General features: G+C 40.3%; 2 long non-coding RNA genes across 2 annotated transcripts; both read right to left on the bottom strand.

Moving 5' to 3' along the window:
* Positions 1-12,174: 12,174 nt before the first annotated feature.
* Positions 12,175-26,292, bottom strand: LOC119905224. The gene is made up of 3 exons (XR_005444792.1): positions 26,104-26,292; positions 18,385-18,494; positions 12,175-13,085 (listed from the first exon to the last, which is right to left on the bottom strand). It is a non-coding gene; the product is annotated as an uncharacterized LOC119905224 (long non-coding RNA).
* Positions 26,293-50,162: 23,870 nt separating this feature from the next.
* Positions 50,163-109,388, bottom strand: LOC119905230. The gene is made up of 4 exons (XR_005444798.1): positions 109,327-109,388; positions 108,627-108,714; positions 54,976-55,042; positions 50,163-50,821 (listed from the first exon to the last, which is right to left on the bottom strand). It is a non-coding gene; the product is annotated as an uncharacterized LOC119905230 (long non-coding RNA).
* Positions 109,389-111,794: the final 2,406 nt, after the last annotated feature.

Genomic DNA, 111,794 nt, shown 5'->3' on the forward strand with positions numbered 1-111,794 from the left:
TATTACTTTTTTAATGAGTAAAAAGTAACTGCTAACTTATTACTTGCCCCAACAGTGATTGTCACACCCCTACTTATCAGACACCTTTTCCACCTCTGGACAGTTATAAGATGGCTTATGATCATTTCATCCAGATCCAATGATAATTTTATCCGCAAAGGATAAACAGCAGAATTAACCCTGTTCATGTAAAAAAGTAATCTGCCTAAAATGTGCAAGTGATGGCAGAACGCTGTATTATGCTGCAGCAAAAGTTCAACTGTTTATGCCTGAAGACCCTGCGTGTTTTTGCAGAAGCCGCCACTGTGTGAACGCAGTGGTCTCAATGAAATTATTTAGAAGGCTACATGTTTTGACCCATTGCTAACATATAGTTGAAGTGTTTCAGTTAGCACAGAAAAGTAGCTCATTGTAAATGTGGTCATTACACCCCTGACAGACTTCCCCATCTCCACTGATACTGAAGGCATTTGTGATGTCTGCAAAAACGTAAAGGAAAACTAAAATTAGCTCTGAGTGATAATGTCCTGCCCAAAAGATGAGGACTGAATCCAGTGAAAACTTCTCTGTCCAAACCAGTCCAATACTTTAACAACAATGTAACAATGGCGGCTACACTGCCCACTCACTGTTGTCCTTTTATTTCTTTTTTTGAATAAGAGTGAAATGGGTCTTGCTCAGGGCAGAGAAAGTGCTGACAAAAGCTCATCCCCGTGGCTTCGTCCTTTGAAACAACCTGCAGGAATTCGAGCGGTTGCTTTGATCTCCGGACGGGACATTAGTATTCTGCTCGGATCATGTTTACACAGCTTGGAGTGACTCAGGAATGGATGAAGGTGCTGTGTGGACAGGCAGGCGTGCAGTCCGGGGTCACATATGAAAGAAAATAATCCTTAGCGTTTGTTTTAAGCTTCGTGAGGAGCCAGGTGGGAGGACTTTACCATAGCAGGGTTATCCAGACCAGCTGTCAATCACAGAGGCAGTCTGAATGGAGTTACTTTCAGAATCTTATTGTATAATTATGAATTATAAAAAGCCACACATACATACTGTTAGCTATTCATTACAGAGTGTAATGGATTTTGCTGAGGGACGAAAAAGAGGACATAGAAGTGGGAGAAAGAAAGGCAAAAGAAAGACATAATTGGGCAAGAGAGAAAACAACAAGACAGTATGTTAAGAAATAAAGAGGGGAAAAAAGAAAGACAGATTCATTGGGAAGGAAGGATGAAGGAAAGTGGGTATCAAAAAGGTGGGAGGGAGGGATGAACTGACAAAGGGAAGGTAGGGAAAAGGATGGAGAAAGAAGGTTCAAAGACTGGGCAGAGGCAAACAGAAGAAAAAGAGAAAGCAGAACAGTAAGGGAAGGAAGAAAGGACAGGAGTTGAAAATGCAAGGTCAAAATAAGAGAAAAACAAAGCATCCAGTAGGAGGCAGAGACAAAGAGAAAAGAGTGGGAAATAAATAGACGGCAAGAAAGACAGACATTAAAAATTAAAAGGATGTAAGCAAAGAAGCAAGACAGGCAAGTAAAGGCAGAAAATAAATAAAATTGTGCAAACCAAGAGAGAAAAAGAAAGCAAGTAAATGAAGGTAGGCATAGAGGAAGGAATATAAATAGTAAAGGAAAGATGGAACATGAAACAAATGAACATCACACCTGAAATAAATTAAATATAAAGGAGGAAATAATAGGTGGAGAATGGAACAGGATGGGAGGCAAAAGGGCTGACAGTGAAAATGCATACGAGTAAGAGAGGAAGGAAAGATAGCAAGATAAGCAGGATGTTAAGGATATTAGAAGAAAAAAGAGAAGAAACAAAGACAGACAGCAAGGAAGAGACAACGGGAAGAAAGGATGGAAAAAGACAGCGAGACAAACAGTAAAGGAAAGAGGAGAGGAAGGAAGGAGCAAAGTTTCCTATAACTTTTCCTCCCCACAACTTTGCATCAGATCTGAACTACAAAAGTTAGAAAAACTAAACTAGAAAAACAATAACATAATCAAACTGATAGTACCTCATGTGATATTTGTAAAGTTTGAGGCAACGCAGAAATTTCCACTCTGCCAATTTACAGTTCTTCCAGTTGCATGAGGAAGGCCGGCATGCCCGAAGCCTTACTTCAGCAGACAAAAGTGCTAACAGCAGATGAATTAAAGGTTACCAACAATATATGATGAATGTCAGGCAAATACAAATTACCACAGGAAGAAGAATAATGAAGGTTTTTTATCGCCGAGCCAGGGGCCAGTCAATAATTAGAGGTGGCGCGGTCGCTGTCGTCGGCTTTCTGCAGCCTCTGCGGTTTGTCTCGGCTTTAATTGCTCAGGTTAAGATGGCCGCCCACGCCCGAAAACGAAAAAGTTCTTAACTTATTTAAAGACGAGCAGCATCAAGATGCTTCTCATGAGAGGCTCGGATTCAACAGGACGCCCTTCAACAATGTTTTAAAGTTTCTTCATCTCAACCATTTCGTGTTTACTTGAAGTGAAGCATGAGGGAGTTTGCTTTGATCCCCCTGAAAAAAAATTAAAAACAGTCCCAACCGTGCGCAGGGAAGAAAGAAAAAAGGAGGAAAGTGCCACGAGTGGTTGACAGTCGGTGCATATTGGTTGTTTTTTTTGCAAGCAGGGAGACATAATCACACAAATAAGACATCAAAGATAGATTGAGAGTTAAAATATGCAGTTGAAAATTATTCAGATTGCTCTGGGATGGCAGGGAGAAAAATATTCCCTCAAAGTGTCCGACTGGATGAGATCAAAACTCTGTGATACTGTGAGACACATGCACGAATGAGAGAAGCTTTCAGACATGTCCGGGTTTTTTTTTTTTTTTTGGTTTCAGGGGCCTTGGCAGCTCCTCTATTTCATGTCGTGTTTCCCTTGACTGGAGGGGAATCCCTTTTTTCCCCCCTTTCTTGTTTTTCTGGTCACTGGCATGCAGCTCGTCAGTATGTCGCCTCACAATGTGAACTCTTGTGCCCTGCAGGTTGGCAGAGAAAAGCGACACACACAAACTGGCTGCTGCCTGAAAGCCGGAGCCAAACGCTGCACCTGCGTCATGTTTGCTGGCTCCTTTCAGACCGACCACCTCTCCACCTGTACAGTAAATCCAGCAATAATCAAACCTCAAAACACGCATGTTCAAGCCAGGAGGATGCGTCAACTCCTACGTCACGGAAATTTGTCTCTAGCAAAGGAAAAGAAGGTCAATGATGTGTTTGTGCATGTTTAATTACAGTGCCATTATCATGACAAAAGAAAGCACAAACTCAGAATATCAAAATCTCCACTTTAATTCAAAACAATAACATGAAGAATTAGAAAGACTCAAATCAAATCGATCTGCAGCTATACTGCTCCTTAAATGCAATATTTAGCATCTACTAACAAATTCAGAAATAGAACAAATACAAAAAAAACATGAGAATACTGTATAATCTTATAAATGCATGCAGTTATTTACTAGTATAGCAGGGCTTTATATTTAAAATCAGTATCACAATATTAATAATATCTATATAGTTTTTGATATCGCAAACATATGTGTAATTTAAAATAATAGGATATTGCATGAAGCTGAACGCTTTGTATGGGTAAAACAAAAAACTCGGTATCTCATTGTGTTAGTTTTCAGCTTGCTCTGAATCAGTGTTAATAAAATATATAACATAAGATCATATAATGATAATATGATTCATCTGAGAGTCGATTAATGATAATACTGCCTCATATTGTTATTTGCTACTTTCAACAAATTTAGCCCTCATTTAGCCCTCATTTAAGCTTGGCAGGACCGCAGACACTAAAGGCAGCCAGCGAAGTGAATTAATGAAGGTGTGTGTTCTTTTTTGGGTGCTGCGCTTTGAGTAATCTGCAGTTGTGCAAAATTAAAAACATTGAAGAAAACACTTTGGAGATCAGGAATTGAGTGGGTAAGAGATAAAGAGGAGTGTTGGTGATTACACTGGCTTCTAAATTTTAATCAGAATCTTAAATTGTTCCTATGTTTGAGGTTTGGCATTGATGCAGGTTTGCTTTCTTTTGGCACAAATCCACTGACGTCACATAGAAGCCCAGTTTGGTATTGATGAGTTATATGATAATGATGACGACAGAATGCAATCAACCAAACGTGCAAAAATGCATTTGCTGTGTATGGCTGGCAGACAGTCTTGAATATATTGCTGTGTCTTGACTAAAATGTTCTGTGCTTCACTGTTACAGAGCAGCTTTGTGCCTAAGAAACAATAACAAGCTGTAAAATGTTGAAGGAGCTGCAAGTTCAGTGATGTTAAGGGACAGAAAGTTTCTCTTTGTCTGAAAGCTCTCAAATGTGCCACAGAAAGCTGAGACTCAAAGAGAGGCCCATCTCTCCTAATTAACACTTTGAAAGATAAAAGCAGTTTATTAAATCAATCAGGATGATGGTTGTTTGTGAATCCCAGCAGATAAGGACATTTGCATATTAACTTTGCAGTTCTAACCTACATTTGAGGATCTTCTGAGATTGTGGCCAGCTTCAATGTAAATATTTTCCCCTCACTGCTACTGTACACGTTTTAAAGTTTCATCGCCCGGATTCTCTGGTGGATTTTCAGCTCATTAAAAAATAAAGATATGGATAAATAAGCAAACATATAACGTAAACAGACAAACAAATGAATAAACGAATCCGGATTTTATGGCACTGGAGAGGCCCTGCCAACATTTGTGGCACAGGCAGGGCAAAACAATCTGGATCCTAACTTGCCGTTAGATATTTCCAGTTTGAAACTAGGCTTTAAATTAACATGAAAGCAACAAACAGGCTTTTAAAGAGTATTATATGTGCCCTCCAGTTAATCTGGCACATACTAAAGAGCTGTTTCAACATGGGCTGCCAAAATTTTACTTGCGTGTGAATCATTCAATTTCTTGATAATGATTTAAGTGCATTAAGATAGTACTGTGTTTACTCTGTATTATGAGATCTGTGCAACGAGTATCACTGCACTTTTACTGAAGTTATTGGTATTTAAAATCTTAGTATCAGAAATTGATACATGAGGATATTATGTGTATTAATTATTGCCAACAAACTTCATTGAAAGACCAAAACCACCAATGAATAACTGCTAATAAGTACTGGGTGCCTATCACAGCCTGATATATCTTCTTCCTCTTTGCCACAGAGCTCCATTGTTGTATAAACTATTAAAACCATCAAGGAGCCACAGTGGGTGACTTCCCCCTTTTATTTTGACTCAACCCCACATGCTCTGACCATCTCTTGCAGGCTAAAGCCTCTGATGCAGCATTTGGACCACAGACTCATGATCACACATCTGTATCCTCAAATTCCCACAGGGACCAAAAACAAAACGAAGTAGGTTTCAAAATTTCTATGCAATAATTTCCCTTTACGCTCCTTTGATTATTTTAAAAACAGTCCATTCTTATATTTACAGCTGTCAAATTGATGGATAAAAACAGGATTACAGGCCAGTGTATGTTGGACAACTGTATTTCAGAATACCATATACTGTAAACTAAAACTCTACACATAAACCTTTAGGTGGTGTTTTGCAGCTCTCTTAGGCAAATTGACTTCTTGCATACTTTTTAGTGGAGCAGATACTCTGCATTCAGACTGCTTTTTCAGTGAATTATTACTTGTCTTCCAGTGTGCTTAGGGATGAACCTCTGTCAACGACGTGGACGACATACACTAGTTGACACCTAATATTTTGGAAATTCTGATATTTGCAAGTTAGTAAATCTGTCTCATCCTCATTCATTTCCTTTGAACTGCTTCTCTGAGTAAGAGTCGGCTGAGGAACAGTTGTCTTAGATCTCGTCATATTAAACCTTTCCTGAATTCTCAGTGAGAACATTAGAGAATAAGTTGAGAGACAGAGACAGCCACAAAGAAATCAAAGCTTGCAGGTATTGACTACCCTCTCATACGGACACGGAGGAAGAAAGAAACCCAGATCAATACCAGTCGTTGCTAATCCTAGTACCGACACAACAGCACCATTGTGTTTCGATGGGTGGGCCAAAGCTTCGTAAGAAATCATCCCGCACAAAGGGTGCTGTCACCATTCTTCGCCTTTGGAAAGGGTCTCGCATTCCGTCGACTGCTCCACCACTCGATACTTGACTTACTGACTCGATGAAAGGCCATGTTTGGGCTGCAAATGACAAATAAAAGAGCACGGATCCTCAGCTGTAATCAGTCCAAGCTGCATTCACACAGGCAAGAGGTGAAGATCTGAGAGCAGCTATCATCGTTTCATCTCCAGCAGAGAATAGGTGAAGCAGCATTTCAGGGGAGAATGAAATAGGAAGTTACTTTAACGACTCTGGAGCCTTTTAATTGCAAAGGCTTGGATATTAGTTCAAAACCGCTCACTTCATGCTTGGGAACACAGTGCCACGGTGCCTGCGCCCTCACCCAACACTTGTTTTATCTGCTTGCAGATTGAACTCACTTCACAGTAAAGAGAGGCCAATTAGAGTGCAAAGGGATTAAAAACACAGGAAAAAAGCTTTTCCATTTCTCTACTTTTGTGGCGGACGACAGACTATAGGATGAAAATACAAGAGCGAAAGAAAGCTCAGCACTTTATGATCGTGAAATTAAAGAGAAAACAAAGGTGTGAGGCTATTTCCTGCCAGTTGTCCACTGCAAAGAAAAAAGTCCATCTTGTTTTACTGTTGGACATCATTAACTTCTGATGTTCACAGTATTCAGGCGGTTATTTTGTAATGAGGAGCTATAATTTACTGCTTTGGGTGAAACCATTTTCACTTCACCTGCAATGTCTTTTTCTTTTCACGTTAGTGAAGTAATACCTTTCCCAGAATGTCTTTCAAACCCTTGCCAACATATTTCCACTAAACCCAAATGTACATGTAACTGGCTGCTCCCGAGAACGTACTGCACGGTCCTGATTTGAACCGGCGACCTCGGGTACCGGAGGCGGACACGCTGATGAGGAGGCTAAAACCCATGGGAACCAGCGTTGGTCGCCTCTTAAGGGGTCTGTGAGTGACGTTTACTCACTGCATAGCCTCGCTGGCTTCCGTCACATACTTCCTCTGAACTTGCAGATTGGGCCCATGAGGACTTCAGTAATCATACATATGTGATGTGTCACTTCAAGTCTGCAAGGGTACTGGGTCAAAAATTGAAATAATGTGTTATGAGACTGGACTTCAGGTTTTTTTTGTTTGTTCGTACACCAGTTTCTTGATTGGTTTTCAGTGGTATTAACATTGACAAGACGGTTGACACATACTTTTAAAGTGGTCATATTTTCAGGTTTGTGCTTTTATTTAAGGGTTGTACAAGAACAGATATTTTTGTCATTCTGCACATTGCTGCAGATCCTCTTTTAACCCTGTGTGTCGAATGCTTCGTTTTAGCTACAGAGAGAAGCATCTCACTTCTAATAGAGCATAATAGAGAGTTGCACATGAGCACTACATAGGTAATGTACATGGTTGGGCCCGAGTCTGATCCCGAAACACAGGCAGAACAACCCAAACCAGCTTCACAACCTGGACTGGAGCAAGATGTTTGAGAGTGTTGAGTTATTAAATTGTAAAAAAAAATCTGTCATACGTAACGTTTTAACAGTGCACTGGTATCTAACGTTTGGTAGGGAGGGTGTGGGTGAGGGGAGGCAGTGGATGGATATCTTGTCAGTGTGTGTGCTGCAGCTGAGTGCGTCTCTCCAACAGTGTTTTTGAGGGTGTGCCACACTAGCCGCTAGGTGAGCATTATGACGCGTGTTTTATAGTGATGCATATACTGTAGGTTACAGAAGAAAAATGCTGGACTACAATCGAGCTGTTTTCAGGCAATTCCGAGCAGTGTTTTCTGTGGGAGATGGGAACTCCCTTTGGGTGGACTTTTTTCACTTTACAAACCTATTACAAGCACAAAAAAGAGATATAACTCCTTTCTTTTACCAATTACTTTCATCTTACTCCCTGTAATTTATTATTATTACATAATAAAGGAAAGGGACACTGATACTATATTTACTTTTCAAGCCTCAGCTGAGGATCCTGACATTGGTGAGGTGGTCACATTTTTCTTTCCAAATAGTTAAGTGAATATAGGAGTTCAAAATACAAACTACATTTATAAACGTATTCTGTATTTCAAAAAGGGACAACGCAACAAATATGGTAGATTTGGGCTACAGTGATTTTGATTCTCATTTTCCAAGAAAAGTCTTGAGAAATTTTCTACCCAAAGTGGAGTCCTTTGAAGTCCATTTGAGTCTTGTAAACTTGGTGAATTGTGAATTTGGACATGACATCATGTTGTCCATGTTTGACCAGGTATTTACAGACAATGTTAAATGGGGCCACATATCACAAGTAGCTGTTTTACAAGAGTGTTATGAGGTGAATTCCTCCTTTTATAAGTGCAAATAATAATTCCATACTGCCGTTAAAGCATGAGGCATTATACAGAAATAGATCTGTGCTTTGCTTCGCTGTTTATTTCCTTCATGTAAACAGGCTGAGAGCTTCGGATCCGCAGGCCCAACCATTTATCTGTCTCTCCGAGTGGAAGCCCAGCTCTGACTTCCTCTAATAAAATGATTACCAATCTCTGGTAGTGGTTCACCTCAGATGCACCGTCCCCGGGAGATGTCCGAAGGATGCTATTAACCAGTGAGAAGGGGGTGGGGGAGGTGTAGAGGCGGAGGATGGGCTTCCCCCCGCGAGGAGTGTTTTTAACATAAGTGAAGATGAGTGCAACCGGACGGTGGAGGCGAGGGGGTTTCCCTAGGAATGGCAGAGAGCGGCAGGAAATCGATGCGTTGTTTGTTTATCGGTCTGACCTCGGAACCTCTGCACCCCCCCCACCCCCCCCCCACCACCCTTTATTGTTCTTCCTCTGTTCCTTTCCTGCTCATTCTCTCCCAATCTTGAGTTCAGTCTCATTTCAAAAAAACAAGTACATTTCCAGTAATATTCAAGAGCCATTGAAAATTTCAGATGAATAGATTCCATTTCATTGAATCCTTCTTGTTCCTGCTATAAAGCAATCATTATTAAATCTTCCATTTCAGGAAAGTTTTTCCCTTTTGTGGTGACCACCAATCACTGCTCTCCCCGTAGAACACCTCCCCAAAGGTCACTGACCCTCTGTCTTGCTGCTACAGTGCTATTTTGAACTGTTATGAGTCAAATGCATAAGTATTGGATATTACACTTTGCAGCTCTAAATTCTGATTTTAGCTATGTCTTAATTATGCAGCTTGTTAATTCACATGTCCTACATAAATTGCTCAGTTTTTTGTCAGTTGAGTTGAGTATCTACTGTCCAACAATGCAACCCAATAAGAAAACACAGAAACTACTCATATTTAGAAGTGGAAAATGCATCCAGGAGGTGCAAGAAAGAATGACTCTTTTTAACATTTAACAACATTTTAAATTCAATAGTCAAAGCTTTATTGCCATCAAGTTGAACTATAAAATGAAATGTTTGCTGTCCTCTCTGATTGCCAACCAAAGGGAAAAAAATGTTGTTGTTGCACTTTAATAAAGTCGAGGAACTTGGGAGAGAAAAAGTGGTCAAAATGGAAGCAGCAAAGCAGTGTTAAACAAAAACATTGCTGGGTGCTACAATTCCCATAATGCAACTGAATAGCATTTTTCATTAGACCTTCCCTGCCTGGTCTTTCTAACTCTATATCCGCAGTTTGAAACTTTTCTGTTGATACAGTAGGACTCCTCAACACATGTAAACGGATCTTTGTTTCTAAAAAAAGGTAAAATTCTCCTCTAAAAGTTAAAAAAGAGAACTACAGAAAGAAATATAACATCTCCATTTGGAGGTCAAATCTCTACGTGCAGCTTCATCATTGCCCTAAATCCAAAGGAAGAAAGAAGAAAAAAGAGAGAAGACCTTCCCTTCACACTTCTGTAAATGGAGGGAGAAAAACTTCCAAGATCCAGATATCCGGAACGAAAAGGTCACCCGAATCTTACGACTCTTAGTGATGCTAATGGGGCCTAATTTGAAATGGGATTTTATTCACATCTTGAAATCCAACAATGAGATTTCATTCAGATGTGGCAGTCACTTTTTACTTGCTTTAATGATAAGTAGGTCCGAATGCACGGAGAGGGAAAAAAAAAAAAAAAAAGATCCCCAAGGTGCTTTGACTCTGTTCTTTTATTAATGACTTGAGCCCTTTTGTGACCGCCGCAGATTCGTTTGATGAATCATTATCATGGAGAAAATCATCACGACTGATCATATTAAGAGGGGAACGCAGTTGTTTTGCAAAGCCTCCTCTCTTGTCCATTGTGAATTATTGTCATTATCATTAGCATGAAATGAATTCTGGCCTTTCAAAATGGGAGCGCTGCTATGAGTTAATGTATATTCATCCGTCGTCGGGCCACAGGCTTGTTTTGTCTGTTATTGTAACCGCTGTACACTGCTTTGAACATACGAGGATGCTGATAACTGCGCCTCAGCAAACATCAACCTTGTTTACATTAATGTCTGCAGACTGTTGCAGGTCGACTCACGATCCATATCAATTGTGCGCCGGTGAATAAATTCCGTCAACGAGACATCAATGACAGCTAGATTCATATTATAGCAACATAAACAATACATTTCTGTGTGTCTACTGCCACTGAGGGCGTAATAGGACTATATTTACTCATATTTCTACATGGAGACTCATGTGACTGTTTGCATGGTGAGTACAGAGGTTTATATTCCTCTCTGTTGGTTTTAATGTCACTCCAGCAGTAATGTGTCTGGTCTCCTGGCATCGGGGACGTTTGGGGGACACAGAGCCCAATTGAGAGCAGCATCTGCAGCCTGCTGACTGAACGGGGCCCCCTCCAGCGCTACCTGCGCCACGGCTGGGCCAGTAGCCACGAGCTGCGGAAGGGGTGGTTAGCAGAGCGGGAAGGGGTGGGTGGTGGGGGGTTGGTAGCCGCCATCACCGTGATCTGATTTATCCTCAGGCCGGAGACTACAAATGAGTACAGACAGCTTTTTCATAGCCAAAAGACACATTTGCATCCGTGTGTGTTTGTGGATGTGTGTGTGATCGGGGAGCAGTGGGGTGGATCACAAGATAGAGTTTAGTTTCATAAACAGCTCAGTTTCAGCAATGAAAGGCTGACACAAAAGTATAAATTGTTGCATGTGTGAATATACAGTGGTATGTCCGTACATTTCTTTACTTTTTAGTTATTTATGTTTCTGCACCACAAACTGCTGCACATCATTTAAATAGGAGCATAAAATAATTCAGATTTTCATAAGAAGGTCTATGCGTTTTTAGAAACACAAACAGGAATCACCAAGTGCTTTAAAGTTGCTATTTTGCGGTCATTAAGTGGGGGTGTTTACAGATTTAATGTTACACCTCATAAGCGCGTACCTCTAAAGTGAGCAGCACTTTACTGCTCTCCGATAAAAGCTTTCATAACTGTGCTTCTGCTCTTTATCAAAGCAGAAATCTCCATCTTATCAACTCATTCCTGTCTATAAATGAGCCCTAAAACCTTATTTTCTAAAAACAAATGACAAAATCTGTCTGTGCAGTAAGAATTTTAACCTGTTTCCAACAGAATTGCACTTGTTTCAACATTTTTTAGCAATGAGTGTCTCTGTCTCCAAACTAGAAAGTAGAATCAAGACAAACTTACTGCAATGGCAGATCTTTTCACTTGATTTACAAATAAGTACAGCTATTTCCTGTATGCATTTATTGACAAATGCAGTATGCAATATCAAAACAGTATTTTTCTTGTGTTAAATAACTAAAGTCTTATCTTATTAAATATTTGTATATGAGTTTTTTATATTGTGAGTTGCAACTGCAATTTTGTCGACGTTGGCAATGAAGCTCTTTAATGAACCTTAAAACCTGAATCTATCCATCCATCCATCGTCAACCGCTTATCGTGCTTACAGGGTCGCGGGGTAAAACCTGAATCATTTAACAAAAAAAAAAGAGACTTCTGCAATCTGTAGTTTCGCGTTTAACCGGTTCAGAACTGAAATAATTCCAAACCACACGATCACCACAAAAATGGTGTGATAAGTAATGTTTTTACAAGCAACTGTTCCATTTCCCAAAAATGTTTTTGACCTGGATATAAACCTCCATGACTGAATTTCTGATGTTTGTTATTTTAAACTTTATTTAAGTTTATGTAGGCGTGCAATTCTTCAAAAAACACAATAGGAAGGTTCTGTAAAGTTTCTTTTCAGCATCACATTTAAATTAATGAACAGAAGAACTGTCCACTAATTCTGCTTAGTACTGTTCATTTCAACAGTCGGTGACTGGAGGTGCAGTCAGGCTACAGACCTGAGAGCGCTGAACTTTCCAGTAATTATTCTGAATTCGGGTCAGCTCTGGACAATATGTTAGCCATCTGCCGGCATCTGTGCTTTCTCCCACTAATAGACTGAACCCCCCAACCCCTACCCCCACCTTCTCTGCACACCGCAACCCCCCAACACACACACCCGGGCCACCATCACCGCCGCCACCACAGCCTGGAGCTAGCGGAGCCGGGGGGTGAAACGCTAAGCAGGTCACATGTTGTCTTTTAGCCATATTTGGGTCAGGCCTTTGGCACTGGATGAGGGGAGGCTTAATGCACGGAGGCAATGGGTAATAATCCTCCCTGCAAGACACACAGTCACTGCATGTTGGACACACACACATAGACATGTAGTTGAATAAGAAGGCAGAAACACACTGTACTCATATTTCATACTCGATCTGACAAAATGTTATCATCATCATCATCATCATATGACTTCCCTGGATGCTATTTTGCCTTACAGGCATGAAATTCCCCATTTTTCTTCGAGTTGATCCCCGGGGTTCATCGAAATTCTTAGAACGGTGCTGAATACTTCAGATCTTATTTTAACATCAAGGATTCTATATTGGCACAAAAAAGAAGTTAACAGCAGCTTTAGCGGAGCATATGTTGCATGGAACATATGTTCGGAGCATATGTTTAATGCCAGAGGAAAGAGGGCTCCCACGTGTCAAGGATCACAGGTAGACGAGATCTGAAATACAGAGCAAAGAGACAGTTGAAAGTGAATTCACAGTATGAGAAAATGGTCTGTGTTCAACTAGTTTGTGTGTTAAAAAGACTGAACTTTCCTGAGCTGTGAGGCCAAACACTCGCATCTAATATTTTGGGAAATGTATGCAAAACCGGACTGCCAAATGTGCTCCTTCCATTAAGATTAGGACATGGCACATATATCTTGGTGGCCTTGAATGGCTGGAAATGTGTAAATGTAATACAAAAAGTAAATATGGAAAAATAAACTTTCCTTTATCAGGAATTCATTAGGAGAAAACTCAGGGCGTTGTATGTTTTTTTGATGGTGTGTGAAGTTCTGGGGGCAGAGGCCGAGTGTGCGGGTATGAAATGTGATCAAATTTCAAATACATTCACAGTCGTGGCAATTTGTACATTTGCATCATACTTCTGGGGGACGTCTGACAGTAAATGGGATGAGGTTGGACACATTTGCTGCTGCATTTTGGCCTCATCAGCACTACTTGGCTCCTGTCCTCACAGAAACAGCGCCTAATGAAAAAAACACTTCAATTCTGATTGGAAGAGCAAATTAGTATGATGTGACGAATGAGTGTATTGCATACATTGGCTGTCAAAAAACAAACTAGCCCAACGGAACGCCAAAATCACCAAAACAAAGGGCAATGTGACGGTGAGAAGAAAGGTTACAAGTGGTCAAAGGCAAATTTAACACCGTCAGGAAAAGTGGTTGGATCTCGGCCATACTTGCTGCCATCGCTCGTTTACATCTCGATCTACAACGTTCATCACAAGCACCTAGACACTCATACTTCAGTCTAGTTCCCGCCATACAGTGCTTACTGTATGATGTCTTGAGTAGTGAAACATTTGCACTTTTCTCCTTCCTTTCTGCAATCACACTAATTGCTTTCACTTATGACTTTTGCCGACTTTTCCCGCACAGAAAACCTTTAGGAAGATTCTTATCTCAAAGTGCAGTCAGACAGGCTTCAGATTTGGCTTTTTGAAGCAACGGCTTGATGACTTCATTGTGGTTAGAGGGGCAACTGGTCTCAAAAGAAACCAAAAGGAAAGACTTTGATTTCAGAACAGATGCTGCCTTCAAAAGAAACTTGTGAGGGTGTACGGATGGGCAAGAAAATTAAGGTAAAGCAAAAGGACCGAATGCAAATTACAGGCCAAATGCCTTTCTGAATGGTATGATGGACATGAAGATGATGTGAATCATATACAACTGGAGATTTTGGAGAGATGACTTTTGGAAGAATGATGTTCCCTCCAGCAGAGCTCCAAAGACTTAGAGAATAAATGACAAGGAGCATTGAAGTTGTTCTGGACGGCAACAATTTACAAAGGCTGTGTTCAGACTGAAGGCCAAACTGACCCAAATCCGATATTTTTGCTCATATGTCACTCAGATCTGATCTTTTTATAACATTGTGAACAGCCAAACTCGTTTACTTGTGAGGCAGATGTGTTGTAAGGCGGCAGAAACCGTCATGAATAGGACAGAAAGTTGTGAACACTTGTCATAATTCGGAAGAAATGTGACCGGAAACTGTGAGAGGACAATGAAACATGGGAGTCTCCTGTGAAAATCGGGAGGGTTAGCAAGTATGAGCTAACTGCAGCTAACCTCTGTTGCTCCTTGTTTACTTCTGTTTTTCTGTTTTATTATTCTGCGCAGAGTGGAGCAACCTAAGAAGTTGACAAGATGTTGTCACTATGTGGTCTTGAGTAGAAAACAATGGGTATGGATGTTATGATACATGTGATATGTCACTGGTCTGCTACCAGCAGAATTCTATTTGAACAAATAAGAAAGATCTACGGTCCCTCAGTTTGCAGTGTTGGAAAACTGTGCTGATCAAGTGCTGACAGTGGGGAGTCAAATGACTTTGACTTTTGTAGATCTCTATGTATAAAGGTTGGGTATACATAATTCACAATTTAGGCTTTTAGCTGATCAATATTAAGGTAAGTCACATTAAGTAACGACAATATTCCTGTTTGCATGAAAAAAAATACCTTACTATAATCTCATAAGGTAAAATTGAGCAATTTGAACACAAATGCAGATTGACTTTTATGTGTACAGGTATGTAGAGATGTACGCCAAAACCTCCCACTCATGAATAACCACTTGCTCACAGCCCTCTCTGTGCTTACACATCTGCATGCAAATGAAGTAGAACAGAAGAAATGGTGAACGGGCGAGGCTGTGCATATCATCATCATCATCAAAAAAAAAGAAAACCACTATGTCTCCAAGACTCTCAAAACCTCCAACTTCTCCCCTCCTCTTTCCACCTTCACCTCCTCCACTCTTTGCATTCCCCTCTCCTAAGCACATTCAAATGTGCAGGTTTGTTTTGGGGATAAAGTCCTCGGCTTTGATCAGCTCTAATTAGACAGCCTCTGATTTTGTTCACTACCTATTAGGGTTGGGTAGGTTATCACCATCTAATCTCTGGCCGGTAGCCAGGCAAGGGTGCTACGATCCTTAAGGAGCCCCCTCAAAGCTGTCTAAGGTGAGGAGGAAGCATGATGAAAGGGCTGTCTCCTCTCAGCGCAGATCAATACGCTCCTCTCCTTTGCCTATGGGGGATCAAGAGTTTGAAACGCAAAGGGTGTTTTTGCATAAAGATCCAAACAATGGTTCACAAGACATTTTTTCTCTCTCACTCTCTTGCTTTATGCTTTATACTTTCTCTCTTGCACTTTCTTCCTGCCTTCCATTCAACTTTCCTCTCCTGGAAAGAGGGAGGAGTGGGGCTATTTAATGAAGCTGGAAATTTGGATTCAGTGGTTCAAAATGCCTGCAGGAGGCAAACAACCAAAGTTACAGTTACTTCTAATGTTGCTGTGGTTGCTCATATGTACGGATTCACTTACAGATTCTCAAATATTGCTTATAGTAAACAAATGTCACCACTCCGCCAGACGTGCATCTTATGTTGAGATCAACAAACGTATGGATTCTCAGATACTGTGTAATGCCTAGTTAATACTCCACAATATAGAATGTGAAGCATTTAATTCCCCCACTATTTGTTTTATACTTCATGCATGCCTAAGGAAAGCCCAACTACGCACTTCTATTTTGTTTGGTGAGTTCAGGCTTAACCGATTAGGGATTAAAATAAATGTTTAATCCACAGAGTATACAATCTAAGTATTTTAGTCCATTTATGAGGAAGTAAAATGTGCTGAGATACTTTGTTTAAATAAGCTTGACTGTTTGAAATGCACACTGGAGCTAAACTAGACCAAGTCACTTCTTCCATCTGACTGAGGTAGTGATTCAAGAGCCCCTCAAAAGACCTTTAGGGAGTAGTCCGCCCAAATAAAAAAAAAATTTGAACAATATTTTTAAGTATTTTAAAGTTGCACTAATGTTAAGTCTGACATTCATTAATGAAAAAAAAAATGCCAACATCTAATGTGAAAGATGTCGCTCCCAGTGACAGAAGTTGTTGGACACCAAAACAGAGCTCATGTAAGACTGAATATTGGACCTAGATTCATCAAATTCTCCAAATTAAAGCCAATGTTGCTATGTGTCTGCTGACTGTGTAATTAGTCAAGTGGTTGTTAACAGCCACATCAACTTTATAAAGTGATGATATGTCAGTGTTGTGTTTACAGCTTGTTCTGCTGCCCCCGAGTGGCCAAAAAAAAAAAAATAAATAAATGCAGCTTTTAGGTTTCAGTTGTATACTCTGCCATGACTTGTACCTGGAGTGTTTTATTGACAAGGTGTTCTTTTGGAAAATGACCACAATGGCCAAAGAGATAAGAGTCTAATCTACTGATACGTATATTACAAGTTCATATTCATGTACATTTTCACAGTACTAGCAGTATGTTAAAGTTCTTCACTGTGCTTGACTGTATGTGGCACAAAGGTTGAAGACTCGGGTAGAGATAGTATTGGTAAGGACTAATTGACTTGATTTGTAATTCGATATCTGATTAATCTAGTTTAAATCCATTCCCATGGGACATGCTTCATGAAATTATCTGTAAATGTGTTTAAAGAATGTCTAAGATCAAATATGGCTTCAGTATGGTCTGTGGTTTTATCTGAAAAGGCCTTTAATTGGAAAAAAAGTAGACACAAGACACTGTACGCAGAATTCACCTATGTCTTTCTGTTTTCCTATCAGTGGAAAGTTCTTGTCATTTTACTCCTTTCTTCACTATTTTCACCATGATTATGAGACCCCTATTTGCAAGTAATTTCCCCTGGATTAGAAAAACAATCAATCCAATCAAGACTAAGAGAGGAGGGGAGGAGAAAAAAAGAGAGATTTGAGTGGAAATCTCTCTAGAAGTCGCAGGAGGAGAGAAGAAGGAGCAATCTAGAGGGCCGGCGTATATTTCCCTCTCAAGTAATTCATTTATGTCTTCAAAACTCTTTCAGAGACCAGAGTTACTGTGCCTTTGTTGTGCTTTAAAAAGCTTAGCCGGTCTCTATGAAGAGAAGCAATGAGAACACTTTAGAAAAAGCTACAAAGGGAACGGACGGGCGGAGGAAGAAAGAAAAAGTGAATGGCACCACTGATAAAGTTGAGCAAATTAAGTCATTGACCTGCGGTGGAGATTAATAGCAAACAAGGTGCCCCAGCTTCACAAGTAATGAATATTCTTCAAACGGTGTGCAGGGGGAATGGGGGGGAGCGGCAGATAGGGCCGGCTTGATGCGGATGACATTGAAAGTTGCGGAGAACAGAAAAATTCTGTCATTTTTCATTTGTATGCAAATTCGCCTGTTACACAAATTAACCCCTGAACCCCGGTGTCAGTCCTCATCTTGGGTGGAAGCCGGCACCCCGCCGGGACCCCGCGGCCGCTGTACCCACCCACATGTCCCCTTTCAGGTCGGTGGCAGCTTTATACCCGGTTCCAGAGAGAAAGTTAAGTTACAGCTCCGGCCTTTTTGTTTACTGCACTTATTGGGCGGCGAGATGAGCTCACAGCGAGATAATCCGAGAACACTTAGTCATGTTTAACCCCAGCATTGGTTAATATGTTCATCATCACCCAAGAAACTCTCACTCTAAAGTGTCAATGAAAGGGCAGATCCTAATATTTTGTGATTTGTAGCCACTGATATCAGATCAGCTCTGTCAAGACTGGTGGAAAATTACATGAATAAATATAATGTTTTCAACACTACACGACAATATTTATCTGCCTCATAGTACATCAGTCTAACTGATCGTCTTTTGCAGTTGCTGTCACCAGGCTGGCATGATTAAAATGCAAAATGCAGGCTATGCAGCGCCCACCTTGGCCAAAGCTGCCGCAGCTGATCACTCCCCATTGCTTCAAGGTGGACCTCAGGGACAAAGAGCGAATCCTGCTTCACTCTGCAGCTGCTGGAGTTCAGAGCATCTCTCTGCAAATGGAAATACCTCTCAGTTCAAGTCAAAAAAGCTAAATATTGCAGCTTTACTACTGTAACCTTAACTTCTCATGTTAAGTTAGCCCAACAAGCAAACACAAATAATTGTATTTTAAATGTGGATACTGCAATTGCTGCCATGCCAATATACATGAACACTTGGCCACTACAGGGTTTTTAAAAAAAAGCAAGCAGTCATGGGTGAACTGTCACATGATGATAGTGGAAACAAAATTGCTTTATCCTATTGTAAATAGAAGAACATTCTTCTCCCACAGAAAATGTTTAGTATTTTTAACCCTTCCATTCCTAAATCCTAGACTACTCCCATACAGTAGAATATTACAGTAATATAGCCTTAATGTCCACATAGTATGTTCTTATCTATACCAATAATTATCCATCAAAATGATAATAGCCTACCAATACTCGACCATGTCGTCATTTGGCAGTATCCTAAAGTTTTTAGAGAAGCCATTTTAAATCTAGACTATTTATCATCAGTTTTCACTACACTGATCAATCTAGACCAAAACACTATAATTTACTTCACTACAAAGCTTCTTACTTGCCTGAGAATGTCTACCACAGTTCCAAATGGGACAACAGAGGCTCCAAAGTTCAACCCCAAACAGAATCCACATTATTCATTTATATAATGAAACATGTTTTTATAAATATGTAGAAGAAATATGACCAAAATCAAGTCTCTCTCATAAAGATTTGATTCCACCTTGGTGCTGTGTACTGTATATCAATAAAAAAACAAATAGTGAAATCTGTGAGGTCATCAAGTAAACCTTGTGTCTATGTGTTTTTACAAGGCAAAAGATGGAAAGGGCAGACTATGGGTGCTTCTGGGATTGACTATTGTTGAATTTATTGGTCCAGCAGGAAAGAGAGCTGAAACCTGATTGACAATGCCATAAATGCTTTAAACTCACTGTATTTTTAAGTTAATTCTCGGGGAGTCCTGCTCTTACGTCTGTGTAGTTATCATAGTGTTGGTATAAGTGCAGCTCTGTCTCTGTCCCTCTGCGGTGTCAGTCAGGAGGAGGCAGCCCTAAACAAATTTCACCATCTGCGGAGGAAGGTGGCAGCCGTGCAGTGATTGACCCCTTTAATTGATGCGGCTTTAATTATGATAATCGCCTGCCAGAGTTGCTGTTGTTTCGGTTTCCCTAACACCCTGACGTCCCTTTTTTTCAGCGGTGTTTCATATCCTGGCATCCGCGGGTGCAGGTGTCCTACAGATGTTGGTTGCCTCCCCTCAACGCCGTGCAATTTGTTAGCTGCTAATCAGCAGCCACCTTTGCATTACTGCAGTGACACATGCTGATATGTTGAACTGAATTGAAAGTCGATGTTACAGTGGGTCGCTGGAAACCTGCAAATGACTTTGGTTTACAAAACGACAAACTGGATTTCTCTCTCCAGTATTTCTGAGTAGCATTTCATCCCATGGTAGAGTCATTTTATGAATACAATGTCGTACGTATTATGTGGGTATGTGTTATTTGAGTCTTTGGCAGCTAAAATTACAGTCTAAACATTTTAAAACCATGTTTCAGGTTCACCACAAAAATATAAATGTGTACATTGTACTTATAACCATGTCACAGTCATTAAAAAGACCAGTTGTTTTGCATGTTTTAGTGAACTAACTACCTACTGTATATTTAACATAAGAGCAAACCATTTTATAAACCTTTCAGCTGTATTTTAGAAATCTGAAAGCACTTCTTCCGCCATGGTATGGTATACATTCCTTTCCTTACAGGAAACTCTTAAAGTTTGGTAAGTGCAATCCATGGAAGTGGATAGCTACATTATCGTTATGAGTTATGTTATTTTGTGCCACAACACCGCAGGTATTTAAGATATATTTCTATACAGACCGGATGCTCCTTGTTTTAGAAACTTGGAACTTAAGCTTCATATTCTGTACTTTTTGGAATAAAACTCTTTAAATTCTGTTTACATTGAAACTTTTGCACCACAGCACAGTGGCAGGAGCAGTGAGTAAAATGGGTTTAGACAAACAAACACACTGAGCGGCCACCAGTGGCTCTGCAGTAAGTTTCCCTTCAAAGGATCCCCTCAGGATAGACTGTGCGCAAACATAATCCAAGTCCCCTTTGAAGTGCACACTTGAAATGTCTTTTGGCTCGGCTGCTGCGAGTGGCATCTCAGCCCTTTGGGTTATTGGAGAGGAGAAGCGCTCCTCGGCCGGCTCGAGGTGGAGAGGCAGCACCTGGTGGTCCCTGCTGCCTCTCCTCGCCACATTTCACACATTTAAAGTACACTGGGTGCTCGTCTCCTCAGCCGCCTCACGACCGGAGCCAAGAGGTATAAACGGTGCTCTCGTTTTCTGCCGGATAAAGCATGAGTACATTTTGGAGTGGATTTTAATAAATCCAGTGTGGCTTTGTCGCACAGTGGAGTTTCACTTGTACACACATTTCTCTGCAGGCAGAGTTCCTCTGAGGGCAGAAGCAGGCCTAATCTCATTGGTGGGGTTAAACCCAGTTTTTAACACAGCTTTTAATGGAGGGGCAACATTAGACACACCAATGAATAAGTCAAGAACTTAGTAAGGCGGTAGATAACATGACGGATGCTAACACTTTGCTACTGACTGCACTGTTCTAGCCCAGTTTCCTATCAATTACATTCATATTGGACAGTTCTGCAGCCCACATTTTCAGTCCAATGCCAACATTCAGTGTTAATGTACGAAGTAAAGTAAAGTGCAAGACACTACAGTTCGTATCTCAATCCAACAGTTGATAATTTTCTTTCTATAACCACAACCACAATCTTTCCTCATTCCTAGCCAAGTGTTGGTTAACCTCAACCACACCTTAACCGCAGTTTATTTGTCATAACCACAAATCTTATCTAACTTTAACTTTAATTACCATAGTTGCCATGCACATCAGAAACCATTGTAAAAATGTCAGCATTGGACATTAAAGAGGCCACATTATGCTTTTTGGAGTTTTCCATTTCCTTTAGTGTGGTATATAGCCTATAGCTTTTTGCTACATGTAAATGTCTGCAAACGTACAAAACCTAAAGTCCACGCCACAGGGAGTTATTCTCTGAGAGAAAAAACAGCTCCTGAACTGTCTGAAATGCCTTGATTGTAGTCCAGCCTTGTCTTCCATTACTTATTAGTGATGGGAAAAGTCACTCTTTTGAAATACTCGAGTCACCAAATCTCATTCATTAAAATTAACTAAGATTTTTTTGTGTCATTTCGTTCATTTTAACTAGGCTGGTTATTGCGGTGCTGCAGCCCTCTAGTGGGCAAATAAAATAAAAAAAAACAGCGCAGTTCTCAAACACAGAAAGCTGCCTGGCTTGCTCTAATTGACAAAGTATAATGCACAAATTCACCTCTTGATCTTTCTCTGTCATGGTTCTATAAAGCCCCATGGAGCCACAACCAAATTCAAACCATGTAAAAACACAGAAATATGTTGTCAATTTTCGATTAAGCCACTACTCCAGCTAAATCCGTCCATTTTCACAATCTTTCCTGAGTATACAACCAGACCAGCCATATATATAATAATTATAATTACTATCACTATATCGCTAAAGTGCTCATTCATACAGTAGCCTAACGCCTATCCATGAGTAAAATCTATATATTAACATCAGATTTACAGGGAATATATTGAAGTAATAAGCTTGACACACTAAATGAATAAAACACACTCTTATTAAAATTTTACAAATTTAATAATAATCTCAAGCACTGCACATCAGTGCTCACCAGTGAGGAGCGGTGAAACAACAGCAGGGCTCTGTAGATAAATAAATGGTAAAAGTTAAGTTGCATTCTCTGGCGGACCAGATCAGCTGTTAGCTGTAAACAAACCACAGGGCTAACGCTAACGTTGCTTTGTGGCTGTGTTTTAATGGTTTAATGTCTGGGTCCGTTTGTTTTGGAGAGGAAACGAACTCTGTGGTAATTCAGCTCCCGGTAGAACCCTGTCAGGGCTCTGAAGTGGACCCAGAACAACTCTCATCAGCTGTTGGCTGTAAACACTAGCAGGACTAAAGTTACGGTGCGGCTGTGTTAAAACTATAACTTAGCACAACGTAACTGCGCTGTAATAACGTTATGCTTTATTAAATGTCACAAAATTATCAAAATAGATATTAGATATATGTCAGTCCAGTGACCTGACAACAGACTTGCCTCTCATTCCCCGGTGCTGGCTAAGTCAGCCTGCTGAGTGAAGACAGACTCTGAGGAGGACCCATGTGAGCGCTGAACGATTAGTTAATTCCTGCTCCACAGTAGCCGAGATGTCACGTAAAAAATGAACGACTCAAACCCAGAGACCCACAGTTATAAGTCGTGAACTAATCAATTCTGTTTCCTGTGCTGCCTGCTTACCACAGCCATGTAGCCAGCTGTCACGTGACAAATGAACGACTCAAACCCAGAGAACCACAGTTATGAGTCCTGAACTAATCAATTCTGTTTCCTGTGCTGACGGAGACCTTGCAGCTGCTGTGTAACGAGTGAACGAGTCCAAGACTATTCATGCATGCGTGAAAATGAACGAATTACTCACTGAGACAACCCGTTCCTCCTGAGTCACATACACGATTAGGTCAAATGAACGAAACGTTCTTTGAACGACACAACACTATTACTTATCTACTTCACTATGTAACACAGCAACATCTCCAGGTAGGTGACACACTGAAATCTACCTTGCAGTCTGGCCTTGTTAAAATATATAAAGTTTATTGTGATGACAACATTTTTGTGCATTTTACTCTGGGCTAACTGGTAACGTTCAAGCTCAAGGATCAATCGATACTGTCTGTCCGACACCCAACTTCAAATTTGGGAGATGTCCGTTTTACCATGTCTTATGTTATTTTAGTGTTGATTTTGTAGGTTAGCCTTTGAAGTTGTTGTTAGCATGTTGCACAGCTTATGTAGTGAGCGTCTATTGTACTCCCACAGGCAGGGGCGATGTTGGACTAACATTAATGTTGTAATATATATAAGGACAGTCAAGAGAAAGCGTTAAGCCTCATTTGAAGCCAACAAAATAACGAGAATAGGATGGATGCTGGAAATTGTTTTTCATATTGTTTTTGTAGAACTTTATACTTCAGTGCTAGCTCAGCTAGTGTTGGCTTTGTTGTTATACAGAAGCCCGTACTGCTCCATGATCCTCGCCGGTATGTATGCGTTGCAGCTGTATGTAAATCTACTCGATAGACAGGCCCTGAAGTTAGTGATAAAGCTACGTGTTAATAAGAAATGGTCAAAATGCAGAAATTCATCGGCTTGGCAACGTTGTGTAACTTTGACTAGCACCCAGCAGCTAGCTTGCTCAGAACATAAAGTTGTAGTGGTCCGCTGGTCAGTGAGACTGAGGCTATTACAACCATTCTGATCCACAGATTGCATTATAGCAAATCCTCCTGGTCATATAGTTTTGTCTCACTTGGAAAATATTGGCTTCTGCTCCAGGTCCTACTGTGTATTTACAAAATGTTGGAATGTCACAACACAAGTTACAATTAAATGTTCTGTATAATCAGTTTCTTGTTCAGTAATTGGCCGAATAAATTATTTATCATTATTGTACTGTGTAGCTGTTGCCATAACTACACCTCTGAGATGATGTTGGTGTAACCTCTAACTGTTTCCTGCATACCTGCCAACACATCTCCACAGTTACCTGCAACAGGGACGTGTCGGCCAGACTGACCCACTACAGAGACACACTATTGGACTCTTCAGCCTCACATCAGACATGCAGAAAAGTATTAGTTAGTGATTGCTTCATCTTATGTAAATTGAAATAAAAACACTACTGACAGGTGACAACACACACCCTTAGCCCAGAGAGTCTGCACTCTCCTTTGATGAGAGGTCACATTTTAACCACCGGCTCTCCAGATCAACACATCCATCCGCATTCAGAGTGTTGCCCGTCTCCTCCACAAGAGGCAGATAATCAACCATGAAGTTGTTCAGGCAATTGAAAATGTGATTACATACTGAGAGCTGCTGACCAGCTGACACTGAGTCAAGAACTGCTGCCACATGAACACATGTCAGGTTTCCATTTACTGTTTTCCTCAGCTGCCTCAGGGCATCGTGCTAACATCCCACCCTTCAGGTACATCTTTGGAACAGACCATTGTCAACAAAACCGCATATAAAAGGCTTTACACAGGAAATTGTCCTTATATACTGTTTTATGCCTCTTTGTATTAATGTGACTAAATTCTTAGAATGTAAAATGATAAGTTATATTACAATAACACTGCTCATACAATTTAACTGTGTTTTTACAGAGGAAAAATAAACAACTAAAAATAAAATGAACTAATGCTTTTCTGAAAGTGCAACAGATTTTAGATTTTTCTTAATGTTGGTTTTGTCTCCTTTAGAGGTCCGCAACATAAATTGATCTGCATTTGAAAAAAAATAAAACTGTTACTGTCTGTTACCTTGACTCTTGCTCTTGTTCCTTGAAATTATGCAGATTTTGGACTTTAAGCAAAAGCCCGCAACATGATTTCAGTGCAAAACACTAACTTTCACACATGTGCCAGAAAGCACCAAAGTTATGAACACTGAAACGCGATGACTGCTAATGTCTGAATATTGAACTTCTAATGTCTACAACTTTACTTTAATATCAAATCTGTCAGTGTTGAGAGATGCTTGTATAAAGAATATTAGACCTCTCCTTTAGAAGTGAACAGCCCCTTGAAAAATTGGATATTTACATTTTAAAATAAGGACACAGCCATGCTGTACTGTACTTGGCCCATTTGTTATTCATTCTTTTAAAAAAAGACAAGAGAAGGGAGGGATTTACCTTGTAAAGACTAAACAGCGCTCACACAGCGATGTCACACAGCACTGCAGCTGAGCTTTACTGCAGTTCTTATTAAATTTATAAGAGAGAGATGCTGTTTGAGATGGAGGAGAGCAGCGACATCGCGTTTGAGTTTATGGAGTCGTTAGCTGTTGTAGCGTCACGCAGCTCGAGTTTTCCGGCTAACCAGTTTAGACCTCAAAGAGAGAGACATGTTTTTTTACTTTGTCTGTCTTTCATCTTCATCTTTTTAAATACTATAGTTATATTTAAAATGAATGACTTACTTCAATTTACATTATAAATGAACAAGTTATGTAACAGCTGTAAGTCTTTGTAAGTTGTAGAGAAGATTTTCAAATCATACTGTACTATTGTCTGACTTTAAAATTAACTAAATTATCCAATAACTAAATTACATTATAAGTCAATGAAGCTACTAAAACATACTGATAAGAATTGTAAAACAAAAACACTAAGAAACACCATCCCTAAAAAGTCATCTGAACACAGTAAAGTGCTACAAAGTGGCAAAGTAACACTGTGTGAGTTATCTGTGTGTCTTTTCATGTGTGTGGGTGATTTGTGAATGTCTGTGTGTGTGAACAAATGTATTTTTAGGTGAGTACTCGTGTGTGGTCTGAGAGAGTGTGTGCACAATGTATCTGTATTGTGCCCCTGCCAGTGTGTGTACACAAGTGTGTGCATTCGTGCGTGTGTGTTCTCACCATCTTAAGACTCCTCTCAGTCAAGGCAAGTTTCCAGGAGGAAGCGAATCGTGACCCTAAAGTCCATCATGGCGATGGAGGGATTGAACAGGACGCCGCGGGCTGCAGAGATGATCGAAGAAGTCACTTTCATGCTCTGCTCCGCTCGGCTCTCAGAAAAAAAAGAAAAGGCTGGACGGAGGAAGAATGCTGAAGGAAGACACAGAGAAAGATGGAAACAGGAGTCATTTGTGGAGGGAAGTGAAAAAAACAGAGGACAAAGAATTAAACATTTTTGAAATAAGTACTTTCACAGCATTGTTTGAATTTAACTTGGAAACCAGCCATCATAAATGAAAGCTTTGAAGCATTACTGCATTGTATTTTCTAATTAATTAAATGTGAAAACTTTTTGGTTAACCAAATGGCCTTACCAGGCACAAGCCCATGGACTCAAGTTGACATGGGCCCCAAAAGCCAGAACCAGTCCTGATCAGACTGTACCTGATCAGAGTAATTTAATAGTCAGCCATATCCAATAATAAGTCTGATCCAATATATGTTTTATATTTTTTCCTATATTTTCCAGCTGCAAAAGTGCAAGCATATGCTCCAGTAAGCCTACATTTAAATGATTAAAGTAAAATAAATATGTTTGACAGCAGAATGGCTATAAGAAAATGTAAGATCCATTTCCAGGTATTTTGTATACAACCATATAGTATTTCTATAGTATCAATGCAGAAAGGGTTGTCATTGTGGATTTGCTGTGGTGGAAAAGTGTCTCCTCCTCTTCAGTCTGAGCAAAAATGTGAAGTTCAGGTGCAAGCATCAGCATTGCTCTGCGTTGTTTTAACTCTGATGATGGCATGATGCACTTTTGCTGTCACTTCATGTCCATTGTTTTATGTGAGCTTGCATGGTGTATGTTTCTTATTTGTTTCTCCTATTTTTGTAATATATATATTTTGTCTCTTAAAACTCTTTGTGTTCTATCCTAAAACTGGTTGCAAGACAAACGTTCCTTTGGGGACAATAAAGTTTAACTTTATAGTGGAACTTGACAGTGGATTGCATTATTGGGAGCACATTGCATTGTGATTTTTTTATTGTATTGTATCTCTCTGCTGTTTTAGTGCCTCTGCTGTTTTCTATTTTTCTTCTTCTACAATGCCTTTTGTCTCCCTTGTTAAGCACTCTGAACTGAAATGTTATAAAATGGTGCTTTACACATAAATATGAACGTCATTATGCACAAACAATGCTATGTAAATAAAGGTTACTTTGTTTTATTCTGATAAAACATCACCTCATAATGTCTTTGAAAATGACCCACCTATATACCTATTTTAAGTCATGAATTATTAGATGTTTCAAAAGGAAATTGTTTCTGCATCTAGTAGCTGGGTAATACACAAAGCAGTCCAGATTCGTGCTAAAGTGACATGCTAAAACATGGTACATTTTAGGCTGTAATATCCCTTTAAGATGGTCAAAAACTTAAAAGCATTATTTAGTAAGAGTAGGTATTTCTTTTTTTCCCCGAATGGTGGATATCTTGGTTTGGAACGGAGCTCATGATGACATGTTTTCTAAATCCTCTGCCCTCCCTCGACACAGTTTTGACGAGAAGTCTGCACAGAGGAAAGAAAGAAAGAAAGAGAGACAGTGTATGTGAGTGTGGTCGAGGCAGCCGGTGGGAGATTAGCAGAGTTTTCTGCGAATGATCCTCGCCGACTGGCCAATCTGTTCAGCCAGGGCCTCGAATTCACGCAGACGGCGCGAGTAGTGACACCAACTGCTGTGACAGAAAGGGAGAGCGAGCAGGAAGTTCCATGGCACGCCGCCCGTCACGTGACCGGTCCACGCTTGGTCCCCATCCAGCCATCTGTTTTTTTTTTTTTTTCTTTCCTTCTCTGTCTTTACCCTCACTGCTTCCACCACTGAACTTCTTGGTTCCACCCCTCGCTGGGCAGCAAACAGGTCACACGTGGCCTTTGAGAGAATGTCTGGAGGATTATGATGACTCCCTGCTGGTGTAAAGTGGTGAGGAAGGCACTAACTCTATCATGCTTATGGGTTCAATCAGTGTTGGAAAGGAATAAGAAATACTGATACTAAAGGTTACTTTCTTTAATAGTTTGGATGAGGGAGTCATTACTGCACAATCCTTCTACTATTTATCAATTAAGCAACTTGTATCCAATGACAACACCATAAATCCCGGAGCTTCTGTTACTTACAGTGCCTCTCCATATTTTGCATGTGATGGATGGTGTCATGATGACTCCCGTTGCTCATCTTGTTTGTTTCAAACTCTGACCACACCCTAGTTCGATGACACACTTCACCAAATCTACCAAACTCCTTGACAAGAACAGCCCTGATGCCTTCAAAGGATTAATGTACAGAGTTTAAACCAAGCTGCAACCCCAAAGACAGCCATTTAAGTCACATGGGTTCCACCTATAGATGTGTTGAGAAATTACTCTTTGCATTAGTGCTGTCACGATACTGGAATTTCTAATTTTGATACAATACCTTAAAAATATCGATATTCAATACCATTTTCGCTACCACAGGGGGGATTTGACACAACCTTGATTAAATTACTGAATTTAATAACTAAATGATCTAATCAGCTTCTCGTAGAAATTAAGTCAAGTTAATAGAACTGTTTGTCTAGCAGAACAGAATCATTTAATTTATTAATGTATTTTCCTATCAACTGACAGTCTGCTGTGTCTGATGTTTATTGGCTGAACAACAGGATAACCAGCTTAACAGTTTACTGGGCCATATTGTTTAATACTTCAGTGATGTTGAAACATCTCCAACCTCTCAAAGTTCTTTATAGAGGTCGGAGTGTTGGTCCTGCAGGTGCTTTGCTTGTTGAAACTCTGGCAGGGGAAAGAAAGTGAATCAACCGGGGCAAACGAGATGAGAATACGGCGCTGTAAGCGAGACGAGGTGGGGCTATGTTGGCAGACTGTGAGAGTTTCAGTGCATTTTTTGTATCGACACTGCGTAAAATGAGTATTAAAACCGTTATATGCAATATAGAATATTCAGAATCGATATGTACCAAACTACCACACTACTTTGTATTATTATAATTTGATACATTCCCAATAAGCCTAGTGAAACAATTTAATTAATAACAACAAGTGTCTTAATAAGCCAGGTGCAGGATGGCTGATTCCGTAGGAAAAAGCAGAGTAAAAAACAAAATAGCTCCCAAACTCATATTTTAACTAATGAGGAAACATTTTGACCTGACTGTCCCTTCATCAGGCCCTATGAGGAACTTCAGAAAAAGTCCTTCTAGGCCCAGGCACATCATGTGACCAGAAATTTCAATGGAGGCCAAAACTGATGCAAAGCCTAGTGCTGTTCCTCAGGGCTTGGTCACACCTCAGCTCCACGCAGGGTCCATGTACTTCTCAAAATTTTGCACAAACTGACAAAGATGACAAATAGCAGTAAAACCTTAAATCCAGGCATCCAACATTCCTTCAGACATCTTTGGGTGACATCAAACGCTCCCTTCACTTCACTGACATTCCAGTACATTATATCTTATATATTATTATATAGTATAAGTTTTATATTATATCTGTGAAAACAAACTGGAGGTAAAAGTGTAAGTACACTAGCACCCCCTGAAGCATAGAAACTAGGACCAAAAGTTGTTCCGGATGCTAATCAGGCCAGTTGTCTCCTGTGAACTCTAATCTCAGAGGATTTTGATAGAACCTCCACACTCTAACACACTGAGTCAGTATTCATTCAGTGATTTGCACCGTGTTAAATGAAAACAGTGTCAGCTCCACAGAATCCATATGGAATATAAAAAAGTAAATGATTCAGCACAGATAAAACTGTAAGACAACAAACATAATTGCGTTTTGATGTCAAGCCTCTTTGCGCAGCTTTCATATCCCGGATCATTTGCCCGCATCGCTTTGGAACAGAACTTGTTTCAAACGGCTGCCTTTCTCTCCAATATTGTACTAATGCATTTAATTTAATGTTCGCAGACGCCGTAATTGGTATAATATTGCTCTATAATACGTTGAAGGAAACCTTAGCATTAAGCACTAAATTGAAATTTTGAAGCGAACGGTGAAAACGACTGTGGGGGCAAAGAAACCCCATTAAATGTAATTTGTTCTGCATGGCTGTGGGGGTAATGGTTACAGAGACTCTCCTTTATTAAGTCGAATAGGTAGCAAGGTAGCTTCAGATTTGCTCTCTCTCGCACATACACACACACACGTTAGACACAGGCGTTATGCTGTCGACACACTGTTAGTGGCGGTATTCAGCAAGGTGTAAGCTGTCGCCTGCTGTTATTCCAGCCACAAAGGGAACGCTGAGCAGCCACTGGCGGAGTGCTGAGCACACACACACACACACACACACACACTCTTGTTCTTTAATACTGCTTGTATAACCAAGGTGAGGCTGAAACTGTGGAGGCAGTTAGCAAAAAAAGGGAGAAGAGGAAGCAGTGAGGAGAAAGAGGATGTACAAAGACTAAAAGAAAAAAGGGGATTGTAGTTGAAAAGGAGAAGGAAGATGAGGAGGAGAGGAGGAAGACAGAAGGAAAGAGCTGGGAGGAGTAGAATCAGAAGGAGAAAGAAACAGGAAGAAGAGTAACATGAGGTGGAGAAAGAGGGAGAAAACTGTAGGAAGGAGGAGAGGAGAGGAGGAGAGAAGAGAAGTGAAGAGAGGAAAAGAGAGGAGGGCCTGGAAGAGGAAGAGAGGCATAGACATAGCAAGAAGAAGATGAGGAGGAAGTGCAGGAAACAAGAGGAAGGAGTGGAGAGAGGAAAAGGGAGAAAATGGGAATGGATATGGAAAGAACAGGAAAAGAAAGATAAAGGGAGGAAAAAAGGCAAGGAGGTCGAACTGGAAGAGGAATGTGAGCGTAAACAGAGGACGAAGGAAATGGGGAGGATAGAGGAAAAGGCAGGGTGGGGAGGGAGGAGAAGGTAGAGGAATTATGATGAGGAGTGGATGAATGAGGAAAGAAGAGGAGGAGGATAAGGGGAGGAAGAAGGAAAAATGGGAGTGCATAGAAGAAAAGGGATTAGAGAGAAGAGGAGAAGGATGCAGGGGAGGATAGATATAAAGAGGTTGCTGAAGGAGGGGCTGGGGGATGAGAGGAAGGAGAAAAGAAGAGGATGAAGAGAGAATAAAGAGGAGGGAAGACACAGGAAGATGAAGACAATGAGGTGTGACAAGAGAGAAGGGAGAAGGGAAGGAAGGAGAACAACTGGAGAAAAGAGCCTGGAGGAGGAAGAGAAGGAGGAAGACGAAGGAAGGGAGGATGAAGAGGGAGGGGAGAACATGGAAAAGAAGAGGAAGGGGAAGAGAAAGAAAATAGCTGGAAAGAAAGAAGAGAGTGGGGGGTAAAAATGGAATGAAAAGAAAGAGCAGGTAGAGGAAAAAGAGATTGAGAAAGAAGTGAAGGAAAGAAGGATGAAGACAAAGGCAAATAGGGTGAGGAGAACTGAAAAGAAAGAAAGTAGAAGGAAGAATGACAGAAGAGTAATATGAGGAGAGAGAAGGTGAAGAGACAGGAGAGGAGAGCAGGAAGACACGGAGGTCCCAGTGGAGGACGGGAGATCAAACACGGACTTTAAGTCAAACTCCACAGAGAGATCTTAAACCTCCTTTGTAATTGGAATTTAGAAAGTTAATACAAAGACGCTCCTTCAGTAAGATGTCTTTAGCAGATAAAAAAAACACAAGGATGACTTTTTTTTTCTCCCCCAGTGATGCTTAAAGCAATCACTTCCCTTCAAGCCGGAAAATAAAGGAGATTTGCTCTCCTTTGGTGTAAGGATTGTCAAAAATGTTCAAGGAAACAAAAACAGCAAGTTTAGGATGGCTGAAACTATCTCATACATTTACTCTATTCTATTTAACTGTAATTTTTGAGGTATTGTACTATACGTAGGTACGATCAACTCCATTTTTTGACAGCAGATTAAGATTTTGCATATAAATGCTGACTTGGCTATTCAACAGTATATAATTAAAATGCTGTTTGAACATTAATACATCTGTATTAATAATCAAATGCAGGGAGACAGTTCTATAGGGCAATCAAATGATTAAGAAAACTTCTGAATTATGTTGAATTATGTTATGTTAGGAATTTTACAGAAGCCCATCCATTCAAACATTTTATTTACTTCATTTTCCCGTGATAACAGGATCATTTTCTCATGATCTCAACATAACAAAACAATAGTCTAATATAGGGGTCGGCAAGTAGTTTTTTTCAGAATAATTTAACAACAATGGAAGATTTATTTTATTTTTTATAATCCTCTTCAACAAAGTTCTAAAATATTTGAATGGATGACCGCTTAGGGCTTCCGTAAAAATTCACAAATTACACTATTTATTTATAAGATTAAATGTAAGCCTGTTACGTTCAGCCATAATGCTGACACGGAAAACAGGGGTCTGGGGCCCAGATGCATACACGTAGAAGACAGAGGTATATTTAGTGGGGGTTTATTAAACAAACAGGTGCAATTTATAGGTGAGGTTAGCAGTCCACAAACAAAACATTGGGGAAGTCCAATTTACTGTGATGTCACAAGGAACACTGGTAAGACACAAAACAACAGGTATCTACGCTGAGTGAAACAATGAACAGCCCAACTCAAGCCAGGAAGGGTGAACAGGTTGACCAACGGGTTGACCAACAACTTGGATAAACGCAGAGACAGAGAGGGAAGAGAGCAGGAACAAGAGGGAAAGAAAGGAATCTAGCAAAACAGTAAACAGAGAATAAACAAAGGAATGACATGAGACAGGAAGTAAATAAACTAGTGCTGGGCAACGATTAATTGCATGATTTTCTGCGATTAATTGCGATTAATTGCATAGTTATGCGCAAAAATTGAATACTGAATTCTAAAGTAGTGTATTGTGCACTTTTAATTTAAATGTACTGCTATATACACAAAAGTGCAATAACATCCATCCATCATCAACCACTTATCCTGCGTATCCTGCATTCCATGGAGCCAATCCCAGCTGATATTGGGTGAAAGGCGGGGTACACCCTGGACAGGTCGCCAGTCCATCGCAGGGCCACACATAGACAAACAACCACTCACATCCACACCATTTTTGGAGACACCAATTAACCTCGCCTGCATGTCGTTGGATGGTGGGAGGAAGTCAGAGAACCCACGTAGACACGGGGAGAACATGCAAACTGCCATAACATGTGGTTTGCAAACACTTTAAACAAATAAGGCGCTTTTTAGCAGCAGTATTCCCTTGAAACAGCAGAAATAAAATATTTCTTGTAAATCTCAATGTAAAAATTAAACCAAAGCTATTGGTAAACCAAATTAAACCACTGCCAAGGCATTACCTTTTGTCTAGCTTGTTAAAACAACTTAGAGTCCAAAGCCACGACCATAACATCGTAACAGGCACCTTCTGAGCAACAGTTTAACATATATAAATCTGTTTTCTTGTTGTTTTTTTCTGAACAGGTATCAGCATGTGTCTTTTATCAGGTAGCAGCATAAACAGTCTATGTTCAGCAGCAAGTGTCCCTGTCAGAGTGGGGTGAAGTGCTCGCCTCACACACATGCCCGCCCGTTTTGAACTTTTTGTACGCGACGCGCAGTACAAATCATTGGAAGAGAGACTGATCCTCGCTGTTTGTGAGTTCCCAGAATCACTGTTTACGAAATAGGACATCAACAGGACGGAATGGCAGAGCATCCCTGCATTTGTTCGCTTGTCTTGCTTTTATTTATCTACTTCTCCCACACGCTCCGTAGTCTGCCGAAGCACGTTAATGCGTTATTATCACATTAACGTGCACAGCCATAAAATAAACATAATCACAAAAGGACGGAGTTGACAAACGAAAACAGGAAATACAGCATAGAAAACCAAAACCATAACAAAGTCATCACAAGTCAAAAAAAAGAAGGTGATAAGCATTTTACAAAGAAATAAAATTGTTTCCTCTAAACATAATGTGCATGTCTGTCAGGATAGGTATACATTTCCCTACGTTTCCCAGAATGTCACACAAAAAGCAGTGTAACGCAAGAATGTGCCACATTCAGCAAGTACATGAGTGATATATTTTAGTCATTAATGGAAGAAGAACAATTTATAGTGACATTATTCAGTGTTTGTTTAATAGTATCCATGCAGCTGAATTATTGAAGGTACCAAACAAACATACATTGAATATTAACAGAGCTATTTCATGGCCTTTTCATTTTTTGGTAGGTTTTGTCAGTAATGTGAGGAAGGAGGCGGGGTGGCATGCAGCAGTGAGAGTTTTGCTCAGTGGAGGAACAGATGGGAGAAGCTCGCCAGGGGAGGATGAATTCCGGTCAAAAAGAAGGTGATAGCAGAGCGTGACCGCCAACATGTCCGCCACATACTTCTCCCTCTCTGTCTCCTCCTCACTTCCTCATTTCTCTTTCACTGCAGCCCCTCTCTTTTCCTAATTTGCTTCTCTACCCGTCCATTCCTCCATCTTCCTCTCCTCCTTGTATCTCCCTGCCATCTCCTCTCGTTCCTCACCTTTCTCTTTTCTCTAACAGGTTGTTTACCGTGGTTTCTTCATCAAATCACATACATCATTTGGGAGGGAGTGATTGAGTGAGAGAGCCTGAATACACTGAATACATTTATATATACACACATATATATACACAAATGTGTCTGTGTTTGGCTCAGGGATCCTTTCAATATTTGCAGAGGCCTTTTATGCAAGTATGCAGTTCACCAAAATGTGTGTTTTATTCATATGAAACCATCCAAGCTTTTCATTTTTTGTTCATTTCTGATGAAGTTGGCCAGTTTCCAAAATCCTGAAAGTGAGATTTGCAAGGCTATTTTTTCTTTTTCCTTATTTTGCTTATGAGCCTCTTTAAGCGGCTCCTGGCCAAAAACCAGACCAAATCTCTCCCCCTGCTCCGACAGCGGAGGTAACTCTGGGCGATTAGGAGACGATGCAGACCAAGATGTGACTTCTTCACCCGGCGAGTTTGTGGAAGGCAGATCATTAAGTGTGAAAGAAAAACTTTGAAGCAGCCCAACATTCAAATGACAGGGAAAACTGAATTCTGCACGATGAAAGAAAGAAGTTCAACCTACTGCCATCTGAGTCCAAGAGCTTTTCATACTTTCAAATTGACAGTGATTACCAGTATAGAATAAAACATTATCCTGCTGTTTTAACACACATCAGGTAACAGCGTGAGAGTCTGGATCCTCTGTCTCAGAGAAAAATGACTATACTCAACAAATTTTGTGGGTGTGTGGGTGTGTGCAAAAAACAAAGCACAACTCAAGATGCGTTTGAAGGCTTTTCAAGTCCTGCCAACAGGTGTAGTCATCATAATAAGTCTGTATCAATCAAATTCTTAAGTTTGACCCAATTTCCATAATTCTTTTCAATCTAGAATGGTTTCTCCCCATTTCTGTAATTTAAATGATGTGCATTTTTGTATGTTTGTGTACACAACAACAAATCATAAGATACTGAATGTATGAACACCTAGTGCTGGGCAATAAAATTATATTCATCGCGATATAATTTTCTTCAATAACAATATAACAATTGTTCAATATATTTTTGATTTAATATATTTGAATCCTGAACGAATCAGCACTTAATCTTTCTATTAAGATATTTATTTAGTTGAGAAAAAGAGACTGATAAAAGACTTTACTTAATTTTACTGATTACTCATTACTGATTGTTGAATTATTGTTGAAAAAATGATTTGATCATAACTGTTTTGAATGTTCGGCCTCAGATTTGTTAAGTGAGTTTGGCATGTTTGTCATGTTCCAACAATAAAGAATAGTTTAAAACCAGCATTAACCATCTGGTTTCTTCAACTTTCACTCAGGAGCAAAAATCTAAGCCTTTAAACTTACAAAGATTAAAAAATAAATAATGATTTGACATTTATCGTGATAATTATCGATATCAAATGATATGAATTTTTTCATCGCAATAAGATTTTTGGCCATATGGCCCAGCCTAATGAACGGCACAGACATTCTGAATCACATATGGATTTTAATCCACACAACAATATCTGCAAATTGCATTTATATATAAAGAATGAAATAGTCAACATCACTCAAAAGTAGCAAACGTATAATTTATTTTGTGAGTACTCTACTTATGTGTGTTTTAATTCATGTAATGTTATATTGGAATATAATCCTGATATGTTATAATGGGAATTGTGTGATGCTTCCTGAACATTCAAGACTAGTTGTTTGTTCCTCAAAGTTCAATTACAAGATGATGGCGTCTCATCAAAAGAATGTCTATATAAACAGGTGTGCTCAGACCCTCTCCCTACCTGAAAATCAACTTGTTTGTGTTCAATCGTGTCTAAATAGAGTCAGTTTATAACAGTTACAGTGCTTCACTAACAGTTACTAACAACAACATGCTTCCCTTCAGTCTCGCGCTGTACAGTGTGACACATGAGGAGACAAAGTAAAAACAGCCTCCCGATATCATTGTGTTTCACATGTGAATACCCAGCATGCATTAAGTGGCTGTGGGTAGGTGAGCTTCAGGCTAAATTATGGCTCTATGCTCAATTGTGTAGGAGGACAGTTTTTACCAGGCACCCAAGGGCCCACATAACCTCAGCTAAGGCTATTAATACAGAGAGCAAAATCATAAACCCTGTCCTGCAGGGACAAAGATGTACACATGCATACTCACTCAGGTCTGTATGTGCACACAGACAAATGAGGATAATATCACACTTTCACTTCTGTCCGTATATTAACATGTACACACCAGGGTATCATCATACACTCATTTTATTTCCTTTTGGATGTACGTACAGTATGTGGCCGACATATTTAATGGAATATAATTCTGCTTTATCCACCCATTATTTGTTGCAACATTATTGATTCTTTTTTAATTGTGTATTTTATAAATATTTCTCTTCCATCAGGGACAAACTTGACCCAAAATTACTTGAAAGAGAATGTTTGATCAGATTACACATAAATAATGAATATTTATTATTAATTAGAGTACATAATTTTATCAATATTATCACTGGAGTTGTCTCAGTGACGAGCCGGTGTCCCATTACGTTTTTAATGTTTAAGACAATTTTTTTTTCTGTCTGAAAAAAAAAAAGCCTTGATTGTTGAAAATTGGAGAACGTTTCTTGACATCGAAAAAGGTCACATTTTAATGTTGAATATTATTAGAATGTTTGAAACTAAGGATGATACATTGATCCATACACAAAACAATACCTTTTTCGGTACCTTACTTTGAGAAATATGAAAATGTGTTTCAAAATATGCCTTTTTATCATTTGTTGTCTAAACTCAAGCAACATTGGCAACATTGTTTTTGAAATCATTACCAGACATTTATTGCCAAATATAAGACACATTTTGGTCAATACCAGTTGATTTCCATACTATATAATCCATACACATGCATGCACCCCACACAAACTTTGTTGAAATGTGATCTAGACTATCTAATTGTTTGGATGATTAAAGCTTTATATGTTGCTGATATTGTGCATGAAACTGAAACACATGACCAGCTAAGCCCAGACATATGCACATACCTCAAGAATAGAAATCTAATTCTTCATAAAGGCATGACTGTGCCCTCTTTCTCCGCGCACACACACACACACAAATTATTACACACCCCTACAAGCTAAACCCCTCCCACCACCCTGTCACTCCCCAGAGCTTTAAACAGGCAAACACACAGACTCAGATCCAAGAAAACAGATGCTGCTACACACCAACACATGCAGAACTAGATATCAGTTTTGTAGCATCACGTTCGTCATATGCGCTCTTTCTGCGTCACATACCACACACACACACACACACACACACACACACACACTTCACTTATCCTAAAACTCGGTACACACACACATACTCATAAGCTAATGTGGTGAACATACATGCAAAGGCTATATGCATGCTGTTAACAAACTGGAGATGTGCGTGTCAAACATTTCTGGGGAGGAACTAATTTCACTGTTTGAGGTATCAGCAAGTGACTGGAGACAAAGCATGGTGGGCTGATGATAGTAAGGGAGAAGGGATTTTAAAGTGAAGGTCCATCTGTGTGGCTGAACTCCAGGCAGACAGTCCCCACGACATGCTTGCCATGCTAACTTATGAAAAGGAATTAGCCTGGCTTTTAAGTTAAAATAGCCAAAAAGTTGTCTGTGTTATCATCCTGTGATTCTCAGGGGACATTTTTACTTCTCCAATGGTGCTAGAAAATGCCAGTTTGGGAAAACGAGAGTAAAGTCTGGGTGCAGCGGAGGTAGGCCTAAAGGGTCTTGTTAGAAAAAGTTACTGCAGAACCAGACTGACAAAATGTTATTCTGGGTAAGCTAGTTCATTTGACCTTACGACTTCACAACTGCCATGTTCAGTAGCTTTAATGTTGTTATAAAGCAAGACAAGGACTTTTTAGTAGAAGAAATGACACTTCACAGCATAATAATAAAATAAATAACAGTAATCATCATCATCAGCAACTTCATGCTGAAAAAACTTGAAAGTCAGCAAGGTGCATGTTGGATGTTTGGACCCATGAATTCCTTGATGAGGTCTTCAAATCAAGAAGGTACTTAGGCAGTGCACTAATAGAGCTGGATACGCAGTACTGCAACAAAAAAATCCCCAATAGACCTCAATTATACAAGACATGTCTATACTGTACTGAACTTTTGACAGGACAGGTCTTTTAGTCTTTGTATTACGAGTTCAGTGAAGCAAACTTTTCATGTGTGATGCTTCTGGGAATAATAACACCATGCTACCGGCCGAGCAGAGCAGAAGCTAACCAGGGTGAGGAAACTTTGTTCTACGTGTGTGCTCATTATGTTCAAATTTGAGTTGAACAGACAAAGAACAGTGCAACACCTATAAGTAAAAAGCAAAGAGCAGAAAAATCGCACAGCAAGGCAGGAGATCAGGTGATCCCTAGGATGTGCAGAAATTACAGCTTTTTCTAAGTCAAAGCAAAATATAATGCTGTACTCGTTCATCCCTCTGTCCATCAAGTCTCTCTCCTTAGACTGTTTCTTTGTTTCTCTGGCCTTATGTCACTAGCAGCAGATTGGGGGGGGGGGGGGGGGATGGTAAATGGAGCCACCAACATAGCCGCAAGCTAAATGGAAAATAAGACACATTTTTGAAATTAGAGTGGGGTGTGGGTGTGTCTGTGTTGAAGCAATGCCACTAATGATACTGCTGACTGTCTCTTTACTCACCAGCTCTCACACAGATATTTTACATATTTATACACACACACATGTCGGCAATCAGAACAACTAATGATAAGACTGTCAATCTCTCTCTCTCTCCTTTTTTTTTCACACACACACACACACACACACGCTTGAGGCTTTCTGGCACAGCACCGTCACTTTGCCATCCTGAGGAGGCAGGTGTTAATTACCTAGTGAAGCGGGAGCTTAAAAGGTGGACGGCTCTTTAAAAAAGAAAAAAATTGGACACCCTCTCCGCACAGACGCACCATCACCAACTCACACACCCGCAGCAGCCACAACAACACACCTTTGTTCCCCAATTAGAGGCCCTACAACTTGAGAATCCTCATCTGTCGCCATGGCCGCGGCAGCTTAATCAACGCAATGCAGGAGTCTAAATGTCTCATCGACCACATTCACGCTGCAACTTAAACTGAACCCCGATCAGATGTATCTTTGAGTACGCCTGCCAGTTTGGGGAGGGCTGACAAAAGGTACAAAACTGATTGCATCAGTTTCCTGTCCGCAGCATCAACATCAAATGAAACTAACTGAGATTCAACCTCTCTAAGTACCACTGAGCAAGGTGTTTCATTTTCCTTGAAACAAGTGATCCAAGTTTTATTGCTCTTCCCTTTGATCCAATATTTTAATCATTTCATGATATTACCTTCTTGAGGATATTATTTATTATTTGAAATTGGCTTGTTGACATTATTTCTGCATCTTCTTATTAGTAACTGATAGAAGTGGACCTGCCAGAGACGGGGAAAGAGGTTTACAATAAAGATGACTTTTTTCTGTATTCTGTTTGATATTGTTTGGTGAAACCATTCTGGAAAAATTATAATTATCTAAAGTTTGAGATCAGCTTTATTGGAGAATTTAACAGTGTTGCAAACATTTTACAAGACTTTAACGCTGTAATTCTTAGGATTGGATTGTTGTTTGGATTTTTAATATTTTTTTTACGTGCACTTGGTTTTTCTTTGTTTTGTATTGTTGTCTGATGTTTCATCTTTTTTCTTTTGATTAAGCAAAACTCAGCTTCTTCATCCCTTGCACAAATCCATTTAGCTTAATTGTTGTATCTTTTTATATGAAGTTTTCATTTTGCAAACAAATTAACAATTGATTTCCTTCTTGGTTAGTTTAGCAAAAGCTGTGGTGGGAAAACAGAACAGCTCCGTTTTAATAATACAGGTCTCGGCGTTCTGTTACATATGACACATGTCAACCACTAGGGGAGTAAACCAAACACCTTGAGCAGCTACTCACAAATTCCACAGAAGAAGAATTTATTTACAACACAGCCATACAAACTGTGGGCTGAGAGGATTTATTGCATGTCGTCCAACACTAAAACTCAACTTTTAATCAAATGTCTTGAAGGCATCATAAATCCTGACAGGAAAGGTGGAATCAGCTGGTAACAATGAAAACTACTACACAGAGAGACAGTAACAGAAAACAAATACATTAAATAACTATGACTGAGTATCAAAATGGGGTTTGATTTTATGAAAAGCACAAAGAACTACAGGCTACAGAGTGCCAGATCAATCAAGGAACCTCCAACATGTGGATGGGCTTCATGAAAACTCTCTTTTATCTTCTAATAAGAAACACCTCAGTTTTAAAAGCAACATTCTGCTCAGGGAGCCAACGGACGTGCAGTTGTTCTGTGAGATCAACAGCAGAATATGTGGTCATCCCCATGTTGTTAGACAGGAAGGAGCAGGAATCCCAGCAGCACAGTGTCATACACTAAAATGGAGACATAGGAGGAAGGGGGGGGTTGACCGGAAATTTAATGTGGCATCACATATGGGACACATAAGCTCTGTTCTTTATAGTCTCTGTTTGTGTGTGTGTTTTAAAGTAAGAGTTCCGGTGCATTTGAAGGTATGCAAAGCTGGCGACATGTGTAGCCATCATAAGGTCTGTGTCTATCTGTGTTTCATTTTCGGGGAGTCGAGGGGGTGTTGGCAAGGAGAACGACGGGCGGTTGGAGGCTGGAGTATGTATCTGGGTATATGTGTGTGTATGTGTGTGTGTGTGTGTATGTGTGTGTGTGTGTGTGTGTGGAGGGCGCCACAGGTTTGAGGCAGATGGGCTCTGTGTCAGCCATGACAGGCGGCCAGGCTTCCTCAACTTCCTCTGCACATATTTGGAGCCCAACACACACACACAAAAACACACAGAGACATGGATACACACACTCATTTACACCCCTCCCTCTACATCTCAGGTAAATCTGGGCACCCTGTGGAAAGTTCTGGGGGATGAATTTCGCCCGAGGCTGTGAGTTTTGTGACTCGGCCCCATCTGTCACAGATCTTCATCGGCCTTGGTTGCCAGGAGGGGCCGCACCTCCTCCTCCACCACCTCCTGCTCCTCCTCCTCTTCCCCTCTTCCTCTCTCAGAAAGATAGATAGAGCAGGGAGACAGACAACCAAAGTAGAGGAGCAGGGGGAGCTGCGTTGCAGTAATTAATTCCGTTAAGATTCTAGTCTGTTATTTGTTAATTGGTGTTTACCTGTGCTGCTCTGCTGCAGCACCAACAAGTGCACACACAGACAACAATCAAGGCAATAATCAAAAATATCAACAAATGAAACATGAATCAATCCATACTGTAACAGTTTAGCTTTCATGGGGTAAAATAATATTTATTATAAAGTCAAAGAGCCTGGAGCATTGCACCAAAACACCTCACTCAGAAGCAAAGAAACAAAATCAACTAAACATAAACAAGAAAAAAAAAACGCTAGTGATGCTTCGTGTCTAACGAGGACAAATATATTTATAGAGTATAAATAAGATTAGTTAATGTGTACTGTAGTAACGTATGGAGAGCTGTTTGTGTAACATCATACTCAAATTATTGGATCTAAATGTGTCAAGCTTATTTAGCAATAATGACAACTTTTGTTGATCTTAATATAACAATACTTTCTCATCCAAATGTGACTATTTGGTTAACTGTAAAACTAAAAGTACATTTCTGCAGATATAAATCTCCAATCACCTTGCTGTTCAAATCTTGAACAGCAGCATTTTTAAATGAAAGTTAAATCACTTAGCACCTCGAGAACACCAAATAGAATGACAGAAAATATTGTACCAAAGAAATGCTGACATATGGGCATACAGGTGAGGTGTTAGTTAAAAACCTATTCAGTCATGTTGAAAATTACATATTTGAAATTTGTTTTCACTGGCGTTATCCAGCAGTTAACAGCTGCCAAGCGGCTGCCACATATGTTTAACATACTTTTGAGAAAACTAATGCTCGTCTTCTTTCTGTAAAATCTGTCACTGCTGGATTATAATGATAAAACAACACGCTGCAAGGTGAACTTAAGACTGTTAGAGTTTTTACATGTTTCATTTTGAGTAGAGGTCTGGGCTCTGTTCTATGAAAACATACTTAACATAATCTCAAAAGACCACAGATGTCTCCAAACCGACAAAAGATCTTGACAGCTAAACCTATGAAGAACATCAATTCCATGTGAATGGCCACTGCTAAACACAACACAAAACAGCACAGTTGTGCAGTTAAACAATAAACTTATCCAATGCATATATTTGCATTATGACAAAGCCCTCCAGCAGCACAGCGAGGGTTAACAGCGGCCCAGAGGAAATGCCTAATTCATCCTCTTTGGTTTGGTTCCTCTCTGAGCTATTTCCTGTTGGACGAGCCCTACAAAGCATTGCCAGATCAACGAGCATGAATCATCTCAATATAGACGGCTTCTTTTTTCTTTTCTTTTTTTTTTTTTTACAGTTACACTTAACTGTTCAGCTGATGCTTTTATCCAGAAAAAGATCAAATGTGTGCAGCAGAGGAAGGATCTGAAATTCCACATGTCAGGATTACGAGGAGCCAGCGGTGATGAGGTCAAAGGTCATACTCATACATGTACGGAGCATGCCTCTATCTTATAAATGATGTAGTATGACAGAGAACGAGTGAATGGGGAAAAGATTGGGTGAAAGGGGGAAGAAGGAGAAAAGACACCGGGCAAGATTAGGTTTCTGCTCTGATATTCTGATTGGAAAATAGTGAAGCATGTTTCTGGAAGCTCTAAAAGTGTCCTACAAAAGGTGTGAGTGTAATTTAGGGGAAAAAAGCTAAGATTCATCTTTGAAAATCTCAAAAATATAGAAAATCCAGTTCATACATGTTATTATCTCATCAGTAAGAAATTAAAGCTGCACGTTTTACAGTAGCAATGCATCAAATGACTACATGTAATGTAAAAGATGTTGCACATAGTGTTAGAGTCATAGAGAATTATAGTTCTGGTTGGGTCTCCAGACCCTTTTAGCATCTTTCAGGAAATTGTTTTCATTTAATAGGCGATAACTTAATTGTTTTGGTTCACTTGATGCTCAACAGAAAACAGAAGACAAACACATTTAGCAACTAGCTGGTGAACACGGTGGATCCTTTAGCTGCCAAAGAGTCAGATATTTCCCTCAGAAGTTGGTGGAGACCTAAACCTAAAAGGAGAGTCAGTGACTTCATCACAAAGAGGACTGCAAATGAATGCTAATGTGGCTGCATCTGATGGAAAAAGCTTGCCACATCAACTTTATAAATTGAATTAAAAAACTGAATATCAGTGAATGCAAATTTTATAAGAAAAGTACTAACATCTGACTTAAGTTGGTGCTTTGTGTCCTTTAATAAGATCAGTCTGGTAGTATTGAACAGGCAATAATCAAAAAATGTTTGTGAGAAAAACATTATAGGCAAATTTGAGGTAACAGTGCAGGTAGCAGTACTGGGCTTTTATTTTGGTGCTTTATTTATTCTGGTTTTCCACATTTAGTGCAAGCTGTCACTTCAGCTAACAATCAGCGTCATAGTGTTTGCTGGATTTGTGCTGTTCTCTTTGCCAAAGTTCTGCTGTTGAGTAAAAACCTTGCATCTCCATGTCAACTTTTCTGGAACTAAGAAAAACTGACGGCAACACATTTTGGTTTGCTTAAATTGTTTACTTAAACTGGTTTTGAAAGGTTTTTATGAGCCAGGCAGTTGTGGACTTTTCTCATCCCTGCAGAGCAACATGTTGTCTTTATACTGAAGCTACAACATTAAAATTACCATCATTGGAGTTATGAGGTTTTCACAGGATGGCAAAAAAACAACGGTGGCTCTCTCCTTTTTGGAAGAAAACTCTGTAAACGTTCCTTGGAGTGGATGGGCTGAGGAGATAACGAAACAGACGGGAGGTTTTACATGCGACCAAAATCTGCTAACAGGAGCCAAGCAAAAGCAGAAACTACAGCGTAGGCCAGAAGAGAAGAAGAAAACATGAGCCTCTTTCAAATCACAAAAAAACCAACAATTAAAAAAATAATTGGAAGAAGGCTAGTAAAATGCTTTTTTCTTCTTTTCTAACAAACTAATGAAGAACGTCTGGGGTTGCCGAGGACAAATCTCACTAAGAATAATATAAAAAAAGTGCACCTTATGAACATATGGACACTTGGCACATTTTTTGGCACCCGCTTAATAGTTCCACTCCCAAAGTCAGATTCTGTGGTTTTGAAGCTCTGCCGCTGCATATGGAAGTGTTAAAGTTTTTGTCACCTTTAATTGACATCATATTGTGTCGATTGAACTTTGAGAAGTCGTGGTAAACACTTTCCCCCACCGGTACGGAGCGACCCGTGTGGGGAAAAGCCTGCCTGTCCCTGCTGCGTTCTGGTTTGGGCCTCGACACTATTAACAGACTTTCAGCCAGAAAGGTTTTCCTCTTTGTCTTGTTCCTCTGTGAAGAAAGCAGCTTGCGGTAATGCAGGGAGTTTATGTAAAAGAAAGGAGAAACTAAGTGCACTGAAACGGCATACAACATCAAAATTAGGACTGTGTGTTGTGTGAAATGGAATAAGTTATCAAAATCGCTCAAATTAGGTAGGTTGACTCTCCCTTCTGGGCTAGACGCAGATCTTTGTAAAACGGCGCTGGGAAACAGAAGATGTGGGATGTAAGACTCTGGTTAGCAGCCGGCTCTCCCTTGGACATTGGTTTTTAAAACAGGAGTGTGGGCGGAGTGACGAGACACATGATTGATTAATGACTTACTTTTCCACTTAAAGGCCACAGCTACTTTTTGCTCGGCTCCAAGTCGCGTTCATTTAACTTTAATTTATGAGGGAACGCTAAGGTAAGGCTGGATCGGCGCTCGTCAGCTCACTCAGGAGACAAGGTTGGTGTCAGGAGAGCCTTGGTTGTCTTGGTAGTGAAAATATAGTGTGTGTGTGTGGAAGCCCTTAGACTGCGCGTTTGAGGCTGCGTCATAAATAATGCACTCCATCTAAAAAGGGAAGGCTCTCCAATTAATGCACAGACAAATGGGAAACTGTGAAAAAAGACAACTTTGCACACATAATTCTTTTTTTTTGTCCCTTCTCACCCCCTGTTGTGCAAAAGTACTCTGTATCACCTCAAGACAGTCCAAGAAAGAAGCAAAAATCTGTTTAGTTTGGTGCCTTTTTAAGCACCAGTGTGCTCAATTCTCAAAAAACTCTGTTATGTGTTTTTAATCCAGTTTTGTTCCTGCACAGTTTTGTGTATGTCTAGGGTTGATTTTAAAAACTTTGGCATGATTTTCTTTTGATCCCAGACTATATATAAGAAGTCTTTTTTTTTAAAAATAAAAAAAACATGTTTCTGTTCCTCATTTTGATCACGTTCTGCTTTTGCACATTGCCATATGTTGTTTTTCTGCAACTTTTTACATTTCATGATAGTGCTCTCTGCACCCTGAGATGCTTGGAAATTAGACTTTCCAAATGTCAGCGGGGACTATTTGGTTAATTAAAGGTTAAAGACATAAAAAAGCAAGTCGTTTTTGGTTTCTATTCTCATATCCGAATGAGGAAATATCTTTGTGCTCTTTTTTTCTTGTTTTCTTGATAATATAAAATGTCTTTCCATATGAAACCACATGTGTTGCTGTTGTATAAGGCATTCAGGAAATCAACAGAACAAAAAACATTTTTAAGAACTTGGGGAAAAAAGACAAAACGAGCCACATTTGCCGCTTTAATATGTCAGAATTTATTAATTTGATCCAGAACCATAAGTATACGCCATGAAATGTACAGCTCACTTTCAGTAAGGCTGTTATTAGGACACGTTTCGGCAACCTGACAGTTATTTAGGTATGCATGGCTTACTTTTACCCTTCATAAAATTCACATTTACTTATTTGCATGTAGTACCTGAACATATCATGTTATTAAACTTCCTCCTCAGTACTAAAAGCCTGCAGCTCTGCTCAGGTATGTGTATCCAACTCGGCTGCAGGGAACAAAATACAAATGCATATTTTATGGAACAAAAACCTCAAAGCCAAACCTAGATATTAGTCACTTTAGTAATTAAAAATGTATATTGCTCTGTGCCGTCTCACATTTTGCATTATTAAAGACAGACTTTTTTCCCCCTCCTCTTCTCAAACTTACATCGGCTCAAAAGGATTTTTAATGCAAAACACTCCCTCAGAGTGGCTGTGTGCACTTCACTCGACTCCTCTGGGTGAATTAGCAGACTTGTAGCAGATGAGAAAAACAAGGTGAATTTGTATTGGCAGGAGTTCCTGCACAGGTGCCTCAGACAGGGGGTATTGTAATTACAGCACATCACATTTGCTGAAGGGGAAAAGCTGCATTGAAACATGCAGTTTCTTACAGTTTCATCAAAAAAGGTTATTGTCAACAAAGTAAGCAGTATTAATAGCCAAGTGGATTTTTCTCACTGACTTTTAACAAGTTTATGACAAAACATTTTGACAACTAGAATATTGGACAGAAGAACAGACTATACATTAGAAGAAACCATGATCAGATGATTTGAGATGACTGCTTTCAATTAAAATGGGTTTACATCATGAAAGTTGACCATCTGTAAAAATCCACGTAGAGAACGCCCTATTCTTCATGGGGTCCCCAAACACAGTGCTGGGAATGAGCACAGCAAATGATTTGTTATGACAACGCAGATAGAGATGACCATTTAAATGATTTCTCTTTTCATTCAACAATTCTGTACTAACATTATCAATTAACCCAAATAAGTGATTGTATGAAGATGTGAGTATCAAGAAGTAGTATTTCAAAATAATGACCAATGACAAAATAATGACTATTGATTATTTTGACTTGTGAAAGTAAGGTAAAAGATAAGGCATAGAACAACACAGACAAAAAACAGAAATTAAAATTATTATTATTATTCCCAAATTGTATTTTTTCTTGGCAGGAATGGGTTTCCATAAGATATATAGAGACCCGGCCTGAGAAAACATATCTACTTGAAAGTTAGGCTTGAATGTTAAAACATTTACATTAAGTTAAAATATTAAAACTAGCTGTTAAATCAGTGTGTGCAACGTGACAATAATATTATTACAAATGAACCTGCATCTGAAGTCTGACTGTCTGACCCGGAGAAAAATAACCAAAACTGAACTCATGCTAATATTTCCAACTTCCAAGTGAGTGAGCTGAGGTTAATATATTATCACATGTTTAACACTACAATTAAGTGCTACTATATAAAATCTAATTATTTCATAACAGCAGACTGCATTGGGTTCTACACATCTTTACGCTGGATATTTAAATTAAAGTATATCATCTTAAGCTGCTAATTCCATCAAAAGACAACCAATTATGAATAAAAGTGAGCCGAGCACCACAGATGCTGACAGCGATTCCACTCACTTAACAAAGAGTAGGTGATAACATTCATGTGCATGCGCGCACGCACCCACCCACCCACACACACAATACAATTCCACACACGCTTAGGCTAAAATACCTACAGAATTGAATGATATACAGCACACGTACTGCAAGTGAATGCACATGCATGAAAACACAGCAGTTAGTTTTGCAACAGACCTTTCGTAGCATCACATATTAGTCACAAGGCGTCTTACACAAAGTTTATGCTGCCTAATCTATTACCCTCTAAATGGGATTTTAATTGAATTGGCGTCAAAACGACAAACAATGATGCCTCTGTTGCAATTAATAAAATCACAGCGCAGAATCTATGAGGCTTGATATGAACCTCCATTCAAATCAAGTTCATTAATGTAAATGCAAGCCATTCAAAGAAGCTCCTAATTTTTCAATTGAACCCCCACCCCCCCTTGATAGTTTTTGAAAAGGAGGCCCAACAACAGAGAAAGAGAGGAGGAAAAGGCAAAGAGGGAGATCAGATGTGTTGTTTTGGTTCTGTTGAAGATGAAAAGAAGATGATGGCATCTTTTTCTTCAGCGTTATGGAAAGTGTTTATGTAAGGTAACTGAGAATTACAGATGCACCATGACAGACAAAGTGCAGCAGATGAAAACCTTTTGATGATGAAAATTATAATTGTTATTCTTTTAAAATTCTTCTATCAAAAACATTTTATTGTTTGGTAAATTTCAATACACTTTACATTCGAAAAAGCAGTCATCTCTATCAATATTGAGAAATATGTATAATTACTATTTCCTACAAAGCGGTTACACTGTTTTTGTTTTTGTAAATGAGAGCCCTTCTGCTACCAGTGGCTGAGTAAATACAATGAGGTGATTAAAAGGGGGGAATGCTTTAAGCGCAGCGCTAATTAAATGGGTATGCTAATGCTGTCATGCTTAGCAGATGGAAGAAGAATTACTTAAGTGTAATGCACATGTTATGGTATTTTCAACATGACATGCAGGCCCTCGTGGGATCGCTCCCTGCCGTCATGTCATGTTTCACAACTACTCAACAACACGCACATACACACACAAACACACACCTTTAGTGATACTATCCAGCCTGTAAACTTGTGAGTGTGTGTAGCCACCCATATGGATACAGTGATACACACACACACACACACACACACAGTACAGATTTACATCAAATGTGTCATTTCTGAATGCTGTCAGTAATTTTGGTGAGAGGAAGTCACAGTGCATATTTACTTTAAGTTTTTAGAAAGAAGCTGAGTTGAGAGTGAGAGGATCTTTATATGAAGAAGACTTTTGTCCTACTGTCACCCATATTTCATCACCGATTGGAGTTTTAGTTGTGCAAACGTTTCTAAATGGCAAAACAAGGTTAACTAAAAAACACATCACACAACTCTTCTCCAGCACGCAGACATCATCATATGCTTTACTCACCAAACATATTATTGGGAAAGAGTGCAACATGTTTTAATTTTAATGAACCACTGAACTCTTAAATAAAATCAATTAATTACGTTAGCTTGTTATTTCATTTACTGTATTCATAAAGTTTAAGGTACCCTGTGGAGGTTTTGAGGTATGGTTTTATGAGTGGGACTCTGTTTGGACGTGTCGTTTGGCAGCAACAAAAACAGGTAAGAAGAAGACAGTGAGCAAGTGCACATGGATAAACAATATGGGATTTTAAATAATTTTTTTATTAGTTTTGCATATGTTTTTAACCGTTTTAGGTGAGAAACACTGAACGTAAACATATTTTTTTTTACGGGAACTTGACTCTTGTATTACTAATGCAAGATCATTTTGAATGTGCTCTTTCCTGATAATGCAGAGATGTTTTTTTTTTATTTTTTATAACTGAAAGGTTGAGTAAGAATAACTTTTTTGTCTAATCTGAGCCTGGTGTGATCTTGTCACACTAGTGGGAAGGACAGCGAGGCTAACTAGCTAGTTAAATATTAAATAATATAGTAATATTACGATGCATTATTAAATTACACATTTTTCCTTTTTTATTAAAAATACTTATCCTGAATATACACTGTTGACACTGACCAAAACTAATCTACAGTAGTATACATTAAGCAATATAAAATAATGACTAACAAAATAAAGCATATTAAAAATATATAAAATATGTTTTTAAACCATCCAAACACTTTTCTGCGCCATCAAGACCTAAATAAAACTATAAATAACAAATATTTGCATTTCTACTAAAGTCAAAGGATACAAAACAAAATCTACACACATCTAAAATGATACAGAACAAAGCAATCAGGCAGTAGTCTTGAAAAGACTAAAATACACGTTTAAGATAAATATTATAGCCGTTTCCCGCCCAGAGACCGGTCCAGTCAGCCCACCACCATCACCTCATCTACTGTATCTGCATGTCTCCCTAATTATGGTCCATGTTTATTCCCTGGAAGACCAACTTCCAACAGAGATGGCAGGTTGTGTAATCAAAAGTCTTACTCTCGGGGCTCCCAAAATGTGACCGCCTGTAAATGAAAATTGTATATTTTGGAACTTCATCTGGGGAGACACCATTAGCGTCAAAGTGTTCTGACACACTTGTTTATTCCTGGAGCTTCTGAGCGTGTTGTTACAGACAGATGCAAACCACAGACATCTGCAAAAGGTATCATCCTTTTTGAAAGTAAAAAAGGGGGGGGGGGGGGTTAAAGAAAGACAAAGGACAAATGACTATCAGCTTCAAAGTAGAGCAAGAAAAGAACATTTTCATCCATTACAGTAACCACACGAGCCTTAACCACACATCTACCACCATGTATCACCCAGGACTATTAAACTATATAATGCTTGCAATTTCCTTTGGAATTGATACATATGTAACCGTTTTTTTGTGTCTAAAAAAAGATATGTAAACTGTGCACAATGCATAAAGCCAGTGCATTAAGGAAGCCATAGAAAAACCTACTGGTGATCTACTTATTCAACATTAAGTGTTGCATCTCAAATCCTTCTCTCTCCCTTGTTTCCTGACCCCCTCTTAATTTTTCAATAAAGGTGAACATTTTCCAAAAAATTACCATGCTGTACTTCCTGTGAAGGTCATTGCATCATTCTGAAACAGACCTGTGTCATGTCCTGGGTCGATTCAGCCATCAGATTTCAGTGATTATGTTTTCTTTAAATCAAGTTAAGCCTTTTATTATTGTAAGTGCTAAATTATGAGGAAAAGGCAAAAAAAGCAACATCTACGTGTTTGTTAGTGAGCAAAGAAGCAAAGATCCAGCCTGAGATATTTTGACACTTATCAACACAGCTATTTTTACATTTGTAGCTCTATTTAATAGGTATTCTTCCTCCCACGGATAACCGGTCAAATATAGACAATATGAGCATTTTACGTGAAGCAATCACTGAGGAAAAATTGGCTCAACTAAAACATTTTGCCATCAAATTGAACATCACAGACTGATGAGATCAAACAGTCGATGACAATCTGAGGGTGGATCTTTTCTTTAAACTGTCAAACTCTGGGTGTGCACTTTGTCACGGCGTTCTCTCCCACACGAAGAGAAATAAAAGAAAATAACATGAATCAGAGACAGGGGAGCCTCCAGCGCTGCATTTTTTGTTATCATTCTCACATTGCAAGTACAACCTGGAACAGAGGCTTAACACGGACAGATCAGCAGTCTGCCTCTGTGCTGGGGATCAAACGAGCACACAAGGTGAGGGAACTCCAGTCAGTCTGGATTTCCCCTGAAGAATAGCCTGAGGCAAAAAAAACGAGAACGAAAAACCCCTCACAAATTGAGGGGGCGATGTAAGGCTGCAAGGAACATTAAAAAATGTCACGTTTTTGAACCATTTGGTAGGGGAAGTTAACCAAATATGAATGCGGTGTAATGTTCCTTTAAGCTGTCATTTAAACTCATACCTATCATCACTCGTGGTCTTAGCGTGCGCGGGGGTACTGATGATCCAACGAGGAGCGTACAGTTGATTAACTGTGCCCCATCCAAGCGTTGCTTTCTCTATTTCTGTCAGGCCTAATGGCATTAGATCAGTAATTATAAGATTATTCACAGTTCACGCGGGCCTCACTGTTAACTTTTGAGATATGAGACCATTATCTTCTTCTAATCTCTTTTTCTCTGAATTACAGCGCAGATTCATATCGCCGTTTTGACGGCTCGTATGTTGCGCCCGTCTTCAAACTGGCACACTGTGTCTTTGTTCAGGTTCCTTTCACGGCTTTTGATCACAGACAACTTCTCTTTTCTAGAGCAGCTTTGAAAAAAGTGCTAAAGGGAGTTTCTACCTACAGACACACTGGCTATGTTTGATCACACATTTATGGTGCTCATTGTTAACTGCTCTGTCTGCATGCGGTGACAGTGTCACTTGAAAACTTTCAAGTTCTTCTAATGTACTGCCAAAGTCTGGATTGTTCCACAAACTGGAAGGATAAATAGATACATAAATGGTACTGTACATCCTGTAACTTTGGATCGGTGAGATTTATAACACTGAAGAGAGTCATGAAACCAGCGGGAGTAATACTCTCCCCTCCTTCCAAAATTGCTGCCTGGAGAGGCCTTTAAGCACTGAACCTTTGCATGGTTCTGTGGTTCAGTTAGAGTGTCCCAATAAGGACTTTCTGTCCAAACATGTGGCTCAGATCTGAGTTTTTCTGCAGCATGAAAAAGAGAGCCTCACAGAAGTCAGATTTCAGAACGAAAGTACAAAAATGGTTGTGAAGACAAACCTTTGCAAGAACCAATGGTTTTAAAAATAGCCATTCATCCACCTCCATCTCTGTTTGCACCAATCAGGAGCCACGCTCACGCATAACACAGGGTTAAGGTCACTTCCTTTAAGCCAAGCCTCCGCCGCTCAGCCCTCTGTCTCTCATTCCTCGACTCATCAGAGGAGAGGCAGACTTCTCAGCCTCCCCTGTAATTAAACACCGAAGAGGAGCCGTCACAGCGGGGAGCGGCGGCTTGTAGCTCTCTGGGGTGAAGCAGAGCCACCACCAAAGATGAGGAGGAGGAGGAGATGAAGGCAGAAGCTGCAGCTGAAGGTAGCCTGAAGGTTACAAGAAATAGCTTGTAGACTGAGGTTGTCAATTGAGGTCTCTATATTATCAGGCCTCTGTAACAAGGGATGTCCAAGAATGATTGAGCAAGGCACTCAGCCTCATTCGTAGGGTTTTTTCTGTGCTGGATTAGGCTATGAGACATTGTCTCAGGATATTTGCACAGAAATTCTCCATCATCTGTATGACATCAAATGTTTTTAGAAGGGTGAAAATCATATTTCTTGTTGGTGGGCAAAAACTTTGCATCTTTAAAATAAGTAACAATTCATAAAAAATCTAAATAAGGTACAGCTAAATAATTTAATCAAAGTTGAGTGAAAGTATTTGTACATACTGTTTATGCAAATCAATGTTTGACTTTGTAGTGTAATCAAGTTCTAGGCAGAAACCTAACCCTAAACCCTGCATTTATCCATTGTTTGGATCAAGTTGATGTCCCTCCAGTTAGGCCTCTGGGATGGCCTCTTTACCCACTACAATGTGTCATCAGTGGACATCAAGCAAAAAAACGGGATCAGCAACCATAAGAGGATATGAGAATTAAAACAAATATGTCCAGAACGCTCTCTGCAGACCTCTGCAAGCGAACACGTCTCATCTGTACACTGATAGAGAGCAATTAAGCAAATTATATTAACAAAGGGCTGGAGGGCCGTTTTGCTAATGGTGTATCTCACAACCTCTGGGCAGACACGGGACTGATTCACATGTAATTTATGGCGCCATGTCACAGCCTGTAGTGTAACAGGATCAGTGTGCTGTTTAACAACATTATGCAGAGATTGTTAGATATATAGATACATGAATAGACATATAGACAGAATTCATTGGGGAGATTGATGGCACCTGCAGCTTATTAAAGCGAAACGTAATGAAAGCAGGAAGTAAACAGCATTTCGGCCTTGTAAGGCTACTCTACCTTGAAGTAAAATGTTTACAACCCAAATGGCAGCAGCTGACTCTCTATAAGGTTAAACGCCCTCTGAGACAAATCAGCAAAAGGCCCTTGTGAGGGAGCGAAGGAGGTAAAAGACAAGTGAAGGTAAATCTTTAACAGCTCAATCAGCTCCGAACACATGCGGGATGACAGCACTGGTTTGTCTAAGGGGCTCGGCTTAATTAGCCTGTGCTTTATTGTTAATGAACTTCATGCAGTTGTTTGCTTGTATAATCAAGGCGAAGAAGCAGAACTGCTAGCTAAGGTGCCAAAAATAAGCTGACAAAAGCACCAGGCCCTCCTCGATTACCCCCTCCTTCCCTGCCCATCTCCCCCTCTCTCAAATGGAAAAGCCAACTGCGTGCTTCATAAAACTCGCTTAGCAAGACACTGAGACAAAATGGACTGTAAAGTTCGTTAGATGGAAATATTAAAAAAGAATTAAGCTAATGGAGATAAAATTAAAAGAAATGAGGCAACAAACACTCCACACCAAAAATGGCATTGCCATGACAGCTAGGATTTCTAATGACGGACTGCATTTGGGGAGGGAAAAAAATTAAATGGCAACCCGCGCTTAAATTTCTTTGAGGAGTAATGATCCGAGAACGATGCTCACTCCTGGCACTCGTGGGGAAGGTGGGGGGGGGGGGGGGGGGTCTGAAAATAACAAAGGAGCATGTCCTGCAGTGAGGTTTAGGTAGCACATGTAATATTACATTGTGATAAAAGACGCCAGATCCCGTTCCAGTGTTATAGTGTGATAGAGAAGACCAGTCACAGTCATCTTACCTGCAGAGCAGAGGCAGAGCAGCCTGTGTTTGTGAACATCAGCGATGAGGAAAGAAGATTAAAAAACCTGGAGGGTAAAGAAGAGACACATCCTATTAGATGAGTTGAGTGGTTCTCAACATGGGGTCTAAGGTCCTCCAGAAGGCCTTGAGAGGCTCTCCTGAGGTTCTTGAACAACATGAGGAAGAGTTTAGTCACTTTAGAAATTATCTCAGCTGGAGTCTGTATAAAAATAGCTATTATTGTCTTAAACTCCACTACAATCTAGATAATAAATGTCACCATAATTTCTACTATTATCACCCTGTGTACAGTAAAGATCTACTGTACAGATCTAGATCAAAGTCAAATCTTTCCATATGCGTCTCTGGGAGAAGGTCTGACTCTTAAATGGCTTGAACTGATTTAGGATTCTATTACATAGGAAGATATTTAAAAGCCCAGTTTTACAGTGTGTCAGTTATGCCTCAGTCATGACACTAAGCCAATCAGGCACAAACAGGGTCACAATCAGACATATTCTGACCTTACATTATGTAAAATTAGGACAAATCTCCACTCCACACAACTATTATAAGAGGTCTGCAATAAGGGATTGTATAGTATGTAAGTGAAAATGGGTGGACTGACTGACTTTAGGTGTGATTACCAAATGAGGAATCAAGTTAGGGTTGGGCGATGTCTACAATGAAACATCGGGATCGACAATGACATCTGGTGGGGCGTGCAGGGGGCTAGCGGCCGCAAAGACTTCACTCGTAAAAAACTTGGTGCCCTATTACCTTACAAGACGGGGTGGTGATGGCGCATAGATAAGATGATTGCCTTTGGTGTGGGAGACCTGGGTTCGATTCCCATTTGTGTCCCTAGTTGCTCCAGAGGCGTGCGACCTCTGACATATATAGCAATTGTAAGTCGCTTTGGATAAAAGCGTCAGCTAAATGAATAAATGTAAGTCACGGACCAGGTGTTTCATATGCTACGTCATTAACAGTTGAGCCGGCATGCGGCTCATCTGCTGTGCAGTGATATCAGATCATGGGTGTAAAAATATGGAAAAAAGAGTTCTGTGTATTTTAGCGAACTTTATAAAACATAAAGTCGCCTAAAAGACATAGAACAGAGAGAGGCGGGGCAAAGTGGTGTGTTTGCAGAGAGATGTGTTGGTGTGTCTTAGTGTGGGGAGAAGAGAATTTCGAGGCAGGTATATTTAAAAAAAAAATAATAATAATAATGTTCGTGGTATTATGTGAAAAATTTAGATTTTTTTTCTTTGGCTGAGGGGGAGGGGGTTACAATCGCAATGCCGGCTCAACATCGTGATGTCTGTCAGCCATCGCTCATGGATGATGACATCGTCTAACAGCCCTACCCAAAGACAAGTAATTGACCCTTCGCTAAGCCACGCCCCTAATACGCAGCTGGCCAATCACAGTGCAGTATAGGATTCACTCTGAGGTCTGACACTTTCATGTCTGCGCTCCATTGACTCTAATGCAAAATGAGTCGTTTTCTAGCTTTTTTTCGGCTGTATTTTTCTAAGATATGGTCAAACGCTATACCTGGGGCACTTGTAATAATTACAGTCGCTACTCAGAGAGAGTTGAAAGGAGAAGTACGATTTATTCTCTTTCCAAAACCTGAAATAAATCCAGAAAAATGTTGGCTGTGGATTGTTCCTAATGTAATGTCAGTTAGCTAATGCTAGCTAACTTCCGACTGAATGTAACGTAATAAGTCCCTACTGTTTTGCTTTTTAATGAATGTAATAATGAATAGAGGCCTACCCAGCTTTACAGGAACGGTGTTGTAGTCGTTCATATCGTTGTCTTTGTCTCAATCGTCGGGGGATGCGGTGGTTCACTTTTACTGTGTGATCGGTAGGCTTTAGCTTCTATCTTTAATTTTTTTCACGTCTGTTTGAGTCAGTTTGACAGCCTGAATACAACCTTCAAATGTATAATGCAACTGCAAAACTTTCTGCTTCTTTCTGAGATCGCTTTTTCCAACAAATTTGTCAATTTCTCCAGAGAGCGCAGTAATAGACAGTGGCAGCGCCAACAGTTTGTCGGATTTAGCAACAGTAACTAGGGGGGCGGGGATTAGCGAAAGGTCAATTGGATTGACCATTTTACTTTTTAAATTATTATTCTATATGACTTGAAAAATCTTTATCCTGATAGGCATGAGCTACAGATTACCTCTCTCAAAACACTGCCTATTCCAATTTATAGTAATAGCGTGATCAGGCGTAACGGAAACTGTCTGTAGAGGTCTACATCAAGCACAGAAAAATGTGGACTGTGCATGTTATAGGCTGAGGTCACGTTTGAGCCTTAAAATGCATATTACAATTGAATGTTACTATTAGTAATGATGTTAATGCTGAATTTGTTGCTAGGTCAAGTCAAGATGAAAAACCTTGCTAACTGTTGGGGCTCAGGCCAAAACCTCCAGACCTGTACAATTGTCTAACCGATCAGTTATGTTTTGGCACACAGAGACACACAATGTCCTGTTGATGTAAGTTAATGTAATTTTATCATGAGTTAGATCACATATCTCTGGATAAAGCTCCACACCTTATTATACATTTGCAAACCAGGGTTTTAAGGTGAATTACTGCTCGCAGAACAAACACAGAGCATATATAATGCTGCTCTGTGCTAGCAGGCAAACTACTGCATGTGACTGCAAAAGTTGCCCTGTCACACATACACATACACAGAGCCTCTAGCATTCATTCAGGGGACAGTCTGGGAACGGAGCAGGGAACATAAGAAAAACGAGGGATTTCTGCTTTTTTCCTTCCACAACTTCTTCCAACTTTCTGCAAGTTGCCTCCACCGTCTCCTCACATGAATTTGCATGTGAGGAAACAGAGGAGCTTCCCAGGGAGGCCGTCCTTCTGCCGTCACAGTGCTACTTTCCCAGTCTCTATTAAAACAGGCCAAATTTATTACCAAAGTTTCTGAAACAGGATTTCTGCAGTACAGCAGAGGATTAGGCCACTCCTGCTTTAGGATCAAATTGCAATAATTAGGTAGAACATGAAGCCAAAATACGTGAAACACGTTGGAACTTGACACGAACACAGACGTACAGTACACACACACATACACACACAAATCAAGAAAAATATTCCATTTCAGGCAGATTCTCAGAATGAGCGAAATCCCGGATACTGCGAGGCCTTTTCAGCATTGCCAGTTAATCTCCTCAAGGAGAAATGCAAGATGACAATGGCAAAGCACCTCCAATAATTGGTTCCAACAGGCTTACCGTATTAAAACCTGAAATGAGTTCTTCCCCTTTTAAGTATGATCCATTATTTCAATCCGGGGTAGAAAATTTTGTCTTTGAGAATATTAATAACTCCCAACCACGCACTAACATGAAAAAAACAGCCCCCTCCTCCTCACCCCTCCCCTCCTAAAAGCTGTGTACCTGGCACCGCGGCAAAGGTCCCACCAAGGACGGGCACTTGAAAGCCTCGGTCCTCCCTTTTTCTCCTTCTACCCCTTCTCATTTTTTTTATTTTTGTCTCCTCTCAGGCTTCAGAGCCATCTTGAAGAAGACCTTGAGGCCCCCTTTGTCGTCTTCCCTTGAAACAAAACAAATAGAATTCAGGTCTTTTGATTGGCTTTAGTGAGCAGATCTCGCCACGTCTGCCTCCCGTCATGTGAGCCAGAAGTTGTGACTTCAGAGGAGAGCCCCGACGCTCCTATCTCAGCATTGAAATGAGACCGGCAGGTCTTGAGAGGATGTCTGCTAACTTTCTTCCCACATCCAACCTTGTTACAAAATACAGAGAGTGTTAAAAACTTAATGCCGTTGTCGCTTTCACTTTGCGGAGGCAGGAGTGGCGGTCGGCTTATTATATCGTCCTAGAAAATACACCTTTTCTGCAGGATTGTTGTCATTTCCCAACTGACTGCAGGGATATTTGAATATTTTTGATTATGTCTTGCATAGAACATACTGCAATCCCCTTTACCGTCCTGAGGGAAATTTGAGTTTGCAAGGCCTGGACAGAAACAGCAGATGACAAGTTTCTTTCCATTTTGGTGCATTAATTTATGCCCTTTTCTTTGCACCTCTGCAGGAGCAAACAAGAAGTTACCCTGGTGTTTAGATCCAAAACAGTGAAGATATGGAAAGAATCTGATGAAAAGAAGAAGAGAAAACATTAATAAAAACATCAAGCGCAGGCATTTGTTGCTTGACTGCTGTGTACATCTTTACACAAGCTTGCATCATTATGGTTTGTTTAGTCTGCAGATCAAGCCAAAAATTGTTCAGATCACCAGGCGTCTGAAAAGCTTTTAAGCACTTTATTCAGATAAGCCCTCTTTGATATAAGATCCATGCATGAGTGAAGGAAAACCGCCGAGATAAACACAACAACTGACATCTGCTAACCAACTTTTTTTCTCCTTTTTGAGGCAATGTTGCCAGAAGAAATTGTCTGGGTTGTTTGTGTTGGGGAACAAGGAGCACCGTTACCAACGCCGGTGCACACCGTTTATTTTACTTCTCCGAAAGAGAAAGATTACTGTGTTTTACCATTTGATCTGATCTCATGTAATGTAGAGCATCTATAGGGGGTGGAATGACAGGAAAGCTAATTATTGGCTTCAGAGTAAAGCTGCAGTTGGCAGCAGCTGAAGAACAAAGTGGACTTTAAAGCCTCTAATGATGGTATCTGATATTATTGGTATACGTGTCATTAATAGGGTTTTAATGGAGCCAGAAAAAAAGTTATAGGATAAATTTTTCTATAGTATAGTGAGTAACAGGCCCCCTACTGTTAGACCTTTAGAATATGGCAAAACTAACCCAGTTTATGGTCTAAACAAATAAAACTTTCACTTTACCTCCGTTTTTTGCTATTGTTTAATGTGGATGAAATCATTGCTGCTGTAAAACTAAATTTAATTACTGAATCGTTTTACATAAGTTTACTTATTATCTTGAATCCTTTTTTTGAAAAAACATTTAGGCCAGTAACAATCACAGCAGCCTGTTGAAACCAGTCTTTGTTGTATGCATACCTGGCAGAAAAACATTTTAAAATGTTTAAAAACCTATATTTAAGAAAACACTTTTTATATTTAAGAGAAACAACGTTCAGGCACAATGACTCTGACTTTGGGCTCATACAGAAAAACTGCAGGATTTCTCTTCCTGCTCAAATGAGTTGCAGGTTTCCAGAACTATTGAGATTTTATCCAACTGTTAAAAACTGGCAGCCAGTGATCTGCTTATCATTACACCAGGCGGGTGAAAATGAAACACTCCAAACACAAGCGCATATTAACACCCAGAGAGCAATTAAACACAATATGGTTGCTTGCGCTATTCCCTGCCTTGCACCAGGTAGGGGATATAACAGACAAAGCTCGGTGGCTGCGTACTCCAGAGGGTAATCGGCCATGTTATCTGCAAAAAAGAACAGGGACTCCAATATGCACAGGTGCTGTCCTCAGCTGTGCTATATTGGTTAATTGAGCAAATCTCTTATTTCTTACCCTCCTATAGCTGCAATTATCCCCTGGCACAAAAGCACAGTCGGCTGCTTATGGCCTACGCGGGAGATGTGACATCTGAGGTGAGTGGAGCTCAGGTTGAGTGATTCTTTGTGTGTTAACAGCAGCAGCACCTGCCAGTTCAGCGGATTATTAAACTTGCGCGACAAGGTACCTGTTTTTAAACTGGTTTAACTTCAAGAAAGAAATCCTCAAAGAGTGAGGTCAATAAGTGGGCACACAAGCACCTGGAGGCCACCTGGGCTACTCAGTTGAGCCACTGGTAGAACGTTTGGGCAAACATAAAGCAAGAAAGTGTTTCATTCACTGATGTATAAAGAGAACTGGATACCATGGTCGCCTCAGTTTGCTCATCAAAGGCGTATAGCAAAATAAAAAAGTTCTTAAGGCCAACCTGAATGGTACAAAAAAATAATATCTTCATATGGTAATAAATTACTTTTCTTTTTTGTATTGAATTTGAAGGCTCAAATTCTTGCTTGGGGGCAGCACGATAGCACTGTTGCCTCACAGCAAGAAGGGCCCAGGTTCAACCCCGGGTGCTCCGGCTTCCTCCCACCGTCCAAAGAAATGCGGATCTAAAATTACCTAAATTGTCCTTAGATGTGAGTGTGACTGGTTGTATGTCTATGTTTGTCCAGCAAATTCTTGCTTGGCGTGTAGCCACTATGCAAAAATCGCTGCACAGATACAGGGATAGAGGGATTACACTTGAGAGAGGCTTATGTTCGAGGCATGAGGGCTCTCTGGTTTGATGAAAGTGATCTAAATCATATATGATATGGCTTCATAGTTACCAGATCTTGACCCAACACCTACAGGGATTCTGGACCAAGATATGGGAATATCTTTTGGATGAATGGTCCCTCCTTCCTTGGAGAATATATGTCATTGCTAAGGAAAGTCACTGAAGGGACACAAAACCAATGAGGTCAGTAGACCACACGTGACAAGAGGGAGAAAAGAAAAGAACAGACAAAAACGATCTAATGTCAGAGACCAAGTAAGACTTTCAGTTTGGAAAGTCTTACAACAGTTACACAGTGATCCAAAAAAAAGTCTGTACCATTTTGCGCTGTTCACATGGAAAAACCTATCACAGATGATACAAAGAACAATATCTACTTCCAATGAAGCAGAAAATAGACCAGAATGCAGGCACAAAACGTGAAGAAGTGTAGAAAATGAGAGTAGATGCAGAGAAAAATAAATTATATAAATTCATGATAATACAGCTATTGAAAAATGTCACAAACTGTTTTGCAAAATAATTATTATAATAGCATAAATGAGTAAGGATTATAGTGCTTGTAATTTAGTTATATTTGATATAGTCAACTGTCCAAAAAATGCTTCTATACCCTTCTCCTCTTAAGGCTCTGTGCTGTATCAGCATGTAGAAATGTATAAACTCAATTTCCATCAGTATATCACTGCTTTTTGTCACTAAGATGACAAACCCACTTGGCGTCTAAAGCGGCTATGATTGCAGAGAGCGAATTCTCCACCACCTTTCTTTTTAACAATGTGCTCTCCAAACTGCAGCGCCCGCCTCCCTCGTTCCTGCCGGCGCAGCGGCCGAGCTGTCATATCATATCAGGGCGTCGCAGCAGCGAGATAATATGTCAGATTAAATATGTATGGGTGAATTAGGGCTATCTCAAGTATTATATCATTTAAATTCAAATCGCTTCATCGCTCAGTACCGTCTCATTATGACGCTTGAGAAATTAGCAGATGAAAACACTGTCATACGGGCCTGATATTAAGGTTAATTTACCCCCCCCCTTGAATTTTTCTTTTCTCATACTGTTAACACTTTATTGTAGGAAATGAAAGAAGAGTAACCTATCAAAGACGCTGAATATTAAGAGTTTCCAAATAGAGATGTCCACCTTTTGAAACATCCAGACACCTACTTCTCCCCAATTTAAACTTCAAAGTGAAAACCCCTTATACAATATTACTGAGGCCATTATATCTGAAGACCTGTGTATCTCATATCGAAAGGCACACAGAGTCCTACACAGCACGTCTCTTGGCTTTTGTTGATCAACGGTTGCATACTTGTCTTTTTTATCTAAAATCCAGATAATGTTTGACATTTTCCCCCCCTGCAGGAAGAAAGATAAGGAGTTGACCTCTTCAAGCCCACAGACTCTTTGGCAGTGGGTCCATCTTACAAGTTGGGTTGCGCAAACAAGCACAGTACATGTGGCTATATTAGTACAAAACTATTGACAGTAGTACAAGAAGTTTAGCCTGTTCCGTAATATAAATATAAAACACTCTTTCTATTGAAACTGAAACTGAGGACGTGATAAAGCACATACTCAGTGTCAGAGTAAATATAGTGGACAGGTGAACTACAATTAAAGGTCTGTGGGCTTTGAATGTTTGCTTGCCTGTGCAAAACAGAAATTAACACCCATTAATAAACAATTTGTCTTGCTCATTTATTATGCATTTTGTGCAGGAAAGACAAAGAAAGACATGCTATAGCCTAATGTGGGTGAAATGGTGGATGGAGAGACATTGGCGTCACAGACTGTAAACTCTGTGTGAGGAGAGCTAGAAGGTAGTGAACCCAACTTAAACCTTAAAGGGGACCTATTATGCTTTCCTTTATGTTCTGTCATATATACACATGCTATATATATATATATATATATATATATATATATATATATATATATAGCATGTCTAACTTAGCTAACTAGCTAACATCTCGTCATCTGGAAACTCCATAAATCCCAGAGAGTTGAGGCTGAGCAGCTGAAGGAAATCAGAGGGAAAACCAGAAAAAAAAAATTGTATAAACTTATAAAAGTTGGGTGTTTTTGAATGTTAATTAGTGAGACCTGACCCCCAGAAACAATCCGCTCCAGTGGCATCTATCATTTTTCCAACCTAATTCTTGTCTCATTTGTGGTCTGATGTTCAGTAAATTTATCAAATTTAGTGCCCCACATCGCTATTTTACAAGATAAGTTACTCTAGCTTTTATATGCCGTCGAGCACGCTGGTAGTCAATGTAGGCTTCTGGAAGTTGGACAATCAGAAGAAAGTGACATTTTAGAGACGAGGGCCTTAAACAGACAGGAGCTAAAGTGGCTTGTTTTTAACAGAGGATGAATTGAGGGGCTGCATAAAGGGCCAGTGTAAAATACATTTTTGAACTGTGAATCATGAAAAGCTACGCTAGTGGAGTCCCAGAATAAAAATATAGAGCTGGGAATGAGCATAATAGGTCCCCTTTGTTTTGTGTCTCGCTGCCTTCAGAGGAGTCTGGTTGTTTAACAATGTAATAAACTTTAGTCCAAATTCACTGACAGGGTTTAACAATAAAAATAGTCCAATTGTTTTAATGTAGACATGTATTGGATCCTTAAATACTGCATAACACAATTTATCAAAACCAACTGCTCCAGACTGGAGCAGACACTCAAATCGTAACTGTTTTCTACCCAAGAAATGTGAGTGATTGCCACAGTCTTCTTTTTTTCTCCTCTACAAAAGGAATCTGCCTTTTGAATTGTTTCAGCAGCCTAAACCAGGAAAGACGCTGTTCTGAAAAGAAACCACTGTATCTCCTTGGTAGGCCACTTGACACTACAGGAGTCTTTTAACATAGAGAACATTTAGTTGAAAAAGCCCTCCCCTTAACCACCAGCTATCCTTACTGAAGGTCAAACAGCCTGTGTAACAGCTTAATAATAAAGTCCGCAAACAAATTACCGGCAAACAGCAGCGGTTCAGCTGGGTACAGCTCCGGCTCCTTAAGGTGAGGTATTAGCAAAGCTTATTTATTTTCATTTCCGTGGCTTTTATTTGCTCCATTCCCCTGTGGTAAAGCAAAGGCTGATTTCTGCCATGATTCCCTCCTTAATTTTAATACCCTTTTTACTCATCATACAGACATTAGACGCACCCCCCAACCCCTCCCATCCTTCATCTCTGAAATAATGTAACTTGAGCTCACACAGGAACACAGGGCGACCACAGGGAGAACTGTAAACTAGCTTTCTTTCTCTTTTTTCCCTCCCTGCAATTAATTGGTGTACAGCCATGTGCATATATGATAACAGGAGTTTTCCTCCTGAAACACCAAACCCCCCCTTTCCCCTTCCCCTTCCCATACACACACACACACACACAACTCCCCAACAAGGAAAAAGGGAGGTTAATTAATGTAAGGGGCTGCGTGTTCACACAGATGCAGAGTTTACTACACCGCTGCCACTGCCACCCCTCCTCCTCTTCCTCCTCCTTCTCTCCATCAACCCTCCCCACCTCACTCCCTCCACCCCACATCCCCTGCTGCCTTAAGAGCCTTGATTCTTCGCTAATGACCTAGTTCTTTTAATGAGCGGTATTAACCCCTGGCTACAGTCGCCCAGGTCTTAATTGTCAAGCCAGGCTGAAATGCAGGGAGACGAGTCCCTCGGCCATCAGCAGGTAGAGGCGGCGCAGGCAGTGCGCTACATTAGCACGCCTCATCACCGGGGCCCCAGGAATAAATGACGAAAAAATAAATAAATTTAAAAAAAGGTTGCCCAGGCAACTGGCGGCCACCATCATCAACTATGTTACCACCCCCCCAACGGCTTTTTTACCCCTTGTGATGATGACGATGATGATCATATACACCCCCCCATGCCTCACCCCCTTCACCCATCTCTCATTTTGGACTCCATATCCTGCTGTGACCAGAGTGGGGAGGAGATACAGTGTAAAATATATAAAAATATATAATCAGAGTGTATCTGCTCAAGAAACCTGCAAACTCATTAAGACACATGGGGGGGGGGGGGGGGGGGCAGACTGGGTCCTTTCATTTACAGAAAATGTGATTAAAAATTCCCCTTTATGTTGCACCCAAGAGGTGTGTTTTAAAATTCAAACACTATTTACTATTAAGCACAATATAAAATAAATCCAATAACGAGATATAGAAATATAGACACCTAATTAGCACAAGGACGTTGCAGCAGGGCCTCATGAAACACTAATGGCTTTAATGAAGAAAAGTCCAAAATAGCACGAAAATTCAGATGCAGAAACATGTCAGCATCCATGATGCCAGTGCAGCCACTCCTGCATAACTGCAGAAATAGCTTTACTTTTTTATTCCAAAATTATCATATAACAGTCTTATTAAATTGCATTAAATGACAAATACTGTGAGATTTTGTGCAACATTTTAAAGGACAATAGAAAAGTTCTTAAATAGCAATAATTTTAGTCTTTTGACAAAATTGATTGATTGATTGATTTATTCCAAACAAACTTGGGATTTAAGCCACATCACTTTCTGTGCAGCAGAAGCTGCACAAGCATCTGAGAAGGAAATGGAAAAACTTTGACAAACTAGAGAATGGTCGCTTCAGTCTTGGACCAATAGGGAGGAGGTCAGAGGGATTAACCGCCCCCGTTGACCAAATATGGGTGTGTGCCGCACCCTTGTACTCATCGTGTTAGGAAATGAGTGCTTTTCCCATTAGTAGGCTGCTGCTCTGCCTTTACAGCTGGGAGTATTAGCAGCAATAAACCCCACTGTCAATCTACAGGAGGGCGGGGGTGTGTGTGTGTGTGTGTGTGCGTGTGTGTGTGACACAGTGTACTGTCATTTCAGACAGTGTGTACATGCAAGTGATTGTTTATCTGAGTATGTGTCAGCTTGTCATTGGCCAGAAAGTATGTACGTGTGTGTGTGTGTGTGTGTGTGAGAGAGTGAGTGAGTGAGTGAGTGAGTGAGTGAGAGAGAGAAGACCAGCCTGCAGACTCGGCCAGTGGTTGGGCTGTTGAAGTGACAGCCCGTCGGTCAGATCAGGGGAGGCGAGACCTTGACCCGAGCTGTCCAACCAGCAATGAGCCCTGCAGCACTGGGACCAGTATGACAAGGGCAGTGGGAAGGGCAGCTGAACACACACGCGCACACACACACTTTAATGTCCACTTGCAGACAGGCACATTGTTGTACACACTGTGGTTAGAGACAGCAATGCCTCAAAATACAAGTGTCAGTCCTCCTCTAAGAGAAAGAAATCCCAACTGGAGAAAACAACCCCAAAACACAAGGAATTATGGGTAGAAAACTCAGTTTAGCTATCTACTGTGGTGATATACAGCAGTTACCAAAAACTCCATTATCAGTCACAAAGCCCTACTTTAATTGTTCAACAGAATCTCTGTTTATGAGGCAAATTCGGAGTAGCAAGCAAATGATGTGTGCTGGTCTGAATATTTACACTACTATTACACCGCTAAACATTTGAAAACATAGCCTATACCTCACATATCCAAACCTGAAAGCCTGCCCTTTGATGTTCCTGTTTGTTCCTCATGAATGCATTCTGTTTCCCTGTGCTGGGGGGGACAGGTCTGACACACCCATAGCCACAGGACTGGATTCATCATCCTTTGGTGGGGATAGTAGCCATCTGGCTGGTTGGCCTCTTCTGGATTTGTCTAGCCAGTTCTTTTCTTCATGTAGGCCACCAAAGTTGTTATTTTATGGGTTAAAAGCTGGAATAGAATAGACTTTATTAATCCCACAATGGGGAAATTCACTTGTTGCATCAACTCCAGTACAAAAAACAAACCATAAACAGAAGCAAACAGTAAAAACTAAAAATAAAAGACATTAAATTACTATAAAGGAATTAAAATTGGAATAAATATGTACATTATTTACAGATGCAGGTATGTACTGGTAGGACCGGGGTGCAATAATGGTAATGAGCATTGGAGTTGGTGTATAGCAGGCAAGCATACAATACTAAACAGTAGTCCAGTATGATGGTCACATTATGTTGCTTCCGAGTTAAAAAGTCTGACTGCAGCTGGAATGAAGGACCTGCGGTAGCCCTCCTTCTTGCACTTCGGGTGCAGCAGTCTCCTGCTGAAGGAGCTGCTTAAAGACACCACTGTCTCATGCAGGGGGTGGGAGCTGTTGTCCCTGATGGACTTCAGCTTGACTAGCATCCTCCTCCTACCCACCTGTTCTGTGGTGTCCAGAGGACAATCCAGGACAGAGCTAGCCCTCTTAACCAGTCTTTTTCTGTCCCTCTCTGTGCTGCCGGCTCCCCAGCAGACGACTGCATAGAATATCGCAGATGCCACGACAGTGTCGTAGACCGTCTTTAAAAGTGTCCTGCACACACCAAAGGACCTCAGTCTCCTCAGCAGATGGAGGCGGCTTTGTCCCTTCTTGTACAGGTCATCTGTGTTGGTGGACAGTCCATTTTATTGTTGATGTGAACACCCAGGTATTTGTATGACTCCACCGTGTCAATATCCACACCCTGGATGTTCACTGGTGTAATCTGAGGGTGCTTCCTGTGGAAGTCAACCACCATCTCCCTTGTTTTTCTGGTGTTGATGTGGAGGCGGTTTAACTCACACCAGTCAACAAAGTCAGCGATGACATCCCGGTATTCCTGATCGTTCTCCTCCAATACCTGCCCAACAATGGCAGTATCATCAGAGAATTTCTGCAGGTGACAGCTGCTTGTGTTGTATCTGAAGTCCGATGTGTAAAGTGTGAAGAGGAAGGGAGCAAGAACTGTCCCCTGTGGTGCTCCTGTGCTGCAGACTACCACATCAGACACGCAGCCTTGGAGCCTCACAGTCTGCAGTCTGTCTGTCAGGTAGTTGATGGTCCACGCAGCTAGGTAAGAGTCAACTCCAGCTCTGAGTAGCTACCCCCTGAGTAGTGATGGTTGAATTGTGTTGAAAGTACTGGAGAGGTCAAAGAACATGACCCTCACAGTGCTTCCGGTATTCTCCAGATGTGAATAAAGTCTGTGCATTAGGTAGATTCAAAGGCAGGCATTTTATCCATGAAATAATGACAATGAAGGTAAAGTGCTGACTTTTAACTACAAGGGTGATTTAGGACATCTACATAAATACTGACTTACAGTACTTTTTATACTTAGATCTCTAATTTAAGGACAGTGTAGCAGGACAGTGATTCTACACATTCAGACAAGGCAACTAAAGGGTTTTGTTATGGCCAAGTAGTGAATTCTTTGACTCTCACATGACCTCAGTCCAACTGATCATTGTGTTTCACCAAAGACCAAACTGAAGACAAAAAGCCCCTGAAACAAGCAAGAAGTGAAGGTGGCATAGCATCATGGAAGATAAGTGTGAAGACTTTACACAGTCATGTAGTTTGACTGTAAAGAAATCATGAAATCTAAGTTACCTGGCCTGGCCAGCCGAAGTCAACCCAGTGGAACATAGAAATCCTGCCTCCAACCAGCATCTCGGGGGTAATTGAAGAGCGATGCAGACACCAACACACAAGTAAAAATTCCCATGACGGCGTTGCTATGTGCCAATGGCGTAGACTTGATGCGGAAGTATAAATGGGGTCTCCCATGCTACAACATACTGTAGCATGGGAGAGTACATTTTCTACAACCCGTCATCATTTTTCTCTCATTTAAAATTTTGTTTAAAAGAATCACATTCCATTCAAACTCATGCTTCCAGAGTTGAGACCAGGAGGCAGAGTCGCAGTTTAACACACTTCTCTGCCCTTCTTTTTCAGCAGTTACCCACCCAAAACCCTACGCAGAGTCGCAGTCTAACACACTTCTCTGCTCCTCCATTTCAGGAGTTACTTAGTGAAAATCCTATAGTGACAGTGTCTGTCCCCCGACCATTGAAATTATTTTAAAAAGTAAACAGAAGAGGAGCTGTGCATAAAAACCTCATAAAAATTTTAAAAATGCAAATGAATAGGAGAGTTAAATGTGGACTCTTAAACATCAGATCTCTCTCTTCTAAAGGTGTACTAGTAAATGAACTAATATCAGATTATGATATTGATTTATTTTGTCTTACTGAAACCTGGCTGGGTGATGGAGAATATGTTAGCCTAAATGAATCCACCCCTCCCAGTCATATTAATACTCACATTCCTCGAGGCACAGGCTGAGGAGGTGGAGTTGCAGCTATCTTCGACTCTAGCCTACTAATCAGCTCTAAACCTAAACCAAACTATAACTCATTTGAAAGTCTTGTTCTTAGTCTTTCGCACCCAAGTTGGAAATCACTGCAACCAATTCTCTTCGTTATAGTGTACCGAGCACCTGGCCCGTATTCTGAATTCTTATCTGAATTTGCAGAGTTTTTGTCAACTTTAGTCCTTAAAACAGACAAAGTTATTATTGTAGGGGATTTTAATATTCATGTGGATGTTGAGAATGACAGCTTTAGTACTGCGTTTATCTCTCTGTTAGATTCCATTGGCTTCTCTCAGAGTGTTCATGAACCGACTCACTGTTTTAACCACACCCTCGACCTTGTTTTGGTGTATGGTATTGAAATTGAACATTTAGTGGTGTTCCCACAGAATCCCTCTTTGTCCGACCACTGTTTGATAACTTTTGAGTTTGTATTGCTGAACTACTCGCCATTGGGCAAAAATTTCTATACAAGATGTCTGTCTGATAGTGCTATAGCTAAATTTAAGGATGCGATTCCATCAGCTCTAAATACATTATCTAGTCACAAAGTAACGGAGGACTCCTATGCTAGTTTCAGTCCCTCCCAAATCGATCATCTTGTTGATAGTGCTGCAGGCTCGCTGCGAATGACACTCGACTCTGTAGCCCCTCTAAAAAAGAAAATACTAAAACAAAGACGGTTAGCTCCATGGTATAATACTGAAACTCGCAAATTAAAGCAAATATCGCGGAAACTTGAGAGGAATTGGCGTTCCACCAAAGTGGAAAATTCTCGTTTAATTTGGCATGATAGTCTTAAAACTTCGTAATGCTAGAGCAGCGTACTACTCGTCATTAATAGAGGAAAATAGGAACAACCCAAAGTTTCTTTTCAGCACTGTAGCCAGGCTGACAGAGAGTCACAGCTCTATTGAGCCAAGTATTCCCATAGCTCTCAGTAGTTACGATTTCATGAGCTTCTTTAATGATAAAATTCTAGCTATTAGAGACAAAATTCACCAAGATCTGCCCTCAACTGGCACCGACTTATCTCTTAACTCAGGAACCTTAGAAACAGCTGTAGAACCAGATACATGTTTAGACTGTTTTGCTTCCCTCAATCTTTACCAACTAACTTCAATAATTTCTTCATCTAAACCATCAACCTGCCTCTTAGACCCCATCCCGACTAGGCTGCTTAAAGATGTTTTACCCTTAGTCAGCACCTCTATACTAGATATGATCAATCTATCTTTATCAACAGGCTATGTACCACAGTACTTTAAAGTAGCTGTAATTAAACCTCTTCTGAAAAAGCCCAAACTTGATCCGGATGTTTTAGCCAACCTATATCTAACCTTCCATTTCTCTCTAAGGTTCTGGAGAAAGCAGTTGCTAAACAGCTGTGTGACTTTCTACAGAGCAATAGTTTATTTGAGGATTTTCAGTCAGGATTTAGAGCTCATCATAGCACAGAGACAGCACTGGTGAAAATTACTAACGACCTCCTTATTGCATCAGACAAAGGACTTGTCTCTGTACTGGTTTTATTAGATCTTAGTGCTGCATTTGATACCATTGACCATCAGATCCTATTGCAGAGACTGGAATATTTCATTGGCATTAAAGGAACCGCTCTAAGCTGGTTTAAGTCCTATTTATCAGATCGAGTCCTCCATGCATGCCAAAGTTAGTCATGGAGTTCCTCAAGGATCTGTCCTCGGACCAATCCTCTTCACTTTATATATGCTTCCTTTAGACAATATTATCAGGAAACATTCCATAAGCTTTCATTGTTATGCAGATGATACTCAGTTATATCTATCGATCAAGCCAGATGAAACTCATCAGTTAGCTAAACTTCAAATGTGCCTTCAGGATGTTAAAACCTGGATGACCTGTAATTTTCTCATGTTAAACTCAGATAAAACTGAAGTTATTGCTCTGGGGCCTAAGCACCTCCGTGACGCATTATCTAAAGATATAGTTTCCCTGGATGGCATCGCCCTGGCCTCCAGCACCACTGTGAGGAATCTTGGAGTTATCTTTGATCAGGACATGTCGTTTAAGTCTCACATTAAGCAAATTTCTTTTTTCACCTACGTAATATTGCGAAAATCAGGAACATCCTGTCTAAAAATGGTGCAGAAAAACTAGTCCATGCATTTGTTACTTCTAGGCTGGATTACTGCAATTCCTTATTATCAGGCTGCTCGAAAAAGTCCATTAAGACTCTTCAGCTGATCCAGAATGCTGCAGCACGTGTTCTGACAGGAACCAGGAAAAGAGATCACATTTCTCCTGTTTTAGCTTCTTTGCATTGGCTTCCAGTAAAATCCAGAATAGAATTTAAAATCAGTCTTCTTACCTACAAAGCTCTTAATGGTCAGGCACCATCTTATCTTAAAGAGCTCATAGTACCTTACTACCCCACCAGAGCACTGCGCTCCCAGAATGCAGGGTTACTTGTGGTTCCTAGAGTCTCCAAAAGTAGACTAGGAGCCAGAGCGTTCAGCTATCAAGCTCCTCTCCTGTGGAACCAGGTTCCAGTTTGGGTTCAGGAGGCAGACACCATCTCCACATTTAAGAGTAGGCTTAAGACTTTCCTCTTTGATAAAGCTTATAGTTAGGGCTGGCTCAGGTGAGTCCTGAACCATCCCTTAGTTATGCTGCTATAGGCCTAGACTGCTGGGGGATTTCCCATGATGCACTGAGCTCCTCTCTCCTCTACTTTCTCTCCCTCTGTATGCAACCTCATCCCATTATTGCATGTTACTAACACAACTTCTCCCCTTTCTGGTAGTCTTGTGCTTTCTTGTCTCTCCTCTCTCGTATCACTTCCTGCAGGTTTTCTGGCTCTGGAGCTGTGGAGTCTGGATCTGTGGTTGCGGGTCACCTGCTGCCCCCGTGTTCCTGCTCGACACCCTCTGCTGCAACGACTATTGTTGCTAGTCTTATTGTTATTATTGTTATTATAATCATTAACATTACGATTGTTACCATTAACACTACTATAAATATCTGTACCATTTTTCATTCAGTCTATAGCAACATCACCTTCACTGTCTGTACCTCTGTGTGTATATTGTGTAGGCTGCCTCCCTCCCCTGTCTCTCCCCTTACATCCCTCTCCTGCTCTCTCTCTCTATTCCTCTCCTGCTCTCTCTCTCTCTATTCTCTCCCTCTCCTGCTCTCTCTCTCTCTCTCCTCCTCTCTCTCTCTCTCTCTCTCCTCTCCTGCTCTCTCTCTCTCTTCCTCTCCTGCTCTCTCTCTCTCTTCCTCTCCTGCTCTCTCTCTCTTCCTCTCCCGCTCTCCCTCTCGGAAGTTTTTCCTTGCCTCTGTCGCCTAGTGCTTGCTCTTGGTGGGAACTGTTGGGCTTCTGTAAATATTCAATTCAATTTTATTTATATAGCGCCAAATCACAACAACAGTTATCTCACAGCGCTTTTCATAAAAGAGCAGGTCTAGACCGTACTCTGTGATGATATTTACAGAAGCCCAACAGTTCCCACCAAGAGCAAGCACTAGGCGACAGAGGCAAGGAAAAACTTCCTTTTAAGAGGCAGAAACCTCGAGCAGAACCATGGCTCAGGGTGGGCGGCCATCTGCCTCAACCGGTTGGGGGTGAAGGAGGGAGAGAGAGAGAGAGAGAGAGAGAGAGAGAGAGAGAGAGAGAGAGAGAGAGAGAGAGAGAGAGAGAGAGAGAGGCAGCCTACACAATATACACACAGAGGTACAGACAGTGAAGGTGATGTTGCTATAGACTAAATGAAAAATGGTACAGATATTTATAATAGTGTTAATGGTAACAATCGTAATGTTAATGATTATAATAACAATAATAAATAGCATCATAGAGTACGGTCTAGACCTGCTCTTTTATGAAAAGCACTGTGAGATAACTGTTGTTGTGATTTGGCGCTATATAAATAAAATTGAATTGAATTCTGTTGTTTAATTGTAGATTTCAACTTTATATACAAGATACTGTTCAGAGAGGAAAATCTTTCAGATCATTACATGCCTTTTTTTCATATTAATTAACAGATGAACTCTCAAGATTACTCAACCAGACAGCCATTTAAGCTTTATCTGCCCAAACATCTTACTAGCAGAGATTAATTGTCAGTAAGATATGGGCTCATAGCTTCTGGAACTCCTTTATTCATATGGTTAAAATTCCATTTTTTTTAAAAACAAAAGTCAAAACAATAAAAAATTATGCCACTGAAAATGTTGAAGACACGTAGAGTGTCACCATTAACTAAAAAATAAAACAAACAGGACCTTTCATTAAGTGCTCTATAATATTTGGCCTCAAAACTGGTTTAAAAACCATCTTTACCACTCCACAATAATTCTACACCCAATGAGCTCTGCCAAAATGGTGAGGCGTTTCTTTTATTTTGTCCCCCTCCTCTATTTTCTATGTGGACTCTAGGTGCAATTTAATTAGCAAGAAAAGCTGTCTTGCTAAAGACATTATATTTGGCTCTCTTGCGTCATGCTCCATACCCAAATTCTCAGGATGTAAAGCACCTTAAGAAGCCTCTGCTGCTTTCTGTGTCATATTGTACATAATAATTCAATGGAGGTAAAAGGAAAAAAAGACCTTTTCTGTGGCATAATATTCTTCCAGGGCTCTGCTCTCCAGAAGCAATGACACTGCTTTTGTGAGGTTTGTCTTCTAAAAGCAATAAACGAGAATATCCTGCCTGAATAGGGATTCTAAGAACCTTCACGGTAAATTTAAGGAGGGGAGATTCGCGGATGCCTCAGGAGCCACCAAATGCCTTTCCTTAAGCCCTTGGCATTCAGGGAGAAGGAGGGAGCAAGGGGTGAGGCGGGGGGAGAAAAAGACACTATTTCCTTTCAACTCCCCACACCACCTCACTCCTTCCTTCCTTCCTTCCTTCCTCTCCAACACTGCTTTTTCGTTTGAAGTAACGCAAGATGAAACCGTGCAAGTGCTGTCATTACCGCCATCATCACTGCTACTATCATCACCATCATCATCACTGCCGCCATCATCAACATCATCATCGAGATCCCTACAAGTCTCGCCGTAATATTGGCCGTCATTTTTCTCCCACGTTGTCAGCGCAGGTTACAATCTGTAATCCATGGCTGCCTCAGAATTAGAATGTCCCTGTGAGTTTTATTTTTCGACTTGTTTCCCTACTTACACCCCCCTCTACCTTCTTCTTCTTGTTTTTTTCCCCCCGTTTTTGTTGTTGTTGCCCTGAAGGCTTTACCGATGCTCTACGGCCCCAACGTTTATTCCTCCTAATCTCAGTCTCATCTCCAGGCTAGCTGTGACAGATGGTTATAGGCACACAATAGTATTAAGAGTTTTTTTTTCTTTTTTCCCTTTTCCTCACCCCTCTGCCTCCGCTTTCTCCCCCCTACTGTTTTTTTTCCTTCCTCTTCTGTACAACAAATAGCGATCAGACAGCGAGGCCTGACTCCTATGTAGGTAAACTCCGCTTTAAACATCTCTCTGTGTACCGTCTGTTTCCCCCCTGTCAAATAACTCCCCCTACCTCACCTCCTCCTCCTGCTGCTGTCGGCACTTCAAGGTAAGCTGCATTAACCTCACTGACTGTTATTAAAAAGATGTATTTCCCCAGGTTTTCCCTGCGCCTCCTCTCTTTTTCTCTCTCTCTTCTTCTCTGATGTATTCACTAGAAACACACATTCTCAATATACACACTTTTGCACGCACGCACACACACATCGAACAAACAAACACCGGGGCGGCGTCATAAATTCTCAACGCCATCCACAGTCGGTCTAATTTCAATCCAACCATCACTCCTGTCAGATGAGAGCCGCCGGATGATACATAGGGGTAAATAAGGCGGGTAAAATTAGCCCCTCCTGTCATTCCCTACCTTTTACCCCCCAGGCATCCTGGGAAATTGACTGCACGCTAGATTTTGAAAATTAGCCCCTTAATGTTAGCCAGACAAACGGGGTCGGGTAGGCCTGGGTAATGCCTTGCCGAAGTCACCCATAGCGGATTAATTACCAATTTTTCACCTCATTTTGCATTTATATCATTTGCCGTGTATATAGAAGAAAGTGAAAAGATTGAATAGTAAAATATGCAGGTAATGCATGAACCTTTAACCCCTTTTTGCCTGTTTACCAAATCAGCTTAACCTGCATAAATAAAACTCAAAAAATACATAAAGCATACATTTTTCTAACATAAGTAAATAGTAACAACATAACAGATTACATTAACATAGGAATCGACCATGTATTTGGAGTATACTTTATATGTTTATTGTGCTATACAAATACAATTTTTTTTTGCAGATTCACTAATGTAAAGCAGTTAAATCAAGTTACTTATTTATTACTTACTTACTTGTTTATTTTGGGTGATCATAGTCAGATTGCAAAATCAAGCCAAATTGTAGCTGTAGAGAGAGTTACTGACTGTGGGTTCATGAAGGTAAGGAGCTGATTCAGCTCGTAAGTGAGGAAAGTTCATTCTTTAACCACATCATTACAGCTGAATGGCCTCCAGGTTTCAGTTTGGGTGCTGTTCAGGGTTCAGCGAAGGCCCAAGCAGAGTTTTATTTAGGCTCTGAGCAGAGACGAATGACTGAAACAGTCAAAGTCTTAAAAACAGGCTAAATACAGACAAACTGGAGTAATCAGGACAGAACTAGCATGATATTGTGTTAGAGCTGAAAAACCTCTTTGGGAGGAGGTCAGGAATGATGTGTTGGTCACCAAAGTTCAAGTTTCTACTCTCAAATGTGGGATAGAAAATCCTTGAAAACCCCTTAAGGAAGCTTTTTCATAACAGATTCTATGATCACATGACGCAATCACAAGCTTGAGAAAAATTTTAAACATAGGTATGCTTTGGAGGTGGATAAGATTCTCAACGCGCAACCATGACAACACAAAAATATGATCTGGCTGGCCTAGAGTCAGATAGTGGGGACAGGACGCTCTCCTCGCCATATTCTACGAAATAGAGTATTTTGTGCTTCTATCCAATCCTCGGGCTCCTCTGTGACTGAGCCACCCGCCCAGTGGAAGCGTAGGGAGTGGTTGGGAGGTGCAGAGGTCGCGGAGTCGGATGTGGGCCTGCCGGGACCCGCCAAGGATTAACACAAGCGCTGTGCTCAGGACATATGGCATTTGTCATCTCCCACTGGGAAAGAGACTCTCCCTTGGCCCCCCTTCCTCATCACATCTATCTCTATCTCACTTTCCCTCTCTCTCTCCTCATGTTGGGATTTAAAGGCTTGAAGTGCTTTAGCTGTTTACTGTGCATTAAATGCCCCCCCTCCCCCCCTTTAAACCCAGACACCCACCCACCCGCCCCTTAAATTTCACAGTGTTAAGAGAAAAATGGCTCAGCGGTGGAGAGTGGAGAGTGGCTGAAGTCATCACAGAAGCTGTTTGCTTTTAATTCTATGTGAGGAAGTCAACAGGGCAGGCGTGGCAGAGAAAGTGACACCTGCCCTTACAAAGCAGCTGATATTGTACAGTGGGCTCCATGGTGTTGTTTTAATTATTATAACTTTTGGCGCAAAAACATCAATACTGTAGTGTACCATATCCATTTATGATGGCTAAAGTGATGCATAATCTAACTAATGAGTATTTCTACACCTAAATGGGAAATATCGGTATCTTCTCATATTATGACTATTAGTTGTGATAACATTTTACACAACACCTGCATTTTGGAGATTCATGAGTGCTTCTTCATACCTGGATTGGGTCATTTTGTAAAGCAATCAAAAATGCACAGTATGTACAGCTTTTCATTCTATAACTGCAATTTTGCAGATACTAACAATCGTGTCTCCTTTGATAGTAGTCCTCTAATTTATACAAACCAGCATGATTGCATGAATACAGAAGGTAAGTCTTTCTGGAAGTTGTCTTGGAAGTGGATCTTCTATGCCACGCAGTTTGCTTCAACAGCTACAGGGTACTGCTTTCTGTGCTTACTGTCAATCGGACTGTCTAAAACGAAGGCTTTGGGAAAGCCGAAGGAGGCTCCTTCCTGTGATCAACATCGTTCTTGTCCAAATCCACATTTCCCTTTATGTCTTTATACTATAGATAGATAGACAAATAGTTATTCTGGACAAAAATATGAGAATAAGGCACACCAGAAAATTCCTTCAACAAACCAGAAACACAAAATGCATCACTTCCTTTTTCAGCAGGATATAGCCTCTAAACACTTATAATCTGTAAATGATAGCAGCAAAATTGACATGTTTAGATTAAAATGTCATGATTTCCTGCTTTTTAAATAAGCAGTTCAACATACTTTTTACTTTCTTTGTCCGTGACTTTTCCGTCTTACATCTGGAGTCACTAATATGAATCACATATATAGTCAGGGTTCTGTGACCTCTGACCTCCTATTTATTACTTCCTTACAAGCTGACAATTTAGGAATTGAAGCCTATTCCTGCAATGGACCAGCATATCCACTAAATGCCTGAAAAGTCAGAGACTTTATGTGGGTTGCAAAGTTTAAATTGAACTGCCGTTTTCCACAGAAGGCAGCTAATTAGCAGTGACGCTGATGTTGCACAGCTCATGTCCCCTCCCGGAGCATGAATGCTATCATTCGGCTTCACGCTCACAGGCAGGTATGCTCTTTTCATCCTCCATCTTCATAAACAGGCATGTTATTATAACATGATAGAGTGCTGTGTTTTTCTCCCAGTACCTTTATTTATGGGACACTGTAATATGCCGGAAATCAAAGCTTGTAATTCGGCGGTTGATGTTTATTGTGCGCCTCCTGTGTCTAGAGACATTTGATAAACAGCGTGTTGCAACAGCAGAAAAAAGGTGTTGGAGGATCTTGTGGGAGCTTGCCAAAATAATACCCCATTCAGCGCAGCTACCGTGTGAAAATGCCTCCCTGCACTGACTCATATTTCACCGCCAGAATGAGCGGTTTGCCGTATGGGCCCAGTGATGAATTACACCAAAGCACATTCCTTATGGGAAATCTGGATGGTGCAGGAGAGAAGGGGGAGCAAGCTCCAGCGACAAATTGCCTTCACTGCCAGTTAGTCCATGTTCCTTTCTTCTCACTGTGTTGTTGTTGTTGGAGGAAGAGGGTTGGGGGGTTTATTTTGTTAGGTGGAGGTTATTTAGTCTTCTGCGAGACATTTGGAAATCCCTCCAGGTAGTGGAGTCTCTAGATCAGAGGCCGCCAGAACAGGAATTTCTGAGCGCCATGGGAGAGAAACCAAGCAACACAACAAAAAATCTCTCAGATGATGATTTGCCCCATCAGCTCCGTCGATACCTGTTAGCAGCAGAAAACAAGCAGTGGGCTGGAGGCCAGACAAGCTGCCCGGTTGGTTGGTTGGATGGTTGCCAGTTTGAATCCCTGGGATGTCTCTAACAGGAAGCAGCGCTCACCCACTCTAGTCCTGCAGGCTGGAGCGCCAACAAGGGCCGAGGGCCATGCGGATAACCCGCAATCTGGAGGATGAACTCCTCGTGAGCTGGGCTCAAGAGGAGATAATAAACTGAAGGGATAGAAGGGTTCAATCCCCTCCACAACCTGCTGCAGTGTCCTTGCGCAAGGCACTAATCTTCTATCAGCCTAAGGACCCTGACCTTTGACCTCTGTTAGAGGGAAAAATAAATAAGACAACCTTCGTTTGTAGGTCAAACATCACATTGGTAGCTTAATGCATGATAACAATAAAACAAACAATTTAAAGAAAAATTACAAAAAGTAACAGCTTAGATCTTGTCTACGGCTTGAAACATTGTTTTAGTTATTTGCAAGTAGGGAAACTGGAAGTGTCTGAGAATTCTTTATTGAATGGATCTTCTGTGCACCTGTTTGCAATGCACACTCTTAGTATGATGAGTCAACAAGGAGGAATAATGCTTCCCTTAGCTCCAGCAAAAGTCTTAATGCAATAGCATTCAATAATATCTTAGACAATACGGTGTTTCCAAAATTGTGGCAACAGTTTGGGCAAGACCCTTTGCACTTTCAATCCCACTGTGCACAAACCACATCCATAAGAACAGTTTTCCCAGTTTGGTGTGTAAAAAATTGACTGGCCAGCACAAAGCCCCAACCTAAACCCTATCCACCACCTTTGGGATGAATTGGAATGCAGTGTCTTACAGCCCAACATCAGCAACTTTGCAAATGCACTTGTGGTTCCAAAATTTTGTAGAAAGCCTTCCCAAACCTTCTAGAATGCTGTTAAAGCTGTGGGAATTAACTGTTCAGCAATCACATACAGGTGCAATGTTAAGGTAGCCACATACTTTTCCTATAACTTTATTCAATCCGCTCAATAAAACAGTTCCAGATTCCCCAAATCCTCCAAACAAATATTAGTATTTTTTTTTTACATTTCTCCTCACATTTGGCAAACCTGTTGGCTTTTCTCATGATGTCTCATGATGCAGCTGTCGAAGACAAGGAAATGGATGTGCACATGCCCCTTGTCAATGCTGATTATGAGGGTTTTTCAATTATTCATTTTTGATATTTTTCAGCCTTGTTTTGTCTTTATTGGGTTCATGGGATGAGCACCTGCATCCTCCATTTGGGTGTTTACCGCACACACACAGACAAAAGCCAGCTTACAGGCCCCTTCAATGTGTAGGGATTACCAGGCAAGACCGATTCCTCCTTCAATCCAAATTTACTTCTGAATAAATCCCAAATTTATGAGCATGTTAGCAGGCGTAATCTAGCCTTGATTTGCTCATTTCAGGCACAAGGGAGGAACAGTGAGAGAGAGATTACCAACTGGGTAGTTGTTGTCACCAACACCAGAGTAGGTGGCAAACAAAAGCCAGAGAAACATTAAAACATACAACAGCGACTGTGATTGCGTCGAGTGAGGCTATGTAGAAAGCAAAATAGGTGGCCTCTGCTCTTGTTGGTTTGTCTGATTTATTGATATCCCTCACTAGGGAGCTTTGTCTTTCGTCAGACTGTCAGGGCGCACAGTTGCGATGAAAGGAGGGGGGTGGTGGGAGAAAGAGAGAAAAAAAGAGTGGTTATTTCTGCTGATAGGGCATATTTTCTGTCAACAGTCTCTGGCAGATGAGTATATGTTATAATACCGCTGCCAAGGAAAGTCTCTCAGCTCTTCAGCCTCCGGAAGAATATTTCTGTCTCAGCTCAGGACCGTGGCTCTTCTCTCCCCTCCTTCTAGTTTTTATAATTCAGTAAACTGAAGTAATTACCACAGAGGCATGCTCAATAATTACAAAATGCTCTGTCACGGTCATGTAGGTAATGGCATATCTTGCTCTGCTGGCAGCGATAACACAGGTGAGACGAATTGCAGAAAACAGATCTGATAGCATTGTTATGGTAAAGAAATGCCATTATGATCAAAAGTAGCACGGCTGCTGAGGGGGAATATTGACTGATACGTTCATGCATATGTCTTCTCTTCTCTACACAGGTACAAAGAGAAGCTCAGGGATGGCATTGACATTGTGTCCATCGCAAAAGAACATATAGACTTCCAGCTTTGCGTTTATCCTGCTGATGTCTCATCTCTCCATCGGCAAATCAGCATGAAATTTGTTTAATTATCAACTGCAAATCGACAAAATATTAAGTGTTGTTTACTGTAATCCCATTTTGCTTAGTTTAATTTCCTCGACTCTTCTCCTGGTGGCATGTTTACTCAGGATTGGACATGGTGGCGTCCTGCAGATCCCGGCTATCCAGTACAGCTTCCGTGAGAGGGCGGCAAGAACGCACCACGTAATTAGCAAAAGGCGGCCCTAATGCTCGTCTCCTTGAGAGTTTGACCCTATTTGTTTGTGCAGAGGTAATTTCATTACGCCTGTGCGATTCCCAGGAGCTGCCGCGAGTTAACGCTAAATGCTCACCAGAGAGGGGATAAGTATTTGGCAAGGCATCAGCATAGAGAAGAGAGGGAGCGGCAAAGCTCAATAACACTTCTTTCATGTTGACAAATTCCATTAGTGCGCAAAGGCTGGTGTTTGTACTCTATTTTATTTATGATAATGCTCAGGCATTGGAGGGAAGTGATATTCATCACCCGTGCCACCTATCTAGCCTGACAGTGTGCGGCAGACGTCTGATTTGTACAGAACACTCAGCATCACTCTCATACCATGGGCCAGCAGGAACGAGAAGATGGCATCCTGTTTCAGCGTTTCAACCTTGGCTCAGAAGTGCTGCAATGTGACGTCTTCCTTTTACAGGCATACACATGCATTCACCTCTTGCACCAAATTATGAGCTTTCTCTTTCTTTTTTAGGGTTGATTATTTACTTTAGGAGTCCTAGAGGACTGCAGATAACTGTTCACTCATTAGAACAAAAATGATCCTGGGGTCATTAATGTGATGTAATTCATGTTGAAATATAATGTTGGGGTGACAAATTAGACAGTGGAGGTCCAGTGGGCTATTAGCTATGGAGAGAAAGGAAGTTTGATTTGTTGGACATGACAAGCAGGAAGGCGTGTTCTCATCTGTCTGCTGCAAAGTTCAAAGTGAAGTTCTACAATGACATTGAATTTGTCTACACACCTCAAGTGCAACCTCTGTCACCCTAAAGTCTGCATGACAACGCTCCTGGAAACCTGATGTGTCTTGTTGTAGGACATTCTGCCCTCAGTCCTTAGATTAGCTGCTGGCTGGGGTGGGATAAGGTCCACACTCCCCAAGGAGATGTCAGAGGTAACTATGTCATGTTATTCCCTGTTACCACATCTGTGTTCTTTATATTGTAAAAAGGGATTATGTATATGTGCTCTAGTTTTATGAAGGTCACAAATGGCAATATCACCTTATCCTTTATGACAAATAAGTATGTTGGCATCCACAGAAAGGGTTGGAATGCTCATTAGGGTCCTATTAACCAGCTCCAGGACCCGTGAGATGTGGTGGCCTCCACAGTGTCTGCTGGTAACATGCAAAGTTTCTGTTTCAATAAAATATCATGATCACCCTGCCTGCATGTGTTTCTGCATGCATGTGGCTTTATTTGACTGTGACTGTAAGTGTGTTTGCAGATGCCTGTGTGTGTTTTGCATGCACGTATTTGTGTGCAATTATGTAAGTGTGGGGGGGTACGTGCACACACAAAACACTGAGGTTGGAAACATTCTGATGTCAACAGCGAAGCAAGAAATAGGAAACACATTTACAGCTCTGGCGCTGAGGACGGTGTTCAGGAGCCAGGCGAAATCACCGCGCGAGCCCAGCATCGCGTGTGACAGGGTGCATCAAGGGATAGCGCTTTATCCTCTGTGCACAAAACAGCAATTGGGAGAGGTATGTCCCGTCCCATCTGAGGACAGGGAGTCGGCGCAGGTTGTACCTATTAGGGCAGCTTAGTAACTCAAGAAGCGGCAATTTAAGAGTGAAAGAAGGGAAGGGAAGAGGGAGGGTTGGGGAAGAAAGCTAAACTAATGCCATAACTCTGAGGGCTCCCAAAAGACAGCTTTGAGGATTGTACTGAATGACAGAAAGACTCATCATCACAGAGGTGGATATGAGTGCTGGTAATGAGAGGACTTGCTCCATGCCAGGCATTATTATGGACAGACTGCATCCAGGGAAGATGAGGCCTCCTTTTGTCTGCTGAAAGCGACCTCGGCTCAGAGTCGGAATAAAGAAACCAATCCGAAACATGCATAGGGCAAAGTGATATTTGGTAATACGGAGCTCCAGTTTTCTATACATTTCAAAGCATTGTTGATTCTTGTGAGGTAAAAAAGAGACATATTTTTTGCTGCCTTAAGACACAGAGAAGGGGCATAATAGATGACAGGGAAAATGTACCAACCTACTGTACTTTGTTCCCCTCAGTTTTCAATCTTTTGTGGTTGGCAGCAGGGACAGAACCCAGGAAACAGTATCCTATCACTTAAATGGTTAAGTATTTTATGAGTAAAATGCTTCCAAATGTCTCTCAAAAACCTTCCAGACCACACCAAAGACAAAATGAGGTAATATTACGTTTCTGAAAAGTCCCCAGTATGATACCCTGACTCTGCTGTAATTGCATCAGAAAAATGGTGCACGAGTCTCTCTCTGTTACATGTCAGGCCATTTGACTTGGCAAAAGCTACGCTCATTAAGAGTGTGGGAGAGAAATTTTTCCAAGCAGAAGGGTTGTATGCATATAGAGAAGAGCACAACATACAGACGTACAGTATCACCAAAATCATCCTTATGTCCCCATGTTAGCTCCATTGTTTCATGCCAGCACTTAAGCAAAACGGTAAGAAACCTCTATATTAAGCGTACACAAAGTCAAGTGATGTGTGCTGCGTTCGTGTCATACAAGGGTTACAACTACAGAAAATAGCCAACAACATATAAATAAATGTCAACATAAAAGTTATACAAATGTGTTTCTCATATTTCCTAAAAGCTCTGAAATATATTTGGGAGTAAATAAGATAAAGGCAAACAAACACATACTCCAACATCAAATTTCAATATAAATTTAATAAAGAACTATAAGCTAAATAAAACATAATTTAATGCTATTTTGATTATGGACACATCTTTATTTACCCCCATATGACAAATTGCACTTATAATACAACTTATCATACTTCATTGTTAGGTGACTATTCTTGTACAAATTGCCGTCATTGGAAACAATCACCATTTAAAGTTGTAATGGTAATGCTTAGATGCTTGTAAGCATGAGATCTTGCATCCCACATAACATGAATATCGTAACAGGCTACCTACTACTGCATCAGCATGTACTATTTTAAAGGAATACTACACAAACCTATGTTTTCAGGTCTCCACATCAAATGTTCAAGCAAATTGTAATCAAAAATGAAGTATGATCATGAAGTCATGAAGGTTTCACTTTGTACAATTTACTTATAAATAAACAGTGGTACGCAGTTCATCATGTTTACCATCAATGTGATTTAGCATTAGATTTAGCATATTGTGATATACATTAATCAGAAAAAATCCCTATTAATATTGTGATACTGATTTCCCCTTTAATACACTACAGTGAGTAACATAGGCTGCATGCTAAAGCTGCATTTCCACCAAACACTTTTAGTCTAGTACCCTTAAATACCTACATGTAACTAAACCTTAGATCTGTTTTGTGTTTCCACCACAGATAGTACTCTTTAAAGTAGACGGGTTTTAACTGGATGGTAATAGCCGCATCAACCATGTAAATAGCGTGACATCATGTGTGACATCACATCTGACATCGAATGCTTTGTGTTCTTTCTTCTCAGTATGTGGCTGTTTATTACAACAAGGAGACAAGCTCTGTTAGAGAAAAGGCTTTTAAATTAAATACATTTGCGTGGAGTGTTTAGAGTCTCTGTTAAAATCAATAGGATATTTAAAAATAGAGGGTTTGTGTATAAAGTCTTTTGTTACGCAAGAAGTGACAAAACGACCAATCAGCGGACTGCGCTGTTTCTAGCTCCACCTTGGTTTGGTGTGCTAGTACCTCAACAGATAGGTAACTGGATGGAATGGAGTGGTTCTTTTGGTACCATCCAATGAAAACACGAAAAACAGTTCGAATGTGTAACCAACTGAACTGAACTCCTTGGTGGAAATACTGCTTAACACTACATAACCACTTAGTCAGGAATCATGGGCAGCACATGTTGGATGATTATTGCAACTTGTGTGGCTGACAGTGAAAAGATGCACCATTTCATGTTTCAGTTGCAATGTGAACATGGCCTGATCCACAAGTCACTAGAGGGGATCTTTACCAACTACTGCCACTATATTACAATATATGAATCTATAAATATCCCCGATTTGGAGGCTCTGCCCCCGCCACCAGCCCCCTCCGTCTCCATGGCAGCCTAATCTACTGCAGATTTTAAAAATGGCTATCATGAAACAGGCTTTCCCTTAAGTAATCCCCTCCTTTCTGAAAGCAGAAGAGGGCAGAAGATGTTGGGAGGGAGGGTGAAGAGGAAAAAAATCTGCAGCAAAGAGCCTTTTTTTTGCGCGTCTAGTTATGTCAGGCTGTATTTTAAACAGCGCTAATCATATACCTTTGTGGACACTTAATTAAAATTACAAAACCAATTTTAATCGGTGGTCCAATTAATATGTAAATGTATGCAAATGTATTAAAACAAGGTGGTGATTAAGTTAAGGACACTCCATTTCATGTCTTCCTTAAGTGTGAAAACAAACTGTCTTTTTTCCCCTGCCACCCACCCCACCCAACTCTCACCCCCCACCCCCAAAACATCCAATACAGATGGATTGTGATATTTTTTAGATTGTGATGCCACATGCTGAATTAGGAAAATACCCTCTGCAGTATCATTTTAAAAAAGGAAAGTAAAGGAGAAGAGACAATGTTATTCAGAGCTGGTATCCCTAATCCACATTTTAAATAATTTACTCACCACGCACACACAAACATGTGGTGAAGCTGATGTTTACACATATCAATGATTATTCATCTAAGGACAGTGCAAAGTTATATAGTGTACAGGACCTTCCACCATGAAGTTAGGTGTTACTGGGTATGTTTGAAATTCAAGGCAAAGTTTCCAAGCTTGAGGTGAGAGTTGACAATTCTAAACGAGCAGACTTTCAATTCTAATTAGGCCTCGGAGATACGGTGGTCTTTCAAAGTCATATCTGGAGGGGCTGGGGAGGAGCGTGGGGGGTGAGCAGGTAATAATGAATCTGAATGTGAGTGGATATTAAATAACTTTGGGCATAGAGAGGGAGAGAGAATGAGACAGAGAGGAGAAAATTAATTTACCCTGCGAGGGAGGCCTACAGTGCAGGCACCATCAAGGTGAGCACAGGTCATTATAATTTGTTGCTGCTGAATTTATGCACTCCTATAGTTTCATAAATACAGTAAAAATATATATCCTAATTAAATGTTAAGCATTGTTGTTAAACTACAGAGGCCATATTTCTTCATATATCTTGCTAATATATAAAACCCTGTTTGAAGAGCTTTGTGCAAACACAAGACACCTGCCAGGCAATCAGAGTATTTTCTGTGGGCATGGTAGACCGCTGCATATGATTTAATACTGTGGAATAAAAGCTTAGACCGGTAAAAGTTGGAACATAACTGACTGAAGTTTGTTAAGATATATTGTTATGTTGTCTGGTTGGCTGTGGCTGAATGTCAGCTGCACACACCTTTGTTTTGACAATAATCTGGCTGTGTTCTGGCCAATATGTGGCTGCCAATTTTGGTTACAAGGGGGCGAACAACCAGAATCTATTCCAGTTAGTAGGCTAACTTACACTAGTTTTGGGCTAGTGTCTAGCCCAATTACCTAGAATTGAACCAGTTTTGGGTTGTTTCTGGTCAGCTGTCATGAGTCTGGTAACTAGGTATGACTTGGACAACTGTTGGGTCAAACCATGCATCATAAGCAACTTAACATGTCAAAACTTGTCTTTCCTTCTTTACTGGATTTACAAAATAAATAAAAGGACATTTCAATCCAATCGGTTCAGTTTGAGAGTCGAAAAAAGGCCTCTCCTCCTGGATCATACTTTCCCACACCAACATACAACACCTGAAGCCCGGTGATCATAAAAAGGGTAAATGATACTTCCATCAACACTGATAAAGTGGTTTATATTAGTGTAACATCATTCACTGATTCCATTAGTGAGATGAGATGTTGTAGAGTTTGTGTATGAAGTGTATGTGTGCGTGCATGTGGGGGAACTGGAGCTGTGTTTGTGCATGCATGCTTCCCATCTTACATTCATGCGTAATACAGTTTTAAGTACAAGATTGTGCTGCCTGCTGTGTGTGTGTGTGTGTGTGTGTGTGTGTGTGTGTGTGTGTGTGTGTGTGTGTGTTTCCATGTGCATTTAACGGTTATGTTGCTCTTGTTTACTCATGCTTGCCTGCTGATTTTCTGCCGTCCAACACAAATACAATCTAATACAAGTTTGTCTATTCACTCTGTGTGTGCGTGTGTGTGTATGTGTGTGAGCACCGTGTGTGTCCTTGTATTCATGTAAGAAGTCAAGCCAGCATGCATGCACACGCAACTTCAATTTTATGAGCGAGTTCACAAGTGTGTGGGTTCAGTGCACGTGAACGGCAGCTTATGTGGGCGTGTGTTCAGCACGCAAGGTGGGCGAGATGTTGGAAACAGCTTGTGTCATCAAGTGTTAGCAACCTGTAATCCCATCTGAGCCGTGAGGATGTGCAGCCCCCAACCCAACCCCCTCACAACACTCCGGCTCCCTGGGGCTCAGAGTGCAACCTGTGCCACACTGATACCTCTGCTACATGAGGTTTCCAGGTGACTTACACATATAAACACCAGGAGGGGGGTCTCAGCTGTTAGCGAGGTGAAGCAAGTCCCTGAGCGGAGGAAGATGATGCTGAAAATCATAGAGCAGGAGCAGGTAGTTGCACCGGTGGCATTTTATTCTGCCTCACAAGGCAGAATAGAGGCAGCTGCGGGAGCTAGAATTAAGGGGGAAAAAAGACTTCAAAAAGGACTATACCAGTGCTACTGCATGTTTTAAAGCCAGACTACAGACGTTTTGAAAGAAAACACAATCTTCCCTTTACAAAGGAAAAGTTAATTTTGCTCAATTCAATCCATTCTGTAATCCTGCTGTCACAGCTTCACTTGGTCTGGCATGACCAGTAGCTTATGGTGGAAAATGTTTGCTAATGTGAGCAGATTTTGGATGGATTATTACTTTTCTCTACGTGCTACTGTTACACAAGGTTTAGCATGTCACAGATAAACGCTTGGTCTGCTTGCAGCCCCATTCAACTGGCTCTCAATCAGGCTGCTCAATGATGATGTCTTTAAAGCAACTGAGTGAAGAAAATGTTGGCAAATGAAGGAGAAAAATAAAAGGTACCATTATCACCTGTGGCCTGAGTGGCCGCTGTGTAACAAAAAGTACATAGAGTTACATCACCATTTTCAAAGCATATCAAAATGATTTCTAGTTTCAGTTGACAAGTAAATGCAGAGTGCGAATTAAACAATCACAACTGGGAGGGTCAACTATTTTCCAAGTCATAAAGGAAACCCTGTACAGCGCAGGTACGTGCGACGGTGAACTAAAATGTAGATTATAAATTATTACACCAGTTGATGTGTGCCCCATACCACACAACAACTTTTGTAGTCAGAGGTCACCAAGTATTCTAGAGCAAAACTGGCAGAAAGTCAGACTACACTAAGCTGAACCAAAGACACCATCATAAAATACAGTCTGCATTATCATCTCTAATTCCTAATTCTTATCATTTCAAGTTGTAAGTTTCAACTGTTTTAGCAAATATCTCCTTTCCTCTTGCTCATGTTGACTGTGAATGTAATGTAATCTGGGTTCCATAAAGCAGTAGTCAGACATTGTTGGAGAAATGGGAATGGTTGGATCTCTTCCCTGCTCTATATAAAAAGGGGAATGAGATAACTTTTTTCATGAATTGGCGCAACATAAATAAAACTGAAACTGAGTACATTTGAAATAACAAATCTGGATTTTAAAACTTATCTGGGAAGGTAAAACTCCTGAATTCCAAAGTGAAAACAAATGGCTGCTTATTGTAAAAATTAAAATGAAATAATAAACTCCATATTGATGTCAAAATGTTTCTCTAAAAGAACTAATCCTCTATTTCACTGCTCATCCCTAAACACCAGTGTTAGCTGACAATTGGATAAAATATGGATATACTGGTGATGAAATGATATGAGCCAAAATCATATACCTCATTTTAAGTAAAAGAAATGCTAATTATAAAACTCTGAAGGTAGGAAAGTTAAATGTATTAAAGAAGCTAGATGGCTAACTACTGACATTAACTTACAATGTCTCCACCAGCGTGTGATGGACTGGACTGGAGCAGCTACCGCTGCGAGTAATGTGGGCAGATAAGACGTTTGACTTATGTCAATGTTAGGAAATCCATCCATCCGGTCTATTTTAGTGGTGTCTGAAATCGTATTACAAGTTTCTTGAATATAAGGCATGAATATGATAAATATTGTAATATTTACAATTAGACCCCCCTGAACTGTTGTTTTTCTCTCTTCTGGGGGGGTCCAAGCCTTAATGAGGGGGGTCAGACCCCTGCAATCCCCCAGCCCCCCCGTAATTCGAACCATGAGTAAATGACAATGGAACGTTACTCCAAACTACATTTAGATACAGTGCATGACCTTTTTTGTTTTTCACTTTTTCAGTTTTTGTTTGCCTTTTTTGTAGTAGTATATAGTAATATATTGACTCCATTTATTTAAAAAAAGATGGTTAGCATAAACCTAGTAAAAGTCAAAGGATAGTATGTATTACTTGACTTAGGCTGGAAAACCCCCAGTTGACAGCGGCATAAAATCATGCACTGAATGTGGGCTAAAACGAACAGAAATGGCATGACCCTTAACACATACAATAACAGCTGTTTAATAGAAGCATTGTAAAATCTGATTGTGTTTGAGAAGGACAACTGAATGTTTGCTTTCTCTCCAGTCAGTGTTCGGACAAAATCCAAGATATATATCACAGCTGGACTTGCTCCTGATTGGCTTCACTCACTAAAGAATGACTGAAATCCGTCCAATTGGGCCAGTTTGCAGCAGCTCAACTGGAAAGCCTCCACTCAGCAGGGTTACCACATTTGAATTAGGGGAGCTTCTTCTGACGGCCAATCTAGGGTGATTCTGTGAGGACTTTAATTTAAATGCATTTACTTCAAATATTTTGAAGTGTTTGGGACTGGAATTTACCCTGCTGTCCTGTAAAAAGTATGGAAAGGAACAAGACAAAGCAGTCATGTCCCAGCCCCATTGTTTGACTGACAGGTGGCTTCTTAGACGTTCATTGCAAAAACAAGTAATGAAATACCAAACAAAGAAAGTAGTAAAACATGTTGGATGATGTATTTAAGGAAAATCATTTGATTTATTTTATAAATGGAAGAGAAGAAGTGGGTGTTATAAAGGGGTCCTTCTAAATTTCTAATTCATTATTTTGCAGATGCCACTTATAAATCTGTAATGAGACAATATACTGTAGAGGAAAAGAAGCTATTGAAAATCTGAAGTGATGTTTCATTCAACACTGACATCAAACGCACAACCAAGAGACAAATTATCACCTGCAAAGAGCCGTGGTGAGAAAAATGCCATGGTACGAATCACAAACAGCAGAATAGTTGCTTTCTCGAGTGACAGGTGTTGAAAGGTATTTTTCTGCCTTTGAAAATTAAATGTAAAAATTACAACACTTTTTTTAAAATCAGACAGTAGTGAAGTTGTTTATTTCCTACCAGGGGGGAAAGCACCTGACTACAACCAGATTCATCATGACTGTCAGTCTATGAGTTATAAATCGCAGGTTTAAAATCCCACAGTAGAACCCCTAGCTGCTTATTTTATACCTTTGTAACAAACTCAATTTTTTCCTGAAATTCATAAAATATGCCTTTGTTTAACATACTGAAATGCATTTCTGACATCATGGACTTTGAGAGGATTTTATGTGCCTTGGGGTAATGAAACTGTGTCTGTACGTAAACATAGCCATGATTTGTATCATTTGACAATTAAATTACATGGGGATGTTTGCTACGCAGAGTAAATACCTTAAACATTTCCTCACCGAAGAAAAGAGGCTGCACAAAGGTGATACTAATGGTGGGCTGGCAAGTCCGCAGAGATATCCACTCAATAGGCAATTTAAAAATGGAAGGAGGAGGTTTGACTAAGCAATAAAAGTGTTGGACTGTCAGCGGGAGCAGAAACACAAAGCAGAGTGAGGGATGGTGGAGGGGGAGGGGGGAGCAATTATCTTATTTATAAATCAACAGCAATTTCACTGATGACTTGATCTTAATTTGATCAAGCTGCAGGTTTTAAAGTCCCAGTACCAAAAAAAATTGATCTAATTCCCTTTATTGGTAATAATCGCGAGTCTCCCTTCCCTGCACTAATCAGAATCCCATTGATCTGGACCCAAGGAGAGAGAAAGGCAGTCTGAGCTGACTGACTTCAGTATTCACAGTGTTAAAGGATAAGGTCAGCGTTACAACAGTTGCAAGCTAAATTGTAACTCTTAATAAATGGCTGACAAATACAGTTTCATTTAGGGTAGGGCCGATAGACGATGCCATCGCCAGACAGACATCACGTCGGGGGCGACTGTGGCTCAGGAGGTCGAGCGGGTTGCCCATTAATACCCGGTTCTTCTAGGCTGCATGTCGAAGTGTCCTTGGGCAAGATACTGAACCCTGAATTGCCCCTGGTGGCTGTTCCAGGAATGTGTGTGAATGTTAGTTTCTGTTTGAGCACTTAGGCTCAGTGAATGAATTTGTGTGAATGGTGAATGCAGATGTAGTGTAAGCGCTTTGAGTGGTTGAAAAGACTAGAAAGGCACTATACAAATACAGAGCATTTACATCACAATGTTGAGCAATTTGGGCCGGCATCGTGATTTATGGCCTCATGGCATAGTGGCCATAGTTGCCTTCCATCTGCTCCAGGATGACATGCAACATAAAAATGTAGGCTATATAAGACTACTGCTAGCTGCTGGCTGCTCTGTGAGGCTGTAACGCACATTGGAAAGAAAACCGAACTGGTAGATAAACCCAAGTATTGAACAAAATGAAATTATCACCTGATGATGGCTCTAGATGAAAAGTCGAGCCATCAACAAAGTTTACAAAAACCGTGAAGGTCTGTTCCAAATGACATGGTAATCTATCCCACCGCTGTGGAGACTTTCACTTTTTGTGCTGCTAGTGGCACTAGAGGAAAAGTGAGGGTCAGGATCACCAAAGCAAAACATGATTGTCTATACCAGAATTTGTACCAATACATCTTCAAGATGTCGAGATATTTTATTGGATAGCTGGACATTTTGACTTGTCATTAGGCTTCATCCTCTGGGCCCCATGAATGGTTGTACCAAATTTCATGTACCAATCCATCCAGTAGTTTTTGAGCCATTTCACAAAAAAACAAGAATGTCAACCTCATGGTGGCTCTAGAGGAAAAGTCTGGGGATCATCAAAGTCATAAAGATTTATCCTCATGGCACCATGCTTTCCTTAGTCATCGTGGCTAAGATCGGTTGGTTCTACTTTTCCTTCATTCTACCACGTAAAAGTCTCAATAAAACTGCTGCCACTTTAAGTACTGCATGTTATTCACCATATAACCATGCTCTATGATCATGCATAACTGTTGACATCACAAATCTGACAAGTTGATTAATGAGGTTACCAGGTTGGCAAGGGTATTATTATGCAGGAGCTTGTCACTATGACACATCATCAACACCATCAACATCCTCATTAGAGTGGTAACTTTACAGGTGATGCCGCTGGAAGAAGACAACCACGACTCTGTAACACGAGTCTAGCGGTGCTCGGCTGAAAAGAAGGCACCCAAGACAAACAAAAGATCATTATAGCACATTAAAATCCACATTACAGCTTTTACTGCCTCCTCATGAGTCAAACGCGCTGGGTGAGTCATCTAAAGGCCCGCTAACTCACTGCACCATGGCCTAATATCAGCTCATGTGGACGCCTGCCCACTGATTGCAATTTGGCAGCAACGCAATCAGAAGCTCACAGAGGTATAGGATGTTACTGTATGTGGGCAAACACAGATCGGCTCAACAAAACTGAGCGTTTAAGGCAAACAAGGGCGAAGCGTGCATCCTGACCCTAGCTTGCCAGTGAAGACGTGAAAACACAGTCATACTCCCAGAAATAACCTCTCATTCTGCATGTTCTCTGGAGATCAACATGTTTTTGCATGCAAGGAAAGGTTGTAACATGTGGGGGAAGAACTGTTTCTACGCCTGACAAAGTAAACATTAAAATAAAAGTTTTTAACAATGGTCAAGGAAAAATCAACCTTTTAAACTGCAGTATTAATACAGTTGTGTTTGTTTAGTGGGGTAATTATCATAAGTGGTAAAACATCAAAATGTCTAAATGTGACTACAGTGACAAAACGTTCAGGCAAATTGTTTTAGAAATCTAAAACATCAATCATGTGAAATATTGCTCACAATTATAAAGGATGAAATTTGCTATAAAAGAGGCTCAAGAGACCAAGGACCACACCCACAGGAGCAAGCCTGCAAAAACTGTTTGCGGACTGTATTAAAAGTATATTTCTTGTTCAAATTGACATAACTCTAATTTATACAGTATTTTAGTCAAGAACGCAAAGTTTCCATGGATACTAAACATAGACGATTTTGTGGAAATGATACACAAGACAGTTAGAATATTTCCATGTGATGTAATGGTGTAGCTATAAAATCATGGAATCTTGGGTTTGAACATTGCGCTCATTTTAAGCATCATATAGCTTTAATGAAAGGTTGGAACAAGTAGATACAGAATGTACATGACACATTGATACACTTTGGGAAAAAAAGGGTTTCTACTACCTTTAAAGGCCCTTAAAGAAGAGAATTTAAAAGGTGAAAATCGGGGGTTTAAATCCCACATTGACTTCCAATCATAATACTGTAACCTGAGACAGTCTTGAAATTCAGTTCAGCTTTCCACAGCATCCAAATATCCAGCTGTACTTAAATGTATTATCTCTGAGCTGGGCTTCATGTGTGCTAACCCCCTCAGTGTTTCGCCGAGGGTGACTCCTGCAGCGACAATCACAGGATCAGAGAGAGAGGATCCACCGCAGCACAGCACTGTCGCTCCCACATGATAAATGAGTTTGTATTGTCTGTCAGGCCGGCTTCCTGCCAGCCCAGGTCACTGGTTATTAAATTACCACTTGCCAATGTCCTAAACACTGATTGATGGATGAGCATGGTAAATGAGGACTCCTATGACTTTTGTTTCCCCCTCCCAGTTTTCTCAGTGCGAGGAGGAAACCTATACCAGATTGTTATTGACATGTATTGAATGCAGGCTGGTGGCCTTCTTCCTGAATTGTTCTTGGTGGTTTTGTTACCATTTCATTTTTGTACATGGCTCTTGACCCTAGTGTTTCTGACAGTAAATTTTTATTTATTTAATCAGTAAAAACAGGGTTTTGCCTATTTTTTATGTTACAAATGTTTATTCAAACGTACACTAATAGTTGCCCTCTCCAAAAGCAAAAGGTACATATTTTTTAAGAAGACTCTTGCCAACGCATTTAAGTACCTTTTGTCACTGGAGGAACTTAATTGTTCCTTTAGAAGTGCAAGAAACAAGAGCAGAAATATAAAAAGAAATGTTAAACAGTAAAGAGTTGTAGTCTAATATCTTCCAGCTACAGCAATGAGCATTTGAGAAGCAGCTTTCCAAAACCCAAATCCATCTTCAACTGTTCCGTCATGCCTAGTTTTCTGCAAGCCCTGATGTTGGGCTGGTGTGCAGTCATGTGGGCTGTGTGTGAGAGTGTATGTGTGTCTCAGGGGTGTGCTCAGGGTAAGGGGCATTGATGAGTCTGTGGCTGACATTTGAGTGTGATTGAGGGGGAATGCAGATACTAAATCACTGCATTGTTCTGCTGTCGGTGCGTCCTGTCATTACTGCACTTTACAGACCAACATGATGCTTCTAATGGGATAATAACCAATTAAACATGAGCACACAAACTTGGAGCTTGGATAAAAACCCAAAGCCTGAGGTGCTCAAACCAAAAACCTAAGTTAAAGCAAAAGGAATGTTAAAAAGTGTAAAAGTAGCTGTTGAAAATGATTAACAGGGTCTTTATTCAGCAGTCATAAAGAATGTTTTTTTGGCTGCAAAGGCTTCATCAGCCTTATAAAGAAGTACTGGCTCACTATGGTTTTGCTTTTTTTCAGTCATTGTTAACTATGCCACATTTGTGTCTAATGATAAGGTAAATGAAAGGATATTTCAAAGAGAACTGGCCCTCTCTGAGTATGTTTTTTCAAAGACTGGACAAACTGGAGCAGTTTGGAAAAAGACCGCAGGCATGCCGAATGATTGTCAGCCATGCAAATAATCACTTACTTACACTCAGTGAGTTTGCTTTGGATAAGGCAAATTACCATTTGAAAATGAGCTCAAAAACACTCTGGGCGAAAAGCTTGCATCATGATTCTCAGTTATATTATTGCGGATACGTAACTACTCATACATACACACAAATGCTGACAAACATGCACAAACACACTGCTCTGTGCAGCCTCTGAACTGGCTGCAGGGATATCATATGAATGCTCTGATCTGATGGAAGGTTTGTCTTATTGCTGCATCTAGTTGAAATTGGTTTTCAGCCAGTCAGATGCTGCTTCTGCTTTATTTTCTGCTTGCTGATGTTGTGATTGTTTGAAGGCATTTCTGCAGCATTATAAACAAGTAGAAATGGTGGATGTTGACAAGGCAAACTGTATAGAGTAACGATGACGTGCTGGAAAGTCAGCAGACTCAGACCAGCACAATTGTGTTTACACAATTTCCCTTTACCACTACAGGAACTTGATGAAACCTCATGTAACATAACTGTCAGCCTGCTAAGGAGGTGATACTAAATCCAAGTTCAAAGTGCTTTTAGGCTGCGCATGCAGTGCAGTACATCATGACCGGTCAAAGAAATGTGTTTCCACTTCTCAACAAGGATTATTAGAAAAAACACACAACAATGAATACCATTTACTACCACATCTCCAGAAATGCCTGCTATTTCATCACAGAGCATAGGAAACTGCAAGTTGATGTCCAAGCCCTGAAATGAGCATATAACAGTGTATCACCGCACCAACACACGTTTGACAGGTTTGTTTATCAACCGTTATGTCCACTAGTACTTTAATGTCTTTTACACCAGCATTCACCACCTTTTATCAAACCAATAATAATAAGATAATGATGATGTCTAAATAATACTTTTAATAATTACAGTGCAGCTACTAAATTGATGCCTGTAGCGCACAGACGCAAGCAGTATTTCAAGTACAGCAGCTGGAACATGCCAATCCAGGAAGTGAATATAATAAACAAGCTGCTTTTCATCAGCATATGTACTAGAAAATAGCACAGAGGTGTATCCTGTCAAGTTCATGCGCATCAACTGCTTATGATCCTCGTTTTAATCCAGTTTTAATACATAAGATGCCACCGGTGTACAGGTGCAGTGTCTTATTTGTGTGTTGCCCTTTACAACTTTTTAAGACATCTGACATTTATTAAACCTTTTCATTAGCTGACATCCAAGACAGGCAGAAAAAGAAGAATATACTTCCATTGGTCACATTATGGTAATAAATAAAATGGCAGTCAAGAAATCTGCAAATTACTTAATTGTAAATACCACCTTTGTCCTGGCAGGAATCTTCTTAGACTCTCATACAGGTGTTGGAGTCAGTGTGTCCATTGGACTGACAGTGCATCAGGGTGAATAGACAGGTTATAAAAAGCTCTTTAAGCCCATCTTATCCTTTTACTTGCTGAGTCTACGGTTGAATTCAGAGCTACTGTCAACAATATGAAGTTCCCAGCACGGATTGGGAGGTAAGCAAAGTTTTAGCTACAGTGCTGAAGTAATGCCAGTTTGATTAAATGCTCTGGATACAAACAGCAGGGGTTTCTGATCCCTCCACCATTATAGTTTTCAGAGCTTACATTGTGCTGCTTTCGTTCTGACCTTCCTCAGCCAAGGCCAGTCTATTATATGATCAGAAAATGACTATAGTGTGTTGTTCTAATTATACAAAAATACGGTGGGTGTGAATCAGAACGGGTGTCATTTTGGTTGAAAGCGCTATAACACTTTTCTGAAGCTCGGCTTTATTTGCAGCAGATGCAGGGCGGAGAATGAACATTTGTTTACATCCCCAGATACATTAAGTGTTTATTTGATAGCAAACACAATCCAAATTGTCACTTAGTGATGCAAGCTCCAAGTCCAATAAGCCACGGGTCTTTAAAAGTCACAAAGTGCTGCCATGTTTAACAGGGTTAAATACACAAACAAAGATGGATTGAATGTGTAATTTGGAGCATTCAAATTTGGTGGAAGAGAAAAAAAAACAACAATATTTCTCGGGGAGCATGCCTTGCTGCATATTAATTCTTATCGTGGTGATGAATAATCATGCTTCTTATGAGGAAGAGTCAGAAGAATACAACAGCACTTTGAGCTGTCATAATTAACAGACTCACTCAACAATGGGCACATTCTCAAAGAGACTTCTTATTAACACAGACATAATGGGTAAAGTGCATATTAAAATGGGTATTTAGAGTGGAAGGGATCAAAACTACCAATGAAAAACCCAGTTTTATGGTCGACGTGTTTCATTGTTTCAGAGTCAAATGAATGCCAGCCGACAGCCGAGGCCGGGCATACTGTACGGCTGCCCCGAGGTGTCAAAAAGCTTTGGCATGACACCGCCATTACCCACGGGGCCTGTGCACACCTCATTAGTAACAGAGTATCCATTGGCCACCCATGGGCAAGATTGAGTCCCTTGGTGGCTTAACAAGATCACATTTAAATCCGTGGCGAGATGGGGAATCGTTTCCTGATGAACAGCGGGGCACAATTACTTCCAGGCTGCTTCAATTTCTTAGTTTTGTGAGGAATTCAAAAATGTTATTGATTTACTTGTGAAATTATATATAAAAAGGTTTAAGGGTAATAAACATGTTCTCATGTACCTTTAGTGGCATCAAGATTGGTTTAATTTGCCCAGTTTTGCAATACAGGTCTAGGAGATTCCTGCATTCAACTGGGGAGAATAAAATTTCATTTGTGGCTCACAAAGCATTGAAAAATGACATTTGTAGAATTCAACAACAAATGTGTCTTTCCAGAAACAGTGTCCGGGTTACTCTGGATAATCCGATGGATTATCCGATGGATTATCCAGAGTAATGGGAACAGTTTTCAATGGAACGACTTTCTAAAGAGGAAACAGAAAAATACTCAATCTCCGAAATGGACATCTCATAAACAGGGCAAATAAAACCAAAACTATCTACATCTTATAGAAAGAATGTTTTTTTTGTAAGTTGGGTGAAGTGAAAGAGGGGAAAGATGGCTGAACAGGTCTGGGGAAGTGAATGAATAATCCTTTGTCTTCCTTAAAGGTGCCCTTGAGCAGAACATCAACACTATCTCCTTTTCTCTTCTGTGGAGACACTAAAAGCATCATGTTGGGTCAACCAAAAGACAGTCAGAACTAACACATACTAACGCAGGCAAGTCGTCCTCGTCAGCAAAATAAAGAAAGAACAAAGAACTTCATCTTCTAAATGTCCCCTTACATCAAGAGACGGATGGTTAGGGTCCGTAATTCAACGATGAGCCCTGAATTCCAACTGAATAGCCTGTTCCACAGTGTGCCTGTCAAGGGTGATTACAAGCTTAGCAAGAAAAATGAGATACTGGTTGACCTATTTCTGAACACTTTGTTTCATGCCGTCCCCCCACAATCTCCCCTTCCGCCATTTCAGTCCTTTCTTCCAACCAAGTTTTCCCGTTCCTTTCATTTTTTTATTTCAGCCTCTGCCCACCGGTTCCCTCAGAGTAGAGGTCAGGTCAGAGGCCGCCTTGCTCGACCACATTGCCGAGTGTGAGCAACCTGGCAACAAAGGCCTCTGCTGTTGGAAATCTGTCGCTGGGTGCCAAACTTTCACCTTCACCTCCTCCCCTCTAGCCTCTCTGTGAAGAAAGCCCCTGCAGGGATGCTTCAATGGGGGGCTGTGAGCACTCAGGACTCTGCGGCAGCAAAGTTTGGACGCTGTCATGAGGAGAGTCACACTGGGAACTCATCAGCAAGAAAAAGGTGGGAAATAAAGGAGGTGACGCACCTCTGCTTCGGCTCACGGACAAAGACGCTCGGAGACGACCTCTAATACATTATCGGATGATGAGCTGCCTCATTTGGCTGTCAGGATTTATTTTCTAAATGTGTCTAAATGCCTCTTTAAGAGCTTTTTTTGTTTCAAAAACAGTTTTTCAATCAACTAATAAAAAAATGCTTAATTGAAACAATACGCTATGAAATTAGATGAAAGAGTATTAGTTTCTTAGTGCCACTGATGTCCCGAAAATCCTGTGTGTTGAGTTTTGCAGATAAGAGTTAAAGAAACACAGGCTGGCAGTGGGCCCTTCTCTTCTCACATCCTCAGCAAAGCAATATCGGAGACCAGGGGTTTGGTCTTAAGAAGAAGTAAGTAGAGTTTGTTATTTCACCGCCTTTGACTAAGGTCATACCAAATTAACAGACGACTAACTGAATAAAAATAGCATACCATTAATTCTTTTTTTCTCCTCTCTGCTCATAAATCTTAAAGGTTGACCTGATTTTTAATGTTAAACTATGTGGAGAAATTAAAGAGGAGGAGGAAGGGGGGAAAACATTCAAATAAGCAGCACAGACTCATTTCAACCATGTCGCCAGCTCAGGTTTCATGTGGGATCTGCGGGAACTAAAAATACTTTTGGTCTTTTGTGGCGAAACAATTAAAAACCTCACAAAAACAATACTCAGTCGCAGCTTTAGAACGGGTATTTTCAATTATATTGGCAGAGATTTTGAAACTTTATGGTCAAGCAATGCTGAGAATTATAATCAATTTTCAGGTGATAAAAAACCACAAACAGTAGGGGGGGGGGGATGAGCCATTTAATTGCCACCACATTCGTTAACAAGCTTAGCTCTTGTCTCAGCACTGTGCACCACACTCAGCATTCAAATAGATCCTAATTATTTCTAGTGAAGGTCTTAAGATTGTCAACTCTTGTGTTGGCCAATGATAAAACATGGCGCTTTCAAACTTAATCATTACAAGTACATTCAATGAGCATAAATGGCTCAGAGGTTAGAGCTGCATTAACTCTCGTGTCCATTTTGGTTGGATGGCCTGGCATACGCAAAAGCAGATTACATCCTAAAATCAAACCCTAACTGATGATCACGCTCCTAAACAGTTAATTATGGAATGTTTACTGTGGGGTTTTGTGCCATTATTTGTTTCTATTCGCTTGATAACATGCTAGACTGACTTTAGATTGACAAGGATTTATGGGAAAAGCGGCGAACAGAGTAAAAGCCAATCACGTAAACACCAATTACAAGTCCGCTGAGGAGAATTAAAACGGCTGAATCAAGATTTTTTTTCCCCCTTTTCTTTTTCTAAAAACAGACGAAAAGAAGGCGAGATACCGGATGTTTAATGAGGAGAAGGGATGATGGGCAGTGCTCGCATCATAATATGCAAATCAGCTCTGAAATGGTGTCTGATGCACTTCTGTGCAGTGGATATGAATGAAGACCACTGCTGCTAAATGATTATAATTGAGGAGTTTTGGAGGCACCGCAAAACTTGTGTAAGGAGAATAAAAATAAAGGAACACCCGAACACCCCACAACTATTGCAATCTGTGGATCTCCCCAGTGATCTTCTCATCCTGATAAAGATTACATTTTTAAACTTATTAAGGGCCGATAGGATGCAGAAGAATCACTAGAAATCCAAAGTACAATAAATGCTTTGCGTTAATGCAGAGACATAAGTTTATTAGAACATGCTGATCACATTTCAGGGACAACAAGACCTCAGAGCCGCTAGCTCTGCTTTGTTTATATAACTTCCGAAATACATTACACACTCTCCTGGCTGAACAGAATGTCAAGACCAAACTTTGACTTTCAGGAAAACCGGCATCTTATTTGACTGAGATTTGAGAAGAGTATTGACGTCAATACTCTTCTCAAATCTCCAATCGATTTATCTAACAAACAACACTAATCATTATAATCACTTTCACCAATTCTGAACAAGAGCCTCAAATTGCAAATAAAATAGTCTCTGTCATTGCTTTCCAACCTTTTGGACTGTATGCTTGTGACCATTTTGTCACAAGTTGCATATGTCACTGTTTTTCTGAATATTTGTCAAAACTGTCCAACATTTCACAAAAAAAAGCTAATTTCTTAGAATTATCCAAATAAAACACACACAATAATACAAATTTTTAGCAGAGCTTTTTCTTCTTTCCTATACCAGGAATCATCTTATGGCCCCACAGTTTTCTCTTATAACCCCTTTGAGGGGTCGTGGCCTGAGGGTTGGGAAGCACTCGTTTACATTTACAATGTTGAAATCCAAATTTTAAACGTCCATCTTTTGGAGCCTCCTTTTTTTCTCTTTCTGGGTTATGTATCAGTTTGGTCTTGGTTTTATATTTTTTTCTTGTCTTCATCTTTGCTGCATTTTACATTCCTCATTTCTCCGCTTTTCTTAATTTTTTAACTCTTATTTCTCAAAGAGAGTTATTGTATGCGTATTAGTTGACCCCAGGTTGACTAGCAATGGTCATATAAACAAGAAACTATATGTGGTACACATTGACAGGATGGGACTTAGGAATTAATAAAGAATAATGTCACTCTACTAATTGTTTTCCTCCTCAGTTTTCATTAATTTGCTAATAGAACATAATGAATTCAAACCTTTCAATTCATCCAATTTTAAAAAGGAGTACAACTTTTAAAAAAAACAAAACACATTTTTGAAGGAGATGCAACATAAAAAAATGTGTTCAAAGAACTACGAGCCCTTGCAAATAGAACATTTAACTAACTTAGAAGTTTAGTTAAATGTACATGTAAAGTACGTTTAACAAGGTGGTAAAGGGCCTAAAATCAGACAAAAACAAGACATGCCAGTAAATCCTTCAACTGCCGCCATCACATGTAATCAAGGTGTAATTTGCTCTGCAGCTGTGAAATGAGTCCTTTCATTCTGTCCCCACATTGCGGTGATTGTAGAACAATGGAACAAGTTAAGAGCAGAAACAAGGAACTCTGGTGAATGCTATTAATAAAAGACACATCTCGTCACTCTCAATATGGCAGGCAAACCTAGCAGCCTTTGAAGTCCTCTCCTCTCGCTTAACTTAACCCAGTCTCCACTCATCTCTCGCTCAAACTCTGCCTTTAATGTGGCGAGCCGGCCAGCCTTCTCGTACCGTCCCAACAATCACGTCACTGAACGTCTTCAGAACTGGGATTATTTGCATTTCCTGGTCCGTTTGAGCTTCAATCACACAAAAGGGCCCAGGACCGCTGAACAAAAAAAGAGCAGGAAAAAAAACCACCCCTAAAGTAATGTGGTGCCGCAGAACTCAAACCAGATGAATCTTCTCTATTTTTACCTTTTCCTTTGCCAAGGAAACATCAGGCACATCCTGTATGCTTCAGTGAAGACGGCCCGGCTAAAGCTTTCTAAAGAGTAGAGGGAACAAAGATATTTCACCCCCCCTGCACACATCTCTCCTTCCAATGTATGCTTGATTCTGTTGTGTATGATCTTAGAGATGGGGATATTGAAAATGATATGACACAAGCACACACACTTGTATATGTATACACATCTGCGGGGATAAAGCAGAGTACAGGACAGAATCTTTTCTTGCGGTATGAAAGCAATGCAACACAGGTGAAAGACAAAGACAGAAACCTGAGTGTTTTGCACGGATGCAGGTCACGACAACTAAGCACTTCAAGGCGACAAAACACATAAATGCTGTAAATTTGTTGCTAAACACCTTATTCCAGATGCTGTTTCAGTCTCTCAGACAGAGATAATATAATAAGCAGCAGGCTAGCAACGACAGTAAACACACAAAAACATGATACTAAAGGTAAGTCTAGTTGTAAACGTTTCAGAGGCAACTATTCTTAAATTATTAGCTTCCTAAAAAACATTTGCTGCATTCATGTTTGCTAGCTAGCAGTTTCCTTCTCTGTCATTTCTTACCTGCTAATTTATCAATTCTTGCCCACACCAGCTGTCAGTCAGTGGAATAACATAAATCCATCAGCAGGTGTATTGCTTTTTTGGGACCTGCCCATAAAATCATTGCTCCATAGCGCCACTAGTGGTCAAAATCTCCACAGGATACCCAGAAAAGAAACTAAGTTCTTTGCTTCCTCCCCTTGTGGTTTAACCCAGCCAGTATTACCGCCTCTGTAAAATATTTCTGTAACTAAAACTCCAATCTGCTAATGGCCACATAAAACAGCATTACATTCTGAATAGACTTTTGTGTGCTCTCTTCCTGCACACTGAAAAAAATAAAAACCACTTCAGCTATTTGCAGCTAGTCTGCTTGATTCAAACAACATGGCACCTGTGACTATTCAACAAGGGCACTTTCAAATTGCCTGTCATCAGTAAAAGCTGCAATTTCTGCCACAAAAAAGGGAATAAAGACGCACAGCCGGTGTAAACAGATATGAGCCTCTATCGTTGTAATCAGGTGGAAATTGTGAGGCCTGTGCACACATTCCTGCTGCTGTTGGGAGTGCTGATACGCATCAGGGCTGTACAGAGCACTATATTATGTTCCAAATAGTTATTAATTTTCATCTTTGCCTTATCATATTTAGATTTAGTTGATAGCATGGACAAACCTACATCCACAGAAACACTGATTTAAACATTTGCTTTTTCATATTTTAGTCAGCATATCAGTAGACACTTCTCCCTGCACACACTCATTTCTGTAATTGCTTTTTCATATTTTGGTTAATGGCAGTGGGTGTTTCTGTCCAGAAAACACACACACACACACACACACACACACACACTTACTCAGATCCATAAATGTGCAAACTAGAAGCAGAGATTAATGTGTTGTGTTTAAAACTAACCTTTTCTGTAAGTCAAGCGTTCTGCCGGGTTATTTCTAATTTAAAACTGGAGCTATACCAGCCCCTTAACATCCTCATCCTTATTAAAGACATTTCAGGACACGCTGTAGCCAGGGGGCACGGTTCAAATATATATGATTCAGTGTCATTTGCAGAGGAAATCTGGGTTTTAGAGGAAGTTAATTCTGCCTTTTGTGACTATAGAGTTGACAAATGTAGTCTGTGGTCCAAGGTTTTTCTTTAATAGTATTGTAAGAGGTGCAGTTGAGCCTGTAAAGTTTCACAAATGACTGTGTTACTGTACTGAAATTCTTGTCTTGATTTAGATTTTATTATTGCACTCCAATCCTCACACACAATTTGAGAGTAATCTAACCAAACCATTGCTGTATTGGGTCAGAAAACATACGGATAATTTTTTTCATCATCATCCTCATCATACATATTTTGGAAGGTATTGTGCAAATGCTGTTGTCCTGCCCATAGGAACGTCAGTGCTGGAAAGGTAAGCAACTTATTTTTTTCATTTAGTTTTGAAGGAGTTATTGACTACTTCACGCTGGTAATTGATTTTTTTGTAGCTACATAGGGTCAGTGTAACAAACTAAAAACAATGACATGTTATGTTGTTGTTATGGCTAACATATTAGCAAACTGTTGCATATTTATGATCCGGCAAACACAGAGAAACTTCTGTTCTGGTCTCCACCATCTCTTTTGGTCCCTGCTGCAAATGAGTTTTTTTGGGGCAAAAAACAAATCAATGAGCATAAAAACACCAAACTGCTCCATAGAAAACGGGGGAATTTCAGAGTTGGAGACCTGTGGGGGTTATCACTAAACGTACTTAGTTACTTTCTATCTCAGATATGTAACCTTTCCTGTGACTGGCACCATACCTGGCAAACCTAGAAACAGAGTTGACACAAGCTCCACCCATCTGGCAACCAGAGGGGTTTAAAACAAATGCTATGAATTATTTGCTGCTCCTATTTGTCCCTGCTTTGGTATACATACCCAATGTGTTTATCTGAAATCAAAGGGTGTGGCAAAATCCGGGTAATGAAACCCAGCTGCAGGCTGGCAAAGAGACTGGATGGATCCCTCACAACACGGGATGGGGAGAGAGAGAATAACACAACAAGAAAATCGAAAAACACAAACAGAACGAGTGATTTGCACACAAAAGAAAACTGAATCAAGCACAGCCCATCTACTGGAGAGAGGTTCTTGTAAACAACTGACCATGCTAAAACAATACAGCTGGATTTCCTCTTGGTAAGCGACGATAATCATCACTCACTGTTTACCACAGCAGAGAGGGGTTCCAGCCCCAAAAGCCTCTGGTTCCCCAATAAGACAAACGAAGCTGGATTCACTAACTTTCTCTGTGATGATGCATTTCTACAAGCAAGACTTGGCACTGTGACTCACAACGGTCCAAGATCAGGAAAAATGTGATTCGGGGTCCTTTTGTGTAAAGAGATAAAGTTTAGCTTTAGTGCATCTTTATCAGAAAACCTGAGTTTAAACCATAATTTTGGCATAACTTACCTCCTAACTATGACAAAATTTCTCTTTTTTTAATGTATTCTAAATGTCCTTAATATCCGAGAGCGTGGAACACTTTTTCCCCAGCAACATTTCTTAACCATTCCAAAACTAATCATTTCTCTTTATGGAAAAAGAGCTTATCATATGCAAAGTGCTCGACATCAATGTCTTCATATTCTCGTTTGAGAAATTCATTGCGCGGTGAATTCCCTCGGGAACGCTGCAGCCAAGTTTCTGCCTTGCAAAAGTTTTTTTTAATTTTTTATTCTCTCACTTTAATTCAGCTTGGCACGTTATTTCTCAGAAATACCGTCGGGCTCGGGGGAGAAACATAGACGTGGTCTCACTTGTTAGTGCGGGTTTTAGTGCTGAATAAGGATCAGACAATGGCTGAGGGGAGAGGGGCTGCAGTCTAGTGAGGTATTGACACAGGAGATATTGCCTGAACAAAGTGGATCCGTGAGAACAGGGAGAGAGCGAGCGTGAAGGAGGAAAAAAAGAGAAAGATTATCTTAATTATCATTCAGGAGCTGCTTAGTGCAGCACCTGTGCATGAATAATGTCATTTATAGGCACATTGAGATGTGCATAATTCCCCCTTAAATCATACACATTAGCGGAATAACAAGGGATGAACAAGTCGGCCTCTCGCAGGCTCAACTAGGAGCGAGGGGGGTTCATTGTCAGCCCCTCACCTCCCCAATAAGAATGTATTTCTTTATTCAAAGTCTCCACTCTTCTTTCATTTAACAATTGCTAGTCGGTCCAGAAGAGCTGTGAGGTTACATATCCTGCTTCACATTACCACGCTGGGTTTCATTTGTGCACTGTATGACTTCAAAATAAAGGATATTTTAGGGCTGGGAGTGTGATTTAACAGCAGAGAGGTCAGTGCATATGTAGAAATGTAGCTTGGATGTTAACCAAAGTGGATATTTTGTTGAATCACCGCACTTCCAACACACTCAACAAGAACTCCTCAGATTTACAGTAACTCAGGCTTATTAAGGAAAGTCAGGGTTGACTTCCTACATTGGTGTGAAACAGTACTATGGCTATGATTAAGATGTTAAGCCTAGTTCACACTACACAATTTTGACAACGATTTTCACCACGAAACATTTTTTACTCAACTCCAACTCTTTCTGTAGCACAGACAATCCCTGTGTGAGCTAATTCACTCTTTCACCCATATTCTGTTTCTTTATAATGTTTATCTTTTTTATAGTAAACAACTCATGTTTCACGCATTTGTGTCCCTTTTCACGTGTATTTTCGGGTGACAGAGTCATCAGTTTGTGTAGAGTGTGAACGCCACAATGACTTCAAGACTCCCATTACAAGACAGCAAGTTGTGTAGTCTGAGTAGCACAGCGATCTGCCGACGAAAGTCGCTTAGTCTGCAGTAGGCTTTAGTTGATTTTTTAGTTGGTGTCAAATCAAACTGGAGTTTGTGCACATTCGCATAAAAGAGGCAGGCAGAGTTTTTTCATAATGGCAAATGTGTTTTCCCCAGAAGAATGCACAATGATCATAGAGTATAAGGAGTGAACGTTAATGGGCAAATCTAACACAATAGAGTTCCTGTTGTAATTCTCTATTTTTTCTTATGGATTTAGATGTAAAGGTACAACTGAGTATTAGGGCCATTGTAGGTTTAAAAAAATACGGAGCCGGGGAAGAGGGGTAATAATCCAAGAAAAAGGAGAGTGGTATCTTAATGGGAAGAAAATCAAAAATCTACAATTAGAGAGCTTAAAAATTCTCTGAAATTACATTTATGAGAGAAACTCTGAAAAATTGTATTTTTTGTCAAGGAAACACATCGATTCACTTTGCTAAGCTGCAACATCCCTCCACAAGCACCGCTGCCATGTATTATGCCCATGAATATCAAATTATACTTTGCCCCTGGATTTAACAATGAGGAAATACATGTGACTTTAGCCCACAATTACTATATTATCATATGCTTACAGAATATGCAAGTTTAATTTTTGTAAATTTACCACTTTCATGTCGGACTACTACCCCCTTCTCCTGGCTCTATATTTTTTGTAAGTGTAAAATAGTCAATCTAAATATGTGAAAACATTTACGATAATTCAGTTATACACATGGGCTACATCTCAGAAATCGGCCTGTTAATGAATTAAGATCTACTCCCTAAATCACAGAAGTTACAACCGACGTCAGAAAGTTACTCCTGAAGTTACCTGGAAAAGAGAGTAACCTCACTTTGTAGTACAGGCCTCTGAACCCAAAAGTAGATCAACACAGATTCCAATGTCAACAACACTGTCAAATGTATGGGTGACATGAACATATTAGAATATTTTATATTAATGGCTTATTATTATTCATGCATTTATGTGTAAGCATCATTTCACTTTTAAAGCTGGTAAAGGTGGGGCTACTTCCAACTACATGAGACACTGCCATGTAGCTTAATCTATGAAAATATATATTTTGAATCAATATTTATAATCTACACAGTAACTTGTACCTTAAACTGTAAAATAAATGTTATTGAGTAAAAAGTACAGTTTTTCCCTCTGAAATGTAGTGAAATATAAAGCAGCATGACAATTACTTAAGTATACGTACCTCAAAATGTACTTGAGTGAATGTACTGTTCCTTTCAACCACTGATTAGTTGGTACTAATGTCCTAGTACTATGATAGAAGTAGCATAAGTGACAGTAGCAGTACTAGTAGTGATAGTGAGAAGAGTGCATGAGTCGTAGTTGTATTTTAGCAGCAGCAGCAGTACTAGTAGTACATATGACATTGCAGTTGATGCTCCAATCCTGTACACAGCATTGGTACTGAATTGAATACTAGACTTATTAAATGGACTGGGTATTGGAAATATGCATATTGACATAAAATATTTAGAGCAAGCTTTGTTGATGTGTTAGTTACAGCCTCATCTTACCTTACAAAGTATTTCATCTTCAGTCTTTGTGACGTTGAAGTAGATGAGACCCACTGACCTCATGCCAACTGGGGGTTTATTCTCTCCTCTAGATAAAACATAAAGTAACATAAAGTCAGTACATGAACTTCACAAGACTGGGCTTCCACATGCTCACACATCCTCAGCAGGCCAACTGATTAAACATGTGTCTGTGTTCCATTACATATATAATCATTGCATCACTCAAATGATAAATAAAATTAAATATGTTCCTCCCTGATATTACATTGACAGTTCTGACTAAAAGAAAGCAACCTTTAATATGTTATAATGAGTAAATGAAATTTCAACACTGAACAGAAACATAAGGTGTAGTTCACACACAACACTGCATGACAGAGGTTTGACTTCAAATACCTAAACAAAGTAAAATAAAATCAGTCCAGTAGCTTCATATGACTGAGCTTCTGCACACCTCTAAAAGGTGGAAGGAGAAGGAAAAAGAACAGCATTAGATACCCACCTGTATGCAAAAGCAAGCCTAGCTAAAAATTTGTAAATTAGCATAGCCTCCTACAATTAAGTGCTGGGCTGTATTTGACAAAAAACACTTTTCTATTATACTTTTTTCTATGAACAACATTGGACAATATCCACGTAGTCCACAAAGTAAGATTTATACCACTGTTAAGCATTTCCCCCACATTTTAACACTTACTTGACAGGAGCTCTAACAAATACACCTCTCCTCAGCATGGCCTCTGTGCACTAGGGCAGAACAGAGGACAGGTAGTGACATCACAAACAAGGTCAAAGGCCACATAATGCATCCAAAATTAAATAAATGTATCCAAAATATCCAACAAGATATACCGAGACAAATATGTACCTAAGTCGTTTTATTGAAGGGGAGAAAAAAAGCTCTCCAAGCTAAGAAGCTTGCTATCTGTTTGCTAACTGTTGGCAAGTGCGTTAGCTTGGTTGCTAACTGAACAGTATGTTCACACTGTTTATTCAAAAGACATGCTAACTCACACCACAACATTCTGTATCGTAACTCTAGTATTAACAGTACCAGCAGGAAGTGTAGCAGTAGGTGCAGTGGCAGTAGATGTGGTAACATATTGTGCAGTAATAGTAGCAGTAGTAGAAGTCCAGCTAGTATTAGTCCAGTCTAATAATAGTACACTGAACCAGTTCACAATGACACTGCACCTCTCATCTGCATACAACAGCTTTGGTAGGTAGGTAGATTTATTTGTCACGATATAACAGGTCATATAGTGAACTTGAGTTTGAAACTCCATTCTACTACATAGCAGACAATATACATTAATTTAGAAGCAATTATAAAAAATGGTAAACAGACATAAACTATAATCAATGGAGCAGTGCAGAGGATGAATTTGAGCTTAGAATCTGAGAGCTTGGGGGACCACTGTGTGTTTTACGCTTCATCTAAAGGTAATTTGAAGGGTTTCAAATAACCAAAAGTGAAGTGATTCGTGGCTCAGGCATCATATATACACGCTTTGGAAAAGCCATGTCTATTGTACGTAAAACGGCAATTTTGATCCTGAACTGGCACAGACGTGTGTATGAGACGCCCCAGGGTGTTTTTGTTTAAGGAGTTGACAGCCCCCGAGGCAATTTCCCTAACCTCAACCATGGCATTAGTTAGTGCCTAAACCTAAGTCAGTAAATATATGCATGTTGACTGGCTACAGCTGTGCAGCAGGTAGGGTTAGCCTCCTTTGTGTTGCAACGCTATTGCAAACTGCAGCGTATCATATACACACAAAATTGCCGTTTTGCGTACAATAGACACAGCTTTTACAAAGCGTGTGTATGTGACACATGAGATGAGATCAGGTGGTTGGGTTATAGTCTACATGACATTTATTCTCTGAGGTCCTGTTGTTCTTGTGCATACCAGAAAAGAGCTTCTGATCCTTCATCCTAACCATGTTCACCATGAAGAATACATTAGCGCCCAGTGTAGTCAAACAGTCCTTGAAAATGACTGCTCAGGACTCAATTTGAGTACAAGCTGGGTGGGGTTTGCCAAAACAGTCCATACTCCAGAGCTGGAAAGTATTTGTCATCCAAATCAAATTTTGTGTTGCCACGGGAGACGTGGGTCCACACAGAGAGGATACATACAGTACGAAACAAGAGTAGTAACAAGCCTGTCATCACGGAGAAATGTCAAATATTCCGCCCCACTGCCGACTCCTCTGTGCAGCTCGCCGCTGTCGAGGCCCGGCCCACGCTGTCAAAAGTTCACAACAACAACAGAGGGCATTGTGGGTTTTCTCTAATCAGAAGGGCCTTCCAGTTAGAGCTGAGCACTTCTGAATTCTAACTATGCCAAAAGAGATATGGAGTAGGATTAAACTCGGTGTGTGTGGACCTCCTCTATGCTGGGGTCAAACTGCAATTTTAAAACACTTTGAGCACTCACTTTTAGCCAGGGTGGAGGGCCTGGTGGGCGGGCATCGCCATTTTGGGAAAATGTCAGTCGGTCACAGAAAGCGATTTGATTGGATCTCTTGGACTGAACTCAGGGGGAACAATCACATATTTTCTCACATATTATTCCCCAAACTGAGAGCAGCTTCAGTCATAATTTAAGTATGAGCCATAACCCACAGAACTCAAAGTTGCAAAAAGGTGTTTTATGACACCAATAAATCATCACCATGTTCACTTTTAGACATGAGTGTAAAACCACTGTGTAAAACACAGGCATCACACCAGCCTGTACTCCAAAAAGAGGAAAGGGAGGAGCTTTTCACAGCTGGAAAAATGCGAACAATGTCAAAAGGTGATGTAACTTCTCCAGCACCAGATCAGTCTGCAAAAATAGAATCATAAATTCTTGATAAAAACTTTTTTATAAGCTATTAGTAGTAGAGTAGTGATAAAGTGAAGTCACAGCAGTATTTGGTTCATGCCTTTCTTGTTAGTACAAAATGTTACAGTATGTAATTACAAAAAAACATCATCATTGCTTTATTTTATCTAAGTACTTTAAAAGTAAACAAAGATAGTTCAGTAACATACTGTTTACATAACTAATCTCTCAGCTCATGCACCCCCAAAAAACAAACATTACTACCCTGAATTACAGGAACAACATAATGATTTATATTCAGATCATTATTCTTAATACCTCTGAGTATT

The sequence above is a fragment of the Micropterus salmoides genome, unplaced genomic scaffold (genome assembly GCF_014851395.1).
Source record: "Micropterus salmoides isolate LMB-PRFRI ecotype aquatic unplaced genomic scaffold, ASM1485139v1 Ms_hic_scaffold_1, whole genome shotgun sequence".
In the NCBI taxonomy this organism is placed as follows: domain Eukaryota; kingdom Metazoa; phylum Chordata; class Actinopteri; order Centrarchiformes; family Centrarchidae; genus Micropterus; species Micropterus salmoides.